The 140,418-nt window shown below is 36.0% G+C and overlaps 2 protein-coding genes across 2 annotated transcripts; both read right to left on the reverse strand.

The window, feature by feature from the left end:
* Positions 1-18,402: 18,402 nt before the first annotated feature.
* Positions 18,403-21,036, reverse strand: LOC106623872 (tigger transposable element-derived protein 1-like). The gene is made up of 2 exons (XM_070108470.1): positions 21,027-21,036; positions 18,403-19,871 (listed from the first exon to the last, which is right to left on the reverse strand). Exons 1-2 carry the CDS (start codon positions 21,034-21,036, stop codon positions 18,403-18,405), a joined length of 1,479 nt encoding a protein of 492 aa, XP_069964571.1.
* A 249-nt stretch (positions 21,037-21,285) lies between these two features.
* On the reverse strand, positions 21,286-110,970 carry LOC106624490 (probable serine/threonine-protein kinase yakA). Its single transcript, XM_014244239.3, has 8 exons — positions 110,835-110,970; positions 90,996-91,807; positions 77,217-77,521; positions 74,413-74,485; positions 69,278-70,437; positions 55,751-56,354; positions 35,512-35,899; positions 21,286-26,391 (listed from the first exon to the last, which is right to left on the reverse strand). The coding sequence occupies exons 2-7, from the start codon at positions 91,081-91,083 to the stop codon at positions 35,733-35,735; spliced, it is 2,397 nt and encodes a 798-aa protein (XP_014099714.2). The 5' UTR covers positions 91,084-91,807; positions 110,835-110,970; the 3' UTR covers positions 21,286-26,391; positions 35,512-35,732.
* Between the last annotated feature and the right edge of the window lie 29,448 nt (positions 110,971-140,418).

Here is a 140,418-nt window from a genome sequence, read left to right on the forward strand (position 1 = left end):
GGCTTACGCGTACCTCGGCATTTATGTGTCGATGTGTATTTTTTGTGTGGATGGGTGTGCGTGTGTGTTGTTTGCGGGTTTGCGTAAGCACTTGCACCTTTCCAATAAGCTTTCTTGCGCATTTCAGCGCGTTTCTTTTACCGCTTTCCTTATTTGCGCCAAATGTCACACACACACATGCCCGATTTTGACATTGATGAACTTGCTTTTCCACACTTTCGCCTGCTCCAATTTTTTTTTGAAAATTTTTTGAGTGGAAGCTTTTTACTCCAACGGCTTAACGGTGCCACACATTTCTACTAACACACATATATATGCTTATATGTTGTTGTTGTTTTTTCTATGCTTACTAAGTGCTTACATTGTTTGCAAAAATTGCGTGCGCGCCATCATTTGTTCCGAGCCGTAACCGTCCATTTAAATTGCAAATTTGGAGCTTTCATTTTCAAGAAAATTTGACAAAGCAGTTATGACAGTGACTACGGGTGTACAAATTTATATAGCGTGGTTGTACAATGTAACGTTTATACCAATTGCTGTAGAGAAATATCATTAAAGAATAAACATACTTCATACTTTAAGAAAATTTAAGATTTGATTTTAGGTCGAAAGATACCCTTATGAATCAAATCTTCCTAGTCGAAATCTTTTCTAAAGTAGCTCTGATTCCTCTCTGATCAGTACGAAATTTAAGTACTAACCGCAAACTAAAATTCTTCCGCAAAACCTTCCATAAAGTGGATGGGCACAGCTCCAATTGCTGTGCACGATAGGGGATGGATCATTCGGGACTTCTTTGATACTTTGCTCCACAGCAGATATAGCGTCTTCGAATGCGCACTATCCACTCGAGTAATCGTGCTGCGAAACCGATCCATGGTTGCTCAAATTAACGACTCTGCTGAGCAAATATTTCGACCGAATATTGTACGAAAATCAATATATGTAGTATATGGTAGTTTGGGTAATTTGCGAACTAATTTCATGTATTTTCAGCATTAAACTATAGTATGTATATCCAATATTTTACCTTCAGTCAATTCTGCTAAGGTATCTTACTTATTTGCCGATAAGTCAAACTTTAAAAAAAAAAATGTATATCAAATTTGGTCGATATCGGTCGAGTAGGTCTTGAGATATGGATTTTCCATTCCGAAATTAGGGATGTGCCACGCCCATCGTCGAGTTTTGACCCGGTGCCTATAAGGCCCTCTTGTATCATCCTGAGTGTAAAATTTAATGTCACTGGCGTGTTTATTTATAGACTTATTGCGCTTTTAGTAATTTTTATCAGAAACTTTATATGGGGACTGAGCGGGGTGACACCCGATTCCATTCATATTTACAATGTCGGTAGGGTTGCTTAAGGGTTTGTCTTGTGCGAATTCGGTAGTAGCCTTAAATGGCTCAGGAGAAATGTACGGATGCCTTCTTCTACTGTGATTTCTTACTCCAAATTACATTTCTATATCTTAATTTAGTGCTTACTTATGGAAATTTATAGGTCTTCGATTAATAGCGTTTTATGGGTATGGCAGTGGTTCGATTACGCCCATCTACGAACTCCTCTTCACTTTTTTGCCAAGGAACAAGTGTACCAACAACCGTTAGGTGAACAAAACTATAACAACATGTTGCAAGATTATAAAGAACACATGTTATAATGCAAATGCCTCGTCCAAATGAACGAAGAAATTAGAAATCGTTGGCTAGGAGAAGGGAATAGAAATTTAATGAAAAAATGTATACCTTAATATATGTACATATGTATATTGTATACTCTTGCAAATAATGCTTTCGTCATATACTAAATACATAAAAACATGCCTCATTTATGCCGTAACCGCAAACGCAATCTTTAAGGCCGTCATTTGACAAAGTGTGATATGTACTTAAAGGCATTTCTCTTACAATACATTTACGACCACCATATTTTGTTATATTTGAAGGACTTTGACAGACACACATACAAATATCACGGTCAAATATATGAGCACATAATATTCACACAAGTGTAGAATGACTCCACTGGTTACAGGGATGTTTGCTTTTCATTTTATCGCTTATCCTTTCTTTACAAACTGTCGTTTATTTTCTACGCGTCCTTAGCATATCAGCTGCAAGCCAAACGGCAAGCGTCAATTGCATGCCACCAACCACTGGGCACATCATCAATGTCGGTTGCTTTGAAATTTGTATCTCGGCTGCGCCGCGGCTCAACTTGCAGCTCGACTCAATCAACGAAAGTGTTAGCCGAAGGTCTAACTATTTCACAGCACTATATTTGATAGTGTGTGTATACCGTCTAAAAGTGTGTATGTGTGAGTGCTGGGGGCTAAGTTTAAAATCAAAAGTGACTTGTATGCAAAGCGGCTAAGCAAACAAGAAAGAGTGTCATTTGCGTGGAAAGTGTGGGGACAAGATTTGAAAGAAATAAAAGAAGCAGAACGAGAAAGCTTAGACGGCACGAAAATATAAAAATCGAAAAAATAAAAAAAAGTTCTTCTATGAAAGTAAAATACATTGAAAAGTCTGAAGGTTAAAACCGTAGAAAGTATTACAATAATGTATATAGTAGCTAAGCCAATCAAGCTGCTCAAATCTAGAGTTAATTGAAGCGCAGCATAGACAGCTTAATAATCTAGCCTATCCTCCGGTACTGGCGCATCTTTACCTTATTAAAACGTTTTCGCGTTTTCCCTTCGCAATATAATTTTCCCCAGGAGCAACAAATACTTCAGCCTGCAGCATTATTAATTGTCTTCTCACTAAACTGAAGGCGGTGTTTTTGCAATTCGATAAAATATCGTAGTGAATGTTACTATTACCATTGCGACTGACTTGAATGCATGTCGCTCATGTTTTCACTTGTGGAGAAATACGCCGTGGGTGCCGACTGGTAATAGCTAACACATTTGCACAACGTAGGCAGGGACGGGCTGGCAAACGTTCGTCACTTTCTACCTGGGCGTTCGTTGCTCCTCAACATCACAGCATTTAAATAGAAAATCTTACTATAGCTGGGGGTATATGAAAGGCTGGATCAAGGTGTCATGCGATCCGTGCCGAGGATCAACCTGGCTAGTGGTTCTTAAATAACCCAGTCTCGAACGGGGTATCCGCAATACCTGACGGATAGCAGGGGCTACGCGAAGCGTACAGACTATCTCTTATACGCGTGGGTCTAAAATATGAACCGAAATAATACAAATACAAACGCAAACATAAAGGAATCCGTATCTCCCGTAAAAAAGCCAGAGGAAGCGAGTTGTTACCAGAAGAGAGCAGCGTATAGTATGAGCTTCAAAACAGCCGGGGCGAGGACAGGAGCGAAGCTTGGCCCTGGAGCAAAGGCAAGCACTATTAAAGTAGCAAAAGCTAAAGCTGGCTCTAGGAAAGCTACAGCACTGGAGGCAGCCCGTACCAAACCCAGCCAAAGTTCTGCTGCTAGTAGTGCGTCAGTCGGAGAATGGCCTGTTTTTAGAATCGAAGACCCAGCGATCGCAAAGTATATACAGAAATGACGCGCTGTATACCTGCTGAGGAAGGTAGAGCTGCAAACGTCAACCAAGGAAGAGCTAACGCAGGAGCTTCAAAAATCTATTGACTGCTGGTGGACAAAAATAATATCTCATCACATCCAGGGCAAGGGTATGGATTCGGCCTACACTATCGCAGCCAGACCAGATAATGCAGCTCATCAGAGCCTGCAGTAGGCGTGGTTACTGTCTGATTCCGCCCATTATTGCACTGTCACAAGGAAATGTCAAATAATCTCATTGGTTGAAATTGGCGGAGTAATTTCGGAGATATGTGATTTCACCTAAATGGGGGTGGTGCCACGCTCCCTGTCCAATTTTGACATTTGCTTCTATAGTGCCCTTTTGTATCATATCGTATTTGATGTCTCTGACACATTTAGTTATTGATTTATCGCACTTTTACTAGTTTTTGACAAAACCGTAATGTGGAAAGTTTTATCTTTATTCTCGCTGGCGCACGATATGTTGAACTGATTTGTCCTGTGCAAATTTGGGTGATATAGCTTAAATTGTTTGGGAGATATGTACATTAAAGATATTATAGGGTTGGGGCCAGCTCCACTTTAAAAAAATTTCAACCCACAGGTACCACTCATTCTTGCGATTCGTTGCACCATAGTACGGTTATGAATCTTAATTTGCGGTCTAGTTATGTCAGTTTGTTGGTTTGCGATTAATTGCGTTTTGTGGGCATGACAGTAGTCCGATTACGCCCATCTACGAATATGTCATCACTTTTTTTTCAAGGAACATGTGTACCAAGTGTCATTAAGATATCTAAAGCTATCGCTTGCACGGACGGATGGACAGTCACTCGGATTTCAACTTGTCTCATCATGTTGCTCATTTATATATGCATAACATTATATCTAGCAACCGTTAGGTGAAAAAAGCTATTATACTCTGTAGCAACATATTGGAAGACATTAAATATGTAAAAACATTTTTTGTTTACAGTTGCCATCTGTTTAAGTGAAATAAGCCCCTACAGATACACACCACTCTACTCGAATAAAACTGGCCCACCCTAATGAACACAGCACACCGCACTCAACATTTGAGAACACTACACATGATGACACCATCACACTAAACTAGATTCATAAATTCAATAATGATATAAAATAGCCTGGATTCGGCAAGTCGGAGCAGCTTTTTGGGAAAAAAAGACGTGTGCGAAATTTCAGAGTGTTATCTCAAAAACTAAGGGACAAGTTCGAGTATATATAGACAGACGGGTATGGCTAAAGCAACTCAGCTTGTCAAACTGATCATTTATATATAGATACAAGTATTTTATATGGTTCCCGATGTTTCCTTTGGTGCGCGGATGGAAAACTTAGTATACTCTGTTGAGGGTATAAAAATATTTGTTGTACACAGCAATATTTTTAGAAAAAGTTGACTGCTAATATAACCATTTAACTTGTAACCATTATTTTTCGAAGTTCACTTTAAATAACGTTAAAACTATTGTTAATTTAATTCTTTATTTATTTATTATTTTCAACTTAATTTTGTTCTCTACTTTCTCCATCGTTTAAATATGCGGCCGCATTTCGAGTACGACTCTTTTGTGTGCAGAAATCGAAAATGGACAAATATTGGTGTCGTGTGCTGTCAACGCCAGTAGCCGCCGCTGTCAACTCAATTCGTTGCTGTGCACCGGGGCGTATGAGTAACTCTTTCGCATACTCCGCAAACTATAAAAATATATTTGTTAAATATCGGAAAAGTATCGTTGTGGGCTTTTAAGCGGTCCTTTTGGATATATGAAAGCATGTGTGAAACTGTTCGCGTTCGACCCTCTTCAGTTTTCACACTGGAAAACCGGTGAGTGCGGCGTCACTACGAATGACTATAACAGCGGACAAAGCATACACGGCGTTTTTTTATTTGTTTGTCAGCATATATGTGTATATATATATATGTGTATAAGAAAGAAAGGCTAAGGGGCACATATGTTTACTTTTCATTTAAAATATGCATGAATGATTCAACGCGCGCTTTTGTTTCGTCGATTTTTCTTCGCCATTGCGGCCGAGTGCAACTTTAAGAGCCTTTAAATGCATACAAATATAGATGTGTGATGAAGGAGAAGGGAATGAGTTGCTTATAGAGAGCAGCTTGAGGGTATTATCGGCATCAGTAAAGATATTTCGTATAATTTCGTTTTATTTTTGAGTAATGCTTTCAAATATAGTATTGGATTTTGGCATTAAAATATTAAATGGAAGCTTGCTTAGTGTTAATACCTAAAAAAAAAAACAATAACCATGTTTAACAGAAATTATTGACACCTAGATAATATTCTGGTGCTCGGTGAAATAGTCAAAAATATAGTCCGATTTATCTTCCGACAGATAAGCCTTTGTATCAGAGGTTACTTTAGTAAGAGGGTCTGATGATTAACGGTAGTTTAGACGTAAGACCTTTGTTGCCCAAGGACCCTTGCTTGTGTCATGAGATTTGTAGGTGTGAACTCTATCCAGCCACTTTTAAAAGAAAATACTTGCTTCTTATATTTTATGTGCTGTATATCTAACAATATATAATATACTTTCTGCTCAACGCAAAACGAGACTTTATCCATAACTCGACAAGGACTTGACATATGGCCATACTTTTTTTGCTTAGGTTGGCAGGACTGTTATATGTTTACATGTCAAATTTTAGCGCGATCTGTCACATAGTTTTTTTTTTAAGGCACTATAAACAAGTCAACCTCGAGTGTGTTTTTCGAATTTTTCTATGGAAATTAACGTTGAGCAAAAAGTGTTTGTTTGAAATTTTGTTATTCCAATGGAATAAGTGCGACGGACGCAATCAAAATGTTGCAGAAGGCATATGGGGAGTCTTGCCTATCACGTGCGAGTATTTTTGATTGGTATAAGTCGTTCAAGGACGGCCGTACATCGCTGGAGAACTTGCCCCATGATCGTCGTCCAGCAACATCAATAAACGAAGAAAACGTCGAAAAAGTAAAGAAAGTTGTGTTGGAAAATCGTCGTGTGACTGAAAGAGAGATAGCTAGTGAGCTCAACATATCAAATGGATCCGCTCATACCATTATTCACGATGTTTTGGGCATGAGACGTGTGTCTGCTCGACTTGTTCCAAAATCCAGCTCATACGTCTCGTCTTGTACACGATTATTTGACCAAAAACAACGTAAATATTGTTCCGCAAGCACCGTATTCACCCGACATGGCACCGTGTGACTTTTTTCTTTTCCCTAAACTCAAATTGCCGCTTCGTGGAAAGCATTTTCAGTCGATTGAAGTCATAAAAGAGAATTCGAAGAAAGAACTGAAAGCCATACCTAAAGCGGCCTACCAGAAGTGTTAGGAAGATTGGAAAAAAAGGTGGCACATGTGTATCGCCTCTAATGATGACTATTTTGAAGGGGATAAAATAAATATTGAAGAATAATTAACCGTTTTTGTTGTTTGAGCCAGTCTCGTTTATATTTGAGCAGAAGGTATATCCTATATCCCTTAGGTCTTCCTTTGGAAAAATATCCTATTTGTTGACTACACTAGAGTCACAGTCAGGCTTAGGGCGGTTTCTTAGCGGAAACTATTATGTCTTGCCATAATTTATGTTATAATATTGACATTGCATACTCGACCAGTAAGGACAAAATCGCACAAAAAAGTGACGCTATTTTTTCTTAGAATTTATATGCATTGTCCACTCATTTATAACAATCAGTGAAATTTATGAGTTTCAAAAAAACTTAACATTCAATTGATGACATAAAGAGACGTGGTTTGTCCTCACGTGGTTCGAACAAATTCAACGATAACAAGTAAGGATGTTCGGGTGTAACCAAACACCTGCCAGCGATTAACTCGGAGTTCGAAAACCTTTATATTGGGTATTAAGGCACTATTCGTGAAAAATTTTGTCCCGATACATTTATTGGTGCTTGATTTGCAAACTGGAAAGTGAAAGAATCAGATGGAATATAAAATTATGTTATATGGAAAGTAGCTGTGGTTGTAGTTCGATTTCGCCCATTATTATGTAATAGAAATGTCAGGGTGATGTTATGCATCAAATTTGGTTGAAATTGAACAAGCAGGTCCCGAGATATGGGGTTTCATCTAAATATTGACAGTGTCGCGCCCATTGTCCAATTTTGAGATCGGATTCTGTAAATTTATCTTGTATCATCATGGATGCAAAATTTAGTGTATCTGGCAGTTTTGTTTTCTGAGTTACCGCAGAAGTAGTCAGTAGTTTTCAACATAACCGTTATATGGGCAGCGGGCGGGTGTATAATCCGATTTTAATAATTTTCACGCTATCAAAGGAGATACTAATTAGATTTGTTTTGATGAAGTTTGATTGGTTTGGGAGAAATGAACGTTAAGCATATTAAGGGATGTGGCCATGCCCACTTTTTTCTAAATTTTCAAATCGCAGGTGCCTCTTATCACTGCAAGCCTTTGCAGTTTTGTATCTGAATTTGGAGCTTAGTTATTGCACATTATAGGTTTTCGATTAATGGCGTTTTTTTGAGCGTGGCATTAGTCCGATTCTGCAATACCAACATCTTGCAATTTTTACTCAATTTATCACTTGCATGGATGGACCGACAGACAGTCACCTGGTATTCATTATCGTCATCCTGATCATTTATATATACATAACCCTATATCTAAATCGTTTATTTTTAATCGCCCGGTTTGGTGAAAACTGGTTTGGACGCTATGTACCACGACTTTTCATATTCAATGGTTGCTCGTTGGTTTTTTATGAGTTTTTCCTAGGTGCCCCGAAATTGACTATCACGAAGAATAACGTAAGAGAAGTATATGATCTTGTATTGGCAGAAAGAAAGCGGTTTTAAATTACGGGATATATTAAAGTAGATATCTCTAAAAACCGCGTGCATATCCTGCATCAAATATTGAGCAAGAAAATACAGGCAGTTGATTAATTCTAGTTTCCAAATTTTAAAAAAACAACTTTTTACTTTTAGACATCTAAAAGCCGTCTTTCGGAAGGATTAAATCCTTCGAGTCAAACCTCCTCGCGTGGATACTTTTTCTACTTAACCATTGAGCTAAGAGAGCCGAGAATTATCGAATGTAGTAGAGATTTTCAATCTCCTTTTTCTCACTTATTCCAATGGGAGTACCCTGGATACTCTTAATTTGCGCTTAACAGTTAATATTTGAAGCTTTTGTTAATCCGTAGACAAATAATAAATACTCTACCTTACTAGTTTCTTTCCTTAGTAGTTATATATGCCTATATAGGTGGTTGATTGTAAGGCATTCTAAAGTCCCGCAACAAAACAATATTCTCCTCCAATTTTGACCTTGAAACATATAAAAAAAATTTCGTAGATTTGGTTGAGTTGTGTTTAGGTCGTATCGAAAGAAATATTTCTTAGTTAGGTTTAAGCAAACACGTTAACTTCGGTTGATTCGAAGCTAGAATACCCACAAATATCACAAATATAGAAGTTTCCATACAAGATCTTGATTTTGATCGTTCAGTTTGTATGACAGCTATAAACATTGTGTTCCGATCTGGAAATTTTCTTCAGATAGTGTTGCGTTGCCTTGAAAAATAAGTCGTGCCAAATAAAAAAAAAGCAAATAAAAAAGTTTTTCAAACAAGAATTTAATTTTGATCGCTCAGTTTCTATGGCATCTATATGCTATTGTGGTCCGATATCACCGTTTCCAACATATGAGCAGCTTCTTGCTAGAGGACGTGTGAAAAATTTCAGAGCTATATCTTAAAAACTGAGGGATTTCGCGAAAATACAGACAAACGAAAAGACGGACATGGCTAAATCAACTCAGCTTGTCATGTTGATCTTTAACATATATATATATAAGTAATATTTTAAAACTATACGATTCGATTTTATTTACATTTATTAACAATTTAATACTTAACTTTGTTGTTAATTGTTGTTAAATGTTTGCTTGAGAACTAACTCATCTCTCGATAACAACTTCTACCAAAGGTCATCTTGATTATCTTACTCATAATGTATAAGAGCGTATTAGAGATTGATATGCTCTTTGAGTGAGTGAGCAATGTCACTTATACATATATATATTTATAAGGTCACTGATGTTTACTTTTGGGTGTTACAAACTGCGTATATCGTGTATCAAGGCGCCAACTTCTGAGTCTATTTCTAAGATGACGGATAACGACTTGAAACTATTATTTGAAATATTTAAGCCCATTTGGTGGTCGATAAGTATTAAAAAGGATAGCTATGTCTATGTTTTAGCTGCCTTAAAATGCCAACTTAACTTAAGCTGAATGGTTTTGACCGATCCACTCAGCCGTAGTTACAGGGCAATAACTCTGCATAGGCGTACATATACGCCTTTGTTTATATTTCACCCACATTTTGTTTTTTCGCCTTACCCCCGCAGACAAGTACAAACATTTTATACAAATTTATTTACAAAAGCATTTGTGTGAACATGTGAAGTGCTATTCTGCAGGTGTCGAAAGTTGTGTGTTCTTTCGCCTTTTATACGCGCATCCGGCATTCAGTGCTTACAGCATCCGGCAGACGCTCAACATGCCTGGTCGGCCATTCAAAATTCAGCCGGGCTGAATAGCTGTTCAGCATTCAACATCCGACATCCGGTTTACCGGGTTTGCCTGCGTTTCGTATTATGCCACACTGCCAACTCTCCACACGCTTCGCACACTGCACTGAAGTGGAGGCGAGGCCGCTAACAAAGCTAGGATCCACGCTTGAACCCCAGAACCCACCGAATACAGTCACATAGGTATATTAACATATGTACATTTGTTCGCTCAATGGCGCTGCCACTTTACTGTAAAACTTGACATCAATTTAAAATTTGTGGCGGTGGTGGCATTCTACAACTTATCACTTTGTTTGTATGTTTGTCTGTGGATGGGGCTGTGTGCGTGTGTTCGATAGCCGCGCAGTTCGCAGCTTGCAGCTTGACTGTCAAATACTCAGGCTTTGTGTAGCAGGATTTTTCGCCAGCTTATGTGTGTGTGTGCATGCGTGGTCTTGGCAGCTTGGATGCTGATAATTTGTGGCATCGTGGTTGCAACTGAATGTTGGCTCTCAAAATGGATAAATGCGCCATTGAATATGGAGTGGTGTGTGTGGGAGTGCAAGAAAACTGCTTTAGCTCACTTAATAAAGCTAGTTAATAGAATATGTGGGACAATCCATGAAAAAGTCATGAGCTCCATGAATATGATTGCCCCAAAAGCATATAAATTGTGATGAATGGGTGATGAATTTGACGCTGTCGTTTCAAAATTGTGGAGAATATTTACTTATTTTTGGGGGTCCGTAAGTATCAGTGAGTTTGATGTGAAACATATTTATTAATGCAATATCTCTCTGTAATTAGTATTAATATTTGACATCTTCTAAACATAAAGCCACAGTTTTTATCTGAATGCAGTGTAGCATGAATAAACTGAGTAAGACCTCCGTAATCTAGTGGGTAGCATAAATCCTACCTTTATTCAGAGGATCGGGTTCTCAAATAACGACCGAAGCAAAGTCTAAAATTTAGAATATTTTCTTTGTTTTTCGGCAGTTGAGCCTTCGATTGTAACAGACAAAACAGCTACTAAGAAAATTCATAGCACCATGACCACTTTCATCGGTTAACATCAATACAAGCACTATGCATAGGTTGAAAAATGTTTCGGTAAATCGCAATAACAAACTTGAGGGCTTATTTTCTTTTTTTCCATAAGATGACAGTATGCATATATCTAAGATCTAGCTTACAAATGGGTATTAATTGGCCTCTAATCTCTGAAATATAGTAGCAGAATAAGTTCATGTTGCAGCTTGACGTTCGAAGTGGGTCATGCTTTGGGATAGTTTAATGGCCAATATTGCGTCTCCATAAATGTCGCCATATAAATGACCCACATCCATAATTATTTTCTTTTGTGATTTAATGAACAAGAAATCGTCTCAACTTCTTAGTTCTGCTTGACTTCCAGTATGTGCCAAATACTAATATTTTTAGCATCAGACCCTCTTGATTGAAGCATTACTCAACGAAAGTCTATCTGCACTAATCAGTTTAAACTAGGATTGAACACTTATGAAATCCAAATAGTGTACGTCCAAAAAAAGACAAACATCACCACATCCTTAAAATGATCTCGGGTGATCGGAAAAATGAATTTTGTAGCTGACACGTCGTATGAGTATTTGGATCTGCAAAGATCTGATGCGCGAGGTCATGATAATTCAAAAACAGGTTATGATTCTGAATACTGTTTTGAGGTGTTCAATTGTAATCAACCTGAATATTTGTGTCATTTGTGTCAACATGTGACAATGTATGAAAAAATTAATCTATTCATCTAATTGTTTTACTTTGGAGTCCAATCGATTGTCATCCGGGTAATGGCATGTTCCAAATTATGGCGCCTACATTCTGAGTGCATGGAATAGTTTTCTTGAACTATATTGAAAAAAAGAAAGAAAACGCATTAATAAAAGGGAGCAGTAAAAATATTAATGAAGAGGTAATCGCCGAGACAGTGTCAGAAGCAATCTTTTACTACAAATTAATCGAATTTTCTCAAAATAGGTTTTTTTTTTTAATCTGTACGAAGCTAAGAGTCTCACAAGTATAAGACAGTATGAAATAAAACATATTATAAATTTAGCATATCATAATTTGAACTAGTTATGCGAGTTAAATTATTTATACTCTCAAAGATGCACTGGTAGCCACTTTCGGTAATAATTGATTTAATTAATGCTTCAAACCTTCTGTAAAGATAAAATGAAGGCTTGAATTTAAATATTTTACAACTACAGTACAAACATAAATATGAATAACCTGATCAAATATGCAGATATTTGTATGTATGTATAATACGAAGGAAATGTATGTCAACAATCTTGCGTACGACGTTTCCGCATGTGTAACGGACGAAGCTGTTGGCGTGCGATAAGCGAATCAAAGCAGTCGTGGCTTATTATGCTTATGGGCTCACAGTGCTCTAATATTATTACTTATATACTTGTATGTACTACGAATGTACCTTTACATACATATAAGAGCAAGTGCATTTCCACACATCAAATACGGTGAATAGTAAGACACACATAATACGCATTTAAGAGTATATTTATTTGATTTAATGACAATTTCGTGGTTTGCCGAAGTAAAATTTGAGTTAGTAGCAGCTGCATTATAAGAAGAACATGTGAATACGCCATGGCAGAAGTCATGCTTTGGGCTAACAAAGACTTGCTAGGAAGTATTTTCGAGATCAGTATGAAAACATTTAAGAAGTAATGAAAATTATTTCAGTTGAAAAATTATGTAAATTTTCAAAAAGTAAGTGTTGAAATGTTTTCACTTCGTCCTTTTCCATACAGCTTCTGCAGCTGGCGTCCTATAAGATTCTCAACCTTTCAGCATAAACATCGGTAAGACGATGGCCTGTTTGAATGGAGAGGCTAGTCTTACTGAGGGCAAAGAATCTTGCAACAGTGCATGAGCCGATGGTAGCCCAGTAGTGGCAAAGCTCCAACAAAGCCCAGCTATCCAGTAGTAGAACACACGAGGGGAGAGGCGCACAAAGCCGTTCCCTATCAACTTGATGGCGGGGCTAGAAAAGTTACCCTCTGCCAGCTCATTATCTTTACAGTTACCTGCGTTTCCGCTGGGGCTGGCACCCATACTAGTCTTTTCCCAAAGTGACTTGATGCCATTACTAACGAGATGAGGTATTCCTTAACCATCCCTGAACGCACGGTTATTGAGCTCAAGGCTAGTATCGCTGGTCTGCTACTAGGTTGGATAGTCACTTCTCTGAAAGAGGCTGCACTCCGGGGCAGTACATCTACCGTTACCTTAATGGCATCCTCGACTTGAAAAATACTGTAATAGCAAGGAAGTCTAAAGCTGAAGTTGATAGAGAGTTTCTGACAATACGAGTATAACCCTTCACCAATCTTCCCCCAAGCTTTGACTTATCCGTAAAGAAGCTCACTTGTCTTGCATGACTCCAGATTTATTATCTAACGACGATAAGGCTTGTAGCGCTGCCTAGTTATAACAAAAACAAGAAAAAACGTTAACTTCGGTTGCGCCGAAGCTATAATACCTTACACAAATACAAAGGCCCCTTACAAGAACTCGATTCCGAACGTTCAATTTGTATGGCATCTATATGATATAGTGATCTGATCTGACCAATTTCTGTGCAGAATAATGTGTTGCCTTAAGCAATAACTCGTGTCCAATTTCGTGAAGATACCTCGTCAAATAAAAAAATTTTCCATGCAATCACTTTACTCCGATCATTCAGTTGATATGGCAGCTATATGATATAGTCATCCGATCTATACAATTTCTTCGAGGATTGGATTAATGCCTTAAATACTAATATTCATGAAGATACCTCGTCAAATGAAAGAGTTTTCCATACAAACACTTGATTCCGATTGTTCAGTTTGTATGACAGCTATATGCTATAGTGATCCGATATCGGCCGTTCCGACAAATGAGCAGCTTCTTTGTTAGAATAGGACAGGCGCAAAAAGATCGATAGAATAAAAACTGAGGGACATGGCTAAATCAACTCAGCTCATCATGCTGAATCGTCTCCGACGTTTCCTTCTGGGTGTTACAAACTTCGTTGCAAACTTAATATACACTGTTCAGGGGATAAATATAATTGCATTGTATCTAGGTACATTTAGTACTTTGTTTTAATGATCTGGAATATGTTTCGTTCTACAGTCGTACGGAAGGAGAGTTGTGGATCGCCTCACAGTAATATGTGTAATAATCAATCGTTTCAAGCAAATCACATGCTCTAATTCTAAATATCAAACTTCAATTATCTTATAGTCCTGTCATTACTTGTCAGCCGTCTACAGAAAAACTAGTGGTTATTTTAAAAGTGTGTCACCAACAAATAAGTACTTATGTACATCTTGGCAGCTTGTACAAGTTGCACGGAAACGCCTGCCGAACTCAGCTCGTATTGATAGCTTCGCTGTGTTTTTCTACTCGCACACATAAATACTTTGTCGCTATTCTTGTTTTTGTTGGCGTATATTTTTTCATAACGAACACCTAGTTTCTCCGCTGTATAATTTAAGTGAGCGTACTAAAGTATTTGACGTGGCACAAAAAAGTTATTTTCCTTTTCAACTTATTTTTCTATACTTTCCAGGGTTTTTTCCGGCGCGCAAAAGTTTGTCAACTGTCAACTGGCGCAAAATATTTTGCGCAGCAATGAAAGTAGCACAAAAAATTCATTACAAGAAACACGATATTGCACTGTTACCATCTTCACTTCACTTTAGTATTTTTTTATTATATTGTATATTTGTGTGTGTGCCTGTGGAGCGCGTAGAACTTCAACAATTTTATCCATCCAATTAGACATTATAGAAGAAAGGTGCCACAAAGGCAGTTAGCAAGTTGATTTATCGGAAAAGAGAAGTTAAGGAAAATATATGATTAAGCAAAAGGAAAATATTTTAAAACTTAATACCGTAGTAAAGTTACAAAATACTTTGCCATTAATTGATGCGATGGCTTAGCAGAATTACGAAGTTTAAAACGTCGGGTATATTGGTGTGTCCAGGGAAAAAGTACAAGTAAGGGGCTTTCGGAAATTCAACTTCAAATAGTCCTTCAAACTGTTCGAATAAAAACTCTTAAGTCCTCAAATTCACTTGATTTCTACTCACTTTAGTTTGCCATTTTAAAATAAATAGATTTACTCCGGAATAACGTTAGTATCGTGTAAATTTATTACCAAAATAATGGTTCGGTTCACGCGACACAGCGCCTGCTGCTTTAACATCGCTGAGTCGGAAATTTGCGTAATAATAGATCGGTTTCGCACCACGTTTACTCTAGTGGATAACGTGCATTCTCAGCATCCTTAGAGTGTGCATCTAATACGCTATCGCTGTTGTGGAACAGAGTATTGAAGAAAACCCGGGTTAGTCCATCCGCCATTGCGCGCAACAACTGGAGCTTGCTTTGTCCGCTTACAAAATCCAACTCGTGCAAGAATTGAAGCCAAACGACTATCAGGCTCGTTGCAGTTTTGGCGAATGAGCCCAAAACGAGGTGGCCACAGATCCTGATTTTCACAAGAAAGTTTTGTTCAATAATGAAGCTCAATTCTGGATAAATGGTGATAATCTACAAAACATTGCTGAGACGCCGTTACATCCTCAAAAAGTCACTGTTTAGTGTGCTCTATGGGAAGAGGGAATCATTAGTCCATATTTCTTCAAAAATGAAGCCGGCCATAATGTTACTGTTAATGCGTAATGCTATACAGCCATAATTAATGAATTAATTGTACCTAAATTGGAGGATGATGATGTGGACGACATCCAACAAGACGGCGCTATATGCCGCCACCGAGACAATCAATTTAAGAAAACTTTTAGTGAAAGCATTATCTCGCGTCGTGGGCTAGTGGTGTAGCCTCCAAGCTCGTGCGACTTAACACCGCTGGACTATTTTTTGTGATGCCATCTGAAGTCGCATGTGTACGCAGATAAACCCGATATGATTGATGCATTGGAAGGAATATTCGGATTATATTAAGAAAGAAGTAGCGCTCCGGTGCAAAGAAACGAATTTGTTTTATAAAAAACTACTCTGAATTGAGGTCGCAAATATTATGACCATTATCGAAGTGCTTTTAAAAGAGATCCGTCAGTTACCATATTTATCAGATTTACTTCCTAGAAACTTTCTTCAGTTTTTGAAACTCAAGAATCCCTTCTGGTAAACACGTTTCAGCGAAAATTCACCGAAGAAACTAAATTGAATTCAGGCCGAAAACTAATAGAAATTTGTTTATAAGTGTACGGAAATGTAATATTTCAAAAGCTTAGATAAAGTTTGATGGCATGACTCTGCCTTTGATAATATTTTTTCAGTAGTGTTTAACAGTTGCAACCATTTGTAAACTCTAACCATTGCTGACTGCCTCTCCAGCTGAGCAAATATATACTAATTAATAGTTGACTATTTATTAGTCATTAAGTGTTTTGCAAAGCAGTAAAATTTCAATCAGCTAAAATTCCTATTTTTGTTGTTTTTTATTTTTTTTTGTTTTTACATAAAAATCGATTTCTGCTCAAACCGCACTATACTAACGATGTTTTCGAACGACCACAAGCACCACAAGCGGAAATCGTTTGCCAAAGCGTGCATGAACGAGTGTAAATGGTTTCATTGACGTTCTCGTCGTAGTGTCACTTTGAGTGGCATTGTGGATTTTCGGATTTTCGACAGCGCCGCACAGCCACTTGTTCGGCTGTGTTCGAATTAAAAGCAATACGCCATATGTGTGTCTGTTTGTAAGCGTACATACTCGTTTTCGGATATGCGGTCATAAAACACTTTTGCACAAAATAATAATGCTTTGCGGTTTACGACAGCTGCGTGCTGCCATATTGTTGATTAAAGCTTTGATTGCGCGTTAAATACATACAAACTTTTACATACATATGCACTTTTACGGTTGGTATAGTGATAAGAATTTAGAATGGCATATAGCCATATGTAGGTCGGAAATAAAATTATAATAAAATCTGAATAGTGGCCCTGATATCGTGTATCGCTTCATTTCAAGTTATATGCTAAGCAAAGCAAACAATTTACAAAGGGAAAGGTATGAAAATCAGTCATCAGATCCCTTGTGGCATCCGGAAGGAGATGTTTTATCCCCCTTGATTTACGTCCTTTTGATCAACGTATTTTTACTCCTACTCGACTTTAACACCATCTACTCGCAAATTTTTTGAGGTAACCCTTGATAAAAAACTAAACAGGAGAGAACACATTGCATGCAGGAATTCCAAAGCTCTTCACCTTTGAAACTCTTGTAGAAGAGTTATTGCCCCACAGCGAGGGCTACGACCCCAAATGAGAAATTTGCTGTACAAAAGTGCAATCGGTTCCATACCAGCATATGTTGTATTGGTATGGTGCAAAGCAGTAATAAATAAGTAAAGAAGGGCAAAGTTCGGGTATAACCTCTCGCAAAGACCATAGCTGAGGAAATACTTCGAGGTATTGGCAAAACTTTACTATTTATTTCACATTCGTTATTCGACGAAAATTTTAAAATCATGTTCGGTATATTATAAAATTATATTATAGTTCGCGATCTTAACCAAAGAGGTTAAATTTAATTTATTGAGTATATGAGAAAAAATCAGCCAGTGAAACGGAAATTATTATATTAAAGGTTAGGGGTTTTTCATAGACCACGGTATATACGGATATGCAAATTAAAACGAAATATGCAAATTAAAACTCTTTGACGGCGAGACCATGCCCACTTTTTAAAAATATTTAGTCCACGGATGCCTGTTAGCCGTCTTGTATCTTAATTTTGAGTTTAATTGTAACAATTTATATGACTTCCCATAAAGGAATTTGGTGGGCTTGGCATGCGACCGATTCTGTCCATATGCAATACTAACCTCCCTTGGGTTTCGAAGGGACAGACGGATGAACGGACAGACAGTCACCCGAATTTCAACTTTCTCGTCGCCCTGATTATTTATATACAGTCAAACCTGTTTTTGTGCGGTAGATAGGGACCGCAGAAAAAAAACCGCATAAAAACAAAATATTCAAAAACTTCATAAATAGCTATGAGAAATAATTTTTCACAGCATATTAAAGGAAAGTCTCACTTAGAAAATATGTCAAAGCTTCACGAAATAGCAAGAAAGTGCTTTTCAAACAAAATAAATAATTAAATTACACATTGAAACATTTCAAAAAATTTTAATTTCTAATGTTAAACAAGGAGAAATTTTCAAAATGTATATAATTCAATACTACTCGTCGTAGTTCCAAACGCGCATATTTTTGCGATGAACTGGTTCGTAATCGCTTTCGTCGCTTGAAGCTACTACAGTTGATTTATGTTTTGTTAACATGTAGGTGATAAGTTTTTGCGACGACGGTCGTTTGGTCAGCTGTTGGTAAACGTCGCGATAGCCAGATATACACAATCGAATCTCTTTTTGGAATTTCAAACTTCTTTGAGAATTGTTATCTATTTTAAGAAAATGCTTTTCCAATTTGCTGCAAAGCTGGATCCCTGCATATATTTTATCCGCTGTAATATATTCCGGTTCTTCTTGTCCGTCTTCATGATCTGTAAAGTTATCGATAATGTCACTATCATTTACGGTTTCGTCCTCAATCATTTCAATAAGATCATTTTCGCTGAAAGAGTCTAAACCTTCTCCGCAGATTTGATGTGCTAGCGCAATGATATCTGATGATAAAGTGGACGTGTTGTCGGTTACATTTCTATTAATGACACATTCAGGCCAGACCGCTTTCCAGCACGAATTTAAAGTGTGTTGTTGTATTTGAGTAATTGCTGCAGTGGCGTGGTTTATGCAGTCTGAAATCGAAGACTTTTTCCATACTTTAGTCAGGCTTATTCCATCCTTTTCTAGTTTTTCCAAAATGTATCTGAAAGTTATTTTCACATAGTGTTTCTTAAAAGTTGCGACTATGCCCTGTTCCAATAGTTGTATAAGGCTGGTCGTATTGTGTGGTAAAAACACTACTTGTACATTAGGATGCTCTAAACAAGGATGACCGGGTGCATTGCCAACAATTAACAACACTTTAAAAGGAAGACCCATCTCTGTCACATATTTTTCAACTTCTGGTACGAAGCAATCGTTGAACCATGTTGTAAAAACAGCTGATGTGACCCATGCTTTTTTATTGGCCATGAAATGCACTGGAAGTTCAGTTAAATTTATGTCTTTTAGCGTGCGTGGGTGCAAAGCTTTATTTAAAAGAAGTGGGTTTAACATTCTTGCACCAGATGCATTACTACAAAGAAGGAATGTAATTCGATCCTTTGCAGCCTTGAAACCACTTGCAGCTTTCATAGACTTGGCGATGAACGTTCGGCTGGGCATCTTTTTCCAAAATAACCCAGTTTCATCTGTATTAAACACCTGATCTGGGCAATATCCACCGTCATCAATAATTTTGGCTAGGACTTTGCAATAATTCTTAGCAGCTGTTTCATCGGCGGATGCGGCCTCGCCTTGCACCTTCACATTGTGCAGTGCTTGTCGTCGTAAAAATCCAGTTAACCAGCCATTGCTGGCAGAAAATTTCAGGTTTTGAAAGTGGAATGAGGAACTAGACGGTTCTAAATCCTTCAGCTGATTGAAATATTGTTTAGCTTTCTCCTTAATTAAATCTCCCTCGATGGAGATTCGTTTTCGAGTTGAGTCGTTAATCCAAGATATGAGGGCCTTTTTCGTTTTCTCTATTAAAATATTTCTAGAATATGATATTCTTTTACCCCTTTCGTTTGTTGCAGACTATTTAGATTCATTTATTCTACTTGCGCGTTTTTGTATTGCTCTTATAGTGGATTCACCTAATTTATATTCTTTACCAAGAGCTGTGGATCCTTCAGTTTTTAGTTTAGTTTCTAATGTAATTGTCTTTCTTTTCACTTTTTTTGGTTACGATTATTCATTTTAAGGGAGTACTTATGACTAAAAATAAAAAAAAATCATAAAAAACTATATCTCACTATAAAATTAATCCTGTCTTAATTGTTAAAAGGTCAGCAATTAACTAAAGTTATTAGATGGCGCAATATGTATTGAAATTGGCTGATGCAATACATGATGCAATGATGTATATGCATAAGAACATTGAGAATGCCTAATGAAATAGGCTGATGCAATAGGTATTAAAATGGCTGTTGCAATGTGTACATACACACTGATAGCAAAAAAAGTGATGCCAACACAGTTCAGATTGACCTAACCTCTGAACGAAATTCAATGCGTCGATATTCATATACCGCACAAAAAAATAATCGCACAAAAAAAAAAAACGCATAAAAAAAGACCGCACAAAAACCGGTTTGACTGTATGTACATATAACTCTATATCTGTCTCGATTAGTTTTAACTCATACAAAGTAGTAACACGTTGCAAAAGGGATAATTTTAAACCGAGTTACCAGTCAGTGCGGGCTATTCGGTATAGAAGTAAATACCCTCAATCTACCTTAGGCCGTACAGCTCCTTCAAAATTTGTTTGCAGCAATAGACACAGGGCATACCACAAAAGTACTTTGGCAAAGTGTTGTTAGTGAAGAGACCTTAAGGTTAATTTTTAAAAAAGAGCAAAGCCACATTGTGAGAGTCATAACAAGCATTTACTTTCAAAATCTTAACTTCTGAAACTTGGGTAAGTGGAATGAATAGTATGCAGAGCACGCGAGTGCGTTGATGAGATGGTAGAACATTTCCTTTGCCCAACCTTCAGCCGGCTGATATGGGATATATTCTCCGGCTCCCAATGTTTCACTTTAAGAGATATTAGACAGCTGGAATGAAAAAAAGTCCGACAGACATTTCATCAAATCCACTGGGTTGCTGAGTGTGGCTTAGTTGGTTCTTACTTGGATACATAGTGATTCTGATTATGGCTTAATTGCGGCTGTCTGCGATCTGGAGTTACTACGCTTCCTTTCAACCAACCCATAAAATAATTCCCTTATTATGACATAAAAATTGAATTGAAGGTTTGCCTAATTCCAAACATCAGACAATCGTATTTTGGTATTGACTAAAATCCTCTGATTGTTAATCTATTATTTCAACTAAACTTTGTAAAAGGTTCTCACCAACATAGGCAAATTACAAAAAACCATTCAAATATTCTTCAAATCGTAATTTATTCGGATTCATTACATGCAATAATGATGTCATTTCTTATTGTTTATGTGTTACATAATTAAATATATTTGAATTGTTTTCAACGTAAAAGTTTTCACTACTTCTCTTCAATACTTTGTCGCCTATAAATACAGAGTAAATAATCTTAATTATATCTCATTATATGTATTTATGTAATGCAAGAAGTTGCATGCATTTAAATAATTCAATTTCATGCACTCATACATAGTACCAACTGGTTCATATATATGTATGTATGGATGTATTGGAAGTTTACACATTTCCTAGTTTAAATTTCGTATAATTTTCACTTTTGCCTACTTTGAAGTAATAATATACAGTTACAATTACAATTACAATTATTGTTTATATGCAAAACTACATTTACATTACGGAAACTTACTTGTATGCCTCTCTATGATATTCATATACAGTTATTATTAAGTCAAGATACAATGCCGATAAATGCAAGTCTATTAGTTTAATCGCTATTTTTTAATATTTATGTTCTATTTTTTCCAGTTATACGTTTTTGTGTTTATTTGTTGGTTTTGCAGCTTTTTTGCTCGTCATCTGTGTAAACTTATTAATTTTTTTTCTCTCCCTCTCTCGCTCTTTTGAAAAGTACTAAAAATGCCTGGCGTGTCAATGAATATTACAGTTATTACAGCAGTTCATTAAAAATAATAAATTTTTGTGTTTTTGTTGTTGTAAATGAATGGAAACTTTGTAATTAAATATTTGTGCTTTTTTATGTTATCATTTTTTGCGCGAGCTTTCATCGTTTTGGTTGCAATTTTTTCAGCCATCAAATGCGGTCTTCATTTCAAATGTTTTTATTGCATATAACCGTTCGTTGCGCATTTATTGCCAGCGCAAATTGTTTATTTATTTAATTTTGATTAACATGTCTTTTCACAGGGTTTATGAGTTGAGGAGATGCAGCATTACAAACAGCCCTATGGATTGTGTGTGGGTGGGGTTGTGAGTGTGCGTGTCTGTGTAAAGGGAAACGCAACAGGAGCTTATTCCATTTACAATTGATTGGTGCCCAACGGCTGGGGGATATTGGTCCGATTTGTAACAAAGCTCTTATTAAGTTCTGAATTCTCCTGTAGTAGACTTCCCTCCTAGTGCTATGGTTGCAAGTGGTACCGGAGAACATGCGATAACTAACTCATTTGAAGAACTGAGCTGTGGGTAAAAGAATGGCAAATGGAAATTTGAGAGTTCACTGTAGTATAAAGTAGATAGCGACTGATCCTAATGAGCGGGGTCATGAGCGGACTTCTATGTTGGAATAAATGATTTGATGTATTAACGAGTTAAAAGCTTACCCCAAACCTTGAGGACTCTGAACGCTTTACGTAAAAAGATATTACCATAGCTGAAATGAGGATCTTAATTAAGGAGATACACAATCACCGAGTTTGGGTGGTTCAGGCTCGATGAAACCGTAGGCAAACTAATAATATTTTACGGGGACGTTAACTGAAGGGCGCTCAGAAAAAAAAATTAGCTAAGCAGGAAAGAACTTTGGGGTGAAGACTGTAAACTTAGGGAAGCTTGGTATATGAGGGATCCAGGGTAGGGACTACTTCCATTACAATCCTTACAATCAAGATTAGTGCATCGCGAAACTTTCTCCTGGTGATTCTTTCTCTGTTCACATACCTACGAAGGATTTGTGAGCGGGGCGAATCCGTTGAAGAAGAGATGCAGTGAGCTTTTTCATGGATGGGTGGAATGAAAATGACTACCATCAAGGTAGCGGTAGATGTACTGTTAGACTTGTATGGAGGCTCGGTCATGGTGGAATCGCCGGTGGGCAATTTCAACCGATTGAGCTCGGCAAGCGCTGGTCAACAATCAGAAATTCTGCGACTACGAGATCCTGCTGGCCAAGAGTGAATCATAATAGGTCCTCCGAAAGTTTATCTTGCCGTAATCGTAAAGGGTCTTACTGGATATTGTTCATGTGCTGCGGCTTCATATTTGGTTGGACCAAGTACTGAAATTTCGGCCTTCTTATTAGTTTTTCTGAAGTTGCTTCGAAAAGATCTACTCAAAAACAATAATAAAAGGAAAAGCAGCTTAGTAATTAAGAATTATATTCTGACATTATTCCACAAAAAAAAAAAAAAAATTGTACAGCTTTGAAAAATAAAATATCGATCATAGCCCAGTAAGTAAAGAATATAATATATTTTAAATGTAAGCTATGTTTGAGAATCGATGTTTTATGGAGTATTTGTTAATTAGAGTAACCACGGGTCGGTTTCGCACCACGTTTGCTCTAGTGAATCATGAGCATCTTTAGAGAAATCATACAGTGCGCACGGAAGACGCTGTTGCTGCTGTGGAGCAGAGTATCAAGGAAGACCCGAACGAGCTCATTTGCATTCGCGCACAACGATTGGAGCTGTGCCCAACCACTTTATGGAAGATTTCGTGGAAGAGTCTTTTTTTGCGGGCTTACCAAAACCAACTTGTGCAAGAATTGAACCGCCTAGCGCGTCGCAAGTTCAGTCAATGAGCTCAAAACGAGATGGCCATCAATCCCGATTTTCACAAGAAAATTTTGTTCTGCTCACTTTTGCTTGAATGGGTACGTTAATAAACAAAATTTTCGCATTTGAAGTAATGATAATCCAGAAGTCATTGTTGAGACACCGTTCCTGCTTGGTGTGATCTATGAGCAGAGGAATCATTTGTCCATATTTCTTCAAAAATGAAGCTGGCAATAGGAAACGATATAGGACCATGATTCATGACTTTCTCGTGACATACAACCAACAAAACCCTCAATTTATTTAAGGACATATTTAGTGAGTGTATTTTTTCTCTAAGCAGATAAGTCCGTCTCGATTGACGCCTTGGAAGATAATGTTCGGTGCGTTATTGTTAAAATACGGCTTCAATTGCAGAAAGAAGTGATTGAAAATTGGCCTGTCGGTGGAACTTATTGGAGCCAGCCGCAGTCATCACTTACCAAGATAAGAAAGTTAAATGCTTGGCCATAACATAAAATTATATTCCTTTTATTTTTTCTTGAAAACCACATGCCTTTGTTTTTACCTTAAAATACTCGAACATATGGAAGTAATATTCTCTGAATGTGAAGATATGAAAATTATTAATAACGCGTTCTTTAAATTATTTGAATAGACTTTAAAATTTGGTTAGTTTTAATAGAAAAGTGTGCAGGATTAAGTGGTAACACATTTAATCAACTTCCCGACCACCCGATCATAATTGCCGCACATGAAATATGTCACGAACAGTGATAAAGATCCAAAAATTGGAAACCAGTTATTAAAATGAAATATCTAATAAATAAATTCTTAATAATTTTGGCAGAAATATTTATACCTATATTACGATATCCATACCAATTACGAGAAATCAAACCGTATAGAGACAAAAATAATTAATTAACGCCTAAAATAAATAAAATATTTTAGATTGCATTACCAAAACCAATTAATTATAAATATAGAATTAATAAAGTGATATACGAGTATGCCGCATTGGCGTTCTTTTAAATAATTTTATTATAATCTTTTTAAATTAAGCAAATAATTAAAATGCCAAGTATAGCAACAAATTTCAAAATTGATGAAAATACAATTAAAATAGTTTTTGCTGGCTTTTCAACTGGCTGTTAGGGATTGCCGAGCTTAGCATGCTTTTCGGCGTCACCTTCAAATCAGTTTTTGTGGAAAAGCTTTGTGCTTTCAGCAACAAATGCAAACAAAATAATTATATGCATTGAAAAAAGTATTAAAACAACACATTTCATAATTAAAAGCCAATAAATCAGTGTTCCAAAATGCGAAGAAAATAAATTGTGATAATTTGCACTCTATTGTTGTTGTAAAAATAGTTTATAGTTTGATTACTTTTAATTAAGTTGTTGAAGTGATTAACAGTGAGTCGCCGCATTTGCGCCGTGGCGTATACGCAACTTTTTTGCGCTGCCATAAGCGAATGTATACTTTGCAGCGTACATATGAACATATGTATTTAAATATGCAAATATGCTCGCACTCACAGTTATATTTGTGCAAATGCTTGTGTGCAAATGGAAAAGAGCATTTATGCACATTTTTTAATAAATTATTTCACATGCACTTTGGTCTGTTTGTATCAACTCTTTGCGCGTGTGTATTGCCAGTTATAAATTCGCAATTTCAGCATTTGTTACATAACGAATTGGCTGCATTTCCGCTTAATAATTTAAACATTTTAAATAAAGCAATAAATCATTTGTTTTGTAATTTGTTTATAATTTGTTCTATGTGTTTGTTGTTTGCTATGAATTACGGTTATAAGTCTAGTTTATTTCACGATATTTTTCATGAAATTAAATTATTTGTCTGTACTCAGTTTCAATTATTATATACATATATACTTAAATATATGCAAATATATACTTTCATATGATTTTTTTTTTGTAATATCCAACTTATCTCACCAGTTTGCAGTATTTAATTATCGTCTTAGCAGTAATTAATTATCAATTCAATACTGCCTCAAATATAAATTATCAGTAAATTTTGCTTTATATTTCAATATCGTTAAGTATGTATACATTTATCCTATATATCTATCTTAGTTGATATACTAACACTTATCTGCAAAGATATCTGTAGTCGGTAGCCTCATTATGCTTTACGTTTTACCGTTCTGCCATAAAGCGGCGCCAAATGATATTTTATGCAAGCCTAAAACTCAAAAAATAAATATTTGGTTTTAAATTTTATCATACAGTTTTTGGAATTTTTTTCTTCATATTTGGTAGTTGTGAGTTTCTAGCTTTCGGCTTAGTACTAAATTTGTGGGTTTAATTTATTTCATATTTTTCAGCTCTTCTCTAAATGTGTTAGTGTGCAGGTTTATATGTATATATGGAAGGACTGTGGTCTATGCATTTTATATTTTACTAAGTTTATTAATATGTGCGTGCAACGGTTTATGTAGATATCTGTGTACGTTTGACGTAGTTGTTTCTTTGGAAGTTTGATTTGTTGCAGGATATGCCTAGGCGTTGCATTTTACATCGACCGAATGTTGGCGATCCATTAGCTAGAAAAATCAGAAGTAAATAGAATTTGCGTTTGAGAATTGTTAACATCAAGCATGTGTACATATATAAATAAAATAAGAAATTCATAATAGGTTGAAATCCATTGGAAACTCTTATAGCCTACAAACTTGCAAAAATCAAAGTCCGGGAAATTCCTTCAGATGTTGGCCAAACTCAACATTAAAAAACGTTGCGAAAGAATTTAGCGTTCACTATTCGTAGAAATCGTGAATAAATTACAATTAAATTTGGTATCTTATTGAGTTATATTGAAGGCCATAAACTTAGACCCTGTTTTACTGCTATATTTTAGTTCACGCCAGCAATTACATTAAAAACATATTCAAATTATATGTAAATATTGTTTTTTTTAGAGGTATAGAACTTTAAGTGCAATAAAACAACGATGGATTATTCGATTGAGATGAATTTTATTTATCCGAAAGATAATCTTGTGGCATTATATCTTAAATATGATTTCTGGCATATGACCAGCCGTGGCTCGGATGTAGTCCAATCTGGACGTTCAATTTTCGATGACTTTTTCCAACATTTGTGGCCGTATATCGGCAACAACCTGGCCAGTGTTGTCTTCCAAATGGTTAAGCGTTTGTGGCTTATGCGCATAGACCAATGACTTTATATAACACCACAGAAAGTAGTCTAGCGGTGTTAAATCACAAGATCTTGGAGAGAATGGTTATAAAATAGGAGGTATAGCAAATTAATAGAGAGGGAATATGAGCTTAAATTACCATAATCTAAAAGTACATACGAGAAAAGTGGGAAAAAGTTCAAGAAAAGAAGAAATACCATGGCAGAACGTCAAGATTTTAGGCGGTTACGAAACGTGTCTTTCAATAAATCGATTGTGGCCCGAGCTCTGTGACATGTTGCGCCGTCTTGTTGGAACCACAGCTCCTGGACATCATGGTTTTTCAATTCAGGAATGAAAAAGTTAGGAATCGTGGCTCTATACCAATCACCATTGACTGTAACGTTCTGGCCATCATTTTTGAAGAAGTAGGGACCAATGGTTGCACCAGCCCATAAAGCGCACCAAACAGTCAGTTTTTCTATGTTTGTTGTCGTAGCCATTCAACCAGAAGTGCGCTTCATCGCATCATACGCTAAAATGAACGTAGTGCGCGATACGTATTCAGCACAGAATCATTATTTTCGAAATAAAATTACACTATTTGCAAGCGTTGTTCAGGCGCGCATCTATTCATGATGAATTGCCAAACCAAACTGAGAACAAATCATATATAGCGTATATAGCGGCTAGAGAAATGGGAGGGTTGATTGCATTAATTTGGACACTGCTCAGGTAAACTTGAAAACATATTTTCAAGCAGCACTAGATGACCAGGCAAACATTGTTTTGCCATACACGTTATTTTTAGGAATTGTTTTTAAAAACACTAAAAATCGAAAATAGCTCATATTTCTACTAATAATTATGTCAACTAAAATAAACAAAGATTCATCTTACAACACAATGGAGTGTATAATATTTTTGATCAGTCTTTAGGAACACGAGATTATGCTAAATAAAGTTGTCCGTTTGAAAAACATGGTACACCCAAATCTAAGCCACAAGCAGACAACGTTTGGCCTTGTGACTTATTGATCGTCATTGCGAATGCGAATTTAATTGGAAACTGAGAACATGTAATGAAAATTTTTTTTTAATTATTTTTTTAATTACTAATCTTGTGCAATTGCAAATCCGTTGTGGTCTCAAATTATGAAGCAAAATAACCGGAGATCCAACTCAAGCCCAAGATATCCAATGAATTCGAAACGTTAATTGGATAATTCACAGTTTCCTTGGCGTCGATAGATTTGTATAAATTAACTAAAATTTTGCGGACTAAGAATAGATGTTGGCCGATTCTCAGACCTACCCGACCCGATTTTTTTAATTTTTGCCAATGCCACATACTATCAACATGCCATGCTCCCAGGCTTTTATTAAGGTACCTCACATTACTATCATCAATATGGAGTAAAGCCAGCTGGTTGTTCGAAATGTCTGATATTAGTTATATGGGGGCTAGTTCAAGTTTTCACACAGATCCCAAGATATGTGATTTTACCTAAAAAAGGCCGGTGCCACGCCCATCGTACAGTTTTGACATCGGTTTTTTTAAAGCCTTTTTGACTCTGACGCATTTAGTTATTGATTTATCGCGATTTACTTTTTAATGGTAGTTTTAAACAAAACCGTTATATGAGGAGTGGTCGGGGTTATCATCCGATTTCACATATTTTCTTCCTATCGTAAGAATGGTTGAAAAAATTCTGTCCTTTGTTGTTAGGGTGATAAACGTTTTGGACTAATGGCGTTTTGTTGGCGTGGCAGTTGTCCGATTACGCCAATCTACGAACTCGTCCTTACTTCTCTACCAAGAAACATGTGTACCAAGTTTCATATCTTAATTTTTACTCAAGCTACAGCTTACACGGACAGGCGGACAGAAAGACAGTTACCTGGATTTCAACTCGTCTCGTCATCGTGATCGTTTATATTTATATACCAAACATAACTCTATATCTATCTCGATTAGTTTTAGGTGATACAAGCAACCGGTAGGTGAAAAAACTATTATACTCTGTAAGAGCATGTTACAAGAGCAAACATAATTTATGGGTGATCTGAAGTCGGGAAGAGAAAGGTGAGGTACTTGGTTGTTCTTCTAAGGGCTAACAATTGTTGAACTCGATTTCATGTGTCTTATATAAACAAGTTATATAGGTAATGAAAATGTCTACAACTTTTGTATAGCCACCTTTTTCACATAACTTCTTTAAAAAAATGTATGTGAAAAATGCAAATATTAAAGTTTTTGTGTTTTTTAGTTTTATCTAGTAAAAAAAAAATCTTTCACGAAATTTTTTAGAAACAAGAAAAACTTCGATTGCACCAAATGCTATAATACTCTTCACAGATACAAATTTTCCTTAAAATTACTTGATTCGGATCTAATTTCGTGAAGATGCCCCGTCAAATAAAAAAGTTTTTTACGGACAATACGTTTTTGCCTTAGAAAATAACTTGTGCGAAATTTCGAGAAGAAATTACGTCAAAAAAAAAGTATCCCATACAAGGACTTTCTTCCGATTGTTCAGTTTGTATAGCAGCTATATGCTATAGTGGTCTGATATCGGCCGTTCCGACAAATGAGCAGCTTCTTACTGAAAAAATAACAGGTGTAAAAAGTTTATGTATATATTTTATAGGGTCTCCGACGTTTCTTTCTGAGTGTTACAAACTTCGTGGCAAACTTAATATACCCTGTTTAGGGTATAAACACCCAAATTTTCAATTCAAAATCGATCTGAAGCTTTGCAAACGCCCTTTTTTTCAAACGAGCTGCTCGTTTGCTGGAACCGCTGACATCTGACCACTATCGCATACAGCTGCCATGCAAACTGAACTCAAAATTATGTCCTATTATGGATTACTTCTTTTTATTTATCAAGAATTTAATCTCGGAACTAATTTTTTAGATCGGATCACACTAGTCATATGAATCATGGCATATAGTTGATCTGCCATACAAACTGACTATTCAAAATGAAGTTTATATACGAAAACTTTTTTGATTTGTGAAGGGTATCATAGCTTCGGTGCAACCGAAGTTAACGCTTTTCTTGTTCTGTAATTCGATTTTTTTGTAATTAATTTTTCCTTCTCGGAAATCGATGTAGATCACACCTTGTGCTTGGTAAAAAATTACCATCACTCTCCGACCGATAGGACTGTCTGCGTTTTCTTCGGAGCAAGTTCGCCGGGTGAAGCTCAAATCACTTTTCAAAGATATTCAAACTATGGATTCTGCTCCTCACACCTAATGCACTCCTAACCTCCTCAGAATGTCGAATTCTCTCAAGATTTTTTACTCAAGTTATCGCTCGCATGAAGATGTATCCCGAAGCAATTTGTTTCATCATCCTGATCATTTTGATATAAATAAATCAAGAAACATACATGTATAAATTATATAGATGACGAGATGAATTGAATACCGGGTGACTGTCTGTCCGTCGGTGTAATTAAGATATCTTGATTAACGTTCTCCTTAGCTTCTTACGACTGTTGGGATTGCAGATGGCCGGAATAGGACCATTGCCACGCCCACAAAATGCCATTAAGTGGAAATATATGGATAGACATTTATGGTTTAAAATATATGTCTCACAAACCACTAAATCTAAATCGACCAAACTTTCTAACTCCCTTCCATAATGGTTGTGTTACACACTACTAAACGAATACATCAGAGACGTTATATTTTACACCCGAGATGGAACGGAAGGACTTCATAGGAGCCGTTATCAAAATTTGACAAGCAATTTCAGCTGAATCCATTGCTTACTTTGTCTGTAGTAGCCGATAAGGTTAGACATGTTTTTACGAGCTTGGCGATTTTAGTTTGTTTAGAGCTCACACTTCGTTGCTTGTTCGTAAATACTTAGCTAAAAACAATACTGCAACTATGCCTTAGCCTCTATATTCGCCAGAAATTGCTCCGTGTGACTTTTTCCTATACTAAAAATAAGAAGAACCTTAAAGCGCTATCTTTTTACAAACATAAATGGCATTAAACGCATCGCTGAAAGAGCTAAAGGCTATTCCAAAAGTTGAGTTTGAGAAATGTTTCGACAATTGAAAGAAGCGCTGGCAGAAGTTAATAAAATGGAATCGGGACTATTTTGAAGGCGACAACATTAATGCAAGCAAATTAATAAATATTTTATTCACAAACCGAAAATTCCCGTTTTTTTTAACACATTTCGTATATCTTACGTACAGTCTGATCAATTTAAACCAAATTTAATTAATCAACTAATTTCGACGTCCTTATATCACGTTGTGAAAATTGGCAGTATCGGAATACAACCACGCCTAATTCCCATATGTTACAATATTACATTTTTTATGATTCCTTAATTTTATAGTATAGAAATCAAATCAGCTGACAGATTTTGGTAAAAATAAAAAACTGTTTGCTTGGTAGTTCTTTGACTTTTGGTAGGTAGTTAAGAAACGGAAATTTTGGAAGCATATTGGTGATGTTCCGAACTATAAAATTCTACAATTCATTAACTTCCTGATCTCATACTCTATCTTGTCTTCAGCGGGACCTATTGAGAGGATGTTACTTTTCTTAAAAACTTTACTTATATACCATATCTTTCATATTTCTCACAAAAAATATTCTTTCAGTAATGTAGTTAGGTTAAATAATCGGATTGATTATCGTGAAGTCACGAAAGATCCCACGTACAGCTAAGATCGTCGGTCCTTTGTGATGCGTAGAACCGCTAAGTATGGATCAAAAAGAACGTCGCATACTGACAAAGTGGCTGGAGCCTGTCACAAACTTCTTGTGGCGGCTAATATACGTATAAATTCTAGATATATATGATGTATATGATGTTGTTTTGATCCTTATCTAGGAGCATTTGGCCTCACCAAGGACCAGCTTATCACAGCTACCCAAATGGGATGTCTCGTGATCCTTGCTTTATGTTCATTTTCTGATTCTCAATAGTGATCTTTAAGTTAAGACCTAGTATACTGGCTGACTCTATTTGACACATTCACTTGCTCTCTTCGCGTAAGAGGTAGGGGTTTTTAAGTTTACAAGTGGACCTAAGTTTCTCTTGCAATTTTTTCAACATTTGGTGAATTATAAATATCGGCTCAATTGCAAACTTCCTCAACTGTGAACATTGTGTTCTTGATAGAATAAGCAGTCATCTTATTTAATATGTATTTCGAGCATTTGTGGACGGTTTAAAGCTCAAACTATGTTTCGCCATCATTAATAACTTTTCCCACTTTTAGATTATTTTTATTCGTACTGCGCAATATATAATATGTTTTGCTAAATTATTCAACTGTTTGCTGCCGAGAGCGCACGACGATATGTGATTTAGAAACTCATCTATTTTGTGGCCTCACATCTGGCCTTAATTATGCCGTGCACACAATTTATGGTTATCAAATGCAATATGAAATCACATAAGATTATTAAACGCACATACTCCTACACACGAGCTACGGCACACATCCACACATACGTTAGTTGTGCGATTGGCGGCAGTCACAGTGCAGTTAGTTAGCGTCGAGTCGGTAATTTTCGAAATCAACAAAGCGTGAAAGCATAAAATCACACAACGTACCACCGAATGCAACTAGAAAGCGGAAAAAGAAAATAAAAACAGAAAGTAGGAGAGCCGTTATAAATAAATATCGCATATAAATGTACGCTGCTGCATATAGAAAGGAATTAGCAGTGTGCAGTGAAGCTCCGCTCTCCAGTTGTATGGATGCAGTTGCATAACGGATACGCATCCCAAGCGTCAACTATGCCAGTCGCTTACAGTGATGTGGAATATAATGGCATGCTCGCTTCATTACAAAAATGATTGTGTATTCGATGAAAATTAGTTCTATATGTAGCAGTAGATTTGTTATTCATAATGATGATTGAAGTGACTAGATTTTATATATGGGTGAACTAAATTGATATTATAGAAATTTTTAGGAAAGCTTTCCAAAAATTCCAAGGGTCCGTATGAAGTTTAAGTCCGCTATCCGTCTGAAACATATAAAAATTGATTTAAGTTATTGTAAACGGGCGACTTGTTGACTTACTTCATAATCGAAATACGTATTATCAAGTCTATGGAAACTTAGTTAGCTTTTACGACAGGTGGCGCCCGAGGAGAATATGTTAAAAGAGGTTACAGTTGTATACATTCGCTTTTAATAACCTGATACAGGCGCTCATTTATTTTTAAACACTCGAATAGAACTCCTGCTAGTCTCGTCCAGCTCTGCTGACGAATTGCTTCGATGCGAGCTCGAGGCACTCTGTCTAGAGGAACTCGGACATAAGTGCTATTGGCAAGTGAATTTTGGTTTTTATTTGTCGCGACTATATTTTTATTTGTAACATATTGTAATTTACGGACAGGCAGAAATTCCTCGACTTCTCCCTAGGCTGTAGGGATGTTGCACCCTTCATCGCAGAAAAGAGAGTTTTAAGGACCACTTCTTCTCTTTTAAAAAGTTTAAGAACACGATTTGACACTCAAGAAGTGCCCCTTTGAGAGTTTCACCTTTCTAGAGCTTTGGATGTTAAATTAGCTGAAACCATCCAAGTCCGCGGGACCTGATGGCATGATACCCGGGCAACTTTTGCGAACATTATAGTTTTCATGGTGTTAGTAGGTCCATCAAAAGTTTGACTCATTACTGCAGAGAAACAGCTGATTAACAGATGTGCAGAAATTATTCTAGGAAAAAGCTATTGCGGGGAAGGAATTGTCCTTCTCGTTCGTTGAAAACAAAAACAGCTACGGAAAGAGGAAAAGGCTTATAGAACATGCCAATGCCAACAAGTGCCTAAACTTAAACAGGCGAGGATTTTTCTGGAAGAGTTCGATACAAAGCAGTTCCAGGAACTTATCACCCTTCCCAGGAACAAATTTAGACAGCTTGAGGAAATTTATACAGGTAACTGTAGCCTGCGGTGTCATCTGCATAGATTAGGGCACTGCTTCACGGATTTGTGTCGCTTCTGTGACCAGATCAATAGGTGGCAACACTTCAAGCTGTAATTTTTTGGCTGAGAATTTTTGTGTTTTTATTTTACGAAAATCTTCAAGGTTAATCATTTTAATATATATTTATTAAGTGATTTAATTGAATATTTAGTGATTTGATTTTGAAATGCAAGCTAAGTATTATATAAGTGTTCTTAAGTTTTGTGCATTATCTTAAAGGTTAAATATTCCAATTTTGGTGCCGAGTCAGCACCTAAAACTGCACGCGATATTGTTTTTTAAAACTGTCTTGGTTTTGAACTTTGCTAAAGAAAAAAATGTTATTATTTTTGCGTTCGTTTTTAATTGTATTTATTATTATTAATATTTTATTAAAACTTTAATTTATTAGATATCTATTCGATTTTGCTTTACTTATTTTTTTATTTGATCTTCTTTTAATTTTCTTGTTTGTTTATTATGTCGGGCAATTGCCACAACTGTAACATTAAAGGCGAGTCAGATCGCCCATATTAAATGTGTTAGACTGACAGGTAGAATCTTAGATTCTATTCCCGACTGTAAAGGATTGTGTTGGTCCTGTTTAAATTTTTGATTGAAATCGATATATTTAAAGTTTAAAAGCAGACGCGAAAGTTTAAAAGTGTTCCGTTATTTAGAGTAATCCTCTTGTTCTGCCAGAGGACTCGTATTATCCTGCTTTGGAAATATCTGTCGAAATCATAGGTAATCCGGGGATAGTAATTATCAAACTTCTAGCTTCTGTACTCGGTTTATTATTTGAAAAGAATGTTCCAATAGTAATTGTTAATAAAAGTAAAACTACAAGTCCGTGGTTTTCGAAAGAGTTATTAAAATTAAAAAACAGAACAACATTTTGAAAAAACCGGTTCATTTTTCGACTATTCTAAATATTCTGTATTGCGTCGACAGTATTTTTACTTCCACAAAAAGAGCAGAAACACCAGAGCACATACTCCTGGATTTCCCCGCAGTCAGGCTATCGGGCAATTAAACCGGTGAGAGAAAATATTACAGCTATTAACTCAACAGACTGAACTCAACAGGAGAGTGTACAATAGATCCCAAATCACATATTTCTACTCACGAGCTTTCTTAAGACTCAGGTTGAAGCATCTCGGTACTCATACGTTCTACGTAACAGGCGAATTGACTGAAATTAGCCACCTCTAAAAATTTGTGGCAGGCTCAAAGTGCTTTGTCGCTATGCAACGGTTTCTTCAATTCTTCCTTCCCCTATTCTTGCATTTACTATTTTTGTTCAGATTGCATATTTTCTAACCAGCAGTGCTTATATACATATATATAAAAATTTCCGTGATTAATATTTAATATTTTAAGCGTTTGTTGCTGAATAATGCAAAATTGCGCATATACATATTTTATACTACTGGTTGCAGAAAGTTTCTCTGGTTGTTTTAAGCTAATACCTGCCTCGCTCACCTCTTGTTACTTCACAGGGTGGATAGAACGTCAATAAATCACGTTGTCTGATGTTATAAGTAATTTACCTTTCAACTTTCAGCGACATCGGTGGCTCTAGTTGATGAACTGCGAGCGAAACGCATCATTATTACTGTTACTACTGTTGCCATCAGGAGTGATGCTTTAGTTGTACGCTTTTTTGTTGAATCGCTGGTGCCTTATTGGTGTAGGTGTGTGCGGGTGCATGATTCTGGATACGATGTCGGCCGCAGAGTGAGTTGGCCCGTGTGTGTTGTTGTAGCGCCATTTAATATCCTGTGGCATCGAACAAATCTGGCAGCACCAGAGGCGGACAGTTGTGGGGACTGCAGGTGACGCGCGGCGTGTCATCGCTCGTCGAGCCATCTATGCACACACATTGCAGGCAATTTCCGGTATCCTGTGGCAGTACATCGCCGATTTTGTATAGCGTGCCTGTAAAGTACACAAATAGAAAATATAAATGAGCGCAGCGAATAGCGAAGTTGTGGGTTTGTATGCTGAATTCTCGGCCTCGTTGGCAACGGGGATTGATGGCGACTGATCGGCAAGTGTTAATGTATTTTCTGTGTATGTGCCCCCACCGATGTGTATGTGTGTGTGTGTGTAATTATGCATTTTAACGTTCGGTGCAAATAGTAAACGAATATCTGTTAAGTAGAGCGGAAAATTCACACTCACTCAGTCAGGCCAACCGAATACAAATGAACATAAAACACGGAGGTAATATAAATAGTATTGTGCACCGTGGTACATGTACATCGGGTATTATAGCGGTACTTTTAGAGTAGGTATATATGATTACATTACGGTAGGCGCTCATGAAGTGGAAACACTAAAAGCTGTGCATTAACATCTATTTCCTGAAGCTTGTGACAGTTAGAAAGCCATTTTTTCTATGCAACCGATGCTTGGAAGGATTTGAGGCTGAGAAAAGGCAAGTAATCGCTAACTCTTCTCCATATTGCTAATGCCTAAATTAAAAAAACTACTTTTAATTTGGAACTTCTCCAGCAGCGAAGCAAAGATTAACGAACGACTGATTTGAAATGAACAGCTTCTAAGTATACTTGCAGTCTAAAGTGGCTTATAACCGAACATCTAATTTCCATTCATCCAGTTAAATTTGTTTAGGTATCTCATATAACCTCAATGAAATGAAGTGGTTAAACTGATTTAAATATTAGATATTGTTCTTAACTTAACATTCGAGAAAGAGCTTAGTTTGAACAAAACAGATCATACCCACAATAGTCAGGTCTACGTAATCGAAACGGATCCGGACTTGTATCCGGTCAAGAATAGTTTTGAAATTATTAGGGCAAGGAGGCGTTAGCTGGTGTTAAGTTGTATCGATATTCGGTACTTAGAGGGCGTCGGGTAGTAGAAAGGCTGTGCAACCTTCACAGGTTTTCTGGTCGAACATTGTTTTAAGACTACGTCAAACTGGTTCAAACCCTTGAAGTCCCCGGAACCAGATGATATCATACCTGCGCGGTTACAGAGTGCATTATATATGTCTTCTAGTTACCAACTGCTTTTGAGTTCCACATATCCCTAGAGTATAAAATCACGAAGACCGATAAAGGTGTTATGTAATCTACAAGTATTTTAGGCTTATCGGCTTCTCCTGGGTTTTTTAGAAGAGGTTAGAGGAGCTCATGGAGATATGAATCTAAAGCAGAATTACATAGGACCAGTTACTAAGAGCATCGATTTGCCTTCATCAAAGGAAGTTTGGTGGACACTGGTCTACACGCTATTGTGATAAGGCTGAAGGCAACACCACAAGATGCGGTGGATACCAATTGTTTTATCGACGAGGTCTTAAACAATGTGCGACTGGATATGGTTACTAGACCTCTCGGTACGCTTATGGTTGAGTCAAACCTCAAACATCTCATCTATAGTGACCTGCTACGGATCTTGGAGGAATTCTGGAAACGAAGTTGTTGGAATTATGGGCAAACAACTTTTGGTTCCTTCATCACAATGATGTACTAAGTCATACTGCATTGCTTATTCTCGACTTTTTTGCATTAAACTCGACTCGTATCGTTCCGCAACCACATTCGCCCGATTTGGCTTCATGCGACTTGTGGCTATTTATCATCAACCTAGTAGTTCGTAAAAACGTACGTTTTTGTATTATAACAGCGAAAGCCCTCAGAATATTAAGTTTGTCTTAGATGTAAATGCCAAAGATGAATTCCTCAACTTTTTAACTAACCAGCGTACTTAAGAAATTGCGAAACAAATAAAAATATCTAGACCCAAGCAGATTAGTCGAAGGAGTTTCCTAATCACTGCCGCAACTGGAACTAACTTCGTTTAAGTATAATATTACAGCTATCCATTAGCATTTCACTAAACAAAACCGAATAAAACTGGAAGAATGATAAAAAATGGAAAAATCAATCTCGCTGCTGACAAATTGCCAATGTACCATAAATTACGCTGCGCCTCGAACAATCAGTGCTAAGCTAGAGGAGAGCAGTAAGAACAGAGGCAGAGGGGATATGAAAGTGGAAGCGTTGAGGAGCAAAACAGGGAAAATATTTAATAAAAGCGAAAATGCTTTGTGCCACCGCAAGTCCTTCACACTTCGCGCCAGCAAATACGCATAACTGCTGGCGTACGAGTTCGTTTGAAGTGCTTCCTGCGAGAGCGGGAGAACGCTGCTATTGCACACATACATGTGCATACATGCACAAGAGTATGCGTACATGTGTGAGCTTACTGCAGGTGGCTCCGCCGTGCCACGGCTTGACGCGCGACTGCTTTCCGCATAATTCGAATAATTTAAATGCGCGCATCAGTGGCGCACATCCGCTCTGTGATTGAGTGAGTGCGCACATTGTGCCTACAAATGAAACGCTGCCAGCAGTCAATATCGACACACCGGCTTACTGGTGAAGTAACTGCCTTGTGGGCTAAGAGCCAGATGGTTGATTTGATAGGGGCAAGGAGTGGCGTTGCCATAACAACTGGCTCCATTGGCCATAACTACTATGAGCTTTCACAGGAAAAAAGGAAACAAAAAGCGTATGAAAAGTGAAATGTTCACGCTTAAACGCCTAGTTGCTTTGCGCGCACTATGGACTACCTTACACCCTACACACATACGCATAAATATAAATTAACATGGGTGTGTGGGAATATGAGTCCGTTTGGGGAAGTGACAGCTCCTTGGGGCTCACTGTAACACTGACACACAGTCATGTAAACACAAACACACACACATATAAACTACCATTCAATTCATATACCGTTGTAAGTTGCTCAATCGCTTTGTGTGTTTTATTGGTCACCATTCGAATTTTTCCGTTGCGTGCGAGCGGTGAATTGTGGAATTCACTTAATAAATTTTAATTTATTGTATGCCAGAATTGTTTTTTTCGTTAACTGTTTGTAGTTATGACAATTCTGCGAATGTGGGGCCAGAGGAGGTGTATACAAAGGCTTTTACTTAACAAATTGTTTTAAAACAAAAAATACAAATAAAAAACAAGGAAGGGCTAAGTTCGGACGTAACCGAACATTTATACTCTTGTGAAGTCAAATGGTATACTCGTTTCAGATTTCTTTGTGAATCTTGCCGCCTTGTTCTATGTTGACCGAGATTTTCGGTAAAATGTAAATTGGGCGGTGCCACGCCCACTATCTAATTTTGAACGATCGAAATGGATCATAACAAATATCGTGCTTTTTGGTGTAACAACTTTCTATAAAAAATTGTCAAAATCGCACCATCATTTTTAAACCGATGATATCGCTCAATCTGTAGGGGAATTAAGTGAATATTTTTGTACTTTTGCAACTTGTTGCCACACAGTAATATAGCCTTGTTCTTTTAACGGTTGGTTGTAACACCTAAAAAAAGGTATTGGGTTATATAACATATGTACATATATGTACTGTAATAATCTAAGCTATATCTTTAGTAAAAATTGAGATATCTTTATGAAACTTGGTACACATGTTTATAGGCACCATTAGACGGTTGGTATTGTAGATGGGCGGGTATCGAACTATTGCCAGGCCCACAAAATTTCATTAAGCGAAAACCTATAAATATTGTAGTATATTTCGATCTTAGTACAATACAAATGATGAACTCGGACAACAACGACGCCTACTTCGCTTAATTAAAAATTTTAAATTTCATCTTATTCTCACACTTGACAGTGCAGAAATCAAATATCAAAAAAGATATCGGAATTAAACTTTATATAAAGAGTGTCTTTGGAGCGTCTGAAATCTAAAATTTAAAAGTCTAAAATCAAAGAAATCAGGCCAAATCTTGTCAAGCAAAAATCTGATGAAGACTTCTAATATAAGAATTTTTAAACATCCGGCTGATTTTATGCCTTATATATAATATTAATCAGTATGTGAAGTATATTATTAAAAGTGTATGAGCATCTTTTTATGATAATAGCCGTTATGTCATGATGCTAAAAATTAATAAAATCGGGTCACCACTAAACCTGGCTTTCATATAAAAAATTATGCAATATATATAATTTCCTGTTTTAGATGCTTTCAACAATATTGTCATCTAGCAGAAGTGTGAAATAACTAGCATATTGTATTGAAAAGCATTCTTTGGATTCGATATGTAGTGATATGTTTCCAAAGGGTTTAACTCACGCTCGATATAGAATTTTGTGATTTTCCACCGATAGTCAAACTTACGCCACATTAACCGTTTTGATACAAAAACTGTAACTATAGACATGAATGAACAGAGCGATAACCAGGCATTGATATATAAAATCACTTTTACATTCGTTTGATCGTTGTACTTCACCAACTTATTTTGTCATCTTCGTATTGAAAGAAATATAATATCATTCTAAAACCTGTTTCGTGCTTTAACCGATCATTTCGTTAATATTGAACTATTCTTATTTTATGCCTCATTTACTAAGCCCATCGAAATTCGCTAAATATTCAAAACCATTTGTACCTGTTTGTATATAAACATTGTTGCATGTGCTGCTTGGGTAAATATTAATTTGTGCTTATTTGCTGAGTTTTTTTTTCGAATGACAGCTACATTTGTTTTGCTGTCGTTTAAACTCAAACATAGCGGCAGAAAACATAGCTGCAGATGCTTAAATTTCCGGTTGAGAGCCGAATGTGACAATATGACAATATGACAGTGTTGCAATGAGTGTAGCGGAACTTTGAGCTCCAGCGGGATTATACATACAATAATCTACAATATGTGAGTATGTTTTCAGCTTGATGTTGAAATAGGGAAAGCTGCAAGCGGTAGCTATTTGCAGTGTAAACGGATATGATATACACTGGCGTTGGCAATATTATTTGTGACACATATAACACGTCGTGATTTTCATATATTTACTTACATACATACATACATATGTACTTAAGCAACTACAAATATATTTCAAAATTCAACATGTACATTGTATATAATACATTTACATATATACTTATGTATATGTAAGCAAATATGTAGAAATCATATTTCCATCTAACAAACAATAACAGATGCCATTGCCAGTATTTGCAAAAATTTAATATAAGTTTATAGTCAAAATTTCTAAGTTTAAATTAAACGAGAATAAAGTAAATTTTGGTTGCACCAAAGCTGTAATACCTTTTACATATACCAAGGTTCCACAAAAGAATTTTATTCCGATCGTTCAGTTTGTGTGGCAACTATATGCTGAAGTGGTTTGATCTGAAAAATTTCCTTGAAGGTTATACCGTATCCTTAGACGATAATCCATACCAAATTTCGTGAAGATCTTTCGTTAAATAAAAAATTTTTCCACACAAGAACTTGATTTTGATCAATCAGTTTGTACGACAGCTATATGCTATAGTGATCCGATATCGGCGATTTCGACATATGAGCAGCTGTTTAGAGAGAAAAGGACGTATGCGAAGTTTCAGATCGATATCTCAGGGACTAGTTCGCGTATATACGGACGGACAGACGAACATAGCTAAATTTGCTCAGCTCGTTAAGCTGACGATTTATACATACTTGTATATGTTTATATATTTAAGGTGTACGACGGTTTTTTCTTAGTGTTACAAACTTCTTGGCAAACTTAATATACCCTGTTCAGGTTATCAAACTGCAATGTCTGTAAATAATAAACTTCTATGCAAGGCAGATGGACCCAGTATTCATCACACGGGCGTTAAGGTCCACCACAGCCATATGATGCCTTTCGTATGTTGGAATATTATACCAGAGATCAAAGAAAGTAGGGTTGTTTGATATTTACACCTCTCTGTGCAAGAAATTAAAAACTGAGAATTAATTTTAGCATTAAATCATATTTTGGGCAAGGCAATGGGTTCACTTAATGCCACTAAAATAGCTCACAGATATATGGAAATCCATAAATTATGAATATTTTTGCTTAAACATGATCTGACACGATTTAATTCATTTAATTCATATTTAAATACAACAACATTATGGTGAAAAAAACATTTGTTCATTCAAAGATTTCATCTATTTTTGGTTCAAAGATACACTGTTATTATGAGTGCCAAAGGACCCAATGTAAGTGTTTATGAAAGATATTATTGCTTTTATGGAATAATATAAGATTTATAAACACTTAATTTACTTTTTTTAAGTTGGCAGACGATTTTGGAAAAGAATATGTTTTCTGTATATTCCCCAAAATGTAGTATATATGCATACGTATGTGCCTAGGCAGAAGTTTTCGTACATTAAAGCAAAATAAAGTAGCAGCTGTCGCATAACGGACTTAACCACAGATTAACCAGGCTAAATGTGTTCAGTTAAGGGTCGGTCGGTGACATATACCTGTGATTAGGTGTCCGAATACATAATAAATGTTAACAGACGGCCTTGTTTGCACGCTGTTCAAATCAACATTCATAATTCGAAGTGTTGGCGTGCCAAATACACAAGCGACAAGTAGTATGTATATAAAGCTGTCACCCCATTGACATAGAACAAGCACAAGACACAACATGAGCGTCAAAATGTTTAGCAAACAACAGATTTTTCTTTCTCATTTTCCTTTCGCTTCCATGCTCTATGCAACACACATACATTACAACATGGGCAAGTGTGTAAATAAATAAGCATTTGCAGCGGATGCGTATGGGTGTATGTGTGTGTACCTGTAAACCCCATGACATTACGCAATCACCGAGGCATTACTTTTTGTTTATTCAACAATTTATTTGTCGTTTGCCGTTCGCCATTTTGGTTTAGGGCAACCCCACTGCGCGCCTGTGTGTGTATCTGTGTGAGTGGCTGTCGCTTTGTTTAATTTTTATTTATTTAGCGCGTCGCACTTCTACACATGGCACACACACACAAGGTGCATATGTGTTTTTGCATTGTTGTTGTATAAAAGTACGTTGTTATTTCTAATTTATTTTGTTGATTTTAATTTTGCTTTGCGCTGTGCGTTTAGCAGCAGGAACAACGATCGTACAGCTTTAGTTGCTCATACGCCCGGGGTCACCGCACACAGCGCGCATACAGCTTCGTCAACAAGTTCACACCTTTCACGGGCTCAGCGCTTATGTTGTGTTTAATGGCGGGGGCGCGTGGAGGCGAGCTCACTGCTGAGAGACTGCGTTGTTGTGGCGCAATTTCCTGGCAGGAAGGTGTTTAATTAATGAAGCCTTAATGAATGTGCATGAACAAATGGATTTTTAGCCTTCAAATAAAAGAAGAAAAATGGAATTTAATCCTATGAGATAATGCTGAAAGCATCAAATTCAAATACAAAATGTCGTCTATATAGAAAAAAAATCTTAAATGTATTCGATTATAATTTTATATTTGTTTTTTGTAGGCTAATCATATAAATGTGATCTCATTTGTGTAACTCAGTGGTCCACATAGTTATATACAGCGTCTAATAAAACAGATGGCATGATTTTAACAGCTCGTTGCGGCTATGTTCATTTACGGATCTATGTCAAATTTTGTCAGTGTGTTCAGTAAAATTTGCCATTGCATCATGCCACTTTCCACTTTGGTACTACCTCAGATGAGACTGATTTCTGATTCCTCGTGTAGATCAAAAAACTCAATTACATCTCCAAAAACTTGGTTGGTGTGAAACGACCTCCATTCGAAATGAGGCTGAAAATGGCATTACCACCGAGCGGTATAACTTCGATGTTGACTGAGTATGTTGAATCAAGAGTTTACGCCAATCAACGAGTAGCACGAATACAATATTCAGCACACTATAGCCAAAATGCTACACAGGGTTATACAATTTGGTTTACACGGTTTGCCGACGCCATATTGATCAAATCATAATTGTCATAAAGTTATCTGCATAGTAAAAAAAAAAAAAAAATAAATTAAATAAAACAACAAAACCCATTTTGACCAAATTTTAGTGTTTTATTTCATTTTAACGTCATTATTGTTGGTAGACCCTATACTTGTACAATTTTTGATTACATATTAATGAAAGTATTAGTTTAGAATATAAAATCGTCATTGTGGGACACGAAATTAATATTATATTTATTTAATATTTTTCTTCTAATCGGAGGATGGTGAAAGGCTTCTTTAAATTCTAGATCGTTTCATCAATTCTTTAAACAATATTGGTGCTTAGTGAAGAGATTGACATAGATATTTCGGTGATTTAATGCTTGTCTTATCTAGCTAGTTTACATTTTAAGGGTTTCCCCAAAGCGGACTAACTTAGGTTAGTAACCTAACTATGTGTATTTCATCATTCAGACTAATTAAGGCGGAATCAGCTAAATCAATAAATGTTAAAAGTTTTAGCAGACTTGTCCTTGAATTCAACAATGTTGTTTCAGCAAGTAATTAATATAAGAAAAAAATATATAAATATTTTCGTTAATAAAAAGAAATAAGTGTGAGTCTTTGTAAAAAATGTACTTTTTAAATTCGGGTTAGAGTAATATCGATTTTGGAGATTGTACAAAAAATACGGTTAAACGCAATTGAAGTGAAAGATCAATCAGATAATCATTAGTGCATTGCTGTTATAATATGGATTTTAATATATTTCAAATGAGAAAAAAAAAATGGTTTGGTTTTTATTTTGTAGATGCCCAAAGGAAAACTTAATCTAAATTATCGGCTTATTAAGTTGTTATTAAGCTTTAGACGTAGCCTAGATGTGGACCATAATTTCAAAAAGTCGAACAAAATTGGATCAAAGTACAATTTTAAGCCTTAATGCCTAAGCAGATTTTTTATTGGTCTTACGGCGTTTTGTGGACTTATAAGATCGGACATAGGTGTTCTCTTTTATGGCTTCACAAACCAAAACAAACCCTTACTCAAAAAATAAATTATCTAAGTTAAGCTTTAGCCTTAGTCTTTGTCTTATTTTACTTAATATTACATGTAGATACATATCGGTACATTTGAGCACAAATGTTTATACTGATGTGTTGACACAAGCCCCTCTACATTAACAATTAAATGCACTTCATGTAGATTTCAAGAGAACAGCAAATGAAATCGTTGCAGAAGAACATGAACTCCAGTTAAGTAATGGCTATAGTCGTTTTGCATAATTTCAATTATGCGCCAGATACGTGTATAACGGTATCACTGACAGCCCTCCCACGGGTTCAAAAACACTGCGACAACCCTCAAAGCACCAACATTCACAGCGGGCATTCACTAACAGCAAAGCTTTTTTAGCCCATATCTACCCACACACATGCATATTCGTGTATACGTGTGTGTAAGTGTGAGTACGTGTGAATAAATGCTTTGCACGCTTAGAGGCGCAATTGAGAATTGGGAATTTGGCGGGCAGTATGCCAACTAACTGACAAATAAATAGTGGCGACGCTAACAAGTGTCGCTTGTATGTATATGTACATATGTATACCATATATCCATTGTATATATGTATATACAAAAATGTGTATTTTATATATATATTCACATAAGTATGCCTGTGCAGTTGCAGTGCTTCGCTTGGCGTCGCTTTCCGACTTTCATGCTACAAGCAAAGCATACATTTAGGCGCAATACATTATTTATCCGCAAAAAGCTCGCTCTCACACTGACTGCGGAAAGCTGCTGCAGCCGCTTAGTGTGTGGAAAATGTGTAAATTTCAAGATGACAACAATCAAACCAAAGCGCACTTGGTGAGCCTACACCAAAGCGCCTATATGTATGCTTACATGCATATGCACTAAGCTGACCCCATTTGAATTGTATTCGGGTGAGGCAAGCTGAAAAGAAATGTACACATGCATACACTGAAATAGGCATAAAAGCAGCTTAATTTCACACAAAAGCATAATCACAGAGTCAGTTTTTGCATTTCTTCCATGCTCAGATTGAGGCTTTAGATTTGAATGCTTGTTATATGTGGGAAAGAATTTTGGCTTTTGCTTATACATCTGAAGATCGGTTATTAGTCCACATTTATACCGATTTTTGTATTTGTCATATGTCGCTTATTCACACCCTGCATTGCCTTCTGATTGCTTGCGGCAGGAGGCATGCAACTAGAATTTTGCTTCAGCACTCATTACAGGGATGTGCACATAAGCGTATTATCTAACTTGATTTTTGCACTTGCTAGTATTTAAAAAAAAATGTAAATGTGTGGGGGTAGGTACTCTTAAGCATCTTTGCAATTTATGTGTGCAACAAAGCGCGTAATCCAGCTCGGCAGCTTGTTATTTGTGCGTTCTGCCTTAACTGGAGCAGGCGGCCATTGAGCTACTTTGTACTCAGGCATTTGTCTATAGATATATAAATATATAACGGCATATAAAAATGTATGACGGTATTAATTCAGATTAGAAAGTAAGTAATACTAATAAAAGTTGATTGAAAATACGTTTTTATATGTGTGAAATTAAGGGTAATCCACTCTCTCCCTCTCATGTGCAGGTGCTTTTCAACAGTTCCCCTTCTATAAAAGACTTAGGATGTTAATTAATTAGAAAGTTAATTGTGAGTATAAAAGGAAAATGGAAAATTGTAAAGTTTTTCTATGGAAATATTTCAATACCTGGACTTTCATCCACGTTTACTGAATAACTGCAATTACTACTCGTATGGTCTTAGTTTTATATCACACCGAAAATTTTAATTTCAAATTCACTGAACTAAAAACTACGTAAAAGTAGAAAACTTAATATAATATATTGACGTAAGCCTGCATGCTTTTAAATGGAAGCGATTGAAAATGCATCACTAGAAAATAATACTGACATAAAGGATGTTTTACTAAGACATGTAATTTCCAAGAATAAATAAAACACATATAATATTATATAATGATATGGCCAAGCATTTTTATAAATATAACGCCTTCGCCTTATGTTTTAAAAGTGATTTTCCGGCTAGCTTGAATAAATTTCAACAAAGAGGTTAAATTTTCGAAGATTTTTTCAGCGAATAATATATTCGTCGAAAGTATCAATCGTCTCGGATTTCTTCAAAGAATGTAGAAAAAGTGATTATATTTTCTAAGTACTAGGGTACTATTTCCCTCATGGTATCTAGTATCGTAAAGACGAAAAACAAGCAAATTTATCATATAACGACATTGTAAGGTTCGTAACTAATAACGTTGGTAATTTATTTAATTTAATTAAAATGGAAGCACTATTTTTAATCCCACGACAAAACTCGAAGGCGAAAAAGGCAAAACTTACAGCCGCTGTTTGATGAGTTGTTACCAGTAGCGTTCCCCATTTACAGTTTCAACCGGTTTTAGAAGCTCCTACTACAGCACGCGCTTCAGCTCCCACCAAAAACAAAGCATTACCTTGTCCTCATGAATATCTGGCTTTGCCATAGATTTGGTTGGCTGGCATGCCTATTGCCTTCCAAGACCAAATACTTTAAGTCCTCTTAACCGCTTTTGACTTTTTGCTTTGTGAATATCTTATTAAGGCAATAAGGCAAATGCACAAATTATGTTTCAGAAAGATTTCTGTCTGACTGAATTATAGTTTGACCCCAAGGCGTACCCTGGGAAGTGCATAAATGTGAGAAATTTTTTTATAAAATGGTTTTGTAAGGTAATTTAAAAAGGAAGTATATATTAAATCACCTTAAACCATTTATAATTCCATGACAAGCATTCAATTTGAAATATTTTTTTTTATATAGCGGTATGTAAACCAATATATAATTTTACCTTTGAACTTATAAAGAATTATTGGTGCTTCCTAAAAGAAAAAATTAAACTTCATTCTAATTAAAATACAAAGTTTCATGTTCCACCCACAGCAATTAGAAACTACCAACATCTGTTTCTTGCTGAAAGTAAACAACAACAAACTTTCATAAACATTTAGATTTATAACCTAAACGAAGTTAGAAAACATATTTCACCAAGTCGCTACGTGTTTGCCGAGTTTGGCAAAGTTGTAAATTTGGAGCTGCCGAGCTTACACGGACACTAATGTCTGCGTATGTTTCTAGGTGTAAATGACAAATACATACGTATCAATAAAGTTGCTGAAGTAATGCAAGAACTGCAATACCGCATTGTTTTGTCCGCACTAACTTCGTGTGGCAGCGCGATGTTGCAAAAACCTGAGGACAAGCATGTCTAAAACAGCAGACAAATTAATGCAAGAACTCGAAGGCATGTGTATATTAGGGTGTCCGTTATTTTTCAAGCTCCTTGTTTTTGTGCAAACGCCCCTGAAGTTTCAGTTTTTGCCTTAAAAAATATCATACATTGTAAACACGCACTTTATTTTCAATTTCCTTTGCAATCAAGTTTTCATCTTCAATGCAAATAAATGTGTAACTTTAAAAAGATGATATTCAAATACAACATTTTCTGCTTTATATAAAATGTCTGCATACAATTTTTCACTAAAACATTCCTATAAAAGTTATACACAGTTAAATTTATGCATCAAATATACTGTACTTAAAGAGTACACCATGTCGTATGCGCAACACAGAATGCATAAGTCACTTGTACGAGTATGAATTCACGTCATTTAATTTAAAAGTTTTTCTAAAAGCAACATTCAAGTTTTCGTAGAGCGGAAAAATTTTAAATAGAACATTACTTTTCCAAAGTTGTAGATTTAGTTGCTTAATTAAAAATGGCGAAAACTAAAACTACAACGGCGTTTGCAAAAAAAAAACAGTAATTTCAAAAATAATTGAAATAATACATAAAGCTTACAGCTAAATTTAACATTTAGCTTCTAACACGTATGTTATGACATGATAGAAAAAGCAACACAAATGCCACCAAAGCAAATTAATCATTCACAGTCGCGCACTTACACTCCACCCTCACCTCTGCACACAAAAAGGTAGAGAAATTTTATTTTTTTTTCTCACTGTTTTGTTGTATTTCCTGAAGCGCGATTTTAATAATTAAATGCAGACATTAATGACAAAAGTTTTGCGCGAAGAACTTATTTATTTTGCCTAAGTTCCGTTAGGTCGCAGGGAGTGCGCGAGCCGTAAAGCGAGTGTCGATCAGCGTTGAGAGCGTGAGCTGAATTTTACATAACAACGAATTCAAGTGTACACCTATTCACAAATATATTTGGAATGTATATGTATGGAGGAGTTTTACGTCACGCCGAAGCATCACCGCGGCATGCAATCCAATATGGAAAAATTAAATGTTATTAGAGAAGTTGAAAGAAATTACACAAGTTTAATGCGTTCAGAAGTTTTCGCATTAAATTTTATTTGCCCTCAAGGTGTAACCTGAAATAGCAGCAGTATTAGCAACACATATTAAGATGCGAGTGCGAGTATGCATGAGTTTATGAGTAGGGCTACATACGAGCCCGTGTGTGGAAGTCGCGTCAAAGCAACCATAGTAACTGTAAAAGCTAATCAATATCAAATTATTAATACGCTAAGAATTTTATATAATATTTTCACAGGAAATACATTATGTGTGAATTCTGATATACTCGTAATTATTACTTTTTAAAATAGTGCTCAAAAGTTTCTTTTTGTTGCACCTTTTTGTACAAGGGTGGTCCGATAAGTACTTAGTTTCATCGCTCGACACAAACAAACACAATCTTTGCCGAATGAAGGCGCACGATATAGTTGCGACAAAAGGTATCTCAAAGGCCTGCCTGATATATTGGACATGACGTTTCTCTTTCGTTTGGTGACCGTCGTTGAAGCACGGATCCGTTATTAGAAACCAGAGACCAAGGAAATGTCGAAACAATGTTTACTTCGAGAAGATCTAAACGGTCATAAGGCCCTAAAATGCCGAGTTATTGGGTTGAATTAATGCCGCATCGCAGAAAAACCGGACACATTTGGCGTTTAAAAAAATTGTGTATTACTACAATGCATCTGCTCTCACCTCCTCTTATCGCATTTTGTCTTGACTGTTGCGACTGTCCGCGATTTTTAATTTAATTTAGCAACTAGTAACCACATTTTCTTTATCTTGCGAAACTTAATTCTGCTTCTAATTTTATGCCTAATATTCCTCGATTCAGATAGATCAACAAAAGACCTTAAGGGGTTATATCCGCTTGTGAATTTCGAAAAAAGCTCTTTTTCTGGTATATATATTGAACATACTTATATGTATGAGAATATTCTCAGATAATTTAAAATTGATCCGACAAATAATTTCGGAGATATGTGCATATTTGTCAGGACACCTCCGAAATTAAAAATTTTGCGAAATGAATAGTCGATTATTGAGGAACATTAGAATACATTAAATTCTTTAGATTTAAATTTTTTTGCTTATAATTAAATGGTTCTTCAAACAATAAATAACAAGTGGAGAAAAAGTGGATACGAAGTATATTTGTATGTTATTCAAACACAAATTTTTGATGTCAAACTTTCGCTAATACCAAAAAAACGCTTAGATGTCACCTAGTCCCGGAACCAGCGATATTTTCTATCCTTAGGCCTCTTCCATTTTAGAGCATCACCAAGTATGTTATCAGGAAGTTGGAAAGCAAAACCGAGTTTTGCCAAGAAATGTTATCTACATCTAATTGTTTCTGATCCTGCATATTTCAATGAACTTGTTGAACCGAAAAGAGAAATATATTATATCACTGTCTTAATATTCTAGTGTCAATAAACTCGTTTTGAAGTGTGCTTTCCACTTTAAAGCAAAAGCCTTACCTTCTGTAAAGGAAATGTTGACTATTGTGAAAAAAATTTGTTTTAAAATACAGTGCGTTCCAAAAATAACGTTTTTCCTTTGCGCAATCAATTCTCAGAAAACTGTTTTTTATTTTTTTGCAAAATAACACATGTTCAATTGCGATCACTGACGTGTACAATTCGGTAAGTTTTTTCAATCTTCTTCCCATCGAAAAAATTTTGCATTCAGCACAGGAATACATCAGCTGTGATTGGAAGAATGTTATATTTCCACATGACTCAACTTTTGAATTGGGACGTGTTTGGCTAACCAAAGGATAAATATTTGTTCAAAAGAATGTTAAGCACGGCAAAAGGTGCATGCTGATGGTTGTCTCTCTGCTCATGAATTTTGGGATTTGTGATGCTTTACAGAAAATCTGAACGCCGTTAGAATCACAAAACTTTTTATAGAAGGTTAACTGAAGTCAGCTGAAATATAGCAAAAATAGCCAAGACTCTGTACTCAAATGTAACAAGAAAATCGTATTGTTACTTTGGATTGGCTAACACAGTTACCAGACGTCTATCCAATAGAGAATGTGTGGGCTTTAATGAAAGTCAATACATTAAGAAAATATCTAACGTCAACAAAAGATTTCATTTGGCTACTTCAACATACCTGGCCGGTGTCATGTGAAATATGCGGAAAATTTAGTGGCAAGTTGTCATCAAAGATGTGAGGCTATATTAGAATACGCGGGAGGTTGCAGCCAGTATTGAATAAACGTCAACACAATGTATTTTCTATAAGTAAAAAATATGGAAAACGGTTGGCCTCAAGGGCCATCCCTGCAACTTCCCTCTAATTTCATACGCTAACGTTCAAATATCGCTTTTTTCACTGCTTTTGAGCTCTTCGAAATTTTTCGTTTTCGATATCTAGCAAGTAAATCAACCGATTTCGACCCGGTTTACGGCAAACGATGTGTTTATTCAAGGTTTAGAACTGATTAGTTTTTGGTGTCGATCGGTCAAGTCGTTTGGAAGATTTTTCAAAATTTTTATTTTTGAGATTTCTCGAAATCTACTGGTCCGATTGGGTTCAAACTTACACGAAATTCAAGTGCAATGAAACCCTTTGGAATGTCGTTTAGTTTATTCAAATCGGTTGAGCAGTTTAATAGTTATAAGAGGGTCACATACATCCACACATACATACAGACATACGGACATCATCGTAGAAATATTCGGGGAAGCTTCCTCGACCCTCAAAACGTCGAGATCTGTTGAGAACTCGATTTTTGCAAAATGGGGTGAAACCAATATCTTCCCGATTTTTAGAAAATTTTCCATTTTCTTAGCGGGAAGTTAAAAAATTTTCTGAACAACCGCTTCCTACATTTTGGCAAACATAAATGTTAATTTTTGATCGCACTGTATCATATCAACACTGTCTAGTTTTCCAACCAATAAAACAGTTTGAATTGTACTTTCTACTTTAAAGCAAAAGTCTTACGTATTTTAATATTTATACCAAAAACTTCCTGGAGTAAGTTTTTAATAGTAAAACGTGCAAACCTTTTTTTTTAAAACAAAGCTAAGCTTCAGGCAATTTCCGTTGGAATATTTTCGAAGAAATCTCTTCTGTTGGCCCTTTCCTGAATCATAACTTTCAGCCAATGCACTGATGGCATCAAATAACATGCATAGAAGACATCGTCCAAGCAATTCCAACGCAGACGAACCACACATCTATATTAATATTGTACAATATATGCTCAGGCTTAGATAGGTACGGAGGCTGTCTGATGATACACCTCCGAAACATCATTAAGAAATCTCCGACCGATAGTTGCGATTATTTTTCTATACAAAGCTTTGCATTTGCATAGAAGATGTTCTACAGTCTATAGGAAGACACTACAGTGGTCTGGTAGACGGAAGGTAATGAAAATGTTAAAATATTTTTCGAAAAAAAACAAAAAAAATAAAGATGTTGTTCCAGTAGCATCGGTAATGATTATAACGTAATCAAAAATACTTCTCAATTCATTGAAACTGAAAGTTGTTTTTTTAGAAGAGAAAGCAGAGCTAAATTGATTACAAGTAAAATAATTTAATAAAATTAACTTGAATTGTGTTAATGAAACAAAGCAATAAATATAATCAAATAAAAATTATTTTTATTTCACTGAAATTATTTGAGGCAATTTAATAAGGTACCTCAACAGAAGGCTCGCTGTTTCAGAATACATTCGCTTCTTAAACCTCCCTCAAACGTTTAGTAGCTGGTGGTGCGAAATTTAAGTGGACGCCACTAAATGTTCCGAGCGCTCAAATTACAACAACAAAGAAGCATAATGTTGCCCAAACGACGGCGAACGCTATTCAATAGCAACCAACACTTATATGGTGCTGCCCGCAGTTCAAGGTCGTTGTTGTTTGCTTTTAAAATGTGTTTCGCTTGTTCTCACCGTCTCTGTGCAGAAAGCTTAATTATTGCCTGCTCGACTCCTTCTACCTCAAACTACCATAAATACGGACATATAATATATACATACAAGCATTTGTTCCACAACCCAATATCCAGGAGAACCTATGTATGGTATGTATGTAAGTAAAAGTTTTATTAAATTTTCTCGGGTAATACGTTGTGTGAGACCGCAAAATGAGACCGCCAAATAAAGTATTTGGCCGAGGTCTCACCAAAAGCAAGATTGTTCCGCAATAAGTTGTTGTTGATGTTTTTAGAAAATCTCTATTTTCGGTATTTACGCAAAAGCTTTGAAAGGCATGACACATTTAACACAACTTCGAGTTGAATGTTGCATAGTTCTTACTCATAACACAGCTCTACAAACAAATTTTATTTTTTGTTGCTCTGGATATCTTAGCAAATATTGATGTTTTCAAGTGTCTAGAATACGAATTCATATAAGTATTGAATGTGCTCTTGTTATTATTGTTATTGTATATCCTATGTTTTAATCAAGTATCCGGTTATTGGTAATAAAATATATTCTTGTAGTCATGATAACAGCTTCGGAACCTTTTTCGTACATGCAAGCATCACGCGATCTCTACCCTCAGGCTCCTTATCGAAAATATGCGAAAGATTATGTGAAAGGTTTTTATAAAAAACCAAACGTAAATATATATATATACTTATAGTCTATTAAATATCCTGTTTTATCCCATGAAAATCTTTCTTTGTGTTTATTATTAGTGGAAATGAATGGACGATTGAAACATCTACGCTTTAAATATTATATCAATATTAACTGAGTGATTTAACACGTGATCAAGTTGTGAATGAGAAACCAATTTGTCAAAGCTTTGGACGTGGAATGAATTTAAATACATTTATAGAAAACTTCCTAAGCTTTATAAGAAAAAGTTAAATGGTGTAATATTTAAAGGTTTTCAAATACGGAAAATAATGAAAGATATAGACATTAAGATGAGTTTTCCGAAAATTTAAGTTGGAAAAGTTTGGTGTTGATAAACGAAAATTTCCGAGGTAACTATAATGCACCACATTATGAAGAAATTGTGAAAAATATGCTGACATGCTTTTAGACTCTAGGGGAAAATTTGAGTATCAAGTTAGACTATCTCCTCAACCATCACGATGGATTTTTGAATATTTTGGGGAATTAAAGTGAGGAAAAAGGCGAACGGAACAGGATCTAAAAAGGATGGATAGTCGATAGCCTTGGCAGCTAGTGCTTATTAAAATTTTTATTATAATTTCAATTGTAATAAAATCTTAAATAATAATAATAATAAGGTATTTGATGGCATATTACTGCTGGTCTTTAAAAAGATATTGTCAACTAGAAAATTATAAAAGAAATGCTCATAAAAACAGTTTTTTTTTTAATACTCGTGTGTTTTCGCAATTTTTCTCTCTGCTTAATTCAATGTATCGTTACTCATCAAAATATAATTGACATTATAAGTTTGAATTTCTTTTATTTTGTTACATAGAGAAAAAAACCAGTGTAATCAATACTCAATTAAATTCCGAAATAAAGGGTTTATTTTTATACACGTGGTTTTCAAGAAGAATTAAGACAAATATAATTTATTGTTATAGCTAAAAGTTAGCTTTATTATAAAAGTGAGGGTGTTTCATCATGTTTTAAAAATGATATCGGGCACGTGACCGCCGCGGCTGGCTCGTCGTTGGCTGTATGGCATGTGGCGTTGTCTTGTTGGAACTAAAGGTCGTCCATATCAATATCCCCCAATTCAGTTACGAATGAATCAGCAATCATGGTCCTATTGGCTATCCCATTGACTGTAATATTATGGCCGGTTTCATTTTTGAAAAAATATGGACCAATGCCCTCTGTTCATAGAGCACACCCAGCAGTGTTTTTTTGAGGACGTAACGATTTCTCAGCAATGGTTTTCTTATTATCATCACTCAAAGTGCGACAATTTTGTTTATTAACTCGGGAATCTTTTTGGTTTTTTTTTTTAAATTGGCACAATTTGTAAACGTCGTTCCCGAGTAAGTCTATTCATTATAAAATGGCAAACCAAACTGGGTAAGAATCAATTACCAGCTGTCAAAAGTCCCGCAAAAGTATTGCCTCATTGAAAACCACACGTCTAAAAAAACACCCCTTACTTTGAAAAATATAGTTTAGGATTAATAGTACCGAAAATTAAGCAAAAAAACAATAAAATCTTGCTACCTTATAGGAAAATATAAGAACCATAATGCTAAAGTTAGTTAAACTGAGATTATCCTTGTCGACAACAACATTAATTTTCCCAAGATCCGCAATACAAATTTAATTAAGGTACTGTTAATAAAATTTAAATGTGCGTAACTTTGCTTAGAGTCACCAAACAATTAGTTCTGCTATGATGTGGTATAAATTTATCGCAGCGGCAGCTGACTTGACAAATGCCACCGATAATCGTGCTTCAATGCACACACAGAAGGCCGCAATAGCCTACACATATGGACATAACAGCATGGAAAATCGCATTGAAATTCAATTCAGCATTTGCGAAGAAAGGAGCGTATACGAATATAAGTATATGTATATTAGAGTGAATGTTAATCGTAAGCAGAGAGTATTTTTAGTGGATTTTCTAGATTTCAGCTCTTTTTACCTTGACTTCTGCGATACATAACCCTTTTCCGCACCACTCTAATATGCTACATGCTTGATATTAGACTTACCCATAACATTGCACTGTCGCTCCGGACTGCTCGTTTGAACGCCAGTAATTGGTAACGTTGTTGTTGCATTTATTGCCACCACTGTGCTGGAATTGCTGCTTGCCGCCTGCTGTGAATTGCTGCTTGACTGCGTAATCAAATCGGCCTTATGCTGTTGTTGAGCTTGTTGTTGCTCATCCGCCGTGGTGAGCAATATATCGATATTCACCACGCTGCCATTGTATTCACTACTGTAATCGTTGTAGGAACTGCGAAAGTAAACGTTATCAATTTTGCTATTGTTATTATTTCTGCCGAAGCCAACGCCACCGCTACCGCCCGTTCCCCTTGTGGCGTTCGTGTCGTTTATTGTTTTTGCTGCGGTCGTTGCGTTAATAGTTTGTGTCCCGGCGAGACCGGACAAATCTGTGCGACGTGCTGGTGTCGCGCTCTCTAACTCCGAGGAATTGTTGTTATAATCAGTAAAGCTACCACTGTTGTTCTTATTGTTGTTGTTGGCATTAATTTCGGTGGACGTGAGCCAGCGATGGAAGGCGTCATCTTGGTCTTCTTCGCTGCTTTCGCGATTAAACACATCCTGCTGCCGGAGTTCCGCCATGTTGTCCTGCAATGAGAGAAACAAAAGAGTAAATGGCGGGGATTTTCGTATTTGTGTTAAGTGCGCTGGAAAGTTTTGCAAAAACTTTTGTACGTCGACAACGCTGCTGCATGACGATTGTCGACATTAAGTGCTTTTGACCCTCGAGCGCATGCAGAGAATGGGTCAGCAGAAGTGTGGGCGTGAGTTAGCGGGGTTGTTTGGTTGGCTGAATTTATTTGTCGCTTATTGGAAATTAAATCTTAATGCATTTAAATTGAAATCTAATTAAATGGGATGCTTTGAGTATCAAGCATTACTAAAGCCTTTTGCAACACGATTTTACTCAGATTGCTATTAATTATTCGAAGCCCACTAAAAGGGCACAAAACGCAATTAAAGTGATTTTAGATTATTCAAAAGCCGCAAATGCTTCTTTTTTAATAATTTTTTAATAGTAGGTGGAAAGCAATACGTCCTTTGACGTCTGACTGTGGAGGACTCGCACATTTGGAATTCAAACAGAAAAACTGAATTATATTGTAATATTTCTGCATTGTAATTTTAAGGAGGAGAATATTAAGTTTGAAGCATTTCATTTCCAAAAAAATTTACAATCAAAAACCAGATCCTTTTTTTTTGAATACATCATGTCTAAACAATCGATTCGATTGCTTGAACAAAGACTAATCTAACCACCTTTCTTACTTATATTTATGACAAAGACGAAAACAAACAACTCACACACCTATGTTCATGATTCATCACCATAAATTGAAGAAATCTGAAATAGGTACTCTCTCTGTTTATGTAATGTATTCAGAAAGTAGCGGTTATGTAAATTGAATCCTTGAAAACTGTATGGAAGAAAATAGTGCGGCAGGTTTGTGGGATATGTTCGATAGAATAACCGTAATGTATAGGTCATATGTAATCAGTATATGCTGAGGCTTAACATTTGAATAAGAATGATTCCCTTGAAACATAATAGAGTTTATATTTTCCATATGTACTTCCTAGCTTTCGAAGATATATTTATAATTGCAATGACTACTCATTTCGCTGAGTCTACATTTGTTTGTATTCATTAAAGAACAAGAGTAAAATACCTTCAAGAAAGTGCCTTAAAATCTGATTTGTGTGATTTATTTTGGTTCCTCAAGGGACGAAGGCTTCTGAGAAAAGATGCAATGAAACTTATTTTAAAGCTTCCAAGTTTTGTTTTACCGATTTTGCACCATTTTTACGGTTGTAAATGCCAAATTAATGTCAAAAATGAAAATATAAAATAATGTTTTAATTACTACAAAAAACCAGTCAGGAAACTAAAACTGAAATATATGTGGTAAAAACTCAACAAAAGAGACCAAGGTCAATATATTGGGTATATAAGGAAAAATCAACTACATAATTAAGCAGTAGTATATCTAATATTATATATTCACTTAACTTTGTTTATACATATTACTTGTTGACCAATATATATAAATTCAACCGGAGGTTGGATATTCGTATATTAGGTATATGTGGGCTAGGGTTATTATTGACCCGATTTCAGCCATTTTATGTATAAGATAACACTATTTTGAGAGCGAATTAATCTGATAATCTCTTTAAGATATCTCACATATTGACAACAACAGGAAGTTCGAAAATCTTTCTTTTAAGTATAGAAAGACGTTAATCATTTTTACCATCACTACATATTATGTTCAGAAACTCTCATTAAAGTACTTCACAGATTGGCCGATTTGTTCGTTTGAAAATCAACCATATTTGCTGGGGTCCACATATTTGGTATCTCGGTCTTTGAAAAGTTATAGCCCTAACGTCATTGGCTCTTGATTTATATACTATAAAGAATCATACAGAATTCAAAATTTTATATATGAGAAGTAGACATGGTTTTATAATAGCTCGATTTCGCCCATATTCACAACACAATACACAAAGAAAGTAAAAACAATGGTTAAAATTGGTTTATTCGTTTCTGAGATATAAGATTTCATTCAACGGTGAGCGTTGCCACGTCCGTTGTCCAATTTTTACACTGGCTTCAATTAAGTCTTACCATCTCGGTTAGGTGAACAAAACTATTTTACTCCGTATCAGCATGTTGCGAGAGTATACCAAAACTAACACGAAGTGAACAAATTAAATTGAACATTTCTCCACGATATAAAACAAACCAAGAAAAATGTTAATTTCGGTTGCATCGAAGCTATAATTCTCTTCACAAAATTCCATACAAGAACTTGGATTAGTCGTTCAGTTTCTATGACAGCTATATGCTTAAATAGTCCGATCTGAAAAATTTGTCCAAAATTTGTACAATTGTCTTAGACAATAAACTTGTCAAGTACAGAATTTTTCCGTACAAAAACTTGATTTCCATCGTTCTGTTTGTATGATAACTATATGCTATAGTGGTTCGATTGCGGCGGCTCCAACAAGTGAGTGGCTTCTTCAAGAAAAAGACACGTGTGCAAAGATTCATATCTATATTTCAAACACTGTAGGACTACAGACAGACAGACGTACATGGCTAAATAAACTCAGCTAATCGCTGAACATTTATATATATTATATATATAAGGCCTCCGATGTTTTCTACTGGGTATTACAAACTTTGTTGCAAACTTAATACACCCAGTTCAGAGTATAACGATTATATATACACACATAGGGGTATCCAACCATATATATTATAATAATCGGACCCATTAGTCACCATTGTGTATCATTATTAGTCTCAGACTCCTAGGATAAGATAAGATACTTTAGAATTCATTATTTTTCCTTGAAAACTTCTCCAGATCAGTAAAGATGACACCGTTAATTTTTTGTCCGGTGAAACTCTGACCTTACCTTACCTTTGTAAAAAAAACTTTCATTATATTAAGCTAGAATAGACGATATTCCACCACGATATGGTTCAGTTTGTTCGTCAGTGTAGTTAAATTTCAAGGGTTCAGAAACTATTAGAAAACGCTACATATTAATCTGGTGGCAATACTGCGCTATATTTTATCTCGTAGTTGGGTGGAACTGTAAAATTTAAAATTGCAATTGTTTGTAAGCTTTACACTGAATTCAATAATCTCCTGTTTACTCTATTTTATGAGAGAAATATTGCGGAATAGAGCAAAAACAACACAAAATTCAATTTGTACTCATTCAAATTGTGTTGTCGGCAGAAAAGCGTTTTAAAAATTAAAGCTGGGAAGATGGAGAGGCCAACGGTAGCATAACCGACTATCCTAACTCCACAAAATTGATGCTGAAAAGCCAATAAAAATGAATGGACTGAGTAAAGTGCGAACGTGGCGATTAAAGTAAAGAACATGTCTACATCTTTTCAAGGAATATACATATACATAAGTATATATATGAAATAAGTGCATATATCTAGTTGATTCTTAGCCATTTTTATTGGAAATCGGTGACCAAAACAAATTTATTAGATTGCTGATTCAATGGAGAGAATTTAGTGCACAAGCGTAGTACCCGGTTACTGTGACGAGTAAAAGCGGAAACTCGATAAAAAAATTTAATTTATCTTAAAAAATAATAAAGAGTTTCACAATAGTGCGTAGATTGCAGTCAATGAACTTTTATAATTTCTATAATCAGAGTTTTGAAAAGCAAGGATATGCTCTTTCGTAAAGCTACTAATTGAATCGGAATTATCTAATTTAGGTAATATGCATACATTTTCGATGTATACCATATAAGCTAAAATTATTAAATGGCGAAAATAAGAACATTTTAAAACCAAAGCAAACATATTGTAAATGAGACCAAAAGAGGTAATCAGATTAAAACGGGTGTTTTTTCAGACATGTGGTGTGCAATGAGACCGTACTTTTCTTGGAGTCAGAAACCTAAAATAATATTTTCTGAATATACAAAAAACCCCACTAAACAGCCATATACATTTTTTTATAAGACTCCTAGTTATGCCGAAAATCGATTTTTAACCTTCGAAAATTCACCACGGCCCTGCTTCCATTTCCCGACTTCAGATCGATCGTAAACTATTTTTCCCTTAATGTTTGATATTGCATGTTTCGTTTCCTATCTACCCTGGTCTATATAGCAAGGTGTCTTCTTAAATCAACCGAACTTTTCGTAAATACATAACATAAAATTGACATAATATTATCTTTGAAAATTGTTAATATCTATTCAAAATGGGTTCCATTAGACTTAAACAACGTTTGGAACAATCCATCAATGCTTGCATAGCATTTTTTATGTCATTTATAGTAGGAATATTCTTCAGCACCACGCTTACGGCTGCTTGAGTGACAAGGATGGAAATAGAAAATAGTCACATTGTGATAAATCAGGCAAATACTTAATTGATGAGAGAAATCCGTTCTCTCATTAAAAACTCGTTCATGATTTTTGGTCTTCAAATTTATGTTCAAACGGGATTTGTTTTTAAAGCGATAGAAAATCTGAGTTCACTTCACTTTACTTTTAATTAGACATGTGGTTTTCAAGAAGAAATAATACGCATATAATTTAGATATATGGCTAAAAATTTAGCGAAAAGCCCAATTTTCGACCATTTTTTGGAGCAATTGAGGCCGTGGGTCAGAAATAACTCGCCGAATATTCTCTTCAAAGGCGTCAATCATTCAACAAAAGTTTCTCTCAATAAATTGATTGCTTCGTTGGCTCTATGGCATGTAGCGCCCTCTTCTTGGAATTAAAGCTCGTCCACGTCAACATCCTTCAATTTAGGCACGAAAGAGTCATTAATCATGGCCCTATTGCATACCCCATTGACAGTCACATTATGGCCGGCTTCATTTTTAAAGAAGTGCGGACCAATGGTTCCCTATGCCCTAATTATTTATTTACATTCCATTTTAGGGTGACGTGTCACAGTATTTTGTATATGGAAATAATGGAATAGCGCGCAGTGATTCGATAGTTTAGTTTTAAAAGGTTTAAAAGCAAAGGAAATTAATGAACAATTGTTAGAAGTGTATAAGGAGTCCTGACCTTCAAAACGCATCGTTGAGTTTTGGGCTGGTGAATTTAAACGAGGCCGTACTAGGCAACCACACCAGAATTCATTGAGCAAGTTCATAATATTGTTAGTAAGGATCGACGTTTGACTAAGCGTGAAATTGCTAATGCTATAGGAATCTCAGACGAATGAGTACTTCATATTTTACATGGAGAATTACATATTACCATGATCCTAAATTGAAACAAGAACGTTTAAAGTGGACTGAAGCTGGTTGTTTAGCTCCAAAGCAGGTTAAGCCACAACGATCAGCAAATACGGTTATGGCATCAGTTTTTTGGGATGCAAAAATAATTTCGTTCATTGATTATCTGCATAAAGGTAAAACAAGCAACTCTGAATAAATATTGCAGCTTCTTGAACCAGCTTGATAAAATAGGTCGTGAGAAAAGACCTGGTTTGCAGGACAAAAAATAATTTTTCATCCAGACAATGCACCTGCACACAAAGGTGTTTTAACAATAACAAAATTCAACGAATTAAGATACGAGTTGCTTGAGCATCTACCGGATTCACCAGACTACATCTTCAGAAACCTGAAACAATTCCTTGAAGAAGCTATTACAGCCGTAGACAAATATTTTGCAGAGCTTTCGGAAAGTCATTATAGGGATGGTATAAAATTATTGGAGGATCATTGAAATAAATGTATTGAAGTTAAGGAAGATTATATTGAATAAAAAAATATATTTCGTACCAAAAACAGTATTTTTTCATTTTGAGCGAAAAATCTTTTCAACCTACCTTTGGTTAAATAGGTAACCAAAATTTAGCTTCATCACAGAACGAAATTTTCTCGTGAAAATCGATTACCATCTCGTCTTAGGCCCATTCACCGAACTTGCGTTGCGCTGGGAGGTCGTTCGGCTTCTATTTGTTCATGAGTTGGATTCTGTAATCTTGTAAACCAAGATGCTTCCGTAAAATCTTCCATAAAGTGGATGTGAACAGCGCTAATTGCTGCGCGTGATGATGGATAGATTCATTCGGGTCTTCTTCGATGTTCTGCTTCACACAGTGTCTTGGGTGTGCACCGCGCGGCATCTGGAGTGGTGCGAAACCGATGCTTGGATGCGCAAATTACCGACAAGGCTAGCCAATTATGTTGACCGAGTATTGGAGGCAACGCAATACGTGGCAATCCAAACTGGATATAAATCAAGTAACAGCTGTCAAAAAGACCGACTCTGAAAGAAGTGTAGCCTCATTGATAACCACACTCCTAAAAACATCCGTCTTATTTATTAAATATGCATATGTTTCTGTTTATTTGCAGAAATAGAGACGAGTTTCATCCCACTAGTATTTTTGGAGTCGGTATACAGAAATATACATGAGGGGAGACCTGGGCCTTATTGACATCATTTCTTCTACTAAACTGCCAGAAAGGAGCTCAAGCTTCAGCGCCTTTCAAAATTAGAGATAAGTAAGTGTTCACGTAGTCAGCTGTTTTAACCGTTTTAGAGCAGATAGGCTGGTATATACTTGTACTTCTTTCAACAGATATTTAATGCGTTAGGTAGGGAGCTTTTAACACCAATTACATACATACGGAGCGTTGCCAATTACCCGAAAAACAGTGCACATAAATAAGCACGAGCAACCAAAACTTCTGGCAATCTCAGCGAATACCAGATTTCCACGTACACAACATGCGTGTAATTAAATTCCGTTACTCATGGCACTACTTTTAGTCGCTGTTGCATCACTCTGAACTAAAGCGTCAACAACAACAGTATGCAACAACAACACCATGCAACAGCAACAACAGCCACCATCAAACCGCCAACCGCAGCGGCATACGTCGATTGACTAATTTGGTTTGTTGTACGCGCAATCGTGCTAATTGTGTCGGACGGGTGAGCGGGTGCGAATGCAAGTTCGCATGAGCGTAACTGCGAGTATGCATGTGTGTGTATGTGGGAGCGCTTAATGTCCTGTGTTGCCGATTCCATTGAAATTGCAGATCGCATATGTGTGTGTGTTGTTAGTTTATTCGCACAAACACACAAATCAGCACACTTACATACACACACATGTATCGCTTAGTTGAAAGTCTTCCGCGTTCGAGAGTTGAATTGCGTCGTGGATGCTTTACGGCAATTTACTGCGCGAGAGGCGCCGATATGGAAAGTACTCGTGGTTTAAGCATACTTTGGGGAGTAATGTCATGTGTGCCAGAAAATTGATGAGCAAAATGTGGCCTAAGCGGCAGATATCGCGCACGCATACAGATATAATTGACGGCTGCTGCTGTTTATTTGCGTCAGTGTTTTGACAAATGATTTTTTATGGATGTATGAGTGTGTATATATATATACATAAGTGTGCTCTTTATTTTCTGCGTTAATAGCCTCATATTATCCTGGCACATACACATACATACATATGCGAATAACATTTGTGTTTTTGCTGATAAGCATGTCAGCGTGAAATGAGCTTAGCGATTATGGTCACGCTTTTGTGAGTTTTTGTAAATCATATCTATCCCTATATTCCAATAGAAAAAAGTATATAAGTAAATATTTAGTAAGGTCTTATATGGACCTAAGCACAAAGTTTATATTGTGTGACATTTACCAGGCGAGAGAGCCAGAAATCATCATTTTAAAAGTTTAAAATTCAAGTTGCAAGTCAAGTTCAGTTCAAGCACTTACTTAAGTTATTTAAGTTTTGTTCAAACTAGCAAAATAGTTAAGGAGATATGATGGTATTTCGAATAAAAGAAGGCAGTGACATGCCTTTTGTCTAATTAAACTACATAATTGAATTCGAATAGGTAGGTAGGTGAGAGTGCTGCCACCATGGGCTCAATTAACACTGGATATGCTATTTTAGTGCACTATGTTAGAACCTTATAATCGTGCTATCCCGTTTCATCGTTGCGCCGAAACCATTTGGTGCTCTCAATGAAAATACTTTTCTCTATTATGATTTTTTGTGGACTGCCATTCAAGGTTTGGTGTCTGTGGGGTTACAAGTATTTTTTGTCGGGCTTATGATAGAGCTGAGCATTCACATAGAAAGTGGAAAACTGATTTTTATTTCATACTAGCAGGCAACTGCGGTTAATATTGTTATCAGGCAGGCCCATTTATAGCGCATGCTCTCCAAAAAGCTAGTGCCCCAAATAGTAGCTGTAAGTCTGTATATACTATTTCTGGACCTATTAAATAAGTTCTGTTGCCATCTGTTCTATGCTATTTGTTAAAAAGGATACACAGATCTCTTTTGATCGTTCCCAGCGGGCATGATATTAACTTCGAATTAGATTTGCCTAAAGAGTTTCGCTTTAATTAATCTGTGGCGTTGACAAAGCCAGCAATGCCACCTGGCAATCTGCGTATATGGTTGCTTTCTATTTCCTCCCGTCGTTATTCAATAGAATTCCAGGCCTATGGACCTATATCTGTATACCGAGTAGTTCCGCTTGAAATATGCTCTTCTTTATTCACGTCTAGAGGGTTACCTTGCCCGAAAGTGACTACTGAAATCTAACCTTGGGAGAATATAGTCTAATGAATTCAGGTTTTGCTGGTTCAATTTACCCCTCTTCCCAAAGTTTGCCAGTTTTTTCAATTATACTTTGTGATTGGCGACAACTCTGTTCCTATCTACTTTAATACTTTTTCAAAGTTCCTATTAATTGTTGTATTGCATTTGGGTGTCACATTTCTCAATAGGTGGTAATTCTATGCTAAAACATGTTACGAATAGCACTTTCTGAAACTTTTGTAAACTCCATTGCTAGCAACTCTATTCCTAATTATGTCTTAACTATAGGCTGTCTAATTCTTTTTTAAACATATTTTGCTCAGAAATACTTTGTCCAGATAGCAGAGAACGTTGATATTAACTTCCTTCTTAAAACTTTTTCTAGCCACTAAAGAACCCTTTCTTGTCATACCTAAACTTAACAGACGTACTGTACCATATATCGATTTATCCCTATGCTTTACTCTACTTTTTTCGATGGCCTATCTTATTTTGAGGGATTAAATATGGTGATACCTGAAAATAGTTTTTTTTTAGTTAAGTGAACTCCAAATCGTGACAATATGGTAGATACTTGTAGTTTATCAATGGAATAAAATTTAAGTTTAAATTTGGAAAATAATTGCGAGAAAATATGAGCTTATGAAGACCTACCTGAAACTCGTAGTTTTCAGGAAATTTTGTTGGGATAACAATACACAGACCTTCATGAAAACCTTGGTGAAGAAATATAATAAAATTCCATAGTAGAAAATTCTTTATACTGATATATAATTTATAAAATATCTCGATTTAGGGCCTTTGGACTTTTCTAATTCCGCCTTCCTACCTCATACTAATCATTTCCAGCCTACTATAAAATTGATCTTTGTATTCACGTTTCAGCTTCAAACCGAAGTCAACCAAGTTAATTTAGAATAAAGAAACAATTTTTTCATCATAAAGTCGCTTAATGTCTCGTGAAAGTGTCACAATAAACGTTAATAATGTGGAGTTACATAAAATAAAAATGAGTTACAGGACAAGAGCCGAAGTCAGAACAGTATGGTCGCGGGCATTGAAGCTAGAGAAGCCGAAACACATGAAGCCAGCCGAGCGAGCAATTGAGCTCATCGCCAACATTTGCGGCCAATGTCCATTTCTCGCTTAATTAAGGTCAAATGGCTGTTGAAATTAATCGAACGGAGGGAAGCGGGTGGTGACAAAGAGCCGAACAACTTAAAAGACGCTCGACGGGCCAATTCAATGCGAATAGAGCCGAAGGAGGCGTGCTTATATACAACTTAATGTGCAAATTCTATTTTGAATAGTGGCCGAAAGCGATTGTGAATGTGTTAATGGTGGATACGTGTTAATGAAGCAATAATACAAGCACTTAAGTAAATATGCAAATTTAACGAACCATTACAATTGTATGGGGATAGCTGACACAGCAGCAGGTTATTATTTTCTTGCTTTTGTTAACAGGTTGGAGGAGATTTTTTGCTGTCAAAGGTACAGAACTTTAGTAGTCACCGTAATTCGTAGTCACACTTTCGATGAATCTGGCGTAGTGGCTGGGATTGATATTAGCCGCCTTAACAAATTAGTAGCAGGCTTGACGCGCTTTGTCGATTTTTAAAGGTCTGGTGATCAATGTCTAGGAGTTTTGGAAATCAGTTAATTTTTCTAAGATATTTCATATATTGATCGATAGATTAGTAACCATGTCAACTAGAAGGACGAATATACTCATATTCGATATATACCTTACTCTGTCAGCTTTGGATCAATTGCTACTATTTATGGATCAGAGTTGCATCGTATCAACCCTTCATTTATAACTAAAAAGCAGAAGTAGCTGACTGAATAAAAGGTCAGTAAAATATGAACGGAGTTGTACCCAATTTTTGTCGGTTGCTGCAATGAAAGTATCAGTATATTAGCTGTTCCGAAGTACGTCTACTTTCAGAAAGCTGAGAGTTCACTTCGATAGCAGAGCGATCATATGTACTAGCCCTTACCTCGCTGACTTTGTATTCAAGACTTGTCTAGGCTTATTTGGCCCCTTACCACTTGGTAGTAAGGCTAGAAATTAAAACGTCAATTGTCAAAGTTGTCTCGAGGAAGGCCAGGTCGCTAAACTGAGGTCGACTTACATACCATACGGACGAATCGGACGAATTAATTCCAGTTGATAATATCTGCCTCAGCAAATCTGTGATAGACTCAAAGCGCTTGGTTAATATGTTCTTTCTACAGTCCATGTTGATAGTAGCGAACATCTTGTGACGTAAAACTCCGTTAAATTGTTTTCAAATAAACACTTAAATAAAACGCTACAGAGTCAATCAATTTTAGTTGAGTTACTGCCCATATAAATTCAAAAAAACTTTAGGTATGTAGATGATGTATACATAGGTGCATGTGTTTAGGGTTGTGCGTGCCAATCATATAACTGCATACTTAGTAACCTTAAGCCAACCCAAAGAAAAACACTTCTTTTCACCCCGCCAGACTTTGCTGACGTTGTCAGTCTCGCTGTCGTACTCATTCAATTAATCAGAAGCCAAGTGTAATGTTTATTTTTAGTGCCATCACAGATTGTGATCTTCGCACCAACACGTCGCTGCGCCAACAGAATTCAAGCCTCATTTTCACCATTTTCACTGTACTTTTCCGCCGTTTACCGCCGAAATGCCAACACTGTTGCTGGTAATGTTTTTGCGCTCGTTGCTTTCGTGTGTATACGCGTGTGTGTGTGGCTATTTGAGATGTTAAGCCAATGGTTATGAGTTGGTTGTGCAAAGGCAGCGGTGGCAACAGCCAAAAAAGGAAATGAAGGCTGACGTTCTTCTTCCTTCCGTCTATTAAACGTGTATTAGGGCTAGCCGTTATCATTATTGTCAATCTAGCGTAAATGAAATTGATGAAGGCTGGCAGCTGGGTATGTACCGCTATATGTATATGTGTTCATTTGTGAGTTTTTGCAAAGGGCAATTGCTGTAGCTTCAAGCCAGGAAAAAAAAAACTATTAAATTTCTAATTGTTATTGTCAGTGATATTAAATTTTTATGCCAAATTACTTCACAGCACACAGGTTTAGATAGATAACTTTCTCTGTTACGTTATTAGATATTTGTGCTGAAACAAGAAAAAACGTTAACTTCGGCTGCTCCGAAGCTATATGGTAATACTCTTCACAAATACAAAAGATCCCTTACAAGAACTTTGATCGGTTAGTTTGTATCGCAGCAAAAAGCTATAGTGATCTGATCTGAACAATTTCCATAGAGATTGTGTCATTGCTTAGGCAATAATTCATGCCAAATTTCTTGAAGATTTCTCGTCAAAGAAAAAAGTTTTTCATACCAATTGTTTATTCCTATCACAATTGCAAAAGAGGTGCAAAATGTTTGATCGATATTTTAAAAACTGAGGGATTAGTTCGCATATATACAGACAGACAAACATGTTTAAATCGCCTCAGCCTGATTATTGATACATATATACTCGAATACTTCATAGCGTCTGTGACGTTTCTTTTTGGATGTTACAAACACCGTGGTATACTTAATATACCCTATTCGGTGTATAACAATTTCCCATATAGTGCCTTGATTTTGTATTGACTTGATTATAATGGTCCGACCTGAAATTCTATCCTGCTTTAACTGCATCCCAGAAAACTTGGACCACTGCGTCGCAGAGGCAACTCGTGGAGTATTTTTCTCTGCTCATATACCGACGAGGAATACCATGCTATGTAAACGGGTAGAAATCGCTGGAGAAGACTTTTTTACACGAATGGGTCCAGGCTAAGAGGAAGGTTGGAAGAAAGTTTTCGATAACGAGCTCGCCGTTATGCTTGGCTTTAAGCTACCAGACCATTGATGTGTTTTTAAGTAGAAGTAACAGGCGTTAAAGCCAACGCTTCCTACAGAAACCAACTTTCTTCTTCAGGAAATAGTCGATAGAACAAAAGTATGCTTAATATATAGGCAACTTGAAAGGGTCAGAAGATGTTCAAAATTAAACCAAAGTCAAAAGATTTAATATTTACGTTACTCTATTTACTCATGTCACCTTAATAAACCAAATTTATTATCGCGTATATGCGTCAATGATCAGGTGATCAACTCTGAACTTTCGCAAAATTCAGAGCGAATACTCCCTAGTCAGTACTCAAGCACAAGGCAATTGACATTATCTATTAAAGCGCTTAACTCGCCAAACTGCACCGACGAGCGCAATTGCCACAAAGTTTAGCCACTTCACTTCAAATGCTAAGAATTTATGAGCTGTCCCCGTGATAATTCGCAGTCGCATTACATGAATACTAAACCCGAGCACTCACTTCACTACGAATGGAACCAACCGTCGCCTCTTCCACATGACTGTCGGGTCGGCAACGCAATAGAGTTTCACTTACCGTTATTTTGTTGAACGTTGGATTTGCTGGTGTGGCCGCGTTAACCACAGCCGATGATGTTGCCGTTGACGTGAAGTTAGTGAGGGATGAGGGGGATAGCGAAAGCGACGCAGCAGCATTAATTTTTAATGACTTCTCATTGCCGACGACGAAGCTGTCACTCTGATGCACACCTACGTGTCCGGCCGCTTGTGCGCCAACAGCAACGGCCAGCTGTGTTTTGCTGGCAGATATGTTGCTGGTAGTAGTTGTTGTTACCAGCTCAACAGCACTTGTTGGTGCTTCCGCTGTTGCAGCTGCTGCTGCGGCTGTCATTTTCGGTTTCTTTGTCGGCGGCTCGGGGAGTATATCGCTGTCAGCCTCGGCATCATCGTAGATATTTTCATTGCCGCCAACCAGCCCCCAGTCGGCGCTCAGCTCTAAGTTGCTGCTGTCCCTACCAGTGTACAGTGACGGCGATGAGGCATATGCACTCGCTGCCGATTTTCCCGCAAAAATGTCGTGTTGATATTGTGATGGTTGGTGCTCCCCATCCTTCCGCGGACCGTGTGTGTGCTGCAGCATTTGTTGTTTGCGCTTTTGTTGTTGCTGTTGCATTAGCAGCTGTAGCTTTTTCTGCTGATGCTTCAAGTGCTGCTGGTGATGTTGATGTTGATGGTGCTGATGCTCCTCGGTGCGGTAGTCGTGATACAACACGGATGGCAAGTTCTCCGGAAAGCTCAGAATTTTGCTGGCCGACACTGACGATGACGGCGGATAGGCATAGTATGCGGCATGCTCGTGTGCATGTTTGTGTTGGTGTTGCTTTTGCTGTTCGTATTTCTGCTTCTGCTGTTGCTGGTAAGTCTTCTTCTTCTGCCAGGATTTGGTGGCGTGCACGTAGGGCTTAGTGCCACCGGTGGCGGTGGAGCTGGTGATGGTTGTGTCCTGCGTTTGTTGTTGTTGTTTGCTTTTACTGCTCTCAGGTTTCGGTGCGCTTACATCGAAGGTGCTGCCGTAGGGGCGTGGATCTGGGTATTGTTGCTGCAGCTTCACTGTGTTAACGATGGGTTGTACTGTCGTGCCTGCAGTACTGCTCCGCGCATTCAATCTGACAGTGGAAGTGTCGTATTGTGGGTTTGTCTGATATTCGGCCGGGATTTGGCTTGCAGGCTTTTTGGCTTTAAATAACAATAGAAAAAAAGAGTTGAAGTAAGAGAGGATTATTAATGATGAAGCCATCAATTTCACAGTTTATAAACAAATATTTTAAATTTAGTTTAATACTAAAGTTGGTTTAGGCTTTAGAAGAAGTAGGAAATATCATGGGAAATAGTTTTAAAAATCAGAGGTTTTGTCCGGCCTTTAAGAGAAATTCGTACATATTAATAATTTCTTGAGAAATTTTATGAAAACATGATTTTATTTTTGGGTTAGAAAAAAGTAGAGAAAACAAAATAAAAGGAAAAGGATAACTAAAAATTTAATATTCGTAACTTGATCACCAAAAAGGAACAAAATCACCGTTTAATAAAAAGTCTCTAAATCCCTAACCTAAAACGTAAGCAAACTTCTAGTGAAAGCGAACTTCACAAAAGATCCGTCCCCTAGGAAAACTAAAACAACTGTCTCTTAGACCCTGCTATAAACCTAACTCCTTCTATAATTTGGTGGGAAGAAACTTATTTACTTTGTTATGTTAGTCGGAGCTAAGGTCTAATCCAGTTTTAGTAGAGTAGTAGTGCACATCACTGACCTCTAAAAGCTTGCAATAGAAATAGTTTTTGAAACTAAAAATATTCCCATTCTTTATATTTAATATATAAATTTGGATTGATGTAACTCATGATTAAACTGTGTTTGTTTTTAGACGTGTGATTTTCAATAAGGTAATGCTTTTTTCGGAGTTGGTCTTTTTGACAACCGTTACTTGATTTATACTCAGTTTAATTTGCCATTTCACAATGGTGACACTTACTCCGGAATAACTTTTGCAAAACAGACAAATTTATTACCAAAATAATGCTTCGATTCGCGCGACTCATCATGCGCCGGGTCTAACATTCGGTCAACATAATTGTTCAGCAAAGTCGGTAATTCGAGCAACCATAGATCGATTTCTCATCCGGTTCACTTCAGTGGATAATATGCATACCGCCGCACAGTGTACTTTGAAGACGTTATTGCTGCAGAATATCGAAGAAGTCCCGAATCAGTCCGCCGTAGCAAGCAACAATTGGAGCTATGTCATTCCACTTTATGGACGATTTTGAGGAAAGATCTTGGTCTGCGGGCTCACAAAATTCAACTCGTGCAAGGATTAAAGCCGAACAACTATCAAGTGTCGTACGTGGCCGAAAACGACATAGGCACCGATCCTGATTTCCACCAGAAACTTTTGTTCAGCAATGGTTGAATGGTTACAATCTTTGGGCAGAGGAAATCATTTACATATTTTTTAAAAAATTAAGCCGGCCATAAATTTGCAGTCAATGGGGAACGCCATAGAGTTATGATCATTGACTTTTCCGTAACCGAATTGAAGGATGTTGAATTGCGTGACCTTTGGTTCTAACAAGACGGTGCTACATGCCATACAGCCACCGTAGCAATCAATTTATTGAAGAAAACTTTTGGTGAGCGCATTATCTCTCGTCGAGTTCACGCCCGAGATGATGGAAGTCTATCAAGAGAATATTCGGCGTGTGGCTGCTCCAATTACTGCAACAAGTGCTCTAAAATTGGCCCTCTCGGTTGGAATTTATTCGGTCAATTGGCCGAAATAATTTTTCGAGCATAATGGCAAGCCCTTATCGTAATAATATAGCTAAATTCTTAGCTATAACATTAAGTTATATGCGTTTTATTTCTTCTTGAAAACCACATGTCTAAAAAACAGGCTTTATAATGAAAGAAATTGTGTTGTTTAAAAAAAGTTCCATGATGGGAGGATCTACCGTAAAATGGAAACGGAATAGATTTTTCCGGCCAAAGACTGTCCTCTGTTCAAGAACAATAATAGCGAGAGTACAATATCGCTAAAGGTTTTGGCAACTTTTTCTAGTTATAGGTTTGCCTATTTAGCGTTCTTATACGACATCATATTATACATTTCCGCTGAATGTGTTTTTTTTTTCAAGCTAACATTTAAGTATTTCATATCCCTAACTCTATTGATTTCCTGTCGACTGTAACAGAGATGATATATTAATTTTAGAAATTTAGTGACTTATGTTGCACTCCTAACGGATTCGCCAAAAATAGGCTGCCCTCAAAAGCTTAGTCTAATGAAGTGTGTCTAATCAAGTTAGTCGCATGAGCGGTCCCCCATAAGAACTCAAATATAAGCCAAAATACAATACAAAGGGCAACAGCGGCAAAGCGAATGTGAGTAAATCAAGAATATAACACTAAATATAGCTAAATTTATAAGCAGTAATAGAAATAAATAAATATATAGAAAACAAGTAAGGAAGGGCTAAGTTCGGATGTAACCGAACATTTTATACTCTCGCAAAGTCAAACGGTATACTCGTTTGAGATTTCTTTGTGGATTGACTGATATTTTCGGTAGAAGGTCAACTTAGGCACTGGGGTCCACATATTTAGTACTTAGGGGCTTGAACAGTTTTGGTTCGATTTAGACAATTTCTGATCACAAGGTGGCATACTTTAAACGTATTATTCACGCAAAGTTTTACCCCGATATTATCATTGTTGCTTGATATGCATAGTGGAAAGTGAAAGAATCCGATGGAATGGAAAATGGTGTTATATGGGAAATGGGCGTGGTTGTACTCCGATTTCGCCCATTTTCGCACTATAACATAGAAATATGAAACGAACGTTATGCACTGAATTTGGTTGAAAGCGGCTAAGCAAATCCCAAGATATGGGTTTTCACGTAAAAGTGGGCGGTGCCACGCCCACTGATTAATTTTGAACGCGGTTCCTATAAAGTCATCTTATACCATCTCAGAGATAAAAGTTAATGTCTCTGGCGTGTTTAGTGCTTAGTTTATCACGCTTTTAGTATTTTTTAACAGTACCGTTATATGGGGAGAAGGCGGGCTTGTCACCCGATTTTGCTTCCAGTGAATTTTGTTATTATAGCATTAGCGGTTTAGGAGATATGAATATTAAACCTATTAGGGGCGGGACCACGCCCACTTAAAAAAAATAATTTTAACTGCAGATGCCCCACCCTAATGTGATGCTATGTACCAAATAATAGTCTTGTATCTTATTGCGGAGCTTAGTTATCGCAATTTATTTGTTTTTGAATAATGGCGTTTTGTGAGCGTGGCAGTGGTCCGATTACGCCCATCTGCAATACCAACCGTCTCACGGTACCAAGAAACATGTCTACCAAGTTTCATAAAGATATCTCAATTTTTACTCAAGTTACAGCTTGCACGAACGGACAGACGGACGGACGGACAGACGGACGGACGGACAGACGGACGGACGGACAGAAAGTCACCCGGATTTCAACTCGCCTCTTCATCCTGATCATTTATATATATATAACCCTATATCTAACTCGATTAGTTTTAGGTGATGCAAACAACCGTTAGGTGAACAAAACTATTATACTCTGTAGCAACAGGTTGCGAGAGTATAAAAAAGCGGAGACATTCAACCCAAGTGACGAAGTTATTTTCTTAACTTGAATGACTCCATCCAATCGATCACTAATTTAAGTACGTCGAAGATTAAATTTTACTTTCGGATTAATTTGAGCGCCGCATAAAGTTTTTCATAACTCACATAAAATGTGAAAATACTGGATGAAAGCATAGAAGAATGTTCACTTGTTGAGCCGTAACTGTATTTCTTTTGAACGTTTCGCGTTACGTTTTTGTGTTGTTAACTTGTCAGCTGTCACTGTCAACGTCAACATGTCCGGCAGGCAAAAAATACAAGTGAATTACTATGAGCACTTTCTGATTGCGTGCGTGTGTGAGAGTGTGACGTGTACTTAAAAGCTTTTTAAGCAAAAGTTAAAAATGCGGGGTATTCTTTTGTGGGCTGCATACACAAAATAATTAATATAAAAACTTTTAATGAAAAAATTCCTTTAAATTCTTGTGTTGTTTGTTTTATTAAAAAAATCGATAATTGCGCAAATATAATAATTTTTGGTGCATACTTACAACATAATTCCCACCAGCAAAATATTTCGCCATCCATACAGAGGCAAACTTCACAAGGATCAATTCGAGGTACCTGCAAAAGAAAAAAATTAAATTAAGCTGTTAAGTGATAGTTAGTTTGAGGAATTCTTAAAGTATTCTGCTACAATCTAAATTTGAATTCTTAAATATTAGGATTAGGTTATGAAAAACATTACATTAACTATGTAAAGCAATATTACCAAACAACGAAGTTATTATCTTAAAAGCTCTTTAGGAAAGCTTTATATGCTGGTTTCAACTACTTTAGAAGCGAATTATCTCTAGCATAAAAGCTAAATTTGATTTCTGCTGACGATGCACGAAACTTGAACGTAGTAGACATGCTTTTCAAAGTGATTGATTACCATAAATCGAAAATTTCCAATCTTGCTTAACCATAATACGAGTACTTTTAAAGTTTCATGAAATTTCATTCCATCTTTATTCAGTTATTGGACTTTGGAATCTAATGGACATCGAGATCAAAGTTAGGTCAAGGATTTTTCAGTCTATGCAGTACAGTATTAAAGTATATTTCAAGATATCAATATTTTTTGGTAATTTCACGATTTAACAAAAGCCAATTTTTGCATCTGAATTTTAAGAAGTAATAGTAGGTTTCAAAACCAAATATTTGTAAAATAAATTTAAGTTAATTTTTTCATTTTCAATAAATAGTTAATAATTATCAGACTGCCTGTATGTAATTACTTTTGCGTTGTCGAAAGGCGCTTTAAATTCTACAAGTAGAGATTCCTTAAGATGTTGATAAGGTCCATTAATGTTGTGGTCCAAATATCATAATATTTCGAAGAGATCGATATCGAAATTTCTTTTAATTTATTGTCAAAATATAACATCGAAAAAGTTTAAAGTTCATTTTACTACCATTAGAACTAAAATTATAAATTTAAATTTCATTACATTTTTAAAAAAACCACCTTCAAAGAGAAAAAATGTTTATTCGCCAGACTTATGCAATTTTTCTTCCAATAATTATTTTAGAAAGAAGTTTGCTATAAGTCGTCTTAAACAAAGAAAAAAAGTTAATGTCGGTTGCAACGAAAGTATACTTTCATAGGTGCAGGATATTTCAAAAACTGAAGGACTCAGCTCGTCATGCTGATCATATATACATATGTACATATATATATTTTATAGGGTCTTCGACGTTTCCTTCTGGGTGTTACCAACTTTGTGACAAACTTAATTTCACTAGTTCATGGTATAAATATGCTATTTAATAATCGTTTTTCTTGGGATAAAAATCAGAAAAAGAATAGAAGAAGTAGCTAAGTAGCGAAGTCGAACGGTATAAATTAAAAGATTTTTATCTTAGACCACATGAAGGCCGCCAAAAGATTGAGAGCCAAGCGTGCAACCATCGAACATCGAGGATTGAATAAAATTATTTTTAGGCATGTACATATTTCTTTCGATCAAAGAGGATACATCCGCCATATTGCAGATTATTTAGGCAGAGTGATGAGCTCGTCTGCACCCCTGAAAATGTTACTAGGACTGTTAGAAGCTTCAAACCTTTTAGGGCAACTTCAAAATAATGTAGATTTGTTGTATTTGCGCTTATCTATCATATTTATTTTTGACGTCCTCCTAGCGTACACATCTAGTAGGTGACAGGATGAAACGGATATATTTATTCTGAAACGGGGAAAGGAAATCTACTCCTCCACTAAAAATCATTAAAAGGATTTGCGACGATCTCTTTAAACAAGAAATTTTATTCAAAGTTCTGGCCTTCATGCGATATCTCTGATATTAGAGAATAATGACAAGAGAAACAATAGGAAACAAAAATATTTCAAGTAAAAGTATTTTAGTTGGTTTCTAATGTACATACTTGTAGATCTCAAAGCATAATATCTATCGAATTAATGCTTAATTTGTGAATTATTTGATCAGTATTACTCCTTTATCCACCATATTTAAAATTGATCTGACAGGTAATTCATTTTTATTGATAAGCATTCTTCATTATTATAAATAATTGCATTTCAATTATATTTATAAATAAATGCATTTATATTGTTAAACCGGCACTTCATTCTTCTCCAAAATCAGATTTCGTCTCTTAAACAACCAGCTAAAGTTATACAAAAACAGCTATTAGTATAAGGGGTATCCCTATAAAAGTATACCTAGGTCTACTTCCAAGAAATACACAAACGCTACGAGCATACAAAGTTAAGCACCGCAAGTGCCAGCAGCTACAATAAAGCCAAATCACCGTGCATACATCAGCATCTATGTACAAGTTTGTATGTGAGTATACACTCACCTGAGTATTTCAGTACAGACTTGGGAGTATGGGATTAGAGAAAGTAGAACAATGAATTATAGGGCTGTTATGCACAAGCCGACATATGCCACAGCAGCACGTCAACAGTGAAAAGGTACACCACACCTCTGCTTTGACTTTTTCCTTCACTTTGTTAGAGTTTACTCGTTACACAATTGTATAAGAGCACTGTAGGAAAATTTGGCCAAAAAAGTTCTTTCTAGTTTTGAAGTGCAAGTGCTAAAAAATTTGACAAGAAATCGGTTACAATTATGGCATGTTTCAATTATATAACAAGAAGGGGACTTATAGGACATAAAAATTTCTAAAATTCATCGTTAAAAACAAACCATAAAAGTAGCCAAATTAGAGTCGTTTCCCCGTCGTTGATTGTTCCTACTAGTCCATTAGCCGCGTGTTTGACAAAGCCTGCATGTTCATGTCTGGGTACTGGCTTAGACTTATGTACTCCAACGTGACTTACCTTTTGACCGTGCGTGTATTTATGGCCATTGTTGTGACACGAAGCCGCACGTTCATGCGGTTGCAAATCATCCACATCCGCATCTGCTTCCGACTCGGTGTCTTCTTCCAGTTCGGAATTGGTCGCACTGTTGCCTATACCGTTAGCGTTTCTGTCAGCACTTTCGTATCGTTCAGTGGATTTTTCCAACTTCAACATTTGTTCGGACAGCAGACGTGTATCATATTTGGCTTTTGACTGTTCGGTATCCAAGTCGTAGGAGAGTTGGTCGTGATCCTCGAAATACTCGAAGGGTGCTGCAATGGCTGGGGGAGAGAAGATAAAGAATACAATAAGTGGGACATATGTACAAGGCGGGTGCGTGGGTTCAAATGGAACAATATTTAATAATGTGAGGTAGAAACAAACAGGTAAATAAGGTATAAGGGGTTCTAAAGCTGAGAAAACATGTCCAAAATTAGGTACGTGCTTATATTATATGCAAAAAATGCTGTTAGGTCTTCGTTTTATTTTATATTGATGGTTGTTTCCAACATTAAATGATAATAAAACAAAACTATTAAATAACAAAGAAATGTATATGTTTGTGGAAAAAACAGAAGAGAGAGAACAAAAAGAAGAGCGGAATCAAGCAATTGACGTACGATGAAAAGCACATGGGTACATAATTTCGTTGAAAATTTTTAACTCTATATTACTCGACATTAATTCAACTTTCTAGCTGATTTCATTCAATAAGTGAGTGCTATTTGGTTGTTTCGATGAACTTTACGAATTAAAATCCGGTGATTAGAGCAAAAAGATTGGTATTGTTGATGGGCATAATCAGACCACTGTCACGCCTACAAAACGCCATTAATTGAAAACCAATAAATTGACATAACTAAGTTCCAAAAAAGGTACAAGACTGTTATATAACGAATTGCATTAGGCAGGGACATCTGCAGTTTTTTTGAAGTGAGCGTGGTCCCGCCCTCTAATAGGTTTAATGTACATATCTCTTAACCACTAAAGCTATAATAACCAAATTTACTCAGTACAAACATTTTTACAACCCTACTGACAGTGTGAAAATGAATGAAAGTAATGAATGAGGTATGTGAGATACTTAAATGAAACTCAGAGAGCATATTTGCCGTTCGCAATATATAGTAATGCCAAAAATATATAAAAGCTGGACAATACTACCCCTATCTCCATATGTACATAAATAGAGTTTTGTTGTTTTTACAAACCTTATGCCGAAAATTTTGGTCAGTATGTGAGTTATTTATTGATGACATTTCTTGAAAATATGTTCTCGAGCATATAACAATGTCAAATGATGCGATATTTTAATGAAAATAAGTAAACACGTTTTCTTAAAAATTATAAAAATATATTAATGATAAACCATGGTATAAACCTCATATCCCTAATATAATGAATTCCCATCCTCTGGTTGAAGTTTTCCACATTATCACAATACATTAAGTTCAGCCTCTTTGGTTGAGATTATATCACATATATCTCATTTGAGCATGATTTTTATGTAATGTTAGCTGACGCGAAGTAAAATATAACAATAAAACTTAGTGGTGTTCGGTTACACCCGTACTTAGCCATTCCTTACTTATTTAATATTTCTCCATTAACATTTAACGAAATATTTTTTAAATCACATATTATAATGTACCATTGATTTTTTAAAATATAATAAAATTTGGCCTTGTTTAAAACTAACTGAACCTCATCACCCTGAAAAAACCGTTCAACTTTGCATCTACACTTTGGACAAAGATATGAATATTGCGGTGGATATAATCCGAGTTTAAGTGTTACCAAAAACCGAGTTAATGGACCTGTTTTGCTAATACTTGAGATGTATCATATGTTATGTAGATGTAAATTTTTGACCAATTTTTGAAAAGAATTCGTCAAACTCCGTATTAAACGTACTTTTTGAATCAAATCAAACTCATTTAGTTTTCTTATAAAATAGTTTGCGAAAATATCGCCAAAATCAAAAAAAGTAGGAAAAGGGTAACAGAATTTAAGTTTGTTGTACAAAAACAAATAAATCTGTTAAGCTTTATTAAGACATCATTCGAAAGGTCTGAGTTTCTTCTTTCGTAATTAAAAATCGATTTTTAAATTAAAAATCGGTTAATAATTAGCTAAGATATGGGCTAATAGTGCGCAAATGTTCGATTGAATTGGTTTTTTAAAGTTAAGTCCAGATGTTGGGGGTATTTGGCAAATACCACAAATGGATTTGGGTTCCACTCGACAAGATCCACAAGAAAAATATAATCACTTCTCAGGAATTTTGGAGTGTCACACTGTGTTGCAATTAACTAATATTATTATATATACATCCACTATTTGGAGAAGAGAACTGTCAATCCAATGGATACCAATGTTCAACCCGTGTACAAAAATAAATAGTAACTTCGGTAACGGAGCAAGTTTCTTCGCTACAAGAGGGCTCTTCATCTCACCGTCTATAAGTAAGTTAAAGCAAACAAAGGAGGTGAGAAAGTTTTACGTGCGACGCCATGTTCATTTTCTCGGAGCATACTAGAGCGATGAGGAATAAACTTCACAGCAGGAACTAAAATCTCATATAATCGGGGTGAGTATACTGGTCAATGAAAAAGAAACCCAACTCTCCATGCATAAGGCAGTCGGCCTCTAGGGAAAACCCCCCTTCCTATCGATTAAAAAAACGAAGTAATACGTGAGACACAAGGTTATCTTAAGACTACTACCAATCTGGCTGACGCAACAGGCTCTTGGTCATCTACGATATAATTTAGTATTCCTAACGACTTTCCGGTTTACGGAATCATCCCATTGACCATACTACACCTAAGCAATCTTACATAAGCTGTGTTATGGACTCATACCAATGAACCCACATACATCCAAGAACTCAGGCTGGATCTGACAACTGCAAGACCAGCAAATAGGGAATAATAGACCACTGCATCAGCAGCAACAAATTCAATTATTATTTTAGAAAAAATTCGTTAAACAATAGGGTTAGTTTGTCCGCTTTCCCACAATTTTTATAGTTTACCACAGAAGTCTATGAGCCGTAAAAACTTTCGTAGAAAATTTTCAACTAGATCATAGACTCTCTGCTAAAATTTCGAAGCGCCGATAGAAGAACTACTCAAATCATGGATTACTGGACCGTACTGTCGAACAGGGAGATTGACACCTATTGGACACTCATCACTTTATACCTTCTTCAATGGAATTTGTTAGGTCAATGACAAAGTGGGACAACACAAGAAAACTTTCTACTTTCTAATAACATAACAGAAGAAGCCAGTCCTGGCAAAATTAGCTTGTGATTTTATGAAATGATAACCTGATCTGTAGGTACGTTTTTTTTTGGCTAAACATTTTAATCGTAGCTTTTTTCGAAAATATTGAAAAAAATAAAAAATTTGCAACTGGCAATAGGGTAGAGTTCATTGAACTTAGGAACTTTTGTAATAATCCTTAATAGAATAATCACGCTAATAGAATCATCGTTTATGAAAGTAATTGAAATATTGTGAAATCCCGACAAAAATATAAATCAACTAATTATTTTGATTAGCTTACTTTGGTTGGCGGGGCGTATGAGTAACATATTTAATTATGGTATGACTAAAGCACACAATAAAATTTGAAAACAATTAGTTGCTTAGTATATTCACTCGTGACTTGCATAGAACCTGTCACCGTACACCGACAACAACAATCACTACATTTGAATTACGTGCGTCATATGGCCTCTGATAAAGATATAAAATAAAGAAACTTCTTAAATAAATATATTTAAACCGCTTTGCCAACACAATAAAATAATGAGCGTAAAATAAAAAAATCGCAATAAAAAGTGTGCCTGATTTCCATGCAAACGCGTGTCGTCAGCCAACCGCATCAATACGCCATTTGAAGCGGCATCCATAAGTGTATATGTGTGCGTGTGTGTGTACATACAAAGGACATAAAACGCAAGAAAGTCACGTCGCAAAGCGCGCAAAAAAGTATTTGCGTAAACATTTTTTTCCTCACTCCCCGAATCAACTAGATTGTTCGTAAAATTTCATTTTATTTTATTTCCATACAATTATATCTATTTTAATGCTTTGCCAACTTTCGTCGATTTTTTGTGCGCCCGAACTTTTTGAATGGGTTAACTGCTTCGCTGGTTGGCAATCTTTCAGCACGTGGGCATAGCGGCGCGGCATTTTGCATGCTTTTTTGACTTTTTATTTGGCGCTGAATTCTTCCCCAAATATTATTACCCTTTTCATACTTGCTTGAATGTTTTATTGTGTTTATTTTATTCTTTTTGTGTGTAAGAAATGTCGTAGAAACAGGGAAAGAGCAAACAAAGTGACAGTTTGGAATTGTCATCATCGTTGGCTGCTGGAAAATGGTCGGCATGCAAAATGCGCACAAAGCGCAAAGCAAAGAGGTTAAAACAATAAAAGCGGCCAGGCATTGGCAATACTGGTAATGGCGATGACTTAGCAATAAATCATTCTAATGGTCATGGCGTACGGTGACAGCTTTCGCGGAGGATGTTTATTTTATTGTATTAATGTCAGTTTTTTGCAGTTTTTTGGCATATTTTACATGCAAAAGTTCCGTTAACGTCGAAGTATTCACTTAGTTGAATTTACAAATCGATACTATATAAATATGACTGAAACTCATATCCCGGTTTGCTTGAAGAGATGTATATAAATATAATATCTTATCTGATACTAAAAATCTCTTAGTCATTTAAAAATTAATGTAAACTTTGTATTTTCTAAGTAATGTCTAGATTTAAGAACCTTCAACAGGTAATAAAAGATAAATAAATATAAAAAATATGACTTTTTAGAAAGATGATTTTCTAGATCAACATTAGAAAAATCCGGTCTTGTCTTGAAAATCAAATTATGGTTGGCATATTCAGGCTACATCCAACTTTAGCATAATTATCAGTAGGTAGACTTGAACTGAATCTTTTTTACAATTAAGAATGAACTTGTAATTTACCAAATTTCCGTAGACCGACTTCTCATATGTTTTCTATATGGGTATATAGTTTATGTAATACCAAATTGAAGTTGAAAACAAAATTCATATCTTGAAGACAAACATAACAAGCTGCATATTGTATTTATTGGCACGGAAAAGCGGTCTTAGGTGGGCTAACTAATAAAAATCCGTATATCACAGATTTTATTGATAATTTTTTAGAGTTTTAGAGTTTAGAGTCAATAGATAAGGGTCCCATTATGTTAATTAATGGCCTTATGGATCGTACATAAAGAATTCACGCATTGGAAAGTACCCAATGGAACAAACTATACGATATGTTCAAACAAACAGGTAGCACTTTTGATGCAACCCAGCACTAGCATGTCCTTTAACGCATTCGCAATTTTGCTCCGATTCTCTCCTGGTGGAGAAATTCTTTTTTCCGTGTCAAAAAGCGGTTTAGTAACCCCGCAAAGAAAGCAAGCAAAGAAATGGCGAATAGAAGACAGTCTAAGACATTTCGAATGGCTGTACAATAGTATTGGTGAACATTGTGGTTATTTCAAGCCGCATTTCAAGCGCATAATGGCCATATGAAGAGAACGTTAAAAATATGGGCCTCCTAAACGAAACATCAAAAATTATCCTTTAAAAAAGACGAAATGAGTATTCTGAACACACGATTACAGATGTTATTTATTTCGAACTATCTTGGTTTGTTATTATGTAAATTCGAAAGTTTTAAAACGAACTAACCCCAGATTTGTAATCACAGCCTATGCGTCATCATATTTTATTATTATTACTTTAATGAATGTGTCCTAAATTGGAGCAGAAGGTGTAGTGCAGCTAATATTCATTCCTAAGGACTTCCGGGGAATTCGGCTGCTTATGCTGAAGTTCTAAACCAGTAGTTACGACTTGGTAAAATAGCAGATATAACGATTAGGCAAAGGTCTTCAGCTCAAAATGGGCACAAGATACAGCTAAGGCGCTGCAAATTAGGATGTGTGGGAACCTTGAGATGTATGACTGAAATGGACAATGACCACTTATTTCGGGCATACAGTCAATAACCAATTTTATCGAATTGATCTTCAGTTTAGTAGTTAAAGTCCAATTAAGTGTAACAATTTATAAGGAGATTTGTTGTTTTATGTTTTGAAAATCGTGTGATTTTATATGTTTAAAAATTTTCGATATTTGGAAAAAATATTAATTCATTTTTCTACGTTAATGTTTTCGCCTTCAAAATAATCCCCATTCGATATTATTGGTGGAACGAGATTTTGAAGCTATGAATTGCTAACCCGTCCAGGGTTGGCTCCGTACGACTTTCAATTTTTCGATAAGCGACAAAGTTATACACCGGGAAGAAATTTGGTTCGAATACGGAGGTTGTCGCCGCCACGGAGGTCTATATTGAAGAGCTGTAGAAAATATATTTTAAATGTTAAAAAAGTTGAAAAATCTCTAGATCCCATGTATTGAGCAAGAAGAAAACTATGTTGAGAAAGAAATTGTCATTTGAATAGCCTGAAGAGGGTACATTAACTTTGCTATAAAGTTTGAAGGAAACGTCGGAGACCCTATGAAAAATATTTATACCTAAATGATTGGTGCGACGAGTTGACGATGAGACGAGATTATAAATTTTGTATTCATTGACCAACTCACTTTTTCTTCAATTTTTCAGATATTACTTTTCATTATTTAAAAGTCGTTTTAAAGTCAACTATATGCAGACACCTCCATACACAATATTGATGAAGATGTGAAAGTCCTTTTTTACATTCCTTCAAACTGTGGAGGTACATAAATCATAAAGCGGGTGTACACACAAACAAAGGCGAAAAAAATTTAAAAAATGCGACACATAAACAATGAAATGTATGCATACGCGACCAAGTGTGGCTATGTTATGTGTTCATGGCCTTCGACATACCAGTGCAATCAACCAACATTCAATGAAACGTCAAACCAGTCAGAAAAAAAACTTGTTAGGAGCTCGAATCTCCTCACTAAAATCAATTGAGACATAAAAGCATCAGACTCGAGCCACATTTGTGTAAAAAACAGTGAGAATCTTATCAAAATTCATATCAAAATTGTTTCTGATTTGTCTATAAACGTACTTGGCGGAAAAGCTTCAGACTTAGACCAAATTTTTGGAAAGGAACAAAAAATATTTACCTCTGTGGATCACTATTTTTTTGCTTGAAATTATAAATCGAACGAATGCCTTACCTGTCTTTTACAAACAAATATGAAACCTGTATATTTCAGACCAATATCTGATCTCGCTGGACACCAACTGGACTTCCATCGCAGTAATGGTTCATTTATGAAAAAGGAATCTCAGCTAACTAGTTCCGCCTGCGGTTCGCTCTAGTTGTCAAGTATGCTATTTTAGAACTAGTTGTGAAGTAGTTCCTAACTATTTTATTTGACTGCAGGTAATGTGTGTTCGTCTGTGTGTCGTAGTCATGTGTTTTATTGCTTTTTTATACAGTTGCCATGTTATTCGCCTTGCATATGAATTGTTATTGTTATTATAGTGAGCATTTGTCATTGAAATAAATCGTGTATTGTACGAGTATTTGCGTATAAATAATTCCGTTTGATATTCCCTGCATTGAGTTGTAAAATTCAACAATAGCCAAAGCAGGATGAAATTGTTATGTAAGTTTTTTCGTGATTTTTACTTTTCTTGTTTAGCGAACTCGTTGCAAAGGAAATACATTTTCATCTCTTTGCTTGCTTTGCTACAAAGTAGAGTTTGTATGGTAAGTAAGAAATAAAAACAAGGAGCTTTGCATGTTTTGCATGTGAGCCTCAAGTGCCCAGTACAAGCTGAAGTGATTTACGTATACATATGTGTTTGAAAATAACCATATGTACGAGGAGCGTTCCAAAGTAAACAGGACTTAAAAAAAAGACAGAAAAAATGGTTTTATCGGCAAATTTAGTTAATTTTATTCAAAATAGTCTCCTTCTGCTTAAATATAGCTTTTGGCACGGTCCAAAAGCATGTCGAACGAGTGTTTTAGCTCGTTGCCCGGTATGGCCACCAGTATGCCGATGCAAGCTTTTGAATAGCCTCTACGTCTGCATAACGCTTTCCTTTCATCGGCAAATGCATTTTTCCCAAAATAATCGGCCACAATCGATGAGACGGCGCATTATCGTGCAACAAACGCCAACTTCCATCTTACCAACTTCCAAATACCGCATTAACGTTTTGGCCGGGTGGAACAAATCCTTTGTGGACAATACCTTTGGAATCATAAAAACAAATCAGCATTGTCATCACTTTTGACTTCTCCAGGCGCGATTTTTTGGGTTTCGCCTCATCGTCATTTATGTCCTCACGACCACTTTGAAAACGTTGAAACCACTCGTGCACTTTGCTACGGGATAGACAATCATCGCCTTGTTTCACCAATTGAAATGTTTCGGTAAAAGTTTTACCAATTTTAAAACAAAATTTAATGTTGGCTCTTTGTTTGAAGCTCATTTTCGCACCGATGACAAAAACATACTGACACTTAAATCGCAATAACTTCACTTCCAATAGATGAAATGTCATGAAATTTTTACTGGAAGTCGATAAAGGATAGCATTATGTCATCATAGATTCTAACGCACTAGTCATATAGATGGCGCCACTAGAGTTTACTTTGTTACTTTTTTACTGTTTACTTTGGAACGCACCTTGTATGTGTACTTCACAGAAGTGCTTGAAAAGCTACAGTCTCCTCGTTACACACTTGCTTAATGATATAGATCTATGCATATATGTGTATGTATGTAGATGCTCATATAAGGCATATGTTTTTAGATTTTGCGCTTTTTGCAAAATATTCTCTCAAAGCAATGCTCATTTCTGCTTTGCCAGGCGAGTGAATGAAAAATTTAACGATGCAAGCTCCTTTAATATATTTTTTGTTATTTATACAAGATATTGACGATATTTCTTTTTGAAAAGCAATTCCATTTTAGGATTTAGTTTATAGTACAGTGCAATTTGTTTATTTATTTTGTTTATAATATATATTTTGGCATTTTATGAAGCCAATCGACGAAGAAGTTATCTGATAAACATATTTTTATATGCACTTGTTTACATGATATCTTATCGGACTGGGGGGTATGAAGAATGTAATCTAGAATTATTATCAAGTTAATGCCGCAAAAAATAGTTAGAAGAGAATGAAATAGATTTACAACAAATTTGGGAAATCAAATTTCTGCAAATAAAGTTCTCTGCTAGACATCACGATCAACAGCGTTACAATTCAATATGTATAAGCCTTATCGCCTATTTAACCCAATGTCATCAGCTATAGATGGAATGGTTTATGTGAGAATAAGAACAATCCTCTGATAATCCGGTTGAATCTGTGACTGTAAATTTTGCTACTTTGTAAGTTTTGCTCGAGTTTCTTAGTTTTTTATATTTTCCTTTGCTTCAGTCATATTCTTGCGGAGCACTTTCATATAAAATTTTTAAGTCTCCGATGGTTTGTCTATTGAAATCAGACATTTCCTGTAAGGTTGTAAGTAATCAAAGTTATACTAATCTAGATAAGAGGTTACCAGATCCATCGGGTCGGCTTCGCTTTTTGAAGACAACAATGCTCTTCCAGCATCACAACGAATCGGCTCATTAACCTAAATAAAGCATAAACTGAGCTAAGGCTGAACAATTGCAAAACTGCCTCTAATACTTTGTTGATTTGCTTATATCTGATATATACAAGTATATCCGCTGACTAAGTTGTAGTTCTACAGTCCAACGTTTCTTTATGGTTTATGAAAGTTGCAGTTGATACTCCTTCTACAATAGAAATTGATATTAATACTAATTTCGATAACTAGGAAAGCATCTTTTTTGAATTTGTCACCTAGTCTATATTTCGAGTTTGATTATCATTATCAAGGGTCTTTAGATATTTCCTTTTCCACGCCATTGTATTCTCAATTGTTCTATTTATAAGAATAATAAAGTACATATAACTTATATACCTATATATAATTTTGAACAAATAACACCCTCCAAGTTATTGAAGTCAGCCAAAGTCAGAAAGTCGGTTTTCACAAATCTTCTTCATCTAATCGAGTGACGTTCGAGGGTAATTTAAGCGTTTTGGAAAGTCGTATCTGGATTTGTACTGAATCGAGGCTTACAAGATCTTTATACCCGACTTTATCGGTTAGTAAATGTCAAAAAGTTCAATGTTTACAAACAAAACATAACAGATGTCTCTTCCTGTATTATTTCTGAAGTAAGCATATAATTTGAAATGGAACTAAAGTAAAATGATTTATTATATTTCTGAAGTCATAGCTTGGCCATCAGCAACAGTATTTATTTGCGACTAATTCGAGGTAGTCTAAAAGCTATTGTCATCTGTGAAACACTTTGGAATTAAACAACATATTTTGAAAAATGACCTTCTCGCATTTTTGCGACTCTGCATGAATAAAATGCAAAATTCATTGTAATAGTTTAACAGTACCGTTACAGTAATTTATCATTCTTATAATTTGTTGAACACAAATAAATTTTTATGCAACCGCACAAATTAAAACTTTGCCACAGGGAATCAACTTAATAAAAAGCCAACAAACCAGCGGCGGGAAAGAGGCAAGTCAAGAACATTAGTATGGGGAAAATGAAAAGGGTATCATCATAAATCACGAATCACATTTGGCGCATCAAAAAGCAAAAATTTATATTGTCCTTTTTTGGTGCTGCTGCCGTACAGCTTAGCCTTCCAGCTTAATTTATCATATTTATAGAAATATTTATTTGAACCTAGAGCAGTTGCAGAAAGCGCTAGCTGAGAAAAAATTTTAAGGTTAATGCATAATGCATACAAGATTTAAGTGGTTATGGTAAAATGTGAGATTTAAATAAAAATATTCTGTGGCACATCGATAATCTACATTGTAATAACAAACATTTCTGTGTTATTTCTCTTCTTGCTTTTACTAGTTATTTTCTCTCATTCGTTTTTTTATAATCTTGCAACATGTTGCTACAGAGCTTAATAGTTTTGTTCGCCTAATGGTTGTTAATATCCCTTAAAATAATCGATTGGGATATAGGGTTATATATTCATATATAAATGATCAGGATGACGAAGTGAGTTTAATTCCAAGTAATTTTTTTTCAGTCCGTTGGTCCAACTGTGCAGGCGATAACTTGAGTAAAAATTAAGATATCTTTACGAAACTTGGTACACGTGTTTCTCAGCAAAAAAATTAGTAGATTTCGTAGATGGCCGTGATCGGACCATTACGGGACCTGCTCGACCGATTTCAACCAAACTCGGTTGCATTACTATGGTATTCGAATATTGTAGTCCGAAAATAGGATGAATCGGACTACAACTACGCCTGCTTCCAATGTAGCACAATTTTAAATTCCATATGAGCCTTTCACTTTCCTGTATACAAATCAAGCAGCAATGAATATATTCGGTTAAAACTTTACACAAATAGTGCCTTTGAGGTATTCTTGCACGTTGCAAGAGTATAAAATGTGCGGTTATATCCGAACTTAAGCCTTCCTTACTTGCTTTCCTTAATTACATTCTCTAAACTTATTCCTCTCTTACTTTAACCAGCACAGCTACAACAACAAAGTTTTTATTCTCTTTAATTGTGAGTTTTCATTTATTAAGCTAGTCTTAGTAGTAAGCATTGCAAATGTTAATCATTAGTAAAAAGCTCTTCCAATAGTTGATAAAGTGAGAGCGAAGTCGCCAAATCGTTCGAATGTCAGATTTCACATTTCTTTAGACTTTTATCACATATTTAAAGAAATTGTTGTGTTTGTAAAGCTGATAAAGCTTGATGAAGTTGAAGCTATGAAAAAGCTCCACCACATAAGCTATAACTTATATAGAGTTTCAGAGTTAGATTCGATTATATCGGGTTTAGCTATTAATAACATTTGCGAAGTATTTTTTTCACTGTATTAGGGAAGGCTCATGATGCAGTACGCTAGAGTCCTTCTTAAACTGAAAAACGCTACAATTCACTTATATATATTAAATTCTATTATAGCTCTATACTGCGAAAGTGCAGGAAGGCATTACAATTACTTCTGGTTTCCCGGCTTCGGTCTCTATAGAAACTGCACCAAAATTAATAGAGACAAGATTGCCGCACGTTAAGTACTTAAGAACGAACTGTCACAACTTCATAGTAATTGTAAATGAATCTTCCCCCTTATTTCATTCATTACGTCACGACTAACTTTTACTTTTGTCAAACATATTTTAAAACAAATAATGAAACGAAACTGTCGTAACCTTCATTTCTATCAATAAAGAGTAACGTAGTTGCGCTGTAGTTCTGCTGTCGGGAAAACCTAAGTTGCCCAGAAAAGTAATGAGAGGCTCAATACTACAAGTATCTACTTTGAAACTAAGTTCATGAAATTATCAACTACAGAGTTGTGAGTGTACGTAATAAAAGATATGGTAATGTGCAGAATTGCAGAATACGTTCTCAGTGGGGAGTCTGTACATATATCTTGTTAAAAAGAGTGGTATTTAGGGGTGTATTTTTAAAAAAATTTAAGCGCAAGGTCTGTCTACGATTTACACATAATTTGTTTGCCTTATATTCAGTTGGTAAATAGAAATGGAAAAAATGTCCAATTAATTGTAGTCGCGAAGCGTTCGGGTCAGTCAAAATTAATATAAATCAAAAAAAATGCGAGGTGTTTCAAAAAAACAACGGGAATTTTAAAATTAGAATTTCGCGAGTTTGGAGAGTCTAACTGAAAACCTTTTTATCATATTTTATTATACATTATGTACATGCCTCTGAAGTACGATAAAATTTTCAGCTGTATTCATTGCATACTTTGTCCGTAGCAGCCGCTACGGTTAGTCGTTTGTTATGAGCTCATACTTCGTTGCTTGTTCGTGAGTTCTTAGTCAAAAACCCTACTGTAACGATGCTAAGTGTGAATTTTTCCTATTTCCAAAAATAAAGATAACCTTAAAGGAATTTCGTTTTACCAACGAAGATGGCAATAAAACCGCATCACTGAAAGAGCTAAAGGCTATCAATACATTTTTATCAAAAATCATATAAGTCCACAACTTTGAAAAAGTAAAATTCGAAAACAAAAAGTTCCATTCTACAAAAAAGGTCTTATTGGGTTTTTTCTTAAGACCATTCCATTAGTCATACGCTGTTAAAGTTTTGCATCAAATAAACTGTAATCAAAGAGTACACCATGTCATATGATCAACGCAGAATCTACAAGTATAGCATAAATCACTTGTGTGAAAATTCAGGTCATTTGATATATATTTTTAATTGCGTATAACTTTTAAAGCAATGACTTTATGGAAAAAATCATTAAGATCTTTTTTCTAGAACGAACCATTTTGTATTAGAATATCACTTTTTCAAAGTGTCAGATTTTCTTTTTTAATACAGAATATGAAAAAATAAAAGATAAAAATTTTATTTTTAGGGCAACAACTGAAATTTAATTGGGCGATTGCAAAAATGATAATGAACTTGGGAAATAGCGGAACCCTAATACATACTTACATACATTCTCCATATTTAAGTATGTAAAAAGTTTACCAAACTTTTACAATTTTATACTTCAAATACATGTGAGCTTTCATCAGAGCTTGCATCCGCACATATGTTTCTATTTGCTCGTGTGTATGTCTCATGAATATAGATAGATATGTCTGTATGTATGGAAAATCTTCTACTTACCGGCTGTGGCGGCGGGCAATTGTATGCGCTCCAGCAGACAGAATGCGCAGCAAATCCAAATGCAAATAATCCGCAGAAACTTCAACATCTTGCTAATGCTCGAAGTTCACTTAACGTCACAGGAAGACAAGACGGCAAATTCCAGACAAAAACTTCTGTTTCCCGTTACTCGCTCGCTGTTGCTCTGCGCACTTATATTTCCTGGTTACTTTTATAGTTTTTGCTGCCTCCTTTGTGTGGGGGCCTTAGTTGTTGTCTCAGCGGCGCTTGCCGTTGCTGCTTCTATTATGGTTGTAGCTATTGTTGTTGTTGTAACACATGTATTCGGGTCTTAAACTGACAGCTCTTTTGTTGATTGTACATGCGTGTGAATGTGCGTCGACGCAGCGTTTGGTGGCATTGCCCGTTTTGTAGCAGTAGTTATTCCTTTATTGTTATTGTTGCTTTGGTTTTTGTTGCCACTTCGTTAAGATGGCGAAGTAGGTGGCGAGTGACGCTTTCACATGTGTGTGCTTAGAATGAATTTTCACACATTCTCACAACAGCGCTCACAATGGCCTTTTTCACTTTACACATTCACTCCACATTTAATTTCTATTCGAAAAGAATTTCCTTTTTTCGTTTATTGTATATTTTTTACACCAGCTCCTCTTCAAACATTATTTATTTTTTTTATTCTCGTTGCTTGCATTCGCTCTTTCGCCGTCGTTTTTTGTTATCACTTCTCTTGAAAGAGTAAACTTTTTTTTGCTTATTTTAGTGTTGCTGCTTGTGTTTACAGTTATTTTTGTTGCCGCTTGTTCTGAGTACACCTAAAAATAAAATCATGTGTGAGCTTACGAAAATTACGAAATCGCACGTTCCTTCGCTTGTTTGGTTACTCAAAAGTTTCTACACAAATAAGCATGTGTATGTTGTTATTGTTTTTTTGAAGTTCACTGACATTGCTTTGTGCGGAATTTCCACTTTTTTATAATTTCTTGAAATTTCACTGCCATTACATATCCTCAAATGCAGGATTATTCAAGCGACTACTGAATAGTCCTTGAAAATAGCTCAGAACGCTCTTCCTTCAAGAAACAGCTATGAAGTTCGTGCTTGACTTCCTTTGAAAGTAGAAAAATTTAATGATGGGGTTTCCAGAAGAAATTCTACTCTAACAAACGAACACTTTTATGACGGGACACTGGTGCTATTTTTATTCTCATTACCTTTCATAAGCGGACGCGGACCTCTCGATAACGCAGAAGAAAACTTAATTACCGAATAAAAGTGTAAAGAAAACTATAAAAAACCTTTGATAAGCGGATAATCAATCGATATCGATCGAGATATTAAACTTAATAACATAAAGTTGATATTTTTACATGCTAATACAATCAGCACCTCGATCAGGGCATCACGCAGATTCGACATTTGACATATTTTAAACAAGAGTAGAAGAGGAGGCTGTTAATTTTATTAGGACTACATGGGACAACGTAACGAAGGAAACAATTAAAAACCGTTTTTGTAAAGCTGGCTTTTTGTGCTCAGGATGCGGGTCGGCGAATTAAATCATATTCCGAAGCATTAGAACAACTTTGATGAGCATAAATAAATGTGCAAATACACAAACGATTTTATGGTAACTATGAATAAAATAACGCAAAAAAAATAAAGTATCTCAATTAAATAACCGAGATATATAATTGGTTTGAAAAGAACTTCTTTAAGCGGATACCCCCCATAAGCGCGCAAAAATTGTGTAACCGGTTATCAGAGGTTTCCAATTGTAATCCAATTTTACATATACTGATCATAAGCCTCGGCTGTGATGGCCTTCAATGACTTCAGTGAGTTGTGTTTTTTTTTTGGTTTAAGCTCATTTTTATTCGGATTTTTTAATCAGACTCGACACAAATGGTGCTCCACAATTCGGCACACGATCGAACGAAATCTACTTTCAACTTAATTGTGACATTTCCAATAGCCACTTATTCTTGGTCAACACGTTAAGGTCGACAGATAATAATTACTTGATGCTTCACTGAATCGTATGACTGCGGTCTAAAGTTTCGCTAAATAAAATATTGTGAGCACTCAACTCAAGTTAAGCTGTGCGAAAAGATGCAGTATCTCCAGATCTGAATGTACTCATTGCATACGGTCGACCAATATTGTATGCCCGGGCAAAGCGACTTATGTAGGTAAAACTGCGCTACGTTTTGAAATCACCGTCATTCTTTATATTTTTGAACGTCCCAAATTGTCTTCTAAAACTAATAACAGGAAACAAAATATTCTCACACTTTTCAAAATATTTTGAAGATTCAACATTGTTTTTAAATTTACAATCCTAATTTAAACTTAATTACGTAGTTGTTGCTTTCAATATTATTCAAAGAACCTTTTCAATTAAGCGACCAGTGAACTAAAACGATGAAAGTCTGTGGAACGGAAGAATTTTCAAACACGTGTACATACTTTGCTACATTTCCATATAAGCATGAAATACATTGTTGTTGTTTGCTTAAAGAACAACTAAAAATCAGTGAAGCACTGAGTATATTTTCGCAAAGTTGCATGGCATAGGATTAGTTGCTCGTTTTTTCCCATAGAATATAAAAATAAAAACCTGTCTGAAATCTTCAATCGAAAGTCAACAGTGCGGTCAGAAAGCTGCATTTGATCTGGCCTAGTGAAAGCTGTGAGCTGATTTTGTTGAATTTGATATTTCCAGAAGATTGAAAAGTTAGTGAGTAGTTCCAAATAGTATCGTAAGCATGTTCGCAGTTTTAGTTTATAAATTATAATAAAAAAATTAAGTCCGTTTACAGTTATAATCTATCATCTGAGTCCTTGTTCAAAATGTGAAATTATAGGTCGGTTGACAAGGGAAATTCTGATCTGAATGCATGTAGCAAAATTGGTTTCGGAAATACTTGCAAAATACCACTTGCGAAATACCGCTGAATCCTCCCCAATCTAAAAGATACCAGAGTAGGCAGAAATGGACTGGCAACAGTCCACCCCTGTTGTAGTCGTGAGCATACAGATAGAGAGTCTTACTATGCTTGGAGGTATAAATAGGGCTGGATCAAGGTGTCATGTGGGCCGTGCTGAGGATCCACCTGGCTGGGGGTCCTTAAATAGCCCAGTCTTGAACGGAGCTTCCGCATACCTGGCACCCCTGTAATAAGATAGCCTTACTTGCGCAGCGGGGCTAAGCGCAAGCGGACATACTTTCCCTACACTCGTAGGTGGAAATATGAAACAAAATAACAAAAATACAAATACTAATTTAAAGGAGTCCGACTCTCCTGTAAAAAAGCCGGAGAAAGCTAGTTGTTCCCAGAGGAGAGCAGCGTTTGCTACGATTTCGAGAGTAGCCAGCGTGAGGACAAGAGCCAAGCTTGGTCCTGGCGCAAAGGCAAGCATTAGCAAAGGGGCAGAAGCTAAGGCTGGCTCCAAGAAAGTAACAGCACCGGAAGCAGCGGGTACTAAACCCTGTTGCCAAAGCATGACTGCAAAGCAGAGGTATCGGGGAGATGACAAAAGTGCTGCTGCTTGTAATGCGTCTGGTAGCTAGGCCATTACGGGCAGTAATGGCAGCTAAGCCACATAGGTCAGCAGGAGAGGCTAAGCCGTCAGCCATAAGATCGAGAACTAAAGGCATAATGCCCTCAAAATCATTTGTTGATGAGGCCCGGAACCGAATTATGATTCCCGGAAAAAAAATCCCCAGAGCCCAATGGAAATGGGTGCAAGATGCACTGACTAATGTAGTTGAGGTTTATCCCAGAGCAAGGCTAGTAGCTATAGACAGGAAGAATATCCGATCCCCACCAAAAGCTAAGGTATGAATCCCGGCTACACCGGACCAGTTAATGCAGCTCATCAAAGCCTGCAACCCGAATCTGGTAAGAAGACGAAACGAGCCACAATGCGTATTCTGCTGTTGCTAACAGAGGAATTCATAGAACCGCTGGCGAAAAGTGGCGGGGAAATTAACTATGGATTCACAAAGGTGAAGGTCATGACGTACGTGCAGACAGACTCTCTTAGGTATTTACGGAGAGTGAGCGTTTGAGACGCAGAGAAGGAAATAGTATTCTTCAAATTAATCTCCACCATAGCAAGCTAACTTCTCTAGCCCTAATTATTCGCATGGCGGCAGAACAGCCCGATTTCGTCCTCATTCAGGAGGAATGGGTTGATAGGGCGAGTACTTGCGGACTGAGGACACCGGGCTATAATTTATAAATAGCAAACTGCGAAAGTAAGGCTAGGAAATGTATAATAGCTAACACCACAGCAGTAAGCTGGGAGATGGGCAGTAGCAAATGCCATCTGGTGTCATGCTACATGCCGTATGATGAAAAAGAAATATCATCACATCTGATTAAAGAGCTGGTACGAGACAGTGAAGAATCCATGTGCGTGACCATACTTGGATGCGATTCCAATGCACAGCACACTTTATGTGTCAATACGGATTTCAAAAAAAAGGGGTGAGTTGGTCCTTAACTACTTACTAGGTATTACGCTTTTATTATGTAATAGAGGTAATAAGCCAACATTTACAACAAGAAACCGGCAGGAGGTGTTAAACATTACACTCATGTCGAAAGCATTAATAAATAGATTAACCGAATATAAATTTTATGAGGAATACTCTTTTTTGGACCACCGTATTCCTATGATTCCGCCATTCCAACCAAAGAATAAAGAGGACCTACACTTCCTTGTTAAACAGTCTACAGATTCTTACCGACAAGCATTATAGGTGGTTTGTCCAATAACACGTAGTAGGGGACGAATTACAGCAAGCAATTTAATTTAGCCAAACTATCCCAAGGAGAAGAGTAGTGGGATAACTATTATAACCTTAAGGTCTTCCAAAAATAAGTAAGAAAAGCAAAAAGAAATTCGTGGAAATCTTTTTGTAATAATATCGAGAATATGGCAGAAGCGTCTCGACTTAGAAAAATAATGGCACAATCGGTGCATAATATAGAATACCTCCAGAAGCCAGACCATAGTTGGATGGTATCCAGCAAAGAAAATTAAAGTATGCTTAAAGGGGCAATGTAATTAAACTATATTCCCTCATCATGGAGGAAAGTCAAGGTGATATATATACCAAAGGCATGCAAAAGCTCACACACAAATCCAAAGGATTTCCGACCAATTAGTCTTTCCTCATTTCTTTTAAAAACGTTGGAAAGGCTAATAGAGTAATACATAAGGACCAAACTGAACCCAGAAAAACTGGCAGTTTCGCAGCAAGCGTATTCTAAGGGAGAAACCACAGAAACAGTATTAAGCTCAGATGTGGCAGAGATTGAAAAGTCTCTGGAGGTAAAAGAACACATCCTCGTAGCTTTCCTAGACATAAAAGGCACTTTCAATAATATCCAGCCAAAGACCATACTGAGCGCGCTTAAAGATTTTGGCATTTCTGAGCTTCTCGAGAAATTATTTGAACAGATGCTCATGGGCAGGTCAAGTATTTCAACATTGGAAGCTAAATGTAAAATGTATTTCACGGCTACTAAGCCAATCTTCGGAATCTCCTTTTTCACAGGAGCTTCTACGGGCGACGGTGATTATAAAAACTCGAGCTCTCTGAAATAAAATAAAAATACTATAGAACTCTAATAAACAGAAAGCTTGTCAGTAATGTGCTTAAATTTTAAATAATTTATTTCACAAATTGGTGGACTTGTAAAGATGTTAATTCTTGATGCCACAATGGAAGAGCAAGACATCAAGGTAGCTGATAATAAGTCTATAAGCCCAAAGAAATGCAACCACAAACCACGTAGGGTGGCACAAGTAGAAGAAGAGCGGAAGTTTGAGAGCGGAAGATGAATCAGGAGGAGAAAGAGGTTTTGAACAAGCCGACACAATTACCGAAAAAGTGCGAAGATGTTTTAGACGCAACACTGATTCCTGATTCCCCTGATGAAGAGTCAAATGGCGATATGGAAATTAAAGTCCTTGGCGATGGACATGAAATAGCAAAAGATGTCTCGGATGATTATGATTTTGGTACAAAAACTTAAAATAATAATTCTCTACGTGATGCTAGGGATGACGCAAATCAACAGCCGAATCAACACCATACCCAAAAGTCAAGAAGAAAAAACGGATGGAGTGTCCACCAGCAAAACGCTCACAACAATCACCAAAGTTAGTTAAGAATGAAATATTTCTCATTCAACTACACATCTTTTCAATTCCCCACCCTCGGTAAGATTTAAGACTAATTGTATTGAGTTAAACACAAAGGTTCAATTTGGAGAAGCATTCTAAACTTATATATTATTCCAAAAATAGTCTACATCAATAGTAACTTCCTTATTAATGAAGATGTCATCATCGTGAAATTTAAATGAGAAAGTTATGACATACAAAGAGAAATTTAGGTGTCTCTAATCTGACCTAACCTTTCATTTACAGAAACCATTAGCGAAACAAATATATACATACAAGGCCTTCGTGCTACCAGAGCTTATTAAATATATAGCAGTTGTATTAGTAGACTTATACCCTTCATAACCGACCATACCCTATATTGTTCTCAAAAGTTTTGTGATGTTTTGTTCCAAGCCATCATTAACCGCTCAGCTATGCATATTTAACTTTTATGGATTATTATCAAGCAATATCGGATACTTGCATTACTATGTGCATTATTAGTAAGCGTTATTTGTAGTTGGCTGCTTCAGAGATTTGATATATTGTCGGAACCAAGACGAAACTTTGCGAATGCAGTTTCCTCTCCAACTATTCAATTTTGGTCTATTCTTCTGCATGTTTGGATGTATACTTTGGCATAACTTTGTCGAGACTTACGCACACATACACACACACACTAATCCACTCACACAGTGCAAGTTGCAAACTTCCCAGGGCATTGTGTCGGCAATTGTCAGTGAGGAAGTTTGACGAAGGCGGAAGCGGTGCAGAGGAAAAACGGTTGAAGTAGATAAATTTTCAGCAAGCAACAAAAAACCAGGCAGCAACAAGAGAACCAAAGAGCAGAGTTATGAAAAGAAAAATGAAACTTTCGAATTGCAAGCAATTTCAAACCAGTGAATGAGTGCGCCGAATAACAAAATTGCGCGCACGCACACACGCATGAACCCATACACTTGCAAAGAGTTATAAACCCAACTCAACCGCACCGCCGCACGTCCGGACACCCACACTCTGCGACAGCAAGCTATCGGTGAGTTATGAGTTGAGTACAAACTGGCCAAACTGCCAAAGGAGCAGCGGGAACACACACTCTCAACTGCAAGTGATTGCAGTTATACATTCATACACTCACACAAGTGCAGTTACAAAGCGGCATACGCAAATTGCTCAATTTAAATTGCGCTTTTACTTTTTTGCCTTACGTTGCTGATGGATGCATAACGGCAGTGATTTTTGCAACTTCGCTGCCGCTTTTGCGAATATTTCCGTCCCGAGCGTATGCACTATAACTACAACCACATCTTTGGCGGTTGGTGTATGTGTGTGTGGATGAGGGGTTTATTGTGCTATGGCGTTGCATTTGAATTTGATGTACTGCCAAGTACAGTGACAGTGCTGGCGTCATTCAATATTCATATGCTACAATTGGAACAGTGTTGCCACATAGTTAACATTCCATTTCGTACTTTGAGTAGACTGTCGTCAGAAAGCTCGTAATTAATTTTTGGAAATTTTATAAACTTTTGGTAAAGAAATATTGTACAAAGGAATGCTCCAACCTATACCTGAATTCACGAGCTTGAGGCAACCCTACTTTGATTCACATAAGTAGAGTTTAATTATATCCCCTGAATAGAGTATATTAAGTTCGCCACGAAGTTTAAAACACACAGAAGGAAACGTCGGATACCCTATAAAGTATATATATATATACTTGTAATTAATCAGCGTAACGAGCTGAGTCGATTTAGCCATCTCCGTCTGTCCGTCTGTCTGTCTGTATATATGAGAACTAGTCCCTTAATTTTTGAGATATCGATCTGAAATTTTACACACGTCCTATTCTCCACAAGAAGCTGCTCATTCGTCGAAACCGCTGATATGGGATCACTATATCATATAGCTGCCATACAAATTGAACGATCATAGTCACGTTCTTGTATAAACATTTTTTATTTGTCGAGCTATCTTCACGAAATTTGGCACGTCTTATAACTTAAAACAGCTGTATAATCTCCGAAGAAATTGTTCTGATCGGACTACTATAGCATATAGCCACCATACCAACTGAACGATCGGAATCAAGTTTTTGTAGGGAAAACTTTTTTATTTATGATGGGTATTAAAGTTTCGGTGCAGGTGAAGTCAATGTTTTTTTTTGTTAATGTGGTTTAATATTTTTTTAACAAATAATTAATACATGAAAAATTATTTTTTATTTAATGAAATTATATTCAGCGTGTGTTTTCTAAGGAACGTAAAGGTCGTGGTCAATATAATAAGGAGTTCGATTCAAGTTCAATAAATTTCTAAAATTGCAGAAAAGCTTTTTACAACAGTTTAGCAAACAATCAAGTAAGTTTCTGGTCCGAAAAGTAGCTCAAAAATTCCGTCCGGTAGTTAGAGGTAACCAAGAATTGAGAGTCACCTCAAATTGTACGATATATTCATGATGAACACCACAAAAAGAAAGCCCAGGTATACATATACCCGAATGTGTTTTAAATTAGATACAAATATAAATGTAAATGATAGAAAAACAAGAAAAAATGTTAATTTCGGTTGCACTGAAGACTTTCATATGTACAAAAGATTCCATGAAAGAACAACGTGCGATGTGCCTTACGTGAGTACCTGCCGTCGACGGTCTTACCTCACGGTGCTCCAAAGCACCACGTAGCAAAACAATGCGTTGATAAGCGCCCCAAATAAAACGAGCTTTTTACAAGTATTAATTTGGTTACCAGTGGCCAGTGTGTAGGGTCACACCGACCATCTTGGTAGGATTCGAGGTCGACGTAAAACTTCTTCCGTTTTCGGGTACGGAACCCAGTTGCTTGTGCAACTTCTTTTTTCGAACTGTAATTGAGTTCTTCCAGCATTTAGGTTTAAACCACAGCCACCATGATACTCCCCAAAGGGCCGAACCCAATGAGCAGATTGAACCGAAGTCCAAGGGAATTCTGCTCCCCGTGGTACCAGAGTTGAGTGTCCGGTAAGACTGTGTAGTCGAAGCTACTGTCAGTTGAGCTACCCATTACTCAATGACCGGTGACATTTGTCGCTTGAACTTCAAATGTCTTTTTATTTGGAATCTTATTTAAAATCTATAATATCAGTTCAAGCTGAGTATATATTATATTTCTGACATCATTTACTATGCTGATATTCTGGGCAAAATAAAATAACAGTCATAGTGCATTTGGCTTTTAGTCGCCTTTTACAACAGGCATGCCTTACCGCGGGTAAATTCTTACCCTTAAACGCAGGGGGATCCATAAAAGAACAGTCAGTTTGTATGGCAAATAGCTTTAGTACTCCTATCTAAACAGTTTCTTCGAAAATTGTACCACTGCCCTGGAAAAAAGTCCTTGCCAAATTTTTTTAATGTATCTCGTCAAATGAAAAAGTTTTTCATACAAGGACTTGACACCAAACTTTGAGTTAGTATGACAGCTATACGTAATAGTGGTCCGATCTAAATAATTTCTTCGGAGATCATACCATTGCATTGGGTAATAATGCATGCCAAATTTTCTCATACAAGAACTTGATTCCGATCGTTCAGTTTGTTTCGTAGCTATGTATATGCTGTAGTGCTCCAATACCGGCGGTTCCAACAGATAAGCAGCTTCTTTGGAACAATATTAAAAAATATGAAATAATCCTTATTATTTAGAAACCTACTTTGGCGGCACTTTTTTTCAGAAAACTTTCAAAAATATTTATGTGGCAAAGGTCTATCACCAGCAAATTTGTGCGCAGTAGAGCCCCAACTATGAATACCATGCCTTTGTGCTAATATTAGTGGCGCAAATATCTATACCGAAAAAGCCGCTGACTTATGTGGTTGCAAGGTCTTGCGGCTTACTTTTAACAACAAAGTTCGTCAGTTGGCATTTGTGTTCATATTTCTCCAAAAAATAAGCTTTCACATAAAGTTTTTTCCTCCACTCATTCATTCACTAACTCACTTCCTTTCTTGGCCATTCATTCCCAACGGACATTTATGAAAAGTTTGCTGTTCTAATTTAGTGGAAGAAAAGTGAATAATTCTTTGAATTTTTTCTGCCACATTTCATTGCACTTCTGCTTAATTTTTCGTTTTAATTTAATTTTTTTTTGTTTTTGTATCATCTCCTTTACTTTTGTTATTTGTGTACCACTGACCCTTTCAGTCGCAGTTTACACTCTAGTTGATTCTAATTTGCGTTTTCGAGTAGCGCTGAATGGCTGAATGAGGTGTTCCAAAGTACTTTATGCCTTGTTTTAGGCTGAGTTTTATTTTCTCTCCAGCAAAATTACACTGGCAATAGAAAAAGTTAGCGAAAAGTGAAAATGTTTAACATTATAGGTCAACACATTTTGCTAAGGCTAAAGGAGACTACCAAATTACGCTATGGCTAAGGTCGAAAATTATTATTTAATAATAAATAAATTTGTAGTTTTTAATGAATTTATCTTTAGAAATAAGCCGTTCTTGAGTAAATTTGTTTTGGCTAATTACGAGCCCGTTCAGATATCGTTCGTTATTCCTTTTATAATTGTTAGGAGAATCAATAGGTAAATATGGTGTTTCTTTGGAAAGTACAATATTATTCAGTGAAATAATTTGGTTCTGTGAGTTTGTTATTTGGAAAACAAAAATCTTTTACTAACCTTTAAAAAGGCATTATTATTGATGCTTGACGGATCACCATTTTAATGGGTGTTTTTTTAGACGTGTGGTTTTCTATGAGCCAATAATTTATTTGGACTTAGTTTTTCTTAAAAACTGTGACTTGATTTATACTCAGTTTGGTTTGCCATTTCATAATGAACAGAATTACTTCGGAACAACGTTTGCAAAAAAAATAATGGAGCGGTTCGCGCGACGCACGCTGCAGTCAATATTCGGTAATTCGAGCAACCATGGATCAGTTTTGCACACGTTTTGTTTACTCTAGTGGAGAATTCACATCCTCAAAAACTATACGGCCTCTCTGAGGATCGAAGACGCTATTGCTGCTGTGGGGCAGAATATCGAAGACCCGATTGAATCCACAATTTTTTAGAGATTTTACGGAAGAATTTTGGCTTGCGGGCTTACAAAATCCAGCTCGTGCAAGTATTGAAGCCGAACCACCATCTAGTGCGTCGCACGATCACTGAATGGGCTCAAAACACTTTTAGTTATATCGGTATATTAATAAACAAAATTGTCCCATTTGGAGTAATGATAATCCCTTAGCCAGTGTTGAGACGCCGTTATAACCTCAAAAAGTCAGTGTTTGCTGTGCTCTATGGGCAGAGGGACTCATTGAATTATATTCCTTCAAAAATGAAGTCGGATCGGGTCGTGGGCCTGTGGCGTGCCCTCGGGCAATTTAGTACCGCTGGAATATTTTTTTGTGGGGTTATTGAAGTCAGTTATTTATGCATATAAGCTGGATATGATTGACTTCTGGAAAGAGAATATTAAGCGCGTTATAGCCAACTTACGGCCCCAATTGCTGCAAAAAGTGATTGAAAAACAGGATTCCTCTCGGCTAAAATTTATTGGAGCCAGCCGCGGCCGTCACTTGCATGAAACCATTTTTAAAACTTACGCATAAAGCGTCAACTAAGCCCATATTGATGAAGTTTAGTTGAGTTCAAACTCAAGTATTAATATAGAACGTTAAGTTAAAGCTTAACCAAAACTTTCAAACTTGATGACCGCTGTCTCTAATCAGGGATGTTACGGAAAAAAAAATAATTTTCAATGGAACTGAACATATCTGTGAACGCTGCACCTCTGAGGGAATTTTTGATCATATAAGAGAATATGAGCAACTCTTCAGGTGACCCAGATATGCTGTGGTTATTTTGTCAAATGTAATTAGGTTTCTTTCTGCTTTGCTTTGCTTTGTTCACGCTACCACCCGATGTAACAATCTTTTATTCCTATGAACCATAAGGAAGAGAAAGTTCATTAAAAGAGTGTAAAAGAAGATCTAAATGACGCCTCCTTCCTCATTCATTATTCCTTGAAAACAAAGACGTGTAAATTAATTCAACATACCAATAATAGAGAGTAACTGAAGAGTGAAATGGCGAAAAGGAATAACGGTAATGACAATTCGATAACAACGTTTGAATGGAAACCCACACGACATTCATTTTCAGAAAAGAAAAGAAGAAGGTTAGGTTAGGTTATGTTAGGCTATGTTAGTCTGGTAGGTTAATGTGCTACGCACAGAGCAGTTTTGGTCGCCAACTTTCACATATACGTTCACATTAAGATATTTATATATAAAGCATATATTTGATGTTGCTATGGTCTATGCTGGTTTTTATGCTTACAGCTCATTGACTTGCGAACAGAATGAGAACTCTGACTCAGTTTTCTAATTTTTCGTCCACATGTCTCAAGACAGCCATTATTGACGCTCCTATAGTTTTTTGTGTTACCATTGGTGAGGCGTCTCGCCTTCGAGCTTATTTCATTGCAGTTATTTTAGGTGTTTTTTATTACTTTTTTGCAGCAACACATATCTTCACATACAAGTTTATGGCTTGAGTAGATTCGGAGATGACTAAAGAGTGTCGTAGAAATACTGCTAGATAATCTTTATTGTTTGTGATGCTATAATATCTGTAGGAGTATGTATGTAGTGTATGCTCTTTGTCTGCTGTGGCCATGGAGTCATTTCTCATAGAAAGACAATCGAAAGAAATACCAAAAATCGCATATCGCAAACATTTATTTGTTTCGTCGTTCGACACATAAATCAAAATGGATCAGTGCCTTCGAAGCGCCGCAACCCATACGCCGACAAATGTGGTATTTTGTTGTCTGCCAAGAGCAAAGCAATAAACACAACACACGAAAAATTGGCAATTTATCTCTGTCCCCTCCTCTCCGCTATTATGGCCACCAAAAGCGCATATCCCACCCGAATACTCTCACAATTTTATGCTTTCACCACATCTCACTTACTTTTATTTTAGTGATGCTTCATATTTCTTCACCAACTCGTGCCACTCGTGCACTAAAACACTTTCCGCTTGCCGCTGAGCAACTCCTCAGCTGGTGATCATCCATTTGGCTGACTTTTAATGACAGCACCGAACAATTTCCTTTACCTGCCCGCTTTTGTTGTTGTTTAGTTTTTCTGTTTCGTTCTCCACTTTCCGCCTGTAATTTGCGTTCATTGTTTCCCGCTCAAAAGCAGCGAAACTCTTTAACTAGTCGCTCGTTTCACTCATCTAAGTATGTGCACTCGTAACTACTCAGTTTGCTTATTGCGCGCTTTTAGGCGGATTTAATGGATTTTCGGCAAGATTTTGGGGGAAGCGGGTGAGTTGTGTAGGAGGGGAAAGTTGTTGAGACTACCTGCTGACAAAAAGTGGTTTTTATTGTTTCGCTGGAATTTCGCTATGCTCACGTTTTCTTCTTTGCTACTAAGTCTTGTTACAACGTCCTACCCCATTAGCTTTTATTCGGACGCTTTTAGGATAGAGGAAGCATTAATAGCTTGTCTACGATGCTTTTCGAACTGATTGTCTTTTCCAGCGCTTGTGTTGTCATGCTTAGAGCACCTGCATTGTCATTTATATAGATTATTCTACGATGTGTACATATGTACGTTAGGATGGATCTAAATCGTAAAACTGAATTTTGATAGGATTGGATACTTAAATGGTTACGGAAAACGACAAATAATGTATACGTAATTTAGGGATATTAAGGATCACCTTAATATGTAATTTTGATAAAGATGTGCTTGCACATTAAATCTTTCTTTAACTCGGACTCACGTTTACTTGAATCGTTACACCTAGTTCCCTCTCATTTCTATCATGGGGATCATAACCCTTTATTAAGTTCTGTTTTTTATTCGAAATTTCTCTACTCGCTATGCTTGGGCGATGCTACCTAATCAAACAAATTTATGCAAAAGTCAAAACCAAGCTAAACATAATCGGGCCATAATTGTTCAAGCCCCCATATACCGAAAATGTGGACCCCAGTGTCATTGGTTGACTTTTTACCAAAATTATTGCCTAATGTATGAGATATATAATTGGAATTCGGAAAAAATCATTTCTTGGTAATATTATGTCTGTATGTCAAAAATGGGTTGAATCGGGTCAATACTTCCCATAGGCCACATATACCTAATATAAAGATTTTCGAACTTCCGGCTGACTTTATAAGCCATATATTGGCCAATATGTGAGTTATCTTAATTAAATTGAGTGAGCGTATTTCTCTCTTAACGATGCTTCTTAAAATTAAATGGATAAAATCATGTGAAAACTTGCACAAGCTCCATTAAACTCATAGCAGGATTTTCTAACGTCCAATTGACTTTATCCCTACATATTGGTGATTATATGTGAGATACTTAAATGAAACACATAGAGTAAAAATAAATAAAATCGGGTCAATTCTACCCCTATCTCCATATATACATAAATTTATTTGTTTTAATTTTACAAACCTTATGCTAAATATATCGGTCAGTGTGTGAGTTACCATATTTATTTATAAAATTGTCTGGAAATATGTTCTTGAGCACACCTTATCAATGTCAAAGGTTAATACAACAAGTCCAGACCTTTCTCTGCACCAATATACCTTGTATAAGGATTGCCAACTAGGTAGTAGGTTGGTAAAGTACAAGTTGAAAAAAGTACAATCGTTTATAGAAAACTTAGGGCATGGAATAGCAATACAATAGCAGCTATTATAAGTAGTAAGCTTCAATGTGGATTGGTAATTTATAGATTGATAGTAAAAAAATGTTAACGAAAATATTTAGTGGGATTTGTTTCTGTCGCTACCCACCCTCCAGTCGGGGTGTCCGCCACTCTGCTTAGCGTAGCTCAAAGTAATTGCAAAACTATGGTTACTACATAATCTTACATAGCATTCATTTTTGTTGTTGATTCCTAGCAAAGATTCTCGCAAAATGTTGCGAAACTTTTGTCGAACACTCGCTCATCTTCACAGACAGCGGCGAATAGCCGACAAAAAAGACAATAACTAAAACAAACGACTGCAAGTATAACTAATAAGAAAAGCAAGCAACGAAATACAAATGAAAACACAAATAGAAACAGCAAAATACAACAAACAACAACAGCAAGCAACAACAACGACAAGAATAACAGTCACCGCTGCCAGTTCTTGAGTTTAATTTTATTTTAAGTCTCCTTTTATTGCATTCTTCTTTCGCTCTTTGTTATTGTTTTTGTTCAACATTTCAGCTGCCGTGGTGCTACCGCTCAGCATTGTACTCTGTGCTCAGCTCTATTCATACTTTTTTCATTCGCCATTTTATTGCTTACTTTAGTAGTTAGCGAGTGTTGATTAAAATAAAGTGACAAAAGATAAATTATGAAAGTCTATAATATTTATGTAAATACACTAAAAAGAACAGTTGTAGCGAGCATTGTTTGCTATTGTGGCTCAGCTGGCTTACTGAGATTACAATTGCTTTCATGAACTGCCAATAACAACGACAGGTGAAAATTAAATTGTCTACTTTTATTTTGTTTGAGAAACTGTAATGAATTTTTGCGAGCTACGATCCCCAAGGAAACATTTTGAGAGAGAACAAAGAAAAGAGGAGGTTACAAAGGTTACCGTCGATTCTACGTCAATGGAATCGTCCCGGACTTATGGTATATTTCATCAAGGACTGTCAACTCCGCAGGATTCATTCAAACTATTTGAACAAAAGACAAGCTAAGCCTCTATTGGGCTCCTTAACATAAAATACTATTTTTGTATATATATATCATAACAAGAACTTATGTCCTCGTATGTACTATATATTACTACTGAACCAAACACTGTTATAACAAATAGATTTTCGATTTCATTATGAAACACAGCAGTGTGGATGCAAGTGGTTGATTCGTGAGATTGTTTAGTGTAAGTCTTTTCGAGTGTGCTAGTTCATATGCACATATATTATATATATCTACAGTTCAAAGAAGGCTTCAACAAAAATTATATGGGTTCTTATTGTGGCAATACAGACTCCAAGTGCCTGCCAGGTTAGATTATAAATTCATTAGAGTTTCCACCAGACGAATAATTCGATTTTAATTTAATCATAATTTTGTTTCTTATAAATATATCATATTCGGAACTTATATGTATTAATTTCTGAAACAGTTATTACTGAAAAAAAAAAATTATTTAAACTTCTTTCCTAACTTATCTATCAAACAGTTGTCTCTCAGAACTTGCAAGTTCTTGCAATCCTTTTTATCCATTTTGTAGTCTACCCCAATTAGCATTACTGTGTCTATTGGAGCAGCAGGAAACTAAAACATAGGGAAATATTGCTGTAACATTATGACTGGTCTGCTGAATATCTATAATCTATACTAATTAGTTAAAAAAATGACCAAAAAAATTGCTTACGTCGCGTGCGCTGCGATACCATTGATTATAAAACAAAATATTATACTTGTACCACAGTAAGTGTTTTTTTATTTAAAAATAATAACTAAAATGCCGCCACTGTAAAAGTTCTATAATTGTACCTTGGTATTAATCCTTAATAAAATTAATACCTTCATATTCAAGACTGATACCGTTATATAACTTTTTGAATTATTTGTTTCGGAATTCCATTCGAAAGATAGAGAAGAAGATTTCGAAAAAAGAGAAGTATTAGCAAAAAGTCGCACGGTAAGTGATGACCCCTATGTAAGACAGCAAATGAAGTGAGCTGCTAATCTCTAATAAATACAATAAAATAAATAGCAAGAACAACATAGCGAGTGTAGTTGTTGTCCACCGCTTCTCATTATTGGATTGAAAAAAATGAATTTTTTAAAATCGAACACATAAATTATATTGATTTATAAATAGTAGAATATATGTTCTTTCTTAAAACATTTCCTGGTTAATACCTTAGCGAAGGCTACGTACGAACAGAACTGGAACTCGTTTGATAAAAGCATGAAAATCAAGATGAAAATCAAATCAAATCCAAAATATATTTTGGAGCAATTCTCAATGCAAGCTCATCTTGCTTAAAGGAAACTTTTTTCTTCAATTGTAAAAATACCGGCACTTTAATCAACGGAAATGACAGAAATAAGTGAACTCATGATATTACGGGTAAGACAAGATATAGGGGCACCCTATTCATTTTACGTACCATGTGACATTATATAAAGTTTATATAATATTACATTATACTTGTATTAAATATAGGTTATACTTCTGAATAAAGCCTATATATAGCGACATATACAAGTATAAGCATTAAAGTGAACTATGGAAATCTTCAAATACGTTACACAGAGGATAGGAGGGTACAACACCGATTTCATCATATGTAATAAATTTTACTTTTGTAACTATAGTAATGCTTAGATTACTTAACTTAGAAACCAGTTAGCTAATTGGAATCAGAATTCCCTACATATAAGGAGATTGGTGGTTTTGATTTGACCAAGTTTGTACATTTTTCAGTGAAAACCATAGAAATTTCCTCAAAAAGCTTCCGTTCAAATCGATGACGCAGTTTCTTCTAATCGTATATGACATTTTACCTGCTTACTAATATAGAACGTCTTTAGTTAAATTATTTAAATGAAATAGATGATGGACTGTTATAGAATTCTACCTCAATACAAAATTGAAGTTCTTCAGACCAATGGAGACTAAGTTATATTATTTATATTATTAAATTTTTTTCGATCAGTGCCATCTAATGCCATATCTAGATTACCACTATTTTTAAGTGTCTGAGAACATGGTTACCAGAATATCGAATGGCCAATTTTCTTCAAATTCTCAAATGGTAATACCGACATCTCCGAACCGTCAATATAATGACAAAGCCTTATTTCAAATCTAGTCTAGGATTCGGATTTATTAAGAATAAGTAGAACAACGGATAGAGCACCAATTTGTTGTTGTTGTGAGCCAATTGTGAGCTTACGCGGTTACTTTTTTGTTATGACCTTTCGGAGACAAAAATACTGATTTATATAACATCTTTAATGTGTCAGCTAACCTGATCGACTTCATCATTATTTGCGAATTTTTGTACTCTTTTGTCGATACCAGCGTCTTTTGATCGCCTTTGGTGCTCTTATGACCTAAAAAGAATTTAGGTAATGACTTACGATTAGTTGTTTCGACTTGTTAAGATACCGTATAATACTCATCTTCATGAGTTGGCAATAGCAGCATTTTGCCACCACAACAATTTTTTTTATTTACAATTAAAATTCTCTTTCATTCATTTCTTCGAAATACCAAAAACCAACAATTTTTTTTATTTACAATTAAAATTCTCTTTCATTCATTTCTTCGAAATACCAAAAACCTAATCTTGAGAAAAAATTGTCTGACAGCTATGATATTTATACATGTGTCTATTAAGGATAAGGTATAATTAAAATCAAATCTACAGTTTTCAAAGAAGTGACCTTCTTAGTCTATTTGAAGACTTAAAACAATTATAAAATAAGAGGGTAAAATGTTTGAAGAATTTTTTAGCTGAGAATAAAAAAGTTTTGTTTCACTACAGCAAAAAATTATATAAATTACCAAAGAAAACAAAAAAAATTTATTAGAAGCTAACAAAGCATATCAAAAATACTTATTTCATTCATACATGCTTCTTTTCCAATGAAAGCAGAGAACCGTTTGTCACATAATAGATTTTCTGCATACCGTTTGCTCATTAATCTGAAATGACACAGTTATTTTTAATTCAAATGAAAATGCAAAATTATTTATTTATATTTCCCAGAGTAAGTCAACTTGTCAAGTGTCAAATAAACTTGTCCATTGCCACAAAGCACAGCAAATAAATAAAAAGTATAAAATTTATAACAAAGTAGGGGAAAAGGAATGTGCAAGATTCTGCCCGCTTTTCCTTGACATTCTTGTTTATTTGCCACCACTTGTTCCGGACCATTTCGATTTCAATTTCGCATCAACGTCAACCCAAGCGTTTCATTTGTGGTTGCTGTTGTTTTTGTTTTCGGTACTTTTATGCGCTCACTAATAACGGTAAAAATATTTACACCATTCTAAAACGAATTTGTATGCAGCATTTGCATGTCACCATAGGAAATGGTCAAATGAGTTCTGAAAGTCGCGCTACGGGGCGTATGAGCAACATGCAAAGTTTCACTTGGAGACCACAACGGCCCGGCTTTTGTCTCTACCGACGCATGGACTTTTATATTTTAATACTGACAGCTGCTAAAGCATACTGCTGCAGTATATTGTTATTTGTGTGTGGGTGGCGTGAGATTAAGCATATAACAGGCAGCAGTGGGCTAAGGGAGGCCTTGTTGGTCGCTGCCAGCTGTTGTCCTGCAATATTTTTGTTTGAAATAAGCATTTACCAAGCTGCTGTTTTGTACTCAAATGCTTAGATGTTTTGTTTTTTATATGATTTGTGGGCGTTATTAATTTCCGTAGCATGTCACAAACTTGTTTTCATACCAGCAGTCGTGTTTTCGGCTGCCCTCATGCACTTTTACACTTCTCACATATACATAGACAGCTGTTTGCGTTGTCTACACCAAGAAGTGGTGTGGTCTAACTTTTCGTATTGAAATATTTTACTTTGTATACTGAATATATGTGCTTGAACACACAATCTTTTGTATTCTAAAAAATGCACAGCTTACTTTTCGTTTCTTTTGTTTTTCTTTTTTCCACAAATTGACCTCTGAAAATCAATGAATTTCTGTGATTCAACACAATTTTACTTCTTCACTTATTCACTTTTCCAGCTTCCGTTGCTGACGTCTGACGCCGTTGACAGTTGCACGTTCACTGATAACACACAGCATCTTTCACACACAGCTGAACTCGCTGGCAGTCGGCTAGTGCGCCTAAATGCTGGCAATGCTTGGCACATTTGTGGTAGCAACAGCCGTTTGCCGAATGACCGGTGAATATCTGAGTAGTATCTCGCAGATTGAGCACTATATTCCATGTGTGGGTGTGTGTGTGGGTCTGTTGGATGTTTGGTTCTCATGAGATGCAACGCGTGGTTATCGCCTACAGCACGTATACGCGGTAGCAAGTATCACTTCGTTTTAGTCTCGTTCGTTCGGCGGCACTTTCTCAGCTGTGTTTAGTAAGCAGACGAGCTTGGTTCTCGCAGGATTTTGAACGACTTCCGGACGCTGTGCGTATAGGAAGCAAATGCGGGAGAAAGGCAGAGAATGTGAAAGAGAGTATGAAAGAGCTGCTGACGAGAGAATCAATCCACTCAGTCACAAATTGTGTTTAGCAACATGTTGCTGATTTTCATTAACATATGTACATATAAAAATATTTCAATATAATTGTAAGAATCATACCAGAACAGCAGAAATGGCTTAATAGATATTTATTGCACTTAGAACCTGAGCTTCTAGATGAAAGTAAATATTTATAAAACCACCAATAAAAGTGTCTGATATGAGTAAGAGTGATTGAAGGGCACCTAGGTTAGGAGATAGATAGCTTATCCTTTGCATGGTGATCACACTTATGTACAGTTCTTTGTGAAGCTTGATGAAAAACGTTTGTGGTAAGATATCAGCTATCGGTAAACACTGTGAGCCTGTCGCAATTCTGATTTATTTATATTTCCGATATTTTACCTGAATGTCTAAAAGTGTGATATACGAGGTGTCTTTGGCTTGGCAAACATCTGAGGTGCAGTGAGCTTTTTCACGGATGGGTTGAAGCTAGAAGGGAAGGTTGGATAAGGAGTTCTCTATAAGGATTCATTATAAGCTATAGACTACCAGACCAGTGTAGTGTTTTTCAGGCAGAAGTGGCTGCTATCAAGGTGGCGGTAGACGTGCAGCTACGAAGTGCAACTTCTTTCAGGGAGGTGAGCATTCACACCGACAGCAGAGCGACAATACTAGCTCTTGTTCAAAGCTAGTCAAGGAATGTCTGTCCTTGCTAGAAATATCATCAAGCTACTTTACCATCAGACTCGTTTGTGTACCTGATCGCAGCGGAATCGATGGCAACTGCAAAGCCAATAAGCTAGTCATGGGTGGTAACCTTACCCCGCACACATTGGAATGGGACCGAGTTAGATCTCCATTGGCGTTTTGCGTTCTAGCACTAAATCAATGCACCTCGCGGGAGCTTTGCATGCGCTGGTCAAAGACCGGCTCCTGCGCAACATACTAAACTACTTGCCTTGAGCAAAGTTCATCTTGCCGCAACCGTAGGAGTTTTTACTGAACACTGCCCAATAGGCATCCTTGGGGTAAGCCTATAATCTTTACGGGAGCATGTTGTTAAAGTTGTATGGAGGAGGGTGAGGTGGAAACATCTAAGCAATTTTTCCTCCATTGTTTTGCCTTTCCACGACATCTCGGTAGGTATTCACTTGGATGCACAGAGTTACAGATTTAACGTCACAACTAATAATTGGTACCAGGGTACTAATTTTAGACATGAAGCAATCATGCATATCAAAAGCAGTAGGATGATTGTGGCCTAATTGAGGACTAACTTCTCGCGTAACTTAATGATGGCCTAAGAGCGGTCGACTGCGCTATGGAGCACCTACGTCTCCCTTTTCAACCAACCAAAGAGGGAATATCTGACTACTTCTATATATTTAATCGACAAACATGTTATAGATATAGCTGAATCTCGGTGGAAACAATCCTTGACTTTTTCACCAAACAGAAAAACGTGGCATGAACTGAATGTAAACCGCATATGCCGAATATTAAAATTTAGTTCCAAACGAATGACATACTAACTCTAGTAGAAGTGCCAACAGGTTATTGAAAGACACACCAACAGACTGAGGACCATACAACGATTAGTGTAGAAAATGAATAAAAAGGTAGAGGCAGAAGATACTGTACAACATCTTTTATACGAATGAAAGTCTTGACGACGGAAGTTGCACATATAAAACTTTTCGAATTGATGAACTTCATCAGAAGCACAGGGTTGTTCAGAGAGGACATGGTTTTTGAAGGTGATTTTCGTCCGGGTGGTTTCATAATGGACCACCTAAAGGCCTTGGTCTGTCGTTAGACATTCTCCTCACCTTCCTACCTAGCTCTTAGAATATATCATTGAGAATACGTATAGAAAGTTTGAGCTCTCAACTCAGGCAAATTGTAGTAAAGAATGAGCTCGATAAACTATATCCCGTATTTAGTAGTTTTGGAATTTTGGAATGATCACTTATATATATATAACCCTATATCTAACTCGATTAGTTTTAGGTGATACAAACAACCGTTAGGTGAACAAAACTATTATACTCTGTAGCAACAAGTTGCGAGAGTATAAAAATTATTTGACGAAATTTAATTATTATTAGTATTAAATGGATTAAAAAAATAGTTTTGAAACTATGTTTTCCTTCCCGTCAGCGAAACTAATATTAAAATTGTCCTCAATTGAAATATATGTATTATACATAGCATAAACCGAACTAGAGAGGCTAAATTTGATATCTGATGTGCAACGTCAACCAAAAATTTGGAATTGAGGTTATTACGGATAGGAGATCAAGACCAAGGTCTAGTACAACTTCTCTCATGTTCATCGCTAAACCATTAACATAATAAAATTTATTATAATAATGAAAATTATTGTTGTATAATATAATTTCGCATATTTTCGGCATTTAATTAAAGCATATCCAATATGTATTATACGTTCAGTTAATATTCTATGATATGTTACATATTGACCGATATATATGGAATAAGACCAACCGGAAGTTTGAAATTTTTTTATTAGGTATGTATATGGGGGATAGGTGTAGTATTGTTTAAAATTTATATATTTTTGGCAACACTATATATTATTAACAGAAACAGATAACCTCTGAGTTTCATTAAGGTACCCCACATACCATCAACAATCCATATAAAAGTTGTTGTTTTATGAATTATTGTATGATCCGATTTTGATTATTTTTCAGACTTGGGACGGTAGTTCTCAAAGTCACTATTTTCGCAAAGTTTTATCTCTATATATTCATTGGTTCTTGATTTATATATTGAAAAATTAAAGAATCAAATGAAATTTAAAATTGTGCTAAATCGGAGTATTGTGCATATCTCGTGGAGCTCCCGAGATATGTGATTTCCCCTAAGTGTGGGCGGTACTACTCCCATTGTCCAATTTTGTCATCGGATTCTATAATGCATTCTCGTATCATCCCACATGTAAAATTCAACGTTTCTGATGAATATAGTTATTAATTTACAATCTCAAGTGCCCCTTTGAATGCGATTCTGTACCAAATTACAGTTTTGTATTTGAATTTGCTGCTTAGTTATGGCAATTTATAGGTTTTCGAAAAATGGCGTTTTGTTAGCGTGGCAGTGGTCCGACTACACCCATCTACGATACTAAACTTCTTACGGTGCCAGGAAATATGTGCGCTAAGGTTCATCTAGATATCTCAATTTTTACTCAATTTACAGCTTGCTTAAATTCAGAAGTAAGAGGTATTCAATCTGAAGATCTTAACGGCTAGTCAACCAGCGGCCCGCGTATTTACTAATTTTGCAAACAATCGACCACAAAAATTATAGATATACAATATTTCTTATCTATCGTATTCAATCGGTTAATTACAGTCGAAGTATTCCAACATTTCCATACCAACATATGATACACCCTGTACATGTTGGACCTCACACACTTGCGCTTGGTAAACTAGTAATTTCAACACTCGGTTTTGGACCGAAATGCAACGCTGCCATATTTGTTTTACTTCACTCCATTGATTAAGATAAAAATGCTTGTGGACATCATTGCCCATGTAAATACCCTAACGGTTGAAAGACTTCCGTTAAATGTAAATGGTATGAAGCAGTAATTGTATCATTTATATATCATATCTTTATGCATGTGTTTTCGGTGATGCAGCATGAAAACAATAAATAAGTTGAAGGTGTCATAAATGCCACGGGTGAAGACTTTTTGTTCCCAAACAGATTGATTTAATATATAAATGTATGTAAGTATGATTCACGATTTACTTAACCAATTTTACTAAATATTTTCAGCTTTTAGAGCTATACAAATATGATTATATTACAAGTTTTCGACCAAATAGGTCAGTGTTGAAGCCTATATTTTGACGTAAGAAATTTTCACTGAAAATTGGGATTTTTATTAGATGCACTTAAGTCAAAATAAATGAAAAAATAAGTATTTGATATCAAAAAAGTACAGCACTTTTGGGATGTAAAAACGTTAGTTTACCGAAAATTTCGTGAAGGAATGATATTGCTGTAAAAGATAAAAATAAAAAACCAAGAACTTTGTTAATTTAATTTCTCACAATAGTTTTGTTCACCTAACGGTTGTTTGTATCACCTATAATTAAACATGTTAGATATAGGGTTATGTATGTATAAATGATCAAGATGAAGAGACGAGCTGAAATCCGGGTGACTGTTAGGGGTTGTTAGTTAAGTGTAATATCTAGAAAATATTCTCTGAAAATTTCAAGTTGATCCAATAATTACATTTTGAGTTATGCGACAAATAACAAAGAGTGCTCGGGCACTTCAAAGCGTTCGGGAGCTGGTAGCTAGCGGCAGCTGCAAGAAACTGGCTTTTAGGGTTCTATTGTCATCCATGAACTAAAACTTTGATATATGTAGTAGTACCTAAATTTATAAATACATATTTACAATATCTAAGTAGTATAAGTGCTACGAATTATATTTTTCGCCACGTCACTAGTATGCCTACGGCAGTTGCGAAGAGCAGTCGATAGTTGTGCGTTATTAATTAAATCAGAAACAAATAAATTGCCATAACAAAGCTCCACAAAAAGATACAAGACTGTTATTTGGTATAGGATCACATTAGGGAGGCATCTGCAGTTAAAATTTTTGTTAAAGTGGGCTAAAGCTATAATAACAAAATTCACTGAGAACAAATGTTTTTAGTACTTCTATCGACATTGTGAAAATGGGGTGAAATCGGGTGACAGCCCCTATAATATTCTTCTCATATTTCTCTGTTATTATATGAGTAAAACTTTGTGTTAATAATTCGTTTAAAGTATGCCACCTTTTGATTAAAAATTGTCTAAGTCGAACCAAAACTGTTCAAGCCCTTAGGTACTGAATATGTGGACCCCAGTGTCTATAGTTGACTTTTTACAGAAGATATCGGTCAATGTGTAAGATATATAATATAATTGAATATCATATAATAAAATAAATAAATGAAACTCTCGAAAATAGTAGGCTTTCGTGTCAAATGTGGGTTGAATCGGATCAATACTACCATGAACTTCTGGGTGACTTTATTACGTATTTATCGGTCAATATTTGAGTTATCTCAATGAAAATGTGAGGACATGTTTTATTTATGACAAGGTATCTTTGTGCCTAAAATGGATGGAATCGGTTGAAAATTTTACTTAGCCCCCATGTACCTAATATCAGGATTTTCGAACATTCATCTGACATTACTCCATATGATTAGTGATGGTATGTGAAGTGCCTTAAGAAAACAGTGGGAGCATTTTATTAGTCTGTGGAATGTTAGTAGTATGTGGTATTAGTTTTAAGCTAAACATGTATAATATAATAGTATCGATATAATAAATAAAAAAGTTTATTCATTGTCAATAAACGATTTCTTTTCATACTTCTCAATACAGTTGTAATGCATTATATTCAAAATCAATTATAAGCGTATACAACAAAACACAAGAACGATTTTTATATCACGATAAATAATATTATATTAATATCACTGTGAATGTAGGGCAACAGTTCCTACTTTTAATTAATAAAATATATATAAAGAAATCTGAAACGAGTATACCATTTGACTTTGCGAGTGTATAAAATGTTCGGTTACATCCGAACTTAGCCCTTCCTTACTTATTTCTTTTTTGTTATTTTATTTTCCTTTTCCAATATGCGTCATCCTACTATTTTTTCTCCTTTCAAAAACTTTAGAACCTGGTTTAAAATTAAATGATACTACACCACTTCAGTATAGACAGATATTATTTAATGAGACATTTGATCGATTGACCGAACTCCTTTAACTTATCAATTATCCGTTCTAAAGTTCCAATTAAGGAATTTGTAGCAAAAACCAGTTGAATTTACAACCGACATTCATAAAATTATTGGTAGTGTTTTTCAGTATCGCATTTATGTTCAGTAACTAGATATAAGTGGCGTTTAGAGACAAATGAATAAAATTTGAGTTCAGAAAAACAAACAAGTTACGGCAGTACTCCACTGTCAACTATTGAATTCAATCTCTGAAAAAGTCTGAGTAAAACAAATCAACATTATTTCAAATATTCTTTTGATCCCCGCCAAACTTATACAATTTTGTAAATTGTCACAAAAAATTACCTCGAAGGCCACTAGAAATAAAATAGCCTCTCAGAGCCATGTGATATTAAACGAAACTAGAGCAAGTGCGACTTCCTCTGTAGTGCAATTTATTTAATTCAGTATTGAATAGTATTATTTGATGACCAGACGTAAGCCCTGCAGATACCAACTTATATGGAACATCCGAGCCTAGCAGCTTCGGCTTTCGTAATTAGAGAGAAGAATAGTTTTGGTAATAATATAACGCATATATATTTATATAAAATAATATTGCATAATTATGTTGTATTAATTTTTTCAAGTAGGTAGACTGTGAATCCTCATTTTGGTTAAATGGTCACAGCACTTTGATTGTGGAAACAGCATATACAGTGAAACCAAGTCAGGCTTAAAATCTAATCTTGTCGTGACAACAAGAAGAGTTTGGACTAGAGGCAAGAAAACAAGTCTGGAAGTATTTTGAAGAACGATCCTTGAAACGTTATCTAGCCTTTTTTGGTCGCAATGATAACGCTTAAGTCAGACAAACTCTGCTAAGAATTCAAGTAATCCAAATAGCGACCAACAATCATATTATGCTCAGTATATCATTATACCCACAGGGTATATTAAGTTTGCCACGGAGTTTGTAAAACCCGAACCGAAATTCCAGAGACCGTTTAAATATATATATATATATGATCAGTGCCGCTACTATATATATATATATGTATATATATATATATGATCAGCGCAGTTATGGGTAAAAAAACTCAATCAACATCTTTAAATAACGGTGCCCATTGACAGTTACGGTTACACCTTTTTCTTCAAAGAATTATGGCCCGACAAAACACCTTGGTGAAGTTCCGTCTCGAGGATTATTTCTAGATTTGATTCACTCCATATATGGTGAAAACTCGAGTCGAAACTTTTTAATTTGCCTGAATTGGCGATGCAACAGCTGCGATTCTCTCTTGAACACGAACATACGTATCTCGATGGTACGGTCTCCTTGTGATACTTCCGCCAAAATCCCGTACGAACTCCTTTTAGATGGAAATGACGGACTGCAAAGCAAGGCACCGCTGCACTATCGAAACCCTCTTTTCGGTATTCCAAGCATTTACTTTTAAAAAACTGAAATGTTGAAAGTTATTACGGTTTATTTTTATAGCCCGATTCATGGGCACCTTGTATATGGTACATACAATATTCACATGCTATAAAATTTCAGTTATGCCGATGAAGTTAAAAGGAAATAATAAGAATTGCATATCTTAGGTTATTTGCACAGATAAAAGCACTTGTGGCATGATTCGTTGCAGTGAAATGCGAAATATCGAACACGTCGCGGGTATTATTGAAGTCAATTGTCACAGTATTGCAATTCCCAAATTCATCTATCAATTTCAAACTTCACAATTGCTCGCCAAACAAAGCATGCATCTCCAGCTGGCAAACGAACACCAAAGCACATCCACTTTAAGACTAATCTACAAATTCCGACAGAAGTACGTGTATATTTATATTTGTGGCAACCGCTTCTATGAAGTATGATCGTCTATGGAAGCATGACTTAGTGACAAAGCCCAGCGACCGACTCTGACGAATGACAGACTGAATTGGCCTGCCACTCCAGCAACACTTTTCAACGCAATTGTGCGCGCTACACGCTCATCCAACGGCTCGACACCGAAATGCCGCTTTGTTGCAATTTGTATTCGTTGCATTTTCTTAATCAAATATTTTGATAGCAATTTCCGGAGTGGCAGCTCAAATACTCAGATGCAGCAGCGCTTAGCGCTCGACTTTCAGCATTCAACTATCGACAGTCATTGTCAATGCCACTGTCAGTGCCGCTACTGCTGTCACTGGAACTGTTATTGTAACTGTTATTGCCCTTGCTGCCGCTGTTTTGACGTCTGTTGCTGGCGCGCTGCTCGCCAAACCACCGACGGTACAATGTTGATCTTTGATTTGCAGTCTTATCGCATGCAGCAGCAATTCCATCACCAGAGGGCTGCAGCATATCACTTCCAACTGTCGCCGCTAATTCTGACCTTACCACGGCTGTATCTGCTTTTGCCGCCACCAGCGCCGCCGCAGAGGTTATGTGTTCCGCCTTCCGTAGCTGCCGTCTGTTGCCGGTGTTGGTTGCCAGCAAAACTGCCATTTTCTGTTATTTAATTTTTTCCTGCGCTTATCTGGTTTTTTTGTCTCAAATCTTTTCTTGAACGCTGTCGCCATGACGTCCTTGGCAAGCTGCCGTGCCGTAACGACGCGCACGTGACGCAAAGTGTTGTTGACATTTGCACTTTTCGCTTGGCAAATGTGCAGCTCAAGATGATGGAAGCAATAACAACAATGGCAATACCAAGTGCTGCAGTTGCACTTTCAGCGGCATTGTATATCAGTTAAAGCTTTCAGCTGAGTCACTTGCCAGCATCACATTTGCCGTTTTGATTCGCTCCACAGTTTCCCTTCATAATCGCAGTATTTCCTTCCGCTTGCAAGCGAGCAGAATATCATAGTATGTCAAGTGAGGGTAGAAGGATAAATAGAGTTGTATCACGCAACCGATACGCTAACTTAATATTCATAACGGCAGCTGCTTTTATAAACAATTCGGAAAAAGCAATAACGAATGCTTTTGATATGACAACAACAAAAATGCGGGGTTGCCTGCATAAGCAGTGATTTGTGTGAACTTTAAGCTACTTTGATAGATATTTTTTTATTATGAGCGCTGCTTGAAAACATAGTTCGGTTGGAATAAAAACTTTTTGTCCGACAAAATAATAATTTTGTTTATTATTATTATAAAATCGGAATTTGCTGTACCAGCATGTATAGCATTCCGGTATAACTTAAACTTCAAGTGCTTCATCTGCTCAGCATCGATTGTTGCAGCATTCAATTTCGGATTTTGACATTTGACAATCTATTGTGTGGATTGTAAAAATTCACCCAAACCGGTTTATATTAAAAAACGTAAAGTCTACATGTTTCCATATAGTCCTAAGAATTCCAACAAGACTAGTTAAACGAGTTCGAAGTCTACAAGATTCACACATTCATTTTTATTCACTGCAAATTGTTACTTAGGAATATAAGAGTTTTGTTCACCTAAGGATTTTATATTAAACCTTAAAGTAATCGGTAAGTTTTATAAATGTCTGATGTTGGGTACACATTTGGTACATCCTACTTAATTCGGTATGTGGCAGCACTATAAATGCTCTCAGAATACTGGATTAAATTAGTGTATCTCTAATGTTTTCTACTTAATATAGTTCAATCTAATGTTCGGTGATTTAACTTTGATAGATGATGAGACGACCGAAAGTTTTACATTGGTAGAAACCCAATCTTACCCCACACATATGTGGGTATGAACGAACTTAAAACATTCATTTTATTATATATTTGAGTGGAGTTAAAAAAATGTTCACAAAAATCTTGATGAGCTATAGTTTGTCAATGTTAGAGCATCCGTATTATTATCGACAATGACTTATTGGTTTAATTTTTTTGCCGTCCCTTTTGCGATTCGATGATAATGTAGAGAAAATAATATAGGAAAATTCCACCGATTCAAGAGGTGTGGGAGTAATTTAAGGAGAATTGCGAAAATATTGATACCTTTTCGAATACATCATGATCAACGAGTAGTTAATGGAATTTTGTTAAATTTGCTTTTATTAACAATACCTTGGTAAATACCTTCCATCCAAACCACACAAAGATATAATCTATTTGTAATACTAAATGATGTAAGAACCTGGAGTATGGTGGATGCAAGTTCATATACTGGCAAGGTGTATAAGCGGGAATTCAGTGCCCACATTGTATGTCACTATGAAAACATATTGTATTAAATAACAAATTTTCTTCGATCAACTAGAAAAGTTGCCGGACTAAAATTTAATAATGATGTCAACTTTAAAACAATTCAAAAATGGCGAGGTAGTAGAATGAACAAATCGAAAAAATTAGAATTGTCCTTTGCAATAAACCAATATATATTTAATTTTGAAAAAGATTAAGGCAAGCCTTTAGTGGTGTCTACCACAATCGGAGGTACTGTTACATTTGACAAAATTTGTCATTTTTATTCAGTGGCACGACCAAGAAGTCGTTGGATATTACGACCTATTTTTTAAAATATTTTATCAATGTGGAGTGAATTCAATGGCGCTTTATTTGCTTATAATAACGGAAGTGAAAATTATTAAACGACTTAGATTTATCGACCGCTTAGTTTTTAAATATCTTCGATACTATCAATACACAAAATTCAAGCTTCATCTTAAATAAAGTCTTCAAAATCTGTTCGATGTGAGTTCTGTGATAGGGAAAAGGATCGAAAGACATCCAAGTGCTGCTGAAGCTGCAACTTAACCTTTTGTGAGGAACAACAGGAGCTAAGATTTTCTGTCAGCGTCAAAAGCTTTTTAAAAGGGGGTTTTGAAGTGGGTGAAGGTTACAAAGGGAGTCGATCTCTTAAAATAAATTTGGTGTATTTTCCGAAGATTAAAACTAGATGACACTGGAACGAGCAGGCATCTAAATTTCTTAGTTTAGCTTCACCAATTAGTTAGCTTAAGCAATATGGAGGCCGTAAGAAGAAAAATTTAGAATGTTTTTTGATTTTTATCCGAATCTTAAAAATAATAAATTTCTTCTAAATCCTCATATAAAGCGGCTAATAAAAAAGCTCTGTGCGTATTTCTGAAATGAGAAATTGAATCGTAAAATCTTTAAACTTTCTCTCACAGAATTACATCATAAATGAATGTATAATTATTTAACGTTAGAGAGTATAAAAAAATTTGGTTTAGTTGCTTAATCAGGAATGATCTATAATTACTTAAGTAACTTGAGGATGGAGTAAGATATCCTAATAATTCGTGTTGTCTTAATTATTTTTCAAAAGAAATATTGCCAACGTCGACAGAAGTACCAAAGTATCAAATTAAGGCAAAAAAACATAGAAATGAACTACGACAGGTTTAAAGAATTTTGTATAGCATCATATCATATCACTGTTGGCATAAACAACAACATATCAGAACATTTTGATGCCAAATTTATTTCTCTACACGCAAGTTAATATCGTTTATACGATATGAGTAATCAATAATACACTTTTGAGCTGCACCGAAATGTGTACTCTTCATTGATATTCTTAAGACTAACTTGTTAGATAGATCTCACTGCTATTTATACTAACTAGTGTGTTTACTTATTACTAGTTGATAGTTTGTTTACATATAACATATTGTTTTTATATCCTGAACAGCGTATATAAAGTTTGCCACGAAGTTTGTAACACCCAGAAAGAAACGTCGGAGACCCTATAAAATATATACATAAATGATAAGCATGTTGAGCTGAGTTGATTTAGCCATGTCCGTCTGTCCGTCCGTTCGCCCGTCTGTCTGTATATATGCAAACTAGTCCCTCAGTTTTTAAGCTATCGATCTGAAATTTTGTTACCTGTCCTATTCTAACAAAGCAGCTGCTCATTCGTCGGAACGGCCGATATCGGACCACTATAGTATATAGCTGCCATACAAACTGAACAATCGGAATCAAGTGCTTGCATGGAAAATTCTTTCATTTGTCGAGGTATCTTCACGAAATTTCGCATGGATTATTATTTAAGGCATTAATCCAATCTCCAAAGAAATTGTAAAGATCGGATGACTATAGCATATAGCTGCCATACAAACTGAACAATCGGGATCTAGTGCTTGTATGTGTAACTCTTTCATTTGACGTAATATCTTCACGAAATTTCGCATGGATTATTTTAAGGCAACAATTTAATCTCCGAAGAAATTATTTAGATCAGGTGACTATAGCATATAGCTGCCGTACAAACTGAACAATCGGAATCAAGTGCTTGCATGGAAAACTCTTTCATTTGACGAGGTATCTTCACGAAATTTGGCACGGATTATTATTTAAGGCAACAATTTAATCTCCGAAGAAATTATTTAGATCAGGTGACTATAGCATATAGCTGCCATACAAACTGAACAGTCGGAATCTAGTGCTTGTATGTGAAACTCTTTCATTTGACGTAATATCTTCACGAAATTTGGCATGAGTTATTTTCTAAGGTAACAATGTAATTCCCGAAGAAATTTTTTTGATCGGATGACTATAACATATAGCTGCCATATTAACTAAACGATCGGAGTAAAGTCCTTGTATGGAAAACTCTTTCATTTGACGAGGTATATTTCCGAAATTTGGCAAAAATATAATCTCCGAAAAAATTGTTTAGATCGGATTGCTAACTCATACATTTGTCATATTAACTGAACGATCGGACTTTACCTGCATGGAAAAAAATTTTATTTTTATTGCCGATTCACTAAATTAGATCTGAATCAATTTATTGTAAGGAACCTTTGTATCTGTGAAGGGTATTATAGCTTCGGTGCAACCGAAGTTAACGTTTTTTCTTGTTTTAAATAGATTTCGTTTGTTCAAAGACAAGCTTGTTTTGATGCATTTTGTTCATTAAAAGATATTTTGATGATATAATGTGATAAGTAATACGTTCTTTAACTCTTGTGAATTTTTCTTTTTTATTTTGTTGCAAGTTTTTACGGAGAAATATAGAAAATATCAATATAATTTTTAATTTTAAGAGAAAAATTTGATTTGCGGTTTTTCTTGAAGCGACCACGAAACAATACTTATTACTGTGGGTGTGTCAGTACGTCTGAGTATCTAAAGTTAAGTTGAATATATGTATATATAAATTTATAAAAGCAATTATAGATTAATATTAAGTTTTTTTTCACTGAAACACGCTTTGAAAATGTTTAATTCTCTGAAAAATAAAATTAGTATTGTTGTTGGTAACCAAATTATAAAATATGCACAAAGAAAACAATCAAGGCAAGTAAAGGAAAATTAATACAAAATTATCATCTTAGACAGTTACAAATTGCGTCAGAAATTTACCATATGCGCACATGTACTTATACATATATCATTATAGAATTGCAGTTCAGGCAGCAAACACGACAATCAGCAACGGTCTATGGCCTATCAACTAAATGAAATGAAAAGTGGATGCCATTCGCTATCAATAAGAATAAGAAAATAACAACAGCAGAAAGTAAAAGTTTACGCAGAGCTCAGGTACATAACCGAACAGTAGAGGCTGTAATCCTGCTAGCAAACATGCGTGTATGCATGTGTGTGTACTCAGCTCATTTAGATGTGAGTGTGTGTGATTTTTGCTCTGAGTAATCACCGCAAAGTTTTGCTGTCGCTCAATTTGCATGAAATCAAGCATTTCCGTTACTTTAAAGAACCAAACCCAACAAACGGTAAACTTAAATCAGAAACAACAAACCCATACAACAACAACTATAAAGGCACCAACTACATAGCTGAAAACGCATAAGTACTCCGAGGAAGCTATTCCTTCAGAAACACCCACGGATCTCCCACTCTCTTCTCCCAGTCTTCTCTGCGCTGGTGAGAGCCGAACTGATACGTCTGCCGATGAGTTTAAAACAAATAAATGCAAATTTCGTAGTTAACTTGGAGTAATCAAACGAATTTAGATTTTCAATATTTTGTTTTTGTTTTTTCGTGGTTTTTTGTGTTGGCATGTATTGGTGCGAGTATGATACACACACGCCCACATGTGGTTGCTGCCACACAAGTGCGAGAGCACGTACAAATTTGCATAAATTGTGCTAATGGTGAGTAAACAAAATGTGCATAGGTAAAGCGGAACCACTGGGGGGAAGGGATAGAGGTACTGAAGTTCTGTGGTGATGTTGAAAGGCACTCGTGCAGTTGCGCGTGTGTGCGTGTGATTGATTATTTGTTCGGTTTGAAATTTGGGTGAGGAGTGTTTTGGTAATGGATATATGTACTTAGGTGATCGGGTTACCGTGCGGATGAAAAAGGTATGTTGACTTTGTGGCAGCCGGTGTGATTTGAATGCATAAGCGTGACATTAGAACGCTTGAGTGGCCGAGTCAAAAGTTGAGTATGCGGCGCGCCAATCCAGCTGACCGGAAGACATCGTTTTTCTCTGTCAGCCTAACTTGGTCAAATAAACAAATACCATTAGGGTTTTTATTTATTTTTTCAAACCGAATTAGTGATAAGTTCAAGTGGAAACTTTTGGAAATGAAGTTTGTTAGAAAGCAGTTTCTTTGTGGCAGGAACGTCTAACTTTTTCTGTAGGAATAAGTGGCAAATTCGATATCAAAGAGAAGTGTTCATTATCCATGGTTTTATAAAATAACTGAAAAAAACGTGATATACTTTTATAGGCACTGAGTTTTCTTGAAAAAGGGACAAAAGCTAGAAGCGGGTGAAGACTTATTCCTCACCATGTCCTACGAAAGGGAGATTGCCACGGCAATTGTCGCAGATTTCAGGTCACTTAGAGCTTGCAAAATCTTTCTGAATTCCGTGAATTTTCCGCGTATAAAAAAGTGTACCTTATCGACCGTTTGCCCAAATGGGACGAATTCATGGTGAACCACATTACGACAACTACCTTGATTTTTGACCGACTTTAACGGTTATTTTTCTGGTTCGGCTCAGTTTTGGAACACAGTTCGTTGGATTGTAGAACAATCTCGATATTATATTCATAAACTCCCGCTTTGTCAATAGTCAAAACATTAACCACAATAGTTGCGAAGATTCATAAAAGATGTTGAAAAATAAATCGAATTTTTAAAACAAATACGTCAAAAAATAGTTTTGCTTTATTATTTGATTAATTTTTTGCCCGCTTTTTTTTATGAAACGTCAAACGAAAACTGAAGAAAAGTTTTTATGGTTTGGAAGAAAAAATTCAAAGAAAACGTTGGATCAAAAAATTCTAGCAACCTCTGTAAGGAATTCACCGGAGCTCTTAAAAAAATAACAACATAAAGCAGTCCCCTATAATAGTTTCAACAATTCCGTAGCTGTGATTCCATCGGGAACACAAAATTTCAAGCAAACTCGTTGTTAAATTTTTTTCGCCAGACAAGCTTTTTGAATCCAAACACACACTAACTGCCATATGGAGACTTCACACGGACATTAAAATTTTACAAATCTAAAAAAAACTAGTTAGGAAGGGCGAAGTTCGGGTGTAACCGAACATTTTATATTCTTGCAACTTGCCAGGATCAAAGCCGCTGAAATACCTTCAGGCGTAAAAGGTTTATTAGAATAAAGAAAATCATTACATGGAAGTTTGACTTATTTTACATATATTCAGTATTAAACTATAGTATATCCAAAATTATATTGGGTGTATGCATTAATTCGTGCGGTTTTCTAAGAGAGGGCTCTACTAGTATTATTTCGCGTCGTATTCAGTAGATATAAATTGTTTGAATTGTGAACATCAATCAAACAAACTTCAAGACGAAGAATTGGAGACATTGCTCGACGCAGATGCATGCCAGACGCAAGAAGAACTTGCAAAAGTATTAGGAGTTGATCAAGCAACCGTTTCCAGACGATTAAAATCATTAGGATTCATCCAGAAGCTTGGAAATTGGGTGCCTTATGAATTGAAGCCAAGAGACGTCGAACGTCGATTCTGCATGTCGGAAATGTTGCTTCAACGCCACCAAAAGAAGTCGTTTTTGCATCGGATTGTCACTGGCGATGAAAAATGGATTCATTATGATAACCCAAAGCGCAAGAAATCGTATGTGAAGCCCGGCCAACCATCAACATCCACGGCAAAGCCGAATATCCATGCTGCTAAGGTTATGCTATGTATTTGGTGGGACCACAAGAGTGTGCTCTATTATGAGCTATTGAAATCGGGTTAGACGATCTATGGGGACCTCTACCGAAAACAATTGATTCGTTTGAAAAAGGCCATCGCGGAAAAACGACCAGAATATGCGACCAGACCCGAATCAATAATTTTTCATCATGACAACGCTCGGCCACATGTTGCAAGGCCAGTTAAAAACTATTTGGAAAACTGTGGGTGGGAAGTTCTACCTCACCCGCCTTATAGCCCAGACATAGCACCTTCCGATTACCACTTGTTCAGATCAATGCAGAATGCCCTCACCGGAGTACGCTTCTCTTCAGAACAGGGTATCAGAAATTGGATTGATTCTTTCTTGACCTCCAAGCCGGAGAAGTTCTTTTGGGATGGGATCCACAAACTGTCAGAAAGATGGGCAAATATCATAGCTTCCGATGGGCAATACTTTGAACATTAAATGTATAACAATTTTTTCACAATAAAGTCTTAATTTTAGTAAAAAAACCGCACTAATTAATGCATACACCCAATACGTTCAGTTAATTCTGCTAAAATATCTTACATATTGACCAATCTATACGGTATCAAGCCAACTGGATATTTGAAAATCTTATATTAGTTATTATTTACGGAAAAATGTGCTTTCAGAGTTCCACATACCTCACATACCATTACCAATATATGCGGTGTAAAGTGTATTATATAGATGTCTGAAAATCCTGATATTAGTCAAAAAGGCCTAGACAAATGCTTCACGCGGAAAGCTAAGTGAACAAAACTATTATACTCTGTAGCAATATATTGCAAGAGCATAAAAACCGAGAACTATCAATTGAACACAAATTTCTTCTTTTGGCGTTTTATGAATTATAGTCCGTGATAAGAGATAATTTGAACGAAATATTGGAAACTATCTTATCGAAATAATATGAAATTGTACCGTTGTCTTGGGCAATAACCTGTGCAAAATTTCTTGAAGATATCTCTGCAAATAGAATAGTTTTCCGTACAAGCATTTGACTTCGATTCTTCAGTTGTATGGCAGTTACATGCTACAATAGTCCGATATAGACGTTTCCTTCTGGGTATTACAAACTTCGTGGCAAACTTATTATACCCTGTTCAGCGTATACAAATACGATCCTCTTACAAATATTTATATGAGAAAGATATTCACAAGAAAACTAGATTTATTTGTCAGACCGAATATATACGCAATACATTACACAAGTAGGAGCGTGAGCTTCTATGAGAACGCATATAACCAGCAATGGAAAAATGCTAGTTATACACTACTTTACAACTAGTGCAGTCCGCAAATCCAACTAGACAGCAGAATGTCTATATTTCCATTGTGATGCATATAACATATGCTCAGAAGCAATTTTAATTCGGATTTTCTTTAGGTGCCTCATAATTTTGTTTAAAAAGTACTTATTTTGATGTCATTATGAGACAACCTTTCAAAATACTTTAGTAAATATGATGTTTTCCTGTCTAATTGGATGCCAGACAAATGAGCTGGCATATATCCTGATTCGTTTGATCATTTTTGGGTATATATGAATATAATAGTTTGAGTAAATGAAGGTCCTTTAACCACATGAATTCTACATATACCTGTCACATATAAATACATACAAGTACGCACAAGTTTTCTCCTCGTCAGCAAAAATTTTCAAACAGTTCAGATAACTGTGAATTGTGAATTGCAAATATACGTGAAAATATTGAGAGAATTATTGAAAAAATACATAACATTTCAGCATATGAATGCTTCTAGTTTTATTTATGGAATCTTTTTTACGGAAAAAAGTAGAAGTGAAATATAATTTTTCATTTCAAAATAAAATTGGATTTGCGGTTTTTCTTAAAGCGACCACACAACTATACAGAAATGCTTTATGGAGTGTGTTAGTGCGTATGAGTAATCTAAAAGAAAACTATTACAATTTTCAAAAAGCCATTAAAGCTTGATTTAAAAACAAAATTAAATTTTAATTGAGATGCGCTTTAATTATTATCTGAATAAACAAGTCTTATAGTTTTTCTGCATAAAGTACCACAGTTCTAAACACAATCTTTGAAGGAAACCTCATATTAAATTTTTGCAAACAGCTCGCATTTGAATTTTTTGTATCCTTAAATTTTTCCGACCGTATTCGTCCACAATTCCACATTGGTTTAAGCGCGCCAACCGCAGCAACAAGTTCAGGCTAAATCTTGCATTCAACATGCAATGTTAATAAGGTCGCCAACGCTGTGGGTCAAGAGTTCATTTCATTTGGCAAAATTATGCATTATTTCGACCCTCACGGCCTTTGTGTTCACCTCACGGCGGCCCAGTTTAGCTTGAATTGTGTGTTAATTTTCGCACCTCGTTGTGTTTGTTGCTACGCAAGTGCATGTGTGTGAGTGTGTGTTGCATATACATTTTTGTGTGAATAATCTTGTCATGCGCCTACCAAGTGTATACTTTATGGTAATGCGACAGCTCACCTGGTTCAACTCGGCAATGTTGTGTGAATAAATATTTATGCAAATTTTGTGGAAAATCGTTGTGAGTCTACTTGTTTTAGAAAATGGATTAGCGGGCATGGAACATTACATGTTTTATGCGAGAAAATATTAAATATTAAGGAAGTTTAAAAGAGCGAAAGATTTACCATCCTTCCTACTAAAAATTATAGAAAGGATCTGCGACAACTCATCAAACGGCAAATCTCACCCAACCGTTTGGTTTCAGGCAGCATGCGTATGTTAAAAGTAAATCAGTTGATAACGTTTTACATGAGTAGATGGGACAATCGAAAGTTCCTTACAAAAACGAGAACTAACCCTAGCGGCATTTATTTATGAAGAAGCTTCAACAAAGCTAGTACCGTTACACTGATATCGGCTATCGCCGAGACATTAATAAGAATCTCTTGGCCTGGTTATGTCATACGCTAAGTAATAGATAAGCCATTTACGAAGTGAAAGGTATAAAAATCGTTCCTCAGATTATCTGTGGCCCGCGAAGGAGACTTATTTTCCTTTCTTTGGGTAATCTTGAATTAATACTTCTACTCGTCAGGAAAAACTTTAAAGTCGTCCTTGACTTTACCACCAACTTCTGTGATCGACAGTTCCACCGGCGAAATCTATATATTCACAGGCGAATCAGAGGGTGAAATAGAAACAGGAGGGATCTTCTTCTATAGTTATACATGCGCTAAAGATAGTTTCAAACTAAATGACGAAAATTGAGCATTTCTACCCGAAAATGTTAGCATATCAAAAGGAGCCAAGTGGGCTTCCGCTCTAACCGCAAGTAAAAACCTTCTAGTGGACAGACAAGTGGCAATTAAGACTATCCGCAGCGCCTATACTAAGTTTTAGAGCGTTAGGTTATGCAACGAGACAATAACTAGACTCTTAGTTGGAAACTAGGGAAAAATCAGCTGGGTTCCCAGTCATAAAAGAATTGAAAGAAAAGAAAACCAAAAACTTTTCGACATAGATATGGAGCTATAACTGGTGATACAAGTAGAGATACCGTTTTCAATAGCCCTTTTTTGATAGATCACGCCTGTTTCGTGTCATGTTATCACGTTATTTTTATTCAGTATTGTTTCGCATTTAACCATGGAAAGACTTACGTCTCAACCACGTTTACAAATCGTTCAACTTTATTACGAAAATTCACGTTCTGTAACGAATGTGTTTCGCGCGCTTCGCTCAACTTATGCCAACATAATCGACTTGCTGAGCGTTTTAATCTCATTACAATCATCCATCTTGAGACTTAACATTCATTATTTGATAATATTCGACCAAATAGACCACGTCCAGAACGCAGTGAAGAAAATATAGCAGCCGTAGCTTAAAGTGTACACGAAGACCGTGGAGAGTCGATTCGGCGCCGTTCGCAGCAACTGGGGCTGAAGTATGGAACGACTTGGCGCATTTTACGTCGAGATCTTAAATTGAAAGCGTACTAAATACAGCTTAAATAAGAACTGAAGCCGATCGAGATAAATTTTGTTCAACAATCAGGCCCATTTCTGGTTCAATGGGTATGTAAACAAGCAAAATTGCCGCATTTGAGACAAAGAGTAACCTGAAGAGATTCAAGAGCTGCCATTTCATCTACAAAAAAACAAACGTTTTGGTGTGGTTTGTGGGCCGGTGGAATGATGCCGGTGAGAACGTAACCGTCAATGGCGCCCGATATCGCGCCATGATAACCGACTATTTGATGCCTGAAATTGAAGCTCGTGATCTCGGCGGCATTTGGTTGCAACAAGAAGGTGCCACTTCCCACACATCGTATAAATTAACGGTTTTCTTGAGAGAATACTTCGGTGAGCAGATAATTTCATGTTTTTGGCCGGTCGATTCGCCACCAAGATAGTGGGATATCGCACCGTTAGACTTTTTCCTGTGGGGATATGTCTAAAGTCTATGCGAACAATCCCGCTTGGAAAGGATCATCTGAGACGTAGCCGCGGCCAACATTTGAAAGAGATTTTCTTTTGAAAAATAATAACCATTCCCCATTAAAGTTGAATTTTCTGTGTTTTTTCTTTAAAGGAATCTCGAAATGGATCACCCCCGATTTACCACATACAAATGATCAGTGTGACCGTCTGTCCGTCCGTCTGTGCAAGCTGGAAGTAAGAATGGAGATAATGAAACTTGGTACAAGTTTTTCTTGGCAAAAAGGTAAGCACGAGTTCGCAGATAGGCGTGGAACGACTACCAGGCCCATAGAATGCCATTAATCGAAAACTTATGAATTACCACCAAAATCTTGAAAAAGTCGACGTGGCCTCACTCCTAATAGGTTTTATGTATATAACGCGCAAGCCATTCAAGCTATATCACCCAAATTTGCACACGATTAATCACTTTGGCCTTTTTTTCCGCCTGCGTAAAAATGAAACCTAATCCCACTCTAATTTCCTTTATTCTAACTAACCATATTATATTATATTATGAGTGGAGTTGGTGTAGACCTTGGTCTTAATCTCATATCCCTATTATCATCAGTTACGATCTCTTGGTTGACGTTTGGTACATCCACTAAATATATTAAATTTATATTATATATTAAAATAATCCGGTTAAGCTTATGTTAAGTAGATCACATTTGAGTAAAATATAGTTACAAAATTAATTGAATCTATAACCTATAATATAGCTTAATATATAGTTTAATAGTACTTCATTCACGATTTCGTCGAATAATGAATGTTGAATTCTTGTCCAACATTTTTATACTCGTGCAACATGTTGCTATAAAGTATAATAGGTTTGTTCACTTAACGCTTGTTTGTATCATCTAAAAATAATAGAGTTATATATAGGATAATATATATATTTAAATGATCCAACGACGAGACGAGTTGCAATCCGTGTGACTGTTTGTCTATCCGTGCGTACATCTGTCCGTCGGCGCAAGCGATAAGTTGCGTAAAAATTTAGATATCTTGATGAAACTTGGTACACGTGTTCCTTGCCAAAAAAGTGACGAGCGAACTCCAGATTAAGATATAAAACTCTTATTTAGTATAGTGAATTGCAGTAACTAGGGGCACCTATGGGCTAAAAATTACAAAAAAAGTGTGTGTAGTTTAGTTAGTAGTTTATTGTACGTATCTCCCAAACCTTTCAAACTAGATCACCTAAATTCGCTTAGAATAAAACCTTTAAGAACCCCTACCAAAAGCGTGAACCAAGGTATAATATATATAATATATAATATAACGGTTTTGTTAAAAACCAATAAAAGCGCGATAAATCTGTGCCTACATGCTTTAGAGACAAAGTTTCATATCCAAGATGGTATAACAAGGCTTAATAGCAACCTGTATTTGTGAAGAGTGTTATAGCTTCGGTGCAACCGAAGTTAACGCTTTTTCTTGTTTTATGGTAACTTCCATCTGATTCTTAAACATTCCAGTATACAAACCAAGAACAAATCTATCCGAATAAAACTTTGCATAAATAGTGCCCTCAAGGTATTTCATCTTACGCCCAAAAATTATCAAAATATGACCTTAACTTTTGAAGAATAGAGACGCCGAATATGAGGACCCCAGCGCGTATGACTGACTTTTTGCGGAATATATCGGTTAATCTGTGAGATATATTATTGGAATTCAGAAAAAAGGTTTCTTTGATAATATTATTTTCTTGTGTCAAAAATGGATTGAATCGTGTCACGCCCACTGTCTAATTTTGAACGCAGTTGCTATAAAGTCATTTCATACCATCCCAGAGATAAAATTCAATGCCTCTGTGGTATTTAGTGCTTGGTTTCCCTTAGTTTTGAATAGTACCGTTATATAGGGAGAGGGCGGGGTTGTCAAGAGTATGAAATGTTTGGTTACACCTGAACTTGCTAGTTTTTCGTAAGACCAGCTTTTTTGAATTTGTATGTCTTTCATGTTCCAGTTATGAGAATGAAATTTCCCACGTGCCCGCAAATTCAAATCACTTAAACTTGACATCGATTAGCAAAATCGAGATTGAAAATTGGATTAAACAAATTGAGGCATATTCTTTGTTGTTTAAATAAGATAAACAAATACAACACAGCTTTTATATAGTATATATATGCTTACACTTCCGCATTTAGTCGTATTTTCTGCTTCAACAATGAGTTAAATTAACTGTTTGTCATACATAATTTATGCAAATGAAGTGAAACGAAATGAATTGAAGAGTGCCAAGAGATGGCAGGAAGTGCCAGATAAAGCGATGCGCTGATATTGAAGAGAGAATATTAATGTAAGACTTCCAGGTGAATAACGGCACTTCACAGATGTTTTCCGATAATTGAATTTAAATTATGCAAGCCGAGCGGAGAGGTGAACAGAAAATATCGAAAATCAAAGATAAGACACGCCGCCAATTGCGACTAAGTGGCGCCTAAACTTAGCTGTAAGAATATTTAAGAGCGTGAACAACAACACATATATATATGTAAGTATATACATAATTGGTGTTAGCAGCATACACACATATGAGTGTGCCCAAACAAGAGCAATGTATATATTACCATCCCCATAGGACCAGTGAGAACTAGCGTTCCAAATTGTATCACGTACTAAAGTGATTATGGAAAACTGTCTTAAAGATGGACTCATTATTAAAGGTACGTTTGCACCAATATTTGCATGCTGATTATTAATATCTATGATGGCTTTCTTTAAGGAAATAGTGTGAAATTATTTGAGGTCCAAGGAGGAGTTGAAAAATATTAACATTTATGTACTAAATAGTTGATGATTAGAGTTGATTCTTCGTTTTCTTGGAATTAGCTTACGGTCTTTTAGGTCAGCAATATCGTGAACTTTATTATTTTAACTGCTGAAATCAGAATATTCTCATTATTTTGTCATTTACTATTAATAACTCATAAACTTAACCTCCGTCGGACCAGTATAGTTAGAAATCAAGCACCAAAGAATAAACCGAGATGAAACTTTGCAGAAAAAGTGCCTCTGAGGTATATCATCTTAAGTTTCAAAATTGTCAAAAGCGGAATATAACTGTTCAAGCCGCCCGTTACGAAAAATGTGGCCCCAGTACCTGGTGCTCATTTTTTGTTGAAAATAACGGTCAATCTGTGAGATATATTATTGCAGTTCGTACAGTCTCTTTCAGATAATAATATGTCCGTATGTCAAAAATGGATTGAATCGGGTCAATACTATTTTCGAACTTTCGGTTTACTCCAACATGTTCAATATTCCTCCAATATGTGAGCTATCTTAATAAAATTTAGTGGATGTCTTTTTCTTATAATAGTGCATTTTTGTGCCTAAAATGAGGAAAATGGGGTGAAAACTTGTCCAAGCCACAGGGGTTAATCACAGAATTATCAAACATCCAATTGATTTTACTTCATAAATGTTAGTGATGGTATCTGAGGTACCTTAATGAAACTAAGGGATTAGTTTATTCTATTGCATAAACAAAAATAGATAAAATCGGGTTAAAAATAGATAAATCGGGTTAGTACTACCTATCTCTCATATACCTAGTATAAGATTTTCAAACTTACGGTTGGCCATATGCCATATATAATATATCAGTCATTATGTAAGATATCTTAACGAAATTAGCTGAATGTGTAATATTGGTCGTATATCCGTATGCAGTTTAATGCCGATAATAAGTGCATTTAGTCCACGAATTACCCCAACTCCCATATACCACATACATTGATTTTCGTTATTTTGTTAAATCTTATGTCGAAATGTGTGAGTTATATATTTATAAAATTTATTGAAAATATAATCTCAAGTACACCTCAGCATTGTCAAAATTAACTCAATCAGCCCATTCCTTTCTCTGTCCCCAATATAGCCTGTGTAATAATTTCCGAATTTTCACCTAACAAAATGTGTGATACTTTAATAAAATTAAATGAACAAGTTTTCTTAAAAACTATGTGGGAATATGAATGAAATTGGTTCAGACTTATTTATTAAATTTAGCTTCTTTAGATGAACTTAAATCACATATATCTATTTAAAAATGATTGTAATACAATTTTTGCTGACGGGAAGTAAAATATAGTAATAACAAGTAAGGAAGTCCTATGTTCGGGTGTAACCGAACATTTTATGCTCTAGCAACTTGCAAGGATCAAAGCCCGGGAAATTACTTCAGGTGTTTGCAAAATTTTATATTAAAGGTAGTATTGATCCGAGTCAACCCATTTTTGACACAAAGACATAGGATTATCGAGAGTTTCATTTATTTATTTTATTATATGAATTTCAATTATATATCTGACACATTGACCGATATTTTCGGTAATAAGTCAACTATCCTGTCTACAACATCGTTTGATGTCCAACGGCTCGAATAGATTCTTCCTGATTCCGGCGGAGTTTTTGCTGTTCCTTAACGTTAGTTTATTTATTTACGTTAGAATTGCTCAAGAAACTTTTTCGTTTCTATTTTCAAAAATGGTTTGTACTGCTATATATATTAAACGTCTTTAAGTTGAGTGCAGCTTAATTTTCTACAGGGTGTAAATCAAAACATGTATTATATTTTCTTGGCGCGCTTGTGATCGATTTTAATCAATTTTAAGTTGTTCACAGCCATTGTTTAGATGTGTTTTTTGTGTATTGTTGTGAATTTTTGGCGCTGCCATATATTTGTTTGGCGCTTTTGTGCGCCTTCAAGCACAATGAAACGCCTCATCACTCAGCTAACAGTCGGCTTGAAGTGTGAACTTCAGCGCCTCACACAATTTAGCCCACATTAATACATTCTCACTGCCGCTTGTTTTGTTGCTGTGTGAGTTACCGCTACGTTACGCCTGAATCTCTTTCCGATAAGGTCGTTTTAGTTGAATTGGTAAAGTGTGGCTTTGGCACGATTCACCTTAATAAGCTGCCAAAATATTGTTGTTCCGTTAAATATATCGCGGGAATGGAAACGCCTCGAATAGCATATTTGTACGCCACTTTCGACGTAAGCGTTGTAAAGTGAATTAAATTTTAGGCGTTCGACTGGAATACCATTACTGCGTAGTTACTTGTACTTGTTATAGTTAAAAGTGGGGTAAAAGTTCCAGTTCACATTTCACTATTTCTGCCGATTGGCGATGCCTGTGATTACTAATGAGTTCGCAAATATAGTCAAAAGTTTTGCAGCCCTCTTGTTATTGGCATTCCTGAGTCTGCAAATTTTACTATTGTACTTTACGGGATTATTCTGGAATAACTATCAGGTAATTCTAAATAAATTTATATATACTTTTATGTTCTTCTTGAACTAGCAAAGTACTTACGAATGAGACGTGTGTCAAATTAATGGAGAATTAATTCTAGCAGTCTGAAATATTAAATACGCCATATATATAATACAAGTATATAAATATTATTTTTTTCTATAAACCTAAGCCAGTTATCTGTAGCTCACACTTATATAACGCGTTCGGATTAAGCTATATGGCTTATGTTAGTTAGTATTATTTAACCGCGTTTTAAAGACGAACATCAGTAAAGAAAAAATACGCCATATTTTACAGTGTTTCTTCGATAAAAGCCAAAACGTGCATAGTGTTAATGGTTCTGATATTAAACAGCCAATCATGCGCTATTTTGGTTTTGGCGCTTTCGTTTCGAAAATTTTCGATGCCAAATGTGCGTAACGCTCTAAAAAACTACTTGTCGAAAATATTGATAAAATACCGGAAATCGTCCAATTCAACCTTCATGTAAGCAGGAGCTATTGTACATATGATACAAAAAAAAAGTTAGAAACCATTAAAAGAAGGAGGATATAAAAAGAATGTCGATGTGTGGGTGCAACATGGGTAAGTGGGTCACTTACGACAAACTCAAGTGGACAAAGCGGTCGTGTTCAAATCGCGATGAGCCGGCGCAAACGGTGGCCAAGCATCCTGGCACACCAGGAGCTCGATCGGGATGTTTTTATGCATACCCGTTATAGTTTGATTTCTGCAAAAAGATCCCAGCAGAACTATATGGGGAGGAGTTCTTTGTGTTCCGGAAGCATGTTATCGTATGGAGTGCATTTTTCTGGCATGCTGAAGGTTCTTCGTCCTTGTTTCACTACATTCAGGCAACCATATGGGTTTCGCGTAGTTAATGACCGGCCGGTCTCTTGCTTGTATGTGTATTGCCAACAACCTATATTTGTCTATTCCTCAGGTGATGCCCGCTAGCGACCTGAAGATTTTGTTGCGGCTTTGTATTTTTGAAATAGTCGCAGCCGTTAACGGAGTGAACGAGCACAGGTTGCCGAGTGTAACGTCTAAAATGTTTGAGTTCTTGAATTGTTGGAATTTTAAAACCTATTTCTTCGTCCAGTTCATAAATATGGTTGCTGTGGATTTAGTAGGGGAGAGTATTAGGCTCCTTACAGAGAGGAAGCGAAAACGATCGGTGAGATAAATGTTTACATTTGAACATTGGCAATAATTTGTGTATGAGTTGATGGAAATCCCTGGCGGTTGAAGCAGTTTCGAGGTATAGAATTCAAACAGTAACGGGAAGAGGACACCACCCTGAGAATTTTGACATCAAAATAGTGCGGGTGATTCGCATCCGCTTCGAAAGGTCAACCTTTTTAGCCCTGGAGGGAGCTTTTGACAAGTCCAATGCTACTAGAGTCGTTTATGACGCTAAGGACCGTGGGGGTCCTGTGTATTTTACGGAAGCAATCTTGATGGTCTGCTAAACTTAGGTGGTGTGCTAAGGCCGGAAGTGGCGAGGCTTCAAGTGGCTTCTCTACTAGGAAAGGGACAGTTACTGAACTAGAAGTCGCCCCTAGGTTGGTGGGTTTCCCAGGTTTCGGTATTAGGACCACTCTTCCTTTCCACACATTGGGTATATGAAGAGTTATCAGCGACAAATTAAAGATCTTGGTTAGGTGTTTAGTTCCCGTCAAGCCTAGTAGTTTAGCATTAACATGTTTATTGCGTCAGGCCCAATGGATTTCGCCGATTTCGTCTTGCTGGTGATACTCTTTACCTCCTCAGTGGTGAAAGTAGTTGGCGCGCAGTCTTTTGGCATTTTCTGCAGGCGCAGGGTAACACGGCATCATGTGCGGAGAATTCGCGATTTTTGGGTTCCCCACATCAATATCAAGCGTCTAAGTTCTAACGGATTCCAATGAGATGCTGCAACATCGCATGAAGCCATCATTTACATGGGAAGAATTTTGTATGACCGAACCATTTCAATAGGTGCGCCTGTTATAATGCCTACCTAAACCTTGTGATATGGCATCTTTTATGGTATTTATGTACCGTCTGCTGTGAATTGTGTCTAGTCAAAAGTCCTTCTATGGCAGACTAATTGTAAATCAAATATTTACATATACTACTAACAAATATCGTTATAATTGTATCAAAAAAGCACATATGCACATATTGAACACCTGACATGTTTTATATATGTATAGTATGTTTCTAGGCCCTTCATATTTTAATGTACATTTGTATGCTAATAGCCGCATCAAATTCATCAAATTGGGTCAGTGTTCATCGATTGTTGGCAACCTTTCAATTACCATGCATAATTAATGGCGAGTAATATAAATATTGTGCACACATAAGACTATTATTAATTATGGCTGATTATTTTGAAGGGAAATTGTGCATGGTTAATTTACAAATATATTATGGAAATATACATAAAATGGCAAGGTAAGCTTTTAATATATTTATGCGAATTAAAATTAATTATTTCGAAGTTTACGCAACTTAGTTGAACATTTTTTAATTCGCAAGTTGGGGCAATTTAAGTAGGTTTAATATTAATAATATTTATACGATTGCCTTTTACTTAGGCTTTAGTTCACTTAGTTCCACCAAAGATAACTTAAATTTCAGAATAACTTTTTGCCAACAAAAGTCACGCTCAATAAGTATCTCATCATTCCCGTCCTATAATACGGCGACGAAACATGGACGATTAACTGAGATGAGAAAGCACTTGAAATATTCGATAGAAATGGTCTCTGGAGCCACCCGAGCGATTAATATCGAAAAAGTTGGAAGTATGAACTCCTCTGCTACATGGATATAGTTAAGCACATAAAAATCCAACGAATGCGTTGGTTAGGCCATGTTATTCGCATGGAAGATGATGCAAGATCGTAAAGCTATATACACACACATATATACAAAGGTTAAAGGCAACTGACGAAGTTTTTTGTTTTCGTCCCAGATCGATCTACCATTATAAAGGTGGACACGTTGTCATTTTGCATATTGAGGCAGGTAGCAGTGGTCACAAGAGCTAATGCAAGGCGAGTTGGGTAACGGATAGGCGGAAAAAAGGTTAATCAGTAACCACAGATTTGAGAATGTTTTTGTTATTTTTAAGGCTGGCAGTTTATAATGACAGAAAATGGAATCTACATATCTAAATAGATATCTACGATTCGAAACAAATGTATCTTTCTAAAATGTACTTTGTGAATTAATTTGATTTATTTTATTAAACAGTTTCCGTGGAACTACTTGAACTGCTTTACGCTTTGGCTCCCTTGGCATTTTATGCTGCTGTGGCGACCACACAACCGCTGCTATTTAACTGTACTGGCCGAACATAACTGTTCTTACGAATTCGCCTCACTGCAAAAAAAACT

This window comes from Bactrocera oleae, chromosome 4, assembly GCF_042242935.1.
Source record: "Bactrocera oleae isolate idBacOlea1 chromosome 4, idBacOlea1, whole genome shotgun sequence".
Taxonomy (NCBI): Eukaryota; Metazoa; Arthropoda; class Insecta; order Diptera; family Tephritidae; genus Bactrocera; species Bactrocera oleae.

Excerpts from the sequence above, each read along its gene's own strand:
- LOC106624490 (XM_014244239.3), bottom strand. The coding sequence starts at position 91,083 with ATGTTGAAGTTTCTGCGGATTATTTGCATTTGGATTTGCTGCGCATTC. Across the intron at positions 77,522-90,995 it reads ATTGCCCGCCGCCACAGCCG|CCATTGCAGCACCCTTCGAG; the intron begins GTAAGTAGAAGA and ends TCTCTCCCCCAG. Across the intron at positions 74,486-77,216 it reads AATACACGCACGGTCAAAAG|GTACCTCGAATTGATCCTTG; the intron begins GTAAGTCACGTT and ends TTTCTTTTGCAG.